Source organism: Nuphar pumila, chromosome 11, assembly GCF_984573655.1.
Source record: "Nuphar pumila chromosome 11, dmNupPumi1.hap1.1, whole genome shotgun sequence".
Classification (NCBI taxonomy): domain Eukaryota; kingdom Viridiplantae; phylum Streptophyta; class Magnoliopsida; order Nymphaeales; family Nymphaeaceae; genus Nuphar; species Nuphar pumila.
Window position 1 is genome coordinate 73,947,132 of NC_143259.1, and position 144,179 is coordinate 74,091,310.

Below are 144,179 nucleotides of genomic sequence, written 5' to 3' on the forward strand. Positions count from 1 at the left end.
AATCACTATGAATTTTTTTTGGTGGCCTTAGAACACATATACGCATGATTGAATCACTATGATTTTTTTTTTGATAGACTTAGAACACTTATATGCATGATTGAATCACTATCAATTTTATTTTGACAACTTTAGAACACATATTTGCATGATTGAATCACTATGAATTTTTTTTTATAGCTTTAGAACAAATATACGCATGATTGAATCACTATAAAAAAAATTTGACGGCCTTAGAACACATTCATGCATGATTAAGTCACTATGATATTTTTTTGTCGGCCTTAGAACGCATGTATACATGATTGAATCATTATGAAAATTTTATTGACAGATTTAGAACACACATATTCACGGGTGAATCTCTATGAATTTTTTTTGACATCTATAGAACACATATATGCAGGATTGAATCACTATGAAATTTTTTTGGCAGCCTTAGAAGACATATATGCATGACCGAATCACTATGATTTTTTTTTAACAAGCATAATACACATATATGCATAATTGAATCACTAGGATTTTTTATTTTACAGACATAAAATACATATATGCATGATTGAATCACTATGATTTTTTTTTGACAGCCTTGGAACACAAATGTGCATGATTCAATCTCTCTGAAATTTTTTTGACAGCCTTAGAACACATATATGCATGATTGAATTCCTATGAATTATTTTTGGCAGCCTTCGAACACATATATGCGTGATTGAATCACTATGAATTTTTTATTAGAGCTTTATAACACATATATGCATGATTGAATCACATTGGATTTTTTTTGACAGCTTTAGAACACATATATGCATGATTGAATCACTATGAAAAAAATTTTGACAGCCGTAGAATACATATATGCATGATTGAATCACTATGATTTTATTTTATAGCTTTAGAATGCATATACGCATGATTGAATCACCGTGAATTTTTTTTGTACAGCCTTAGAACACATATATGCTTGATTGAATCACTATGAATTTTTTTTGACAATCTTAGAACATATATATGCATGATTGAATCACTATGATTTTTTTTTGACAGTTGTATTACATATATGCATGATTGAATCACTTAAATTTTGTTGACAGCTTTAGAAAACATATATATGCATGTTTGAATCACTATAATTTTTTTTTGACAGCCTTAAAACTCATATATGCATGCTTGAATCACTATAAATTTGTTTTTACATCATTAGAACACATATATACAAGATTGAATCACTATGAAATTTTTTTGGTGGCCTTAGAACACATATATGCATGATTGAATCACTATGAAATTTTTTTTGACAGCCTTAGAACACATATATGCATGAATGAATCACAATCAATTTTTTTTTAACAACTTTAGAACACATATTTGCATGATTGAATCACTATAAAAATTTTTTGATAGATTTAGAACACATACATGCATGATTGAATCACTATGAACTTTTTTGGTGGCCTTAGAACACATATATGCATGATTGAATCACTATGAAATTTTTTTGTCAGCCTTAGAACACATGTATGCATTATTGAATCATTATAAAATTTTATTGACAGCTTTGGAACACATATATTCATGGGTGAATCACTATGAAATTTTTTGACATCCTTAGAACACGTATATGCAGGATTGAGTCAATATGAAATTTTTTTGACAGCTTTAGAACACATATATGCATGATTGAATCACTATGAAGTTTTTTTAACAGCCATAAAACACATATATGCATAACTGAATCACTATGATTTTTTTTCTTATAGCCATAAAACACATATATGCATGATTGAATCACTATGAATTTTTTTTAACAACTTTAGAACACATATATGCATGATTGAGTCACTATGAGTTTTTTTTTACAGCCTTAGATCACATATATGCATGATTGAATCACTGTGAAATTTTTTTCACAGCCTTGGAACACATATATGCATGATTGAATAACTATGAATTTTTTTTTACAGCCTTAAAACAGATATATGCAAGATTGAATCACTATGATTTTTTTTTAAAGCTTTAGAACACATATATACATGGTTAAATCACTATGAAATTTTTTTTGACAACCTTAGAACACAAATATGCATGATTGAATCACTATAAACTTTTTTTGACAGCCTTAGAACACATATATGCATGATTGAATCACTATGAAATTTTTTTGATAGCTTTAAAAAACATATATCATGATTGAATCACTATCAAATTTTTTTGACAGCTTAAGAAACATATATGCGTGATTGAATTCACTGTGATTTTTTTTTGACAGCCTTAGAGCACATGTATACATGATTGAATCACTTCAAATTTTTTTTGACAGCCTGAGAACACATGCATGCAAGATTGAATCACTATTAATTTTTTTTGACAAACTTAGAACACATATATGCAAGATTGAGTCACAATGAAAATTTTTTGACAGCTTTAAAACACATATATGCATGCTTGAATCACTATGAATTTTTTTGACAACCTTTGAACAAATGTATGCGTGATTGAATCACTTTGAATATTTTTTGATCGCTTTAAAACACATATATGCATGATTGAATCACTATAAAAAGAATTTGACAGTTTAGAACATATATACGCATGAATGAATCACTATGAAATTTTTTTGGCAGCTTTAGAACACATATTTGCATGATTCGACCATGAATTTTTTTTGACAATCTTAGAACACTTATTTGGATGACTTAATCACTATGAAATATTTTTGACTGCTTTAGAATACATATATGCAAGATTGAATCACTATGCATTTTTTTTTATAGCTTTAGAACACATATATTCATGATTGAATCACTTTAAAAAAATTTTGACTACCATAGAACACATATATACAAGATTTAATAACTGTGTAATTTTTTTGACAGCCTTACAACACATATATCCAATAATGAATCACTATGAAATTTTTTTGAAAACTTTAGATACATATATGCATGATTGAATCACTGTGATTTTTTTTGCTAACCTTAAAACACATATATGCATGATTGAATCACTGTGAATTTTTTTGACAGCTTTAAAACTCATATACGCTTGATTGAATCACTATGATTTTTTTTTAACAACCTTAGAACACATATATGCATAATTGAATCACTATGAATCCCAAGAAGTTTTTTTGGACAACCTTAGACAACATATATGCATGATTGTATCACTATGATTTTTTTTTTACAACATTAGAATACATATATGCATGATTGAATCTCTATGAAATTTTTTTGACCACCTTAGAACACATATATGCATGATTGAATCACTCAAGTTTTTTGACCGCCTTAGAACACATGTATACATGATTGAATTACTATAAAAAATTTTTGACAGACTTAGAACACATATATACATGATTGAATCTCAATGATATTTTTTTGACATCTTTTGAAAACATATATACAAATCTGAATATTTGTGAATTTTTTTTGACAACAATAGATCACATATCTGTATGATGGAATCACCATGAATTTTTTTTGACTGCCTTACAACACATGTAAGCATGATTGAATCACTATAAATTCTTTTTTAGAGCATTAGAACACTTATATTCATGATTGAATCACTATAAATATTTTTTGACAACAATAGAACACATATCTGCAGGATTAAATCTCTATGAAATATTTTTGATATCCTTAGAACACAAATATGCATGACTCAATCACTATAAATTTTTTTGACAGCCTTAGAACACATATATCCAAGATTGAATCACTATGGAAATTTTTTGACAGCCTTAGAACACATATATGAATGATTGAGTCTCTATGAATTTTTTTTGACAGCCTTAGAACACATATATGCTTGATTAAATCAATCAATTTTTTTTTTTACAATCTTTGAACACATATATGCATGATTGAGTCACTATTAAATTTTTTTGACTGCCTTATAACACATATAAGCATGATTTAATCACTATGAAATTTTTTTGACAGCCTTAGAACACATATATGCATGATTGAATCACTATGATTTTTTTTTGAAAGCTTTAGAACACATATATGCTTGATTGAATCACTATGATTTTTTTTTGACAAACTTAGAACACATATATGCAAGATTGAGTCACAATGAAATTTTTTTGACAGCTTTAAAACACATATATGCATGATTGAATCACTATGAATTTTTTTGACAACCTTTGAACAAATGTATGCGTGATTGAATCACTTTGAATATTTTTTTATCGCTTTAAAACACATATATGCATGATTGAATCACTATAAAAAGAATTTGACAGTTTAGAACATATATACGCATGAATGAATCACTATGAAATTTTTTTGGCAGCTTTAGAACACATATTTGCATAATCGAATGACCATGAATTTTTTTGACAATCTTAGAACACTTATTTGGATGACTTAATCACTATGAAATATTTTTGACTGCTTTAGAATACATATATGCTTGATTGAATCACTATGCATTTTTTTTTATAGCTTTAGAACACATATATTCATGATTGAATCACTTTAAAAAAAATTTGACTACCATAGAACACATATATACAAGATTTAATCACTGTGTAATTTTTTTGACAGCCTTACAACACATATATCCAATAATGAATCACTATGAAATTTTTTTGAAAACTTTAGATACATATATGCATGATTGAATCACTGTGATTTTTTTTGCTAACCTTAAAACACATATATGCATGATTGAATCACTGTGATTTTTTTGACAGCTTTAAAACTCATATACGCTTGATTGAATCAATATGATTTTTTTTTAACAACCTTAGAACACATATATGCATAATTGAATCACTATGAATCCCAAGAAGTTTTTTTGGACAACCTTAGACAACATATATGCGTGATTGTATCACTATGATTTTTTTTTTACAACATTAGAATACATATATGCATGATTGAATCTCTATGAAATTTTTTTGACCACCTTAGAACACATATATGCATGATTGAATCACTCAAGTTTTTTGACCGCCTTAGAACACATGTATACATGATTGAATTACTATAAAAAATTTTTGACAGACTTAGAACACATATATACATGATTGAATCTCAATGATATTTTTTTGACATCTTTTGAAAACATATATACAAATCTGAATATTTGTGAATTTTTTTTGACAACAATAGATCACATATCTGTATGATGGAATCACCATGAATTTTTTTTGACTGCCTTACAACACATGTAAGCATGATTGAATCACTATAAATTCTTTTTTAGAGCATTAGAACACTTATATTCATGATTGAATCACTATAAATATTTTTTGACAACAATAGAACACATATCTGCAGGATTAAATCTCTATGAAATATTTTTGATATCCTTAGAACACAAATATGCATGACTCAATCACTATAAATTTTTTTGACAGCCTTAGAACACATATATCCAAGATTGAATCACTATGGAAATTTTTTGACAGCCTTAGAACACATATATGAATGATTGAGTCTCTATGAATTTTTTTTGACAGCCTTAGAACACATATATGCTTGATTAAATCAATCAATTTTTTTTTTTACAATCTTTGAACACATATATGCATGATTGAGTCACTATTAAATTTTTTTGACTGCCTTATAACACATATAAGCATGATTTAATCACTATGAAATTTTTTTGACAGCCTTAGAACACATATATGCATGATTGAATCACTATGATTTTTTTTTGAAAGCTTTAGAACACATATATGCTTGATTGAATCACTATGATTTTTTTTTGACAAACTTAGAACACATATATGCAAGATTGAGTCACAATGAAATTTTTTTGACAGCTTTAAAACACATATATGCATGATTGAATCACTATGAATTTTTTTGACAACCTTTGAACAAATGTATGCGTGATTGAATCACTTTGAATATTTTTTTATCGCTTTAAAACACATATATGCATGATTGAATCACTATAAAAAGAATTTGACAGTTTAGAACATATATACGCATGAATGAATCACTATGAAATTTTTTTGGCAGCTTTAGAACACATATTTGCATAATCGAATGACCATGAATTTTTTTGACAATCTTAGAACACTTATTTGGATGACTTAATCACTATGAAATATTTTTGACTGCTTTAGAATACATATATGCTTGATTGAATCACTATGCATTTTTTTTTATAGCTTTAGAACACATATATTCATGATTGAATCACTTTAAAAAAAATTTGACTACCATAGAACACATATATACAAGATTTAATCACTGTGTAATTTTTTTGACAGCCTTACAACACATATATCCAATAATGAATCACTATGAAATTTTTTTGAAAACTTTAGATACATATATGCATGATTGAATCACTGTGATTTTTTTTGCTAACCTTAAAACACATATATGCATGATTGAATCACTGTGATTTTTTTGACAGCTTTAAAACTCATATACGCTTGATTGAATCAATATGATTTTTTTTTAACAACCTTAGAACACATATATGCATAATTGAATCACTATGAATCCCAAGAAGTTTTTTTGGACAACCTTAGACAACATATATGCGTGATTGTATCACTATGATTTTTTTTTTACAACATTAGAATACATATATGCATGATTGAATCTCTATGAAATTTTTTTGACCACCTTAGAACACATATATGCATGATTGAATCACTCAAGTTTTTTGACCGCCTTAGAACACATGTATACATGATTGAATTACTATAAAAAATTTTTGACAGACTTAGAACACATATATACATGATTGAATCTCAATGATATTTTTTTGACATCTTTTGAAAACATATATACAAATCTGAATATTTGTGAATTTTTTTTGACAACAATAGATCACATATCTGTATGATGGAATCACCATGAATTTTTTTTGACTGCCTTACAACACATGTAAGCATGATTGAATCACTATAAATTCTTTTTTAGAGCATTAGAACACTTATATTCATGATTGAATCACTATAAATATTTTTTGACAACAATAGAACACATATCTGCAGGATTAAATCTCTATGAAATATTTTTGATATCCTTAGAACACAAATATGCATGACTCAATCACTATAAATTTTTTTGACAGCCTTAGAACACATATATCCAAGATTGAATCACTATGGAAATTTTTTGACAGCCTTAGAACACATATATGAATGATTGAGTCTCTATGAATTTTTTTTGACAGCCTTAGAACACATATATGCTTGATTAAATCAATCAATTTTTTTTTTTACAATCTTTGAACACATATATGCATGATTGAGTCACTATTAAATTTTTTTGACTGCCTTATAACACATATAAGCATGATTTAATCACTATGAAATTTTTTTGACAGCCTTAGAACACATATATGCATGATTGAATCACTATGATTTTTTTTTGAAAGCTTTAGAACACATATATGCTTGATTGAATCACTATGATTTTTTTTTGACAAACTTAGAACACATATATGCAAGATTGAGTCACAATGAAATTTTTTTGACAGCTTTAAAACACATATATGCATGATTGAATCACTATGAATTTTTTTGACAACCTTTGAACAAATGTATGCGTGATTGAATCACTTTGAATATTTTTTTATCGCTTTAAAACACATATATGCATGATTGAATCACTATAAAAAGAATTTGACAGTTTAGAACATATATACGCATGAATGAATCACTATGAAATTTTTTTGGCAGCTTTAGAACACATATTTGCATAATTGAATGACCATGAATTTTTTTGACAATCTTAGAACACTTATTTGGATGACTTAATCACTATGAAATATTTTTGACTGCTTTAGAATACATATATGCTTGATTGAATCACTATGCATTTTTTTTTATAGCTTTAGAACACATATATTCATGATTGAATCACTTTAAAAAAAATTTGACTACCATAGAACACATATATACAAGATTTAATCACTGTGTAATTTTTTTGACAGCCTTACAACACATATATCCAATAATGAATCACTATGAAATTTTTTTGAAAACTTTAGATACATATATGCATGATTGAATCACTGTGATTTTTTTTGCTAACCTTAAAACACATATATGCATGATTGAATCACTGTGAATTTTTTTGACAGCTTTAAAACTCATATACGCTTGATTGAATCAATATGATTTTTTTTTAACAACCTTAGAACACATATATGCATAATTGAATCACTATGAATCCTAAGAAGTTTTTTTGGACAACCTTAGACAACATATATGCGTGATTGTATCACTATGATTTTTTTTTTACAACATTAGAATACATATATGCATGATTGAATCTCTATGAAATTTTTTTGACCACCTTAGAACACATATATGCATGATTGAATCACTCAAGTTTTTTGACCGCCTTAGAACACATGTATACATGATTGAATTACTATAAAAAATTTTTGACAGACTTAGAACACATATATACATGATTGAATCTCAATGATATTTTTTTGACATCTTTTGAAAACATATATACAAATCTGAATATTTGTGAATTTTTTTTGACAACAATAGATCACATATCTGTATGATGGAATCACCATGAATTTTTTTTGACTGCCTTACAACACATGTAAGCATGATTGAATCACTATAAATTCTTTTTTAGAGCATTAGAACACTTATATTCATGATTGAATCACTATAAATATTTTTTGACAACAATAGAACACATATCTGCAGGATTAAATCTCTATGAAATATTTTTGATATCCTTAGAACACAAATATGCATGACTCAATCACTATAAATTTTTTTGACAGCCTTAGAACACATATATCCAAGATTGAATCACTATGGAAATTTTTTGACAGCCTTAGAACACATATATGAATGATTGAGTCTCTATGAATTTTTTTTGAATGCCTTAGAACACATATATGCTTGATTAAATCAATCAATTTTTTTTTTTACAATCTTTGAACACATATATGCATGATTGAGTCACTATTAAATTTTTTTGACTGCCTTATAACACATATAAGCATGATTTAATCACTATGAAATTTTTTTGACAGCCTTAGAACACATATATGCATGATTGAGTCACTATGATTTTTTTTTGAAAGCTTTAGAACACATATATGCTTGATTGAATCACTATGATTTTTTTTTGACAAACTTAGAACACATATATGCAAGATTGAGTCACAATGAAATTTTTTTGACAGCTTTAAAACACATATATGCATGATTGAATCACTATGAATTTTTTTGACAACCTTTGAACAAATGTATGCGTGATTGAATCACTTTGAATATTTTTTTATCGCTTTAAAACACATATATGCATGATTGAATCACTATAAAAAGAATTTGACAGTTTAGAACATATATACGCATGAATGAATCACTATGAAATTTTTTTGGCAGCTTTAGAACACATATTTGCATAATTGAATGACCATGAATTTTTTTGACAATCTTAAAACACTTATTTGGATGACTTAATCACTATGAAATATTTTTGACTGCTTTAGAATACATATATGCTTGATTGAATCACTATGCATTTTTTTTTATAGCTTTAGAACACATATATTCATGATTGAATCACTTTAAAAAAAATTTGACTACCATAGAACACATATATACAAGATTTAATCACTGTGTAATTTTTTTGACAGCCTTACAACACATATATCCAATAATGAATCACTATGAAATTTTTTTGAAAACTTTAGATACATATATGCATGATTGAATCACTGTGATTTTTTTTGCTAACCTTAAAACACATATATGCATGATTGAATCACTGTGAATTTTTTTGACAGCTTTAAAACTCATATACGCTTGATTGAATCAATATGATTTTTTTTTAACAACCTTAGAACACATATATGCATAATTGAATCACTATGAATCCTAAGAAGTTTTTTTGGACAACCTTAGACAACATATATGCGTGATTGTATCACTATGATTTTTTTTTTACAACATTAGAATACATATATGCATGATTGAATCTCTATGAAATTTTTTTGACCACCTTAGAACACATATATGCATGATTGAATCACTCAAGTTTTTTGACCGCCTTAGAACACATGTATACATGATTGAATTACTATAAAAAATTTTTGACAGACTTAGAACACATATATACATGATTGAATCTCAATGATATTTTTTTGACATCTTTTGAAAACATATATACAAATCTGAATATTTGTGAATTTTTTTTGACAACAATAGATCACATATCTGTATGATGGAATCACCATGAATTTTTTTTGACTGCCTTACAACACATGTAAGCATGATTGAATCACTATAAATTCTTTTTTAGAGCATTAGAACACTTATATTCATGATTGAATCACTATAAATATTTTTTGACAACAATAGAACACATATCTGCAGGATTAAATCTCTATGAAATATTTTTGATATCCTTAGAACACAAATATGCATGACTCAATCACTATAAATTTTTTTGACAGCCTTAGAACACATATATCCAAGATTGAATCACTATGGAAATTTTTTGACAGCCTTAGAACACATATATGAATGATTGAGTCTCTATGAATTTTTTTTGAATGCCTTAGAACACATATATGCTTGATTAAATCAATCAATTTTTTTTTTTACAATCTTTGAACACATATATGCATGATTGAGTCATTATTAAATTTTTTTGACTGCCTTATATGGAAATTTGAACACATATATGGAAATTTTTTGACAGCCTTAGAACACATATATTCATGATTGAATCACTATGATTTTTTTTTGACAGCCTTAGAACACATATATGCATGATTGAATCACTATGAAATTTTTTTGCTGCCTTAGAACACATATATGAATGATTGAGTCTCTATGAATTTTTTTTTACAGCCTTAGAACACATACATGCTTGATTAAATCAATATAAATTTTTTTTGACAACCTTAGAACACATATATGCATGATTGAGTCACTATTAATTTTTTTTGACTGCCTTAGAACACATATAAACTTGATTTAATCACTATGAAATTTTTTTGACAGCCTTAGAATACATATATGCATGATTGAATCACTATGATTGTTTTTTGACAGCTTTAGAACACATGCATGATTGAATCACTATGAAATTTTTTTGCTGCCTTAGAACACATATATGAATGATTGAGTCTCAATGAATTTTTTTTTACAGCCTTAGAATAAATATATGCTTGATTAAATCAATATAATTTTTTTTTTACAACCTTAGAACACATATATGCATGATTGAGTCACTATTAATTTTTTTTTATTGCCTTAGAACACATATAAGCATGATTTAATCACTATGAATTTTTTTGACAGCCTTATAACATATATATGCATGATTGAATCACTATGAAATTTTTTTGCTGCCTTAGAACACATATATTCATGATTGAATCACTATGAAACTTTTTTGACTGCCTTACAACACATATATGCCCGATCGAATCACTGCAAAAAAAAATTTATATCATTAGAACACATATATGCATGATTCAATCACTATGAATATTTTTTGAAAGCCTTAGAACACATATATGCATGATTCAATCTCAATGAAAATTTTTTGACAGCCTTAAAACACATATATGCAAGATTGAATCACTTGAATTTTTTTTGACACTTTTAGAACACACATATGCGTGATTGAATCACTATGAAATTTTTTTGACAGCCTTAGAACACAAATATGCATGATTGAATCACTACAATTTTTTTTTGAGAGCAATAGAACATATATGCATGATTGAATAACTATAATTTTTTTTGACAACCTTAGAACACATATATGCATCATTAAATCACTATAACATTTTTTTGACAGCCTTAGAACACATATATGCATGATTGAATCACTATAATTTTTTTTGGATAGCCATAGATCACATACATGCAAGATTGAATCACTATGAAATTTTTTTGATAGACTTAGAACACATATATGCATGATTGAAGCACTATGATTTTTTTTTTACAACCTTAAAACACATATATGCAAGATTGAATCACAATGAAATTTTGTTGACAACCTTATGACACATATATGCATGATTGAATCACTACGCAATTTTTTTAACAGCCTTAGAACACATATATGCATGATTAAATCACTGTGAATTTTTTTTTACAACTTTAGACAAGATATAAGCATGAATGTATCACTATGATTTTTTTTGACAACATTGGAACGCATATATGCATGTTTTAATCACTATGATTTTTTTTTACAACCTTGAACACATATATGCTTGATTGATCACTACAAATGTTTTTGACAACGTTAGAACACATATACGCATGATTGAGTCACTAAGAATTTTTTTTGACAGCTCTAGAACACATATATGCTTGATTGAGTCACTACGAAATTTTTTTACAATGTTTGAACACATATAAGCTTGATTGACTCACTATGAAATTTTTTTGACAGCCTTAGAACACACATATGCAGTATTGTATCACTATAAAAAAATTTGACAACCATAGAAGACATATATGCATGATTGAATCACTATGAAATTTTTTGGACAGCCTTAGAAGACATATATGCATGATTGTATCATTTTTTAATAGCCTTAGAACACATATATGCATCATTGAATCACTTTAAATTTTTTTTGATAACCATATAACACATATATGCATGATTGAATCATTTTGAATTTTTTTTTATAGCCTTAGAACAAATATATGAACAATTGAAACACTATAATACTTTTTGACAGCCTTAGAACACATATATGAGTGATTGAATCACTATGGATTATTTTTTACAGCCTTAGAACACACATATGCATGATTCAATCATTATGATTTTTTTTTACAGCCTTGAAACACATATATGCATGATAGAATCACTATAAAAAATTATTGACAGCCTTAGAATACCTATATGCATGATTGTATCACTATGATTTTTTTAGAATACCTATATATATGATTGAATGACTATGAATTTTTTTGACAGCCTTAGATCACTTATATGTATGATTAAATCACTATGAATTTTTTTTGACATCCTAAGAACACATATATGCGTGATTGAATCACTATGAAATTTTTTTAACAACCTTCAAACACATATATGCACGATTGAATCCTTAGATTTTATTTGGACTACCTTAGAACTCATATATGCTTTATTGAATCACTTGAATTTTTTTTTACTACCTTAGAACATATACATGCAAGATTGAATAACTATGAATTGTTTTTGACAAACTTAAAACACATATACGCATGATGGAATCACTATGATTTTTTTTGACAAACTTAGAACACATATATGCATGATTGAATCAGTGTGCAATTTTTTTAAAAGCCTTAGAACACATATATGATCACTATAATTTTTTTTTGACAACCTTAGTTAACATATATGCATGATTGTACCACTATAATTTGTTTTTGACAACATTACAACACATATATGCATGATTGAATGACTATAATTTTTTTTTGACAACCTTAGAGCACATATATGCATGATTAAATCTCTATGAATTTTTTTTGACAACCTTAGACAACATATATGGATGATTGAATCACTATGAACATTTTTTGACAGCCTTATAACACATATATGCACGATTGAATCACTATGAAGGTTTTTTGACCGCCTTAGAACACATATATGCATGATTGAATCACTCTAACATTTTTTTGACAGCTTTAGAACACATACATGCTTGATTGAATCACTTTGAATTTTTTTTGACAGACTTAGAACACATATATGCATGATTAAAGCACTATGATTTTTTTTTACAACCTCAGAATACATATATGCTATATTGAATCACTATAAGTTTTTTTTTTATATTCTTAGAACAGATATATGCATGATTCAATCACTATGAATTTTTTTGACAGATATAGAACACATATAAGCTTGATTGAAGCACTATGAATTTGTTTTTACCACCTTAGAACACATACATGCATGATTGAATCACTTTGAATCTTTTTTGACATCCATAGAACATATATAATCTTTTTTGACATCCATAGAACACACATACATGCATGATTGACATCACTGTGATTTTTTTTTCCAACGTTAGAACACATATTTGCATGATTGAATCACCATGAAATTTTTTTGACCGCCTTAGAACACATATATGCATGAGTGAATCACAATGAAAATTTTTAGTCAACCTTAGAACACATACATGCATGATTGTATCACTTTGAAATTTTTTTGACAACCTTACAACACACATATGCATGATTGAATCACTTTGAATCTTTTTTGACATCCATAGAACATATATATGCACAATTGAATCATTATAACATTTTTTGGACAGCCATAGAACACATATATGAGTGATTGAATCACTATGAAAATTTTTTGACGGCCATATAACCCATATATGCACGATTGAATCACTATGAAATTTTTTTGACAGCCTTAGAGCACATATATGCATGATTGAATCACTATAACATTTTTTTAACAGCTTTAGAACACATATTTGAGTGGTTGAATCACTATGAATTTTTTTTGACAAACTTAGAACACGTATATGCATGATTGAATCTCTGTTAAAAAAAATTTGACAGCCTTAGAACACATATATGCATGACTGAATCACTATGAATTTTTTTGACAGCCTTAGATCACTTATATACATGATTGAATCGGTATAAAATTGTTTTGACATCCTTACATCACGTATCTGCGTGATTGAATCACTATGAAATTTTTTTTTAGAGCATTAGAACACTTATATTCATGATTGAGTAAGTATAAATTTTTTTTGACAACCTTAGAACACATATCTGCCGGATTAAATCACTATGAAATATTTTTGATCGCCTTAGTACACATATATGCATAACTCAATCACTATAATTTTTTTTGTCAGCCTTAGAACACATATATGCATTATTGAATCACTATGGAATTTTTTTGACAGCCTTAGAACACATATATGCATGATTGAATCACTACAAAATTTTTTTGACAGCCTTAAAATACATATATGCTTGATTAAATAAATATAATTTTTTTTTGACAACCTTAGAACACATATATGCGTGATTGGATCACTACTAATTTTTTTTGGACAACCTTAGAACATATATATGCGTGATTGAATCACTATGAATTTTTTTTGACAGCCTTAGAACACATATATGCATGATCGAATCACTATAAACTTGTTTTTAGAGCATTACAACACATATATGCATGATTGAATCACTACAAAATTTTTTAGACAGCCTTAGAACACATATATGCATGATTGAATCACTATGATTTTTTTTTTGCAGCCTTAAAACACATATAAGCATGATTTAATCACTATGAAATTTTTTTAACAGACTTAGAACACATATATGCATGATTTTATCACTATGATTTTTTTTTACATCCTTAGAACACATAAGTGCATGATTGAATCACTATGAAATTTTTCTGCAGCCTTAGAACACAAGTATGCATGATCGAATCACTATAATTTTTTTTTGAGAGCATTAGAACACATATGTGCATGATTGAATCACTATAATTTTTTTTTACAACCTTAGAACACATATCTGCATGACTGAATCACTATGAATTCTTTTTCATAGTCGTAGAACACTTATATGCATGATTGAATTACTATAAAAAAAATTTGACAGCCTTAGAACACATATATACATGAGTGAATAATTATGAAATTTTTTTGATAGCCTTAGAACACATATATTCATGATGGAATTGCTATTAAATATTTTTGACAGTCATAGAACACATACATGCATGATTAAATCACTATGAAATTTTTTGACAGCCTTATAACATATATATGCAAGATTGAATATCTATGACATTTTTTTGACCACCTTATAACACATATATGCATGATTGAATCACTATCAAATTTTTTTGACCGACTTAGAACATATATATACGTGATTGAATTACTATGAATTTTTTTTGACAACCTTAGATCACATATCTGCATGATTGAATCACTATGAAATTTTTTTGACAGCCTTAGAACACATATATGCATGATTAAATCACTATAGTTTTTTTTACAGTCTTAGAACACATATATGCATGGTTGAACCTTTATAAAAAAATTTGACAACATCAGTATGCATGACTGAATCACTGAAAATGTTTTTTGACAACCTTAGAACACATATTTGCATGATTTAATCGCTATAAAAAAAATTTGACAGCCTTAGAACACATATATGCATGATTGAATCACTGTGACATTGGTTTGACTGCCATAGAACACTTATATACATGAATGAATCACTGTGAAATTTTTTTCACATCCTTAGAACTCATATGCTAGACTGAATCACTATGAATTTTTTTTGACAGCCTTAGAACACATATATCAATGATTGAATCACTGTGATTTTTTTTTCAAAGATAGAACACATATATGCTTGATTGAGTCACAATGAATTTTTTTTGACAGCTTTAGAACACACATATGGATGATTGAATCACTATTAAATTTTTTAAACTCCCTTAGAACACATGTATGCATGATTGTGTCACAACGATTTTTTTTTGACAGCCTTAGAAGACATATATAAGTGATTGAATCACTTTGAAATTTTTTTGACAACCTTATAAAACAAGGATGCACGATTGAATCACTATGAATTTTTTTTGACAAACTTAGAACACATATATGCACGATTGAATCACTATAACATTTTTTGGAATGCCATAGAACGCATATACTAGCAATTGAATCTCTATAAAAAAATTTTGACCGCCTTATAACACATATATGCATGATTGAATAACTATGAATTTTTTTTTATAGCCTTAGGGTACATATATGCATCATTGAATCACTATAACGTTTTTTTGACAGCTTTAGAACACATATATGAGTGGTTGAATCACTATGAAATGTTGTTGACAGCCTTAGAACACATATATGCATGATTGTTTCACTATAAAAAAATTTGGACAGCCTTAGAACACATATATGCATGATTGTATCACTATAAGTTTTTTTTGACTGACTTTGAGCACATATATGCATGATTGAATCACTATGATTTTTTTTGACAGCCTTAGATCACTTATATGAATGATTGAATGACTATGAATTTTTTTTACATCCTTATATCACCTATATGCGTGATTGAATCGCTATGACAAATTTTTGACATCCTTAGAACACATATATGCATGATTCAATCACTATAAAAAAAATTTGACAGCCTTAAAACACAGATATGCAAGATTGAATCACTGTGAAATTTTTTTGACAGCCTTAAAACTCATATACGCATGATTGAATCTCTATGATTTTTTTTTTACAATCTTAGAACCCATATATGCATAATTGAATCACTATGAATTTTTTTAATAGCCTTAGAACACATATATGCTTGATTTGAATCCCAAGAAGTTTTTTTCGACAACCATAGACAACATATATGCATAATTGTATCACTATGATTTTTTTTTGCCATTAGAATACATATATGCATGATTGAATCACTATGAATTTTTTTTGACCACCTTAGAACACATACATGCATGATTGAATAACTCAATTTTTTTTACCCCCTTAGAACACATGTACGCATGATTGAATTACTATGAAATTTTTTTGACAGACTTAGAACACATATATGCATGATTTAATCACTATGAATTTTTTTTGACATCCTTAGAACATATATATGCAAAATCGAATCATTGTGAATTTTTTTTTACCACAATAGATCACATATCTGCATGATCGAATCACCATGAATTTTTTTTGACAGCCTTAGATCACATATCTACATGACTGAAGCACTACAATTCTTTTTTAGAGCATTAGAACACTTATATTCAAGATTGAATCACTATAAATATTTTTTGACAACCATAGATCATATATCTGCAAGATTAAATCACTATGAAATATTTTTTATAGAAATAAAACATATATATGCATGACTTAATCACTAAAAAAAAAATTTGACAACCTTAGAACACATATATGCATGATTGAATCACTATGGAAATTTTTTGACAGCCATAGAACACATATATGAATGATTGAATCTCTATGAAATTTTTTTGACAGCCTTAGAACACATAAATGCTTGATTAAATCAATACAATTTTTTTTTGACAACCTTAGAAAACATATATGATTGATTGAATCACTATTAATTTTTTTTTACTGCCGTAGAACACATATAAGCATGATTTAATCACTATGAAAATTTTTTTGACAGCCTTAGAACACATATATGCAAGATTGAATCACTACGATTTTTTTTTGACAGTCTTAGAACACATATATGCATGATTGAATCACTATGAAATTTTTCTGATGCCTTAGAAAACATATATTCATGATCGAATCACTGTAATTTTTTTTGATAGCATTAGAACACATATATGCAAGATTCAATCTCTTTGAAATTTTTCTAACAGCCTTAAAACACATATATGCAAGAATGAATCACTTGAATTTTTTTTGACATCCTTAGAACACAAATATGCATGATTGAATAACTATAAAAAAATTTTGACAGCCTTAGAACACAAATATGCATGATCGAATCACTGCAAAAATTTTTTGAGAGCATTAGAACACATATGTGCATGATTGAATCACTTTGAAATTTTGTTGATAGCCGTATAACACATGTATTCATGATTGACTCACCATGATTTTTTTTTACTGCCTTAGAACACATATATGCATGATTGAATCACTACAATTTTTTTTTTACAATGTTAGAACATATATACGCATGATTGAATCACTATGAAACTTTTTTGACAGTTGTAGAACATACATGAATGATTGAATCACTTAAATTTTTTTGACAGCTTTAGAACATATATATGCATGATTGAATCACTATGAAAATTTTTTGACACGTTTAGAACAGATATATACATGATTGAATCACTATGAATTTTTTTTGGTGGCCTTAGAACACATATACGCATGATTGAATCACTATGAATTTTTTTTTTGATAGCCTTAGAGCACATATATACATGATTGAATCACTATCAATTTTATTTTGACAACTTTAGAACACATATTTGCATGATTGAATCACTTTGAATTTTTTTTATAGCTTTAGAACAAATATACGCATGATTGAATCACTATAAAAATTTTTTGACGGCCTTAGAACACATTCATGCATGATTAAATCACTATGATATTTTTTTGTCTGCCTTAGAACGCATGTATACATGATTGAATCATTATGAAAATTTTATTGACAGATTTAGAACACACATATTCACGGGTGAATCTCTATGAATTTTTTTTGACATCTATAGAACACATATATGCAAGATTGAATCACTATGAAATTTTTTTGGCAGCCTTAGAAGACATATATGCATGACCGAATCACTATGATTTTTTTTTAACAAGCATAATACACATATATGCATAATTGAATCACTAGGATTTTTTATTTTACAGCCATAAAATACATATATGCATGATTGAATCACTATGAGTTTTTTTGACAGCCTTGGAACACAAATGTGCATGATTCAATCTCTGTGAAATTTTTTTGACTGCCTTAGAACACATATATGCATGATTGAATTCCTATGATTTTTTTTTGGCAGCCTTTGAACACATATATGCGTGATTGAATCACTATGAATTTTTTATTAGAGCTTTATAACACATATATGCATGATTGAATCACTATGAATTTTTTTTTACAGCTTTAGAACACATATATGCATGATTGAATCACTATGAAATTTTTTTTGACAGCCTTAGAATACATATATGCATGATTGAAGCACTATGATTTTATGTTATAGCTTTAGAACGCATATACGCATGATTGAATCACCATGAAATTTTTTTTACAGCCTTAGAACACATATATGCATGATTGAATCACTATGAAATTTTTTTGACAATGTTAGAACACATATATGCATGATTGAATCACTATGATTTTTTTTTGACAGTTGTATTACATATATGCATGATTGAATCACTTAATTTTTTTTTACAGCTTTAGAACACATATATGCATGTTTGAATCACTATAATTTTTTTTTGACAGCCTTAGAACTCATATATGCATGCTTGAATCACTATAAATTTTTTTTGACAGCTTTAGAACACATATATACAAGATTGAATCACTATAAAATTTTTTTGGTGGCCTTAGAACACATATATGCATGATTGAATCACTATGAATTTTTTTTTGACAGCCTTAGAACACATATATGCATGATTGAATCACAATCAATTTTTTTTGACAACTTTAGAACACATATTTGCATGATTGAATCACTATAAAAAAAAATTGATAGATTTAGAACACATACATGCATGATTGAATCACTATGAACTTTTTTGGCGGCCTTAGAACACATATGCATGATTGAATCACTATGAAATTTTTTTGTCAGCCTTAGAACACATGTATGCATTATTGAATCATTATAAAATTTTATTGACAGCTTTAGAACATATATATTCATGGGTGAATCACTATGAAATTTTTTGACATCTTTAGAACACGTATATGCAAGATTGAATCAATATGAAATTTTTTTGACAGCTTTAGAACACATATATGCATAATTGAATCACTATGAATTTTTTTTAACAGCCATAAAACACATATATGCATAACTGAATCACTATGATTTTTTTTCTTATAGCCATAAAACACATATATGCATGATTGAATCACTATGAATTTTTTTTAACAACTTTAGAACACATATATGCATGATTGAGTCACTATGAGTTTTTTTTGACAGCCTTAGATCACATATATGCATGATTGAATCACTGTGAAATTTTTTTGACAGCCTTGGAACACATATATGCATGATTGAATAACTATGAATTTTTTTTGACAGCCTTAAAACACATATATGCAAGATTGAATCACTATGATTTTTTTTTTAAAGCTTTAGAACACATATATGCATGGTTAAATCACTATGATTTTTTTTTTGACAACCTTAGAACACAAATATGCATGATTGAATCACTATAAATTTTTTTTGACAGCCTTAGAACACATATATGCATGATTGAATCACTATGAATTTTTTTTGATAGCTTTAAAAAACATATATCATGATTGAATCACTATCAAATTTTTTTGACAGCCTTAGAAAACATATATGCGTGATTGAATTCACTGTGAATTTTTTTTGACAGCCTTAGAACACATGTATACATGATTGAATCACTTCAAATTTTTTTTGACAGCCTGAGAACACATGCATGCAAGATTGAATCACTATTAATTTTTTTTGACAAACTTAGAACACATATATGCAAGATTGAGTCACAATGAAAATTTTTTGACAGCTTTAAAACACATATATGCATGCTTGAATCACTATGAATTTTTTTGACAACCTTTGAACAAATGTATGCGTGATTGAATCACTTTGAATATTTTTTGATCGCTTTAAAACACATATATGCATGATTGAATCACTATAAAAAGAATTTGACAGTTTAGAACATATATACGCATGAATGAATCACTATGAAATTTTTTTGGCAGCTTTAGAACACATATTTGCATGATTCGACCATGAATTTTTTTTGACAATCTTAGAACACTTATTTGGTTGACATAATCACTATGAAATATTTTTGACTGCTTTAGAATACATATATGCATGATTGAATCACTATGAATTTTTTTTTATAGCTTTAGAACACATATATTCAGGATTGAATCACTTTAAAAAAATTTCGACTACCATAGAACACATATATACAAGATTTAATCACTGTGTAATTTTTTTGACAGCCTTACAACACATATATCCAAGAATTAATCACTATGAAATTTTTTTGACAACTTTAGATACATATATGCATGATTGAATCACTGTGATTTTTTTTGCTAACCTTAAAACACATATATGCATGATTGAATCACTGTGAATTTTTTTTCATAGCCTTAGAACACGTATATGCATGATAGAATCACTATGAAATTTTTTTGACAACTTTATTACACATATATGCATCATTGAATCACTATAATTTTTTTTGAAAGCTTTAGAACACATATATGCATGATTGGATCACTCTAAAAAAAAATTCACAACCGTAGAACACATATGCGTGGTTGAATCATTATGAAATTTCTCTTGACAGCCTTAGGACACATATATGCATGATTGAATCACTCTGAATTTTTTTTTACCACATTAGAACACAAATATGCCTGATTGAATAACAATAAATTTTTTTTGATAGCTTTAGAACACATATATGCATGATTGAATCACTATGATTTTTTTTGACGACTTTAGAAAACATATATGCAAGATTGAATCACTATAAAAAAATTTTGACAGCTTTAGAACACATATATACATGATTGAATCACAATGAATTTTTTTTTTATTGCTTAAGAACACATATATGCATGGCTAGATCACTGTGAATTTTTTTTTGTCAGCGTTAGAACACATATATGCATGATTGAATTACTATGATTTTTTTTTGACAGCCATAGAGCACATTTATGCATTTTGATTCACTCTGAAATTTTTTTGACTGCCTTACAAAACAAATATGCATGACTAAATCACTATGAGTTTTTTTTTACAGCCTTAGAACATATATATGAATGATTGAAGCACTACGAAAGGTTTTTGGCAACCTTAGAACATATATATGAATGATTGAATCACTATGAATTTTTTTTTGACAATGTTAGAACACATATATGCATCCTTGAATCACTATGATTTATTTTTTGAAAGCCTTAGAACACATATATGCATGATTCAATCACTATGAACTTTTTTTGACAGCCTTAGAACACATATATGCATGATTGAATCACTAAAACTTTTTTTGATAGACTTACAACACATATATGCATGTTTGAATCACTATGAAATTTTTTTGACAGCCTTAGAACACATATATGCATGATTGAATCATTATGAAAATTTTTTGACAGCGTTAGAGCACATATATGCATGATTGAATCACTATGAAATTTTTTTGACAGCCTTAGAACACATATATGCATGATTTAATCACAATGATTTTTTTTTTATTGCCTAAGAACACATATATCCATGATTGAATCACTATACAATTTTTTTGACAGCCTTAGAAGACATACATGCATGATCGATAGACTATGAATTTTGTTTTACAATGTTAGAACACATATATGCTTGATTGAGTCACTATGAAATTTTTTTGACAGCCTTAGAACACAAATATGCATGATTGTATCACAATAAATGTTTTTTGCCAGCCTTAGAACACATATATGCATGATTGAATCACTATGAATTTTTTTTGACAGCTTTAGAACACATATATATATTATTGGATCACAATGAATTTTTTTTATAGCTTTAGAACACATATATGCATGGCTAAATCACTATGAAAATTTTTTTGACAGCCTTAGAACACTTATATGCATGATTGAATCACTATGAAATTTTTTTGTCAGCCATAGAAAACACATATGCGTTTTGAATCATTCTGAAATTTTTTTGACTGCCTTAGAATACATATATGCATAATTGAATCACTAGGATTTTTTTTTGGTAGCCTTAGAACACACATATCCATGATTAAATCACTATGTAATTTTTTTGATAGCCTTAGAACACATATATGCATGATTGAGTGACTATGAATTTTTTTTTACAATGTTAGAACACATATATGCTTGATTGAGTCACTATGAATTTTTTTTTGCAGCCTTAGAACATATATATGCATGATTGAATCACAATGAAATTTTTTCGGCAGCCTAAAAACACATAAATGCATGATTGTATCACTATAACAAAAATTGACTGCCTTAGAAGACATATATGCATGATTGAATCACTACGGAATTTTTTTGACAGCCTTAGAACTAGTATATGCATGATTGAATCACTATGAAAAAGTTTTGATAGCCTTAGAACACATATATGCATGATTGTATCACTAAAAAAAAATTTTGACTGCCTTAGAACACATATATGCATGATTGAATGACTATGAAATTTTTTTGACAGTCGTATAACACATATATGCATGATTGAATCACGATGAATTTTTTTTTGACAACCTTAGAACACATATGAAATTTTTAGGACAACGTTGGAACATATATATGCATGATTGAATCACTATGAAATTTTTTTCACTGCTGTAGAACATATATGCATGATTGAATCACTTAAATTTTTTTGACAGCTTAAGAACACATATATGCATGATTGAATCACTATGAAATTTTTTTGATAGACTTAGAACACACGTATGCATGATTGAATCATTATGAAGTGTTTTTGACAGCCTTAGAAGACATATATGCATGATTGAATCACTATGAATTTTTTTTTTACAGCCCTAGAACACATATATGCATGATTCAATCACTATAAATTGTTTTTTGATAGACTTACAACACATATATGCATGATTGAATCACTAAGGAAATTTTTTCACAGCCTTAGAACACATATATGCATAATTGAATCACTGTGAATTTTTTTTAACAGCCATAAAACACAAATGCATGATTGCATCACTATGAATTTTTTTTTTAAGCCTTAGAATACATATATGCATGATTGAATCACTAGGATTTTTTTTTGATAGCCTTAGAACACACATATCCATGATTAAATCACTATGCAATTTTTTTGATAGCCTTAGAACATATATATGCATGATTGACTGACTATGAATTTTTTTTTACAATGTTAGAACACATATATGCTTGATTGAGTCACTATGAATTTTTTTTTGCAGCCTTAGAACATATATATGCATGATTGAATCACTATGAAAAATATTCGGCAGCCTTAGAACACATAAATGCATGATTGTATCACTATAAAAAAAATTGACTGCCTTAGAAGACATATATGCATGATTGAATCACTACAAAATTTTTTTGACAGCCTTAGAACATGTATATGCATGATTGAATCACTTTGAAAAAATTTTGATAGCCTTAGAACACATATATCCATGATTGAATCACTAAATTTTTTTTTTGACTGCCTTAGAACACATATATGCATGATTGCATGACTATGAAATTTTTTTGACAGTCGTATAACACATATATGCATGATTGAATCACGATGATTATTTTTTTGACAACCTTAGAACACATATATGCATGATTAAATCACTATGAAATTTTTATGACAACGTTGGAACATATATATGCATGATTGAATCACTATGAAATTTTTTTCACTGCTGTAGAACATATATGCATGATTGAATCACTTAAATTTTTTTGACAGCTTAAGAACACATATATGCATGATTAAATCACTATGAAATTTTTTTGATAGCCTTAGAACACACATATGCATGATTGAATCATTATGAAGTGTTTTTGACAGCCTTAGAAGACATATATGCATGATTGAATAACTATAAAAAAATTTTGACAGCCTTAGATCACATTTATGCATGATTGAATCACTATGACATTTTTTGGACAACCTTAGAACAGATATTTGCATGATTTAATCACTATGATTTTTTTTTTGCAGCCTTAGAGCACATATATGCATGAATGAATCACTATGAATTTTTTTTTACCGCTTTAGAACACATATATGCGTGATTATATCACTTTGAATTTTTTTTATAGCTTTAGAACACATATATGCATGATTGAATCACTATGATTTTTTTTTGACAACTTTAGAACACATATATGCATGATTGAATCACTATGAAATTTTTTGGTGGCCTTAGAACATATATATGCATGATTGAATCACTATGAATTTTTTTTTGACAGCATTAGAACACTTATATGCATGATTGAATCACTATTATTTTTTTCTTGACAACTTTAGAACACATATTTGCATGATTGAATCACTATGAAATTTTTTTGACAGCCTTAGAACACATATATGCATGATTGAGCACTATGAATTTTTTTTGACAGCCTTAGAACACATATATGCATGATTGAATCACTATGGAATTTTTCTGCTGCCTTAGAACATATATTTGTGATTGAATCACTATGAAATGTTTTTTGACATCCTTAAAACACATATATGCATGATCGAATCACTGCAAATGTTTTTTTTTATAGCATTAGAACACATATATGCATGATTCAACCACTATGATTTTTTTTTGACATCTTCAGAACACATATATGCAAGAATGGATATATGTCTTCTAAGGCTGTCAAAAAAAATTTGCTGTGAATGGATCATGCATATATGTGTTCTAAGGATGTTAAAAAAAGTTTCATAGTGATTCAATCATGAATATGTGTGTACTAAGGCAGTAGAAAAATTTCATAGTGATTCAATCATGCATATATGTGTTCTAGGGCTGTCAAAAAAAATTTCACAGTGATTCACTATTAATTTTGTTTCTGCCTTAGAACACATATAAGCATGATTTAATCACTATGAAATTATTTTGACCACCTTAGAACATGTATATGCTTGATTGAATCACTATGAAATTTTTTTACAGCCTTAGAACACATATATGCATGACTGAATCACTATGAATTTTTTTTGTTGCCTTAGAACACATATATTCATGATTGAATCACTATGAAACTTTTTTGACATCCTTAGAACACATATATGCATGCTCCAATCACTGATTTTTTTTTTTATAGCATTAGAACACAATTATGCATTATTCAACCACTATGAAATTTTTTTGACATCTTTAGAACACATAAATGCAAGATTGAATCACTATAAATTTTTTTTGACAACCTTAGAACACATATAAGCATCATTGGATCACTATGACATTTTTTTGACACCTTAGAACACATATATGCACGATTGAATCACTCAATTTTTTTGACATTCTTAGAACACATATATGGATGATTCAACCACTGTGAAATTTTTTTGACATCTTTAGAACACATATATACAAGAATGCATATATGTCTTCTAAGGCTGTCAAAATTGTTTTGCAGTGATTCGATCATGCATATATGTGTTCTAAGGATGTCAAAAAAAGTTTCATAGTGATTCAAACAAGCATATATGTGTTCTAAGGCATCAGAAAAATTTCATAGTGATTAAATCATGGATATATGTGTTCTAAGGCTGTCAAAAAAAATTTCACAGTGATTCACTATTACATTTTTTTTACTGCCTTAGAATACATATAAGCATGATTTAATCACTATGATTTTTATTTGATAGCCTTAGAAAACATATATCCATGATTGATTCACTATGATTTTTTTTTGACAGCCTTAGAACACATATATGCATGATTGAATCACTATGAAATTTTTCTGCTACCTTAAAACACATATATTCATGATTGAATCACAATGAAACTTTTTTTGACATCTTTTGAACACATATATGCTTGATCGAATCACTGCAAAAGTTTTTTTATAGCATTAGAACATATATATGCATGATTTAACCACTATGAAATTTTTTTGACTTCTTTAGAGCACCTATATGCAAGATTTAATCACTATAAATTTTTTTTTATAGCCTTAGAACACATAGAAGCATGATTGGATCACTATGAATTTTTTTTGACACCTTAGAACACATATTTGCATGATTAAATCACTCAATTTTTTTTACCACCTTAGAACACATGTACGCATGATTGAAGTACTATGATTTTTTTTTGACAGACTTAGAACACATATATGCATGATTGAATCACTATGAATTTTTTTTGACATCCTTAGAACACATATATGCAAAATTGAATCATTGCGAAATTTTTTTGACAACAATAGATCACATATCTGCATTATCGAATCACCATGATTTTTTTTTGACAGCCTTAGAACACATGTAAGCGTGATTGAATCACTACAAATTCTTTTTTAGAGTATTAGAACACTTATATCCATAATTGAATCACTATGAATCCCAAGAAGTTTTTTTGGACAACCTTAGACAACATATATGCATGATTGTATCACTATGATTTTTTTTTTACAACTTTAGAATACATGTATGCATGATTGAATCACTATGAAATTTTTTTGACCACCTTAGAAGACATATATGCATGATTGAATCACTCAAATTTTTTGACCGCCTTAGAACACATGTATGCATGATTGAATTACTATAAATTTTTTTTGACAGACTTAGAACACATATATACATGATTGAATCTCAATGATAATTTTTTGACATCTTTAGAAAACATATATACAAGTCTGAATATTTGTGAATTTTTTTTGACAACAATAGATCACATATCTGTATGATGGAATCACCATGAATTTTTTTTTACAGCCTTACAACACATGTAAGCATGATTGAATCACTACAAATTCTTTTTTAGAGCATTAGAACACTTATATTCATGATTGAATCACTATAAATATTTTTTGACAACAATAGAACACATATCTGCAGGATTAAATCTCTATGAAATATTTTTGATATCCTTAGAACACAAATATGCATGACTCAATCACTATAAATTTTTTTGACAGCCTTATAACACATATATCCAAGATTGAATCACAATGGAAATTTTTTGACAGCCTTAGAACACATATATGAATGATTGAGTCTCTATGATTTTTTTTTGACAGCCTTAGAACACATATATGCTTGATTAAATCAATCAATTTTTTTTTTGACAATCTTAGAACACATATATGCATGATTGAGTCACTATTAAATTTTTTTGACTGCCTTATAACAATATAAGCATGATTTAATCACTATGAAATTTTTTTGACAGCCTTAGAACACATATATGCATGATTGAATCACTATGATTGTTTTTTGACAGCCTTAGAACACATATATGCATGATTGAATCACTATGAAATTTTTTTGCTGCCTTAGAACACATATATGAATGATTGAGTCTCAATGAATTTTTTTTTAGAGCCTTAGAACACATATATGCTTGATTAAATCAATATAATTTTTTTTTTACAACCTTAGAACACATATATGCATGATTGAGTCACTATTAATTTTTTTTTATTGCCTTAGAACACATATAAGCATGATTTAATCACTATGAATTTTTTTTGACAGCCTTATATCACATATATGCATGATTGAATCACTATGAAATTTTTTTGCTGCATTAGAACACATATATTCATGATTGAATCACTATGAAACTTTTTTGGCTGCCTTACAACACATATATGCACGATCAAATCACTGCAAAAAAAAAATTATATCATTAGAACATATATATGCATGATTCAATCACTATGAATATTTTTTGACAGCCTTAGAACACATATATGCATGATTCAATCTCTGTGAAATTTTTTTGACAGCCTTAAAACACATATATGCAAGATTGAATCACTTGAAATTTTTTTGACACTTTTAGAACACACATATGCGTGATTGAATCACTATGAAATTTTTTTGACAGACTTAGAACACAAATATGCATGATTGAATCACTGCAATTTTTTTTTGAGAGCATTAGAACACATATGCATGATTGAATCACTATAATTTTTTTTGACAACCTTAGAACACATATATGCATCATTCAATCACTATAACATTTTTTTGACAGCCTTAGAACACATATATGCATGATTGAATCACTATAGTTTTTTTTGGATAGCCATAGATCACATACATGCAAGATTGAATCACTATGAATTTTTTTTGACAGACTTAGAACACATATATGCATGATTGGAGCACTATGATTTTTTTTTTACAACCTTAGAACACATATATGCAAGATTGAATCACAATGAAATTTTGTTGACAACCTTATGACACATATATGCATGATTGAATCACTACACAATTTTTTTAACAACCTTAGAAGACATATATGCATGATTAAATCACTATGATTTTTTTTTGACAACATTGGAACACATATATGCATGTTTTAATCACTATGATTTTTTTTTTACAACCTTGAACACATATATGCTTGATTGATCACTACAAATTTTTTTGACAACGTTAGAACACATATACGCATGATTGAGTCACTAAGAATTTTTTTTGACAGCTCTAGAACACATATATGCTTGATTGAGTCACTACGAAATTTTTTTACAATGTATGAACACATATATGCTTGATTGACTCACTATGAATTTTTTTTGACAGCCTTAGAACACACATATGCAGTATTGTATTACTATAAAAAAATTTGACAACCTTAGAAGACATATATGCATGATTGAATCACTATGAAATTTTTTGGACAGCCTTAGAACACATATATGCATGATTGTATCATTTTTTAATAGCCTTAGAACACATATATGCAAGATTGAATCACTTTAAATTTTTTTTGATAACCATATAACACATATATGCATGATTGAATCATTCTGAATTTTTTTTTATAGCCTTAGAACAAATATATGAACAATTGAAGCACTATAATACTTTTTTGACAGCCTTAGAACACATATATGAGTGATTGAATCACTATGGATTATTTTTTACAGCCTTAGAACACACATATGCATGATTCAATCTGTATGATTTTTTTTTTACAGCCTTGAAACACATATATGCATGATAGAATCACTATAAAAAAAATTTGACAGCCTTAGAATACCTATATGCATGATTGTATCACTATGAATTTTTTTTAGGGCCTTTAAACACATATATGTATGATTGAATGACTATAAATTTTTTTGACAGCCTTAGATCACTTATATGCATGATTAAATCATTATGATTTTTTTTTGACATCCTAAGAACACATATATGCGTGATTGAATCACTATGAAATTTTTTTAACAACCTTCAAACACATATATGCACGACTGAATCCTTAGATTTTATTTGGACTACCTTAGAACTCATATATGTATGATTGAATCACTTGAATTTTTTTTTACTACCTTAGAACATATACATGCAAGATTGAATAACTATGAATTGTTTTTGACATCCTTAAAACACATATACGCATGATGGAATCACTATGATTTTTTTTGACAAACTTAGAACACATATATGCATGATTGAATCAGTGTGCAATTTTTTTAAAAGCCTTAGAACACATATATGATCACTATAAATTTTTTTTGACAACCTTAGTTAACATATATGCATGATTGTATCACTATAATTTTTTTTTGACAACATTACAACACATATATGCATGATTGAATGACTATAATTTTTTTTTGACAACCTTAGAGCACATATATGCATGATTAAATCTCTATGAATTTTTTTTTACAACCTTAGACAACATATATGGATGATTGAATCACTATGAACATTTTTTGACAGCCTTATAACACATATATGCACGATTGAATCACTGTGAAGGTTTTTGACCGCCTTAGAACACATATATGCATGATTGAATCACTATAACATTTTTTTGACAGCTTTAGAACACATATATGCTTGATTGAATCACTATGAATTTTTTTTGACAGACTTTGAACACATATATTCATGATTAAAGCACTATGATTTTTTTTTACAACCTCAGAATACATATATGCTATATTGAATCACTATAAGTTTTTTTTTGATATTCTTAGAACAGATATATGCATGATTCAATCACTATGAATTTTTTTGACAGATATAGAACACATATATGCTTGATTGAAGCACTATGAATTTTTTTTTACCACCTTAGAACACATACATGCAAGATTGAATCACTATGAATTTTTTTTGTAATTCTTAGAACACATATGAATTATTGAATCACTGTGAATTTTTTTTTTAACGTTAGAACACATATTTGCATGATGGAATCACCATGAATTTTTTTTGACCGCCTTAGAACACATATATGCATGAGTGAATCACTATGAAAATTTTTAGTCAACCTTAGAACACATACATGCATGATTGTATCACTTTGAAATTTTTTTGACAACCTTACAACACTCATATGCATGATTGATTCACTATGAATTTTTTTTGACATCCATAGAACACATATATGCACAATTGAAACACTATAACATTTTTTGGACAGCCATAGAACACATATATGAGTGATTGAATCACTATGAAAAATTTTTGACGGCCATATAACACATATATGCACGATTGAATCACTATGAATTTTTTTTGACAGCCTTAGAGCACATATATGCATGATTGAATCACTATAACATTTTTTTAATGGCTTTAGAACACATATTTGAGTGGTTGAATCACTATGATTTTTTTTTGACAAACTTAGAACACGTATATGCATGATTGAATCTCTGTTAAAAAAATTTGACAGCCTTAGAACACATATATGCATGACTGAATCACTATGAATTATTTTGACAGCCTTAGATCACTTATATACATGATTGAATCAGTATGAAATTTTTTTGACATCCTTACATCACGTATCTGCGTGATTGAATCACTATGAAATTTTTTTTTAGAGCATTAGAACACTTATATTCTTGATTGAGTAACTATAAATTTTTTTTGACAACCTCAGAACACATATCTGCAGGATTAAATCACTATGAAATATTTTTGATAGCCTTAGTACACATATATGCATGACTCAATCACTATAAATTTTTTTTGTCAGCCTTAGAACACATATATGCATTATTGAATCACTATGGAATTTTTTTGACAGCCTTAGAACACATATATGCATGATTAAATCACTACAAATTTTTTTTGATAGCCTTAAAATACATATATGCTTGATTAAATAAATATAAAATTTTTGGACAACCTTAGAACACATATATGCGTGATTGGATCACTACTAATTTTTTTTGGACAACCTTAAAACATATATATGCGTGATTGAATCACTATGAATTTTTTTTGACAGCCTTAGAACACATATGTGCATGATCGAATCACTGCAAACTTTTTTTGAGAGCATTTCAACACATATATGCATGATTGGATCACTAAAAAAATTTTTAGACAGCCTTAGAACACATATATGCATGATTGAATCACTATGATTTTTTTTTTACAGCCTTAAAACACATATAAGCATGATTTAATCACTATGAAATTTTTTTAACAGACTTAGAACACATATATGCATGATTTTATCACTATGATTTTTTTTTACATCCTTAGAACACATAAGTGCATGATTGAATCACTATGAAATTTTTCTGCAGCCTTAGAACACAAGTATGCATGATCGAATCACTGTAATTTTTTTTTGAGAGCATTAGAACACATATGTGCATGATTGAATAACTATAATTTTTTTTTACAACCTTAGAACACATATCTGCTTGATTGAATCACTATGAATTCTTTTTCATAGTCGTAGAACACTTATATGCATGATTGAATTACTATAAAAAATTTTTGACAGCCTTAGAACACATATATACATGATTGAATAATTATGAAAATTTTTTAATAGGCTTAGAACACATATATTCATGACGAAATTGCTATTAAATATTTTTGACAGTCATAGAACACATACGTGCATGATTAAATCACTATGAATTTTTTTTGACAGCCTTATAACACATATATGCAAGATTGAATATCTATGACATTTTTTTGACAACCTTATAACACATATATGCATGATTGAATCACTATCAATTTTTTTTGACCGACTTAGAACATATATATACGTGATTGAATTACTATGAATTTTTTTTGACAACCTTAGATCACATATCTGCATGATTGAATCACTATGAATTTTTTTTGACAGCCTTAGAATACATATATGCATGATTAAATCAGTATAGTTTTTTTTTACAGTCTTAGAACACATATATGCATGCTTGAACCTTTATAAAAAAAATTGACAACATCAGTATGCATGACTGAATCATTGAAAATGTTTTTTGACAACCTTAGAACACATATTTGCATGATTTAATCGCTATAAAAAAAATTTGACAGCCTTAGAACACATATATGCATGATTGAATCACTGTGACATTGGTTTGACTGCCATAGAACACTTATATACATGAATGAATCACTGTGAAATTTTTTTCACATCCTTAGAACTCATATGCTAGACTGAATCACTATGAAATTTTTTTGACGGCCTTAGAACACATATATGAATGATTGAATCACTGTGATTTTTTTTTCAAAGTTAGAACACATATATGCGTGATTGAGTCACAATGAAATTTTTTGACAGCCTTAGAACACATATATGCATGATTGTGTCACTACGATTTTTTTTTTGACAGCCTTAGAAGACATATATAAGTGATTGAATCACTTTGAAATTTTTTTGACAACCTTATAAAACAAGGATGCACGATTAAATCACTATGATTTTTTTTTGACAAACTTAGAACACATATATGCACGATTGAATCACTATAACATTTTTCGGAACGCCATAGAACGCATATACAAGCAATTGAATCTCTATAAAAATTTTTTGACCGCCACATAACACATATATGCATGATTGAATCACTATGAAAATTTTTATATAGCCTTAGGGTACATATATGCATGATTGAATCACTATAACATTTTTTTGACAGCTTTAGAACACATATATGAGTGGTTGAATCACTATGAAATGTTGTTGACAGCCTTAGAACACATATATGCATGATTGTATCACTATAAGTTTTTTTTGACTGACTTTGAGCACATATATGCATGATTGAATCACTATGATTTTTTTTGACAGCCTTAGATCACTTATATGAATGATTGAATGACTATGAATTTTTTTTGACATCCTTATATCACCTATATGCGTGATTGAATCGCTATGACAAATTTTTGACATCCTTAGGACACATATATGCATGATTCAATCACTATAAAAAAATTTTGACAGCCTTAAAACACATATATGAAAGATTGAGTCACTTGAAAATTTTTTGGACAACCGTAGAACACAAATATGCAAGATTGAATCACTGTGAAATTTTTTTGACAGCCTTAAAACTCATATACGCATGATTGAATCTCTATGATTTTTTTTTTACAATCTTAGAACACATATATGCATAATTGAATCACTATGAATTTTTTTAATAGCCTTAGAACACATATATGCTTGATTTGAATCCCAAGAAGTTTTTTTCGACAACCATAGACAACATATATGCATAATTGTATCACTATGATTTTTTTTTTCCATTAGAATACATATATGCATGATTGAATCACTATGAAATTTTTTTGACCACCTTAGAACACATATATGCATGATTGAATAACTCAATTTTTTTTACCCCCTTAGAACACATGTACGCATGATTGAATTACTATGAAATTTTTTTGACAGACTTAGAACACATATATGCAAGATTGAATCACTATGAATTTTTTTTGACATCCTTAGAACATATATATGCAAAATCGAATCATTGTGAATTTTTTTTTACAACAATAGATCACATATCTGCTTGATCGAATCACCATGAATTTTTTTTGACAGCCTTAGATCACATATCTACATGATTGAAGCACTACAAATTCTTTTTTAGAGCATTAGAACACTTATATTCAAGATTGAATCACTATAAATATTTTTTGACAACCATAGATCATATATCTGCAAGATTAAATCACTATGAAATATTTTTTTTAGCAATAAAACACATATATGCATGACTTATTCACTATAAAAAATTTTTGACAGCCTTAGAACACATATATGCATGATTGAATCACTATGGAAATTTTTTGACAGCCATAGAACACATATATGAATGATTGAATCTCTATGAAATTTTTTTGACAGCCTTAGAACACATAAATGCTTGATTGAATCAATACAATTTTTTTTTTGACAACCTTAGAAAACATATATGATTGATTGAATCACTATTAATTTTTTTTTACTGCCTTAGAACACATATAAGCATGATTTAATCACTATGAAATTTTTTTGACAGCCTTAGAACACATATATGCAAGATTGAATCACTACGATTTTTTTTTGACAGCCTTAGAACACATATATGCATGATTGAATCACTATGAAATTTTTCTGATGCCTTAGAAAACATATATTCATGATCGAATCACTGTAAAATTTTTTTTATAGCATTAAAACACATATATGCAAGATTCAATCTCTATGAAATTTTTCTGACAGCCTTAAAACACATATATGCAAGAATGAATCACTTGAAATTTTTTTGACATCCTTAGAACACAAATATGCATGATTGAATCACTATAAATTTTTTTTGACAGCCTTAGAACACAAATATGCATGATCGAATCACTGCAAAAATTTTTTGAGAGCATTATAACACATATGTGCATGATTGAATCACTGTGAAATTTTTTTGATAGCCGTATAACACATGTATTCATGATTGAATCACCATGATTTTTTTTGACTGCCTTAGAACATATATATGCATGATTGAATCACTATGAATTTTTTTTTACAATGTTAGAACATATATACGCATGATTGAATCACTATGAAACTTTTTTGACAGTTGTAGAACATACATGAATGATTGAATCACTTAAATTTTTTTGACAGCTTTAGAACATATATATGCATGGTTGAATCACTATGAATTTTTTTTGACACGTTTAGAAAAGATATATACATGATTGAATCACTATGAATTTTTTTTGGTGGCCTTAGAACACTTATACGCATGATTGAATCACTATGAATTTTTTTTTGATAGCCTTAGAACACGTATATGCATGATTGAATCACTATCAATTTTATTTTGACAACTTTAGAACACATATTTGCATGATTGATTCACTATGATTTTTTTTATAGCTTTAGAACAAATATACGCATGATTGAATCACTATAAAAAAAATTTGACGGCCTTAGAACACATTCATGCATGATTAAATCACTATGATATTTTTTTGTCTGCCTTAGAATGCATGTATACATGATTGAATCATTATGAAAATTTTATTCACAGCTTTAGAACACACATATTCATGGGTGAATCTCTATGAATTTTTTTTGACATCTATAGAACACATATATGCAAGATTGAATCACTATGAAATTTTTTTGGCAGCCTTAGAAGGAATATATGCATGACCGAATCACTATGATTTTTTTTTTAACAAGCATAATACACATATATGCATATTGAATCACTATAAGTTTTTTTTTGATATTCTTAGAACAGATATATGCATGATTCAATCACTATGAATTTTTTTGACAGATATAGAACACATATATGCTTGATTGAAGCACTATGATTTTTTTTTTACCACCTTAGAACACATACATGCAAGATTGAATCACTATGAATTTTTTTTGTAATTCTTAGAACACATATGAATTATTGAATCACTGTGAATTTTTTTTTTAACGTTAGAACACATATTTGCATGATGGAATCACCATGAATTTTTTTTGACCGCCTTAGAACACATATATGCATGAGTGAATCACTATGAAAATTTTTAGTCAACCTTAGAACACATACATGCATGATTGTATCACTTTGAAATTTTTTTGACAACCTTACAACACTCATATGCATGATTGATTCACTATGAATTTTTTTTGACATCCATAGAACACATATATGCACAATTGAAACACTATAACATTTTTTGGACAGCCATAGAACACATATATGAGTGATTGAATCACTATGAAAAAATTTTGACGGCCATATAACACATATATGCACGATTGAATCACTATGAAATTTTTTTGACAGCCTTAGAGCACATATATGCATGATTGAATCACTATAACATTTTTTTAATGGCTTTAGAACACATATTTGAGTGGTTGAATCACTATGATTTTTTTTTGACAAACTTAGAACACGTATATGCATGATTGAATCTCTGTTAAAAAAATTTGACAGCCTTAGAACACATATATGCATGACTGAATCACTATGAATTATTTTGACAGCCTTAGATCACTTATATACATGATTGAATCAGTATGAAATTTTTTTGACATCCTTACATCACGTATCTGCGTGATTGAATCACTATGAATTTTTTTTTTAGAGCATTAGAACACTTATATTCTTGATTGAGTAACTATAAATTTTTTTTGACAACCTCAGAACACATATCTGCAGGATTAAATCACTATGAAATATTTTTGATAGCCTTAGTACACATATATGCATGACTCAATCACTATAAATTTTTTCTGTCAGCCTTAGAACACATATATGCATTATTGAATCACTATGGAATTTTTTTGACAGCCTTAGAACACATATATGCATGATTAAATCACTACAAATTTTTTTTGATAGCCTTAAAATACATATATGCTTGATTAAATAAATATAAAATTTTTGGACAACCTTAGAACACATATATGCGTGATTGGATCACTACTAATTTTTTTTGGACAACCTTAAAACATATATATGCGTGATTGAATCACTATGAATTTTTTTTGACAGCCTTAGAACACATATGTGCATGATCGAATCACTGCAAACTTTTTTTGAGAGCATTTCAACACATATATGCATGATTGGATCACTAAAAAAATTTTTAGACAGCCTTAGAACACATATATGCATGATTGAATCACTATGATTTTTTTTTTACAGCCTTAAAACACATATAAGCATGATTTAATCACTATGAAATTTTTTTAACAGACTTAGAACACATATATGCATGATTTTATCACTATGATTTTTTTTTACATCCTTAGAACACATAAGTGCATGATTGAATCACTATGAAATTTTTCTGCAGCCTTAGAACACAAGTATGCATGATCGAATCACTGTAATTTTTTTTTGAGAGCATTAGAACACATATGTGCATGATTGAATCACTATAATTTTTTTTTACAACCTTAGAACACATATCTGCTTGATTGAATCACTATGAATTCTTTTTCATAGTCGTAGAACACTTATATGCATGATTGAATTACTATAAAAAAATTTTGACAGCCTTAGAACACATATATACATGATTGAATAATTATGAATTTTTTTTGATAGGCTTAGAACACATATATTCATGACGAAATTGCTATTAAATATTTTTGACAGTCATAGAACACATACGTGCATGATTAAATCGCTATGAAATATTTTTGACAGCCTTATAACACATATATGCAAGATTGAATATCTATGACATTTTTTTGACAACCTTATAACACATATATGCATGATTGAATCACTATCAATTTTTTTTGACCGACTTAGAACATATATATACGTGATTGAATTACTATGAATTTTTTTTGACAACCTTAGATCACATATCTGCATGATTGAATCACTATGAATTTTTTTTGACAGCCTTAGAACACATATATGCATGATTAAATCACTATAGTTTTTTTTTTACAGTCTTAGAACACATATATGCATGCTTGAACCTTTATAAAAAAAATTGACAACATCAGTATACATGACTGAATCATTGAAAATGTTTTTTGACAACCTTAGAACACATATTTGCATGATTTAATCGCTATAAAAAAATTTGACAGCCTTAGAACACATATATGCATGATTGAATCACTGTGACATTGGTTTGACTGCCATAGAACACTTATATACATGAATGAATCACTGTGAAATTTTTTTCACATCCTTAGAACTCATATGCTAGACTGAATCACTATGAAATTTTTTTGACGGCCTTAGAACACATATATGAATGATTGAATCACTGTGATTTTTTTTTTCAAAGTTAGAACACATATATGCGTGATTGAGTCACAATGAAATATTTGACAGCCTTAGAACACATATATGCATGATTGTGTCACTACGATTTTTTTTTTGACAGCCTTAGAAGACATATATAAGTGATTGAATCACTTTGAAATTTTTTTGACAACCTTATAAAACAAGGATGCACGATTAAATCACTATGATTTTTTTTTGACAAACTTAGAACACATATATGCACTATTGAATCACTATAACATTTTTCGGAACGCCATAGAACGCATATACAAGCAATTGAATCTCTATAAAAATTTTTTGACCGCCACATAACACATATATGCATGATTGAATCACTATGAAAATTTTTATATAGCCTTAGGGTACATATATGCATGATTGAATCACTATAACATTTTTTTGACAGCTTTAGAACACATATATGAGTGGTTGAATCACTATGAAATGTTGTTGACAGCCTTAGAACACATATATGCATGATTGTATCACTATAAGTTTTTTTTGACTGACTTTGAGCACATATATGCATGATTGAATCACTATGATTTTTTTTGACAGCCTTAGATCACTTATATGAATGATTGAATGACTATGAATTTTTTTTGACATCCTTATATCACCTATATGCGTGATTGAATCGCTATGACAAATTTTTGACATCCTTAGGACACATATATGCATGATTCAATCACTATAAAAAAAATTTGACAGCCTTAAAACACATATATGAAAGATTGAGTCACTTGAAAATTTTTTGGACAACCTTAGAACACAAATATGCAAGATTGAATCACTGTGAAATTTTTTTGACAGCCTTAAAACTCATATACGCATGATTGAATCTCTATGATTTTTTTTTTACAATCTTAGAACACATATATGCATAATTGAATCACTATGAATTTTTTTAATAGCCTTAGAACACATATATGCTTGATTTGAATCCCAAGAAGTTTTTTTCGACAACCATAGACAACATATATGCATAATTGTATCACTATGATTTTTTTTTGCCATTAGAATACATATATGCATGATTGAATCACTATGAAATTTTTTTGACCACCTTAGAACACATATATGCATGATTGAATAACTCAATTTTTTTTACCCCCTTAGAACACATGTACGCATGATTGAATTACTATGAAATTTTTTTGACAGACTTAGAACACATATATGCAAGATTGAATCACTATGAATTTTTTTTGACATCCTTAGAACATATATATGCAAAATCGAATCATTGTGAATTTTTTTTTACAACAATAGATCACATATCTGCTTGATCGAATCACCATGAATTTTTTTTTGACAGCCTTAGATCACATATCTACATGATTGAAGCACTACAAATTCTTTTTTAGAGCATTAGAACACTTATATTCAAGATTGAATCACTATAAATATTTTTTGACAACCATAGATCATATATCTGCAAGATTAAATCACTATGAAATATTTTTTTTAGCAATAAAACACATATATGCATGACTTATTCACTATAAAAAATTTTTGACAGCCTTAGAACACATATATGCATGATTGAATCACTATGGAAATTTTTTGACAGCCATAGAACACATATATGAATGATTGAATCTCTATGAAATTTTTTTGACAGCCTTAGAACACATAAATGCTTGATTGAATCAATACAATTTTTTTTTTGACAACCTTAGAAAACATATATGATTGATTGAATCACTATTAATTTTTTTTTACTGCCTTAGAACACATATAAGCATGATTTAATCACTATGAAATTTTTTTGACAGCCTTAGAACACATATATGCAAGATTGAATCACTACGATTTTTTTTTGACAGCCTTAGAACACATATATGCATGATTGAATCACTATGAAATTTTTCTGATGCCTTAGAAAACATATATTCATGATCGAATCACTGTAAAATTTTTTTTATAGCATTAAAACACATATATGCAAGATTCAATCTCTATGAAATTTTTCTGACAGCCTTAAAACACATATATGCAAGAATGAATCACTTGAAATTTTTTTGACATCCTTAGAACACAAATATGCATGATTGAATCACTATAAATTTTTTTTGACAGCCTTAGAACACAAATATGCATGATCGAATCACTGCAAAAATTTTTTGAGAGCATTATAACACATATGTGCATGATTGAATCACTGTGAAATTTTTTTGATAGCCGTATAACACATGTATTCATGATTGAATCACCATGATTTTTTTTGACTGCCTTAGAACATATATATGCATGATTGAATCACTATGAATTTTTTTTTACAATGTTAGAACATATATACGCATGATTGAATCACTATGAAACTTTTTTGACAGTTGTAGAACATACATGAATGATTGAATCACTTAAATTTTTTTGACAGCTTTAGAACATATATATGCATGGTTGAATCACTATGAATTTTTTTTGACACGTTTAGAAAAGATATATACATGATTGAATCACTATGAATTTTTTTTGGTGGCCTTAGAACACTTATACGCATGATTGAATCACTATGAATTTTTTTTTGATAGCCTTAGAACACGTATATGCATGATTGAATCACTATCAATTTTATTTTGACAACTTTAGAACACATATTTGCATGATTGATTCACTATGATTTTTTTTTATAGCTTTAGAACAAATATACGCATGATTGAATCACTATAAAAAAAATTTGACGGCCTTAGAACACATTCATGCATGATTAAATCACTATGATATTTTTTTGTCTGCCTTAGAATGCATGTATACATGATTGAATCATTATGAAAATTTTATTCACAGCTTTAGAACACACATATTCATGGGTGAATCTCTATGAATTTTTTTTGACATCTATAGAACACATATATGCAAGATTGAATCACTATGAAATTTTTTTGGCAGCCTTAGAAGGAATATATGCATGACCGAATCACTATGTTTTTTTTTTTAACAAGCATAATACACATATATGCATATTGAATCACTATAAGTTTTTTTTTGATATTCTTAGAACAGATATATGCATGATTCAATCACTATGAATTTTTTTGACAGATATAGAACACATATATGCTTGATTGAAGCACTATGATTTTTTTTTTACCACCTTAGAACACATACATGCAAGATTGAATCACTATGAATTTTTTTTGTAATTCTTAGAACACATATGAATTATTGAATCACTGTGAATTTTTTTTTTAACGTTAGAACACATATTTGCATGATGGAATCACCATGAATTTTTTTTGACCGCCTTAGAACACATATATGCATGAGTGAATCACTATGAAAATTTTTAGTCAACCTTAGAACACATACATGCATGATTGTATCACTTTGAAATTTTTTTGACAACCTTACAACACTCATATGCATGATTGATTCACTATGAATTTTTTTTGACATCCATAGAACACATATATGCACAATTGAAACACTATAACATTTTTTGGACAGCCATAGAACACATATATGAGTGATTGAATCACTATGAAAAAATTTTGACGGCCATATAACACATATATGCACGATTGAATCACTATGAAATTTTTTTGACAGCCTTAGAGCACATATATGCATGATTGAATCACTATAACATTTTTTTAATGGCTTTAGAACACATATTTGAGTGGTTGAATCACTATGATTTTTTTTTGACAAACTTAGAACACGTATATGCATGATTGAATCTCTGTTAAAAAAATTTGACAGCCTTAGAACACATATATGCATGACTGAATCACTATGAATTATTTTGACAGCCTTAGATCACTTATATACATGATTGAATCAGTATGAAATTTTTTTGACACCCTTACATCACGTATCTGCGTGATTGAATCACTATGAATTTTTTTTTTAGAGCATTAGAACACTTATATTCTTGATTGAGTAACTATAAATTTTTTTTGACAACCTCAGAACACATATCTGCAGGATTAAATCACTATGAAATATTTTTGATAGCCTTAGTACACATATATGCATGACTCAATCACTATAAATTTTTTCTGTCAGCCTTAGAACATATATATGCATTATTGAATCACTATGGAATTTTTTTGACAGCCTTAGAACACATATATGCATGATTAAATCACTACAAATTTTTTTTGATAGCCTTAAAATACATATATGCTTGATTAAATAAATATAAAATTTTTGGACAACCTTAGAACACATATATGCGTGATTGGATCACTACTAATTTTTTTTGGACAACCTTAAAACATATATATGCGTGATTGAATCACTATGAATTTTTTTTGACAGCCTTAGAACACATATGTGCATGATCGAATCACTGCAAACTTTTTTTGAGAGCATTTCAACACATATATGCATGATTGGATCACTAAAAAAAATTTTAGACAGCCTTAGAACACATATATGCATGATTGAATCACTATGATTTTTTTTTTACAGCCTTAAAACACATATAAGCATGATTTAATCACTATGAAATTTTTTTAACAGACTTAGAACACATATATGCATGATTTTATCACTATGATTTTTTTTTACATCCTTAGAACACATAAGTGCATGATTGAATCACTATGAAATTTTTCTGCAGCCTTAGAACACAAGTATGCATGATCGAATCACTGTAATTTTTTTTTGAGAGCATTAGAACACATATGTGCATGATTGAATCACTATAATTTTTTTTTACAACCTTAGAACACATATCTGCTTGATTGAATCACTATGAATTCTTTTTCATAGTCGTAGAACACTTATATGCATGATTGAATTACTATAAAAAAATTTTGACAGCCTTAGAACACATATATACATGATTGAATAATTATGAATTTTTTTTGATAGGCTTAGAACACATATATTCATGACGAAATTGCTATTAAATATTTTTGACAGTCATAGAACACATTAGTGCATGATTAAATCACTATGAAATATTTTTGACAGCCTTATAACACATATATGCAAGATTGAATATCTATGACATTTTTTTGACAACCTTATAACACATATATGCATGATTGAATCACTATCAATTTTTTTTGACCGACTTAGAACATATATATACGTGATTGAATTACTATGAATTTTTTTTGACAACCTTAGATCACATATCTGCATGATTGAATCACTATGAATTTTTTTTGACAGCCTTAGAACACATATATGCATGATTAAATCACTATAGTTTTTTTTTTACAGTCTTAGAACACATATATGCATGCTTGAACCTTTATAAAAAAAATTGACAACATCAGTATACATGACTGAATCATTGAAAATGTTTTTTGACAACCTTAGAACACATATTTGCATGATTTAATCGCTATAAAAAAAATTTGACAGCCTTAGAACACATATATGCATGATTGAATCACTGTGACATTGGTTTGACTGCCATAGAACACTTATATACATGAATGAATCACTGTGAAATTTTTTTCACATCCTTAGAACTCATATGCTAGACTGAATCACTATGAAATTTTTTTGACGGCCTTAGAACACATATATGAATGATTGAATCACTGTGATTTTTTTTTCAAAGTTAGAACACATATATGCGTGATTGAGTCACAATGAAATATTTGACAGCCTTAGAACACATATATGCATGATTGTGTCACTACGATTTTTTTTTTGACAGCCTTAGAAGACATATATAAGTGATTGAATCACTTTGAAATTTTTTTGACAACCTTATAAAACAAGGATGCACGATTAAATCACTATGATTTTTTTTTGACAAACTTAGAACACATATATGCACTATTGAATCACTATAACATTTTTCGGAACGCCATAAAACGCATATACAAGCAATTGAATATCTATAAAAATTTTTTGACCGCCATATAACACATATATGCATGATTGAATCACTATGAAAATTTTTATATAGCCTTAGGGTACATATATGCATGATTGAATCACTATAACATTTTTTTGACAGCTTTAGAACACATATATGAGTGGTTGAATCACTATGAAATGTTGTTGACAGCCTTAGAACACATATATGCATGATTGTATCACTATAAGTTTTTTTTGACTGACTTTGAGCACATATATGCATGATTGAATCACTATGATTTTTTTTGACAGCCTTAGATCACTTATATGAATGATTGAATGACTATGCATTTTTTTTGACATCCTTATATCACCTATATGTGTGATTGAATCGCTATGACAAATTTTTGACATCCTTAGAACACATATATGCATGATTCAATCACTATAAAAAAATTTTGACAGCCTTAAAACACATATATGAAAGATTGAGTCACTTGAAAATTTTTTGGACAACCTTAGAACACAGATATGCAAGATTGAATCACTGTGAAATTTTTTTGACAGCCTTAAAACTCATATACGCATGATTGAATCTCTATGATTTTTTTTTTACAATCTTAGAACACATATATGCATAATTGAATCACTATGAATTTTTTTAATAGCCTTAGAACACATATATGCTTGATTTGAATCCCAAGAAGTTTTTTTCGACAACCATAGACAACATATATGCATAATTGTATCACTATGATTTTTTTTTGCCATTAGAATACATATATGCATGATTGAATCACTATGAAATTTTTTTGACCACCTTAGAACACATATATGCATGATTGAATAACTCAATTTTTTTTACCCCCTTAGAACACATGTACGCATGATTGAATTACTATGAATTTTTTTTGACAGACTTAGAACACATATATGCATGATTGAATCACTATGAATTTTTTTTGACATCCTTAGAACATATATATGCAAAATCGAATCATTGTGAATTTTTTTTTACAACAATAGATCACATATCTGCTTGATCGAATCACCATGAATTTTTTTTGACAGCCTTAGATCACATATCTACATGATTGAAGCACTACAAATTCTTTTTTAGAGCATTAGAACACTTATATTCAAGATTGAATCACTATAAATATTTTTTGACAACCATAGATCATATATCTGCAAGATTAAATCACTATGAAATATTTTTTTTAGCAATAAAACACATATATGCATGACTTATTCACTATAAAAAAATTTTGACAGCCTTAGAACACATATATGCATGATTGAATCACTATGGAAATTTTTTGACAGCCATAGAACACATATATGAATGATTGAATCTCTATGAAATTTTTTTGACAGCCTTAGAACACATAAATGCTTGATTAAATCAATACAATTTTTTTTTTGACAACCTTAGAAAACATATATGATTGATTGAATCACTATTAATTTTTTTTTACTGCCTTAGAACACATATAAGCATGATTTAATCACTATGAAATTTTTTTGACAGCCTTAGAACACATATATGCAAGATTGAATCACTACGATTTTTTTTTGACAGCCTTAGAACACATATATGCATGATTGAATCTCTATGAAATTTTTCTGATGCCTTAGAAAACATATATTCATGATCGAATCACTGTAATTTTTTTTTATAGCATTAAAACACATATATGCAAGATTCAATCTCTATGAAATTTTTCTGACAGCCTTAAAACACATATATACAAGAATGAATCACTTGAAATTTTTTTGACGTCCTTAGAACACAAATATGCATGATTGAATCACTATAAAAAATTTTTGACAGCCTTAGAACACAAATATGCATGATCGAATCACTGCAAATTTTTTTTGAGAGCATTATAACACATATGTGCATGATTGAATCACTGTGAAATTTTTTTGATAGCCGTATAACACATGTATTCATGATTGAATCACCATGATTTTTTTTGACTGCCTTAGAACACATATATGCATGATTGAATCACTATGAATTTTTTTTTACAATGTTAGAACATATATACGCATGATTGAATCACTATGAAACTTTTTTGACAGTTGTAGAACATACATGAATGATTGAATCACTTAAATTTTTTTGACAGCTTTAGAACATATATATGCATGGTTGAATCACTATGAATTTTTTTTGACACGTTTAGAAAAGATATATATATGACTGAATCACTATGAATTTTTTTTGGTGGCCTTAGAACACATATACGCATGATTGAATCACTATGAATTTTTTTTTGATAGCCTTAGAACACGTATATGCATGATTGAATCACTATCAATTTTATTTTGACAACTTTAGAACACATATTTGCATGATTGAATCACTTTGAATTTTTTTTTATAGCTTTAGAACAAATATACGCATGATTGAATCACTATAAAAAAAATTGACGGCCTTAGAACACATTCATGCATGATTAAATCACTATGATATTTTTTTGTCTGCCTTAGAATGCATGTATACATGATTGAATCATTATGAAAATTTTATTGACAGCTTTAGAACACACATATTCACGGGTGAATCTCTATGAATTTTTTTTGACATCTATAGAACACATATATGCAAGATTGAATCACTATGAAATTTTTTTGGCAGCCTTAGAAGACATATATGCATGACCGAATCACTATGATTTTTTTTTTAACAAGCATAATACACATATATGCATAATTGAATCACTAGGATTTTTTATTTTACAGCCATAAAATACATATATGCATGATTGAATCACTATGATTATTTTTTGACAGCCTTGGAACACAAATGTGCATGATTCAATCTCTGTGAAATTTTTTTGACAGCCTTAGAACACATAAATGCATGATTGAATTCCTATGATTTTTTTTGGCAGCCTTCAAACACATATATGCGTGATTGAATCACTATGAATTTTTTATTAGAGCTTTATAACACATATATGCATGATAGAATCACTATGAATTTTTTTGACAGCTTTAGAACACATATATGCATGATTGAATCACTATGAAAAAAATTTTGACAGCCTTAGAATACATATATGCATGATTGAATCACTATGATTTTATTTTATAGCTTTAGAATGCATATACGCTTGATTGAATCACCTTAAAAATTTTTTTACAGCCTTAGAACACATATATGCATGATTGAATCACTATGAAATTTTTTTGACAATGTTAGAACATATATATGCATGATTGAATCACTGTGATTTTTTTTTTACAGTTGTATTACATATATGCATGATTGAATCACTTAATTTTTTTTTACAGCTTTAGAACACTTATATATGCATGTTTGAATCACTATAATTTTTTTTGACAGCCTTAGAACTCATATATGTATGCTTGAATCACTATAAATTTTTTTTGACAGCTTTAGAACACATATATACAAGATTGAATCACTATGAAATTTTTTTTGTGGCCTTAGAACACATATATGCATGATTGAATCACTATGATTTTTTTTTTGACAGCTTAGAACACTTATATGTATGATTGAATCACAATCAATTTTTTTTTGACAACTTTAGGACACATATTTGCATGATTGAATCACTATAAAAAAAATTTGATAGATTTAGAACACATACATGCATGATTGAATCACTATGAACTTTTTTGGCGGCCTTAGAACACATATATGCATGATTGAATCACTATGAAATTTTTTTGTCAGCCTTAGAACACATGTATGCATTATTGAATCACTATAAAATTTTATTGACAGCTTTAGAACACATATATTCATGGGTGAATCACTATGAAATTTTTTGACATCTTTAGAACACGTATATGCAAGATTGAATCAATATGAAATTTTTTTGACAGCTTTAGAACACATATATGCATGATTGAATCACTATGAATTTTTTTTAACAGCCATAAAACACATATATGCATAACTGAATCACTATGATTTTTTTTCTTATAGCCATAAAACACATATATGCATGATTGAATCACTATGAATTTTTTTTAACAACTTTAGAACACATATATGCATGATTGAGTCACTATGAGTTTTTTTTTACAGCCTTAGATCACATATATGCATGATTGAATCACTGTGAAATTTTTTTGACAGCCTTGGAACACATATATGCATGATTGAATAACTATGAATTTTTTTTGACAGCCTTAAAACACATATATGCAAGATTGAATCACTATGATTTTTTTTTAAAGCTTTAGAACACATATATGCATGGTTAAATCACTATGAATTTTTTTTTGACAACCTTAGAACACAAATAGGCATGATTGAATCACTATAAATTTTTTTTGACAGCCTTAGAACACATATATGCATGATTGAATCACTATGAATTTTTTTTGATAGCTTTAAAAAACATATATCATGATTGAATTACTATCAATTTTTTTTGATAGCCTTAGAAAACATATATGCGTGATTGAATTCACTGTGAATTTTTTTTGACAGCCTTATAACACATGTATACATGATTGAATCACTTTAAAAATTTTTTGACCGCCATATAACACATATATGCATGATTGAATCACTATGAAAATTTTTATATAGCCTTAGGGTACATATATGCATGATTGAATCACTATAACATTTTTTTGACAGCTTTAGAACACATATATGAGTGGTTGAATCACTATGAAATGTTGTTGACAGCCTTAGAACACATATATGCATGATTGTATCACTATAAGTTTTTTTTGACTGACTTTGAGCACATATATGCATGATTGAATCACTATGATTTTTTTTGACAGCCTTAGATCACTTATATGAATGATTGAATGACTATGCATTTTTTTTGACATCCTTATATCACCTATATGTGTGATTGAATCGCTATGACAAATTTTTGACATCCTTAGAACACATATATGCATGATTCAATCACTATAAAAAAATTTTGACAGCCTTAAAACACATATATGAAAGATTGAGTCACTTGAAAATTTTTTGGACAACCTTAGAACACAGATATGCAAGATTGAATCACTGTGAAATTTTTTTGACAGCCTTAAAACTCATATACGCATGATTGAATCTCTATGATTTTTTTTTTACAATCTTAGAACACATATATGCATAATTGAATCACTATGAATTTTTTTAATAGCCTTAGAACACATATATGCTTGATTTGAATCCCAAGAAGTTTTTTTCGACAACCATAGACAACATATATGCATAATTGTATCACTATGATTTTTTTTTGCCATTAGAATACATATATGCATGATTGAATCACTATGAAATTTTTTTGACCACCTTAGAACACATATATGCATGATTGAATAACTCAATTTTTTTTACCCCCTTAGAACACATGTACGCATGATTGAATTACTATGAATTTTTTTTGACAGACTTAGAACACATATATGCATGATTGAATCACTATGAATTTTTTTTGACATCCTTAGAACATATATATGCAAAATCGAATCATTGTGAATTTTTTTTTACAACAATAGATCACATATCTGCTTGATCGAATCACCATGAATTTTTTTTGACAGCCTTAGATCACATATCTACATGATTGAAGCACTACAAATTCTTTTTTAGAGCATTAGAACACTTATATTCAAGATTGAATCACTATAAATATTTTTTGACAACCATAGATCATATATCTGCAAGATTAAATCACTATGAAATATTTTTTTTAGCAATAAAACACATATATGCAGGACTTATTCACTATAAAAAATTTTTGACAGCCTTAGAACACATATATGCATGATTGAATCACTATGGAAATTTTTTGACAGCCATAGAACACATATATGAATGATTGAATCTCTATGAAATTTTTTTGACAGCCTTAGAACACATAAATGCTTGATTAAATCAATACAATTTTTTTTTTGACAACCTTAGAAAACATATATGATTGATTGAATCACTATTAATTTTTTTTTACTACCTTAGAACACATATAAGCATGATTTAATCACTATAAAATTTTTTTGACAGCCTTAGAACACATATATGCAAGATTGAATCACTACGATTTTTTTTTGACAGCCTTAGAACACATATATGCATTATTGAATCTCTATGAAATTTTTCTGATGCCTTAGAAAACATATATTCATGATCGAATCACTGTAAATTTTTTTTTATAGCATTAAAACACATATATGCAAGATTCAATCTCTATGAAATTTTTCTGACAGCCTTAAAACACATATATGCAAGAATGAATCACTTGAAATTTTTTTGACATCCTTAGAACACAAATATGCATGATTGAATCACTATAAAATTTTTTTGACAGCCTTAGAACACAAATATGCATGATCGAATCACTGCAAAATTTTTTTGAGAGCATTATAACACATATGTGCATGATTGAATCACTGTGAAATTTTTTTGATAGCCGTATAACACATGTATTCATGATTGAATCACCATGATTTTTTTTGACTGCCTTAGAACACATATATGCATGATTGAATCACTATGAATTTTTTTTTACAATGTTAGAACATATATACGCATGATTGAATCACTATGAAACTTTTTTGACAGTTGTAGAACATACATGAATGATTGAATCACTTAAATTTTTTTGACAGCTTTAGAACATATATATGCATGGTTGAATCACTATGAATTTTTTTTGACACGTTTAGAAAAGATATATACATGATTGAATCACTATGAATTTTTTTTGGTGGCCTTAGAACACATATACGCATGATTGAATCACTATGAATTTTTTTTTGATAGCCTTAGAACACGTATATGCATGATTGAATCACTATCAATTTTATTTTGACAACTTTAGAACACATATTTGCATGATTGAATCACTTTGAATTTTTTTTTATAGCTTTAGAACAAATATACGCATGATTGAATCACTATAAAAAAAATTTGACGGCCTTAGAACACATTCATGCATGATTAAATCACTATGATATTTTTTTGTCTGCCTTAGAATGCATGTATACATGATTGAATCATTATGAAAATTTTATTGACAGCTTTAGAACACACATATTCACGGGTGAATCTCTATGAATTTTTTTTGACATCTATAGAACACATATATGCAAGATTGAATCACTATGAAATTTTTTTGGCAGCCTTAGAAGACATATATGCATGATCGAATCACTATGATTTTTTTTTTAACAAGCATAATACACATATATGCATAATTGAATCACTAGGATTTTTTATTTTACAGCCATAAAATACATATATGCATGATTGAATCACTATGATTATTTTTTGACAGCCTTGGAACACAAATGTGCATGATTCAATCTCTGTGAAATTTTTTTGACAGCCTTAGAACACATAAATGCATGATTGAATTCCTATGAATTTTTTTGGCAGCCTTCAAACACATATATGCGTGATTGAATCACTATGAATTTTTTATTAGAGCTTTATAACACATATATGCATGATTGAATCACTATGAATTTTTTTGACAGCTTTAGAACACATATATGCATGATTGAATCACTATGAAAAAAATTTTGACAGCCTTAGAATACATATATGCATGATTGAATCACTATGATTTTATTTTATAGCTTTAGAATGCATATACGCATGATTGAATCACCTTAAAAATTTTTTTACAGCCTCAGAACACATATATGCATGATTGAATCACTATGAATTTTTTTTGACAATGTTAGAACATATATATGCATGATTGAATCACTATGATTTTTTTTTTACAGTTGTATTACATATATGCATGATTGAATCACTTAATTTTTTTTGACAGCTTTAGAACACTTATATATGCATGTTTGAATCACTATAATTTTTTTTGACAGCCTTAGAACTCATATATGTATGCTTGAATCACTATAAATTTTTTTTGAGAGCTTTAGAACACATATATACAAGATTGAATCACTATGAAATTTTTTTTGTGGCCTTAGAACACATATATGCATGATTGAATCACTATGAATTTTTTTTTGACAGCTTAGAACACATATATGTATGATTGAATCGCAATCAATTTTTTTTTGACAACTTTAGGACACATATTTGCATGATTGAATCACTATAAAAAAATTTTGATAGATTTAGAACACATACATGCATGATTGAATCACTATGAACTTTTTTGGCGGCCTTAGAACACATATATGCATGATTGAATCACTATGAAATTTTTTTGTCAGCCTTAAAACACATGTATGCATTATTGAATCACTATAAAATTTTATTGACAGCTTTAGAACACATATATTCATGGGTGCATCACTATGAAATTTTTTGACATCTTTAGAACACGTATATGCAAGATTGAATCAATATGAAATTTTTTTGACAGCTTTAGAACACATATATGCATGATTGAATCACTATGATTTTTTTTTAACAGCCATAAAACACATATATGCATAAATGAATCACTATGATTTTTTTTCTTATAGCCATAAAACACATATATGCATGATTGAATCACTATGAATTTTTTTTAACAACTTTAGAACACATATATGCATGATTGAGTCACTATGAGTTTTTTTTTACAGCCTTAGATCACATATATGCATGATTGAATCACTGTGAAATTTTTTTGACAGCCTTGGAACACATATATGCATGATTGAATAACTATGAATTTTTTTTGACAGCCTTAAAACACATATATGCAAGATTGAATCACTATGATTTTTTTTTAAAGCTTTAGAACACATATATGCATGGTTAAATCACTATGAATTTTTTTTTGACAACCTTAGAACACAAATATGCATGATTGAATCACTATAAATTTTTTTTGACAGGCATAGAACACATATATGCATGATTGAATCACTATGAAATTTTTTTGATAGCTTTAAAAAACATATATCATGATTGAATTACTATCAAATTTTTTTGATAGCCTTAGAAAACATATATGCGTGATTGAATTCACTGTGAATTTTTTTTGACAGCCTTATAACACATGTATACATGATTGAATCACTTTAAAAATTTTTTGACAGCCTGAGAACACATGTATGCAAGATTGAATCACTATGATTTTTTTTTGAAAGCTTTACAACACATATATGCTTGATTGAATCACTATGAATTTTTTTTGACAAACTTAGAACACATATATGTAAGATTGAGTCACAATGAAAATTTTTTGACAGCTTTAAAACACATATATGCATGATTGAATCACTATGAATTTTCTTGACAACCTTTGAACAAATGTATGCGTGATTGAATCACTTTGAATATTTTTTGATCGCTTTAAAACACATATATGCATGATTGAATCTCTATGAAAAGAATTTGACAGTTTAGAACATATATACGCATGAATGAATCACTATGAAATTTTTTTGGCAGCTTTAGAACACATATTTGCATGATTGAATGACCATGAATTTTTTTTGACAATCTTAGAACACTTATTTGGATGACTTAATCACTATGAAATATTTTTGGCTGGTTTAGAATACATATATGCATGATTGAATCACTATGAATTTTTTTTTATAGCTTTAGAACACATATATTCATGATTGAATCACTTTAAAAAAATTTCGACTACCATAGAACACATATATACAAGATTTAATCACTGTGTAATTTTTTTGACAGCCTTACAACACATATATCCAAGAATGAATCACTATGAAAATTTTTTGACAACTTTAGATACATATATGCATGATTGAATCACTATGATTTTTTTTGATAACGTTAAAACACATATATGCATGATTGAATCACTGTGAATTTTTTTTCACAGCCTTAGAACACGTATATGCAAGATAGAATCACTATGAAATTTTTTTGACAACTTTATTACACATATATGCATAATTGAATCACTATAATTTTTTTTGACAGCTTTAGAACACATATATGCATGATTGGATCACTCTAAAAAAAAATTCACAACTGTAGAACACATGCGTGGTTGAATCATTATGAAATTTCTCTTGACAGCCTTAGGACACATATATGCATGATTGAATCACTCTGATTTTTTTTTTACCACATTAGAACACAAATATGCATGATTGAATAACAATAATTTTTTTTTATAGCTTTAGAACACATATATGCATGATTGAATTACTATGATTTTTTTTGACGACTTTAGAAAACATATATGCAAGATTGAATCACTATAAAAACATTTTGACAGCTTTAGAACACATATATACATGATTGAATCACAATGATTTTTTTTTATTGCTTAAGAACACATATATGCATGGCTAGATCACTGTGAATTTTTTTTGTCAGCGTTAGAACACATATATGCATGATTGAATTACTATGATTTTTTTTTTACAGCCACAGAGCACATATATGCATTTTGATTCACTCTGAAATTTTTTTGACTGCCTTAGAAAACAAATATGCATGACTAAATCACTATGAGTTTTTTTTGACAGCCTTAGAACATATATATGAATGATTGAAGCACTACGAAAGGTTTTTGGCAACCTTAGAACATATATATGAATGATTGAATCACTATGAAATTTTTTTTGACAACGTTAGAACACATATATGCATCCTTGAATCACTATGATTTATTTTTTGAAAGCCTTAGAACACATATATGTATGATTCAATCACTATGAACTTTTTTTGACAGCCTTAGAACACACATATGCATGATTGAATCACTAAAATTTTTTTTGATAGACTTAGAACACATATATGCATGTTTGAATCACTATGAAAATTTTTTGACAGCCTTAGAACACATATATGCATGATTGAATCATTATGAAATTTTTTTGACAGCGTTAGAGCACATATATGCATGATTGAATCACTATGAATTTTTTTTGACAGCCTTAGAACACATATATGCTTGATTTAATCACTATGATTTTTTTTTTATTGCCTAAGAACACATATATCCATGACTGAATCACTATACAATTTTTTTGACACCTTAGAACACATACATGCATGATCGAGAGACTATGAATTTTGTTTTACAATGTTAGAACACATATATGCTTGATTGAGTCACTATGAAATTTTTTTGACAGCCTTAGAACACAAATATGCATGATTGTATCACAATAAAAATTTTTTGCCAGCCTTAGAACACATATATGCATGATTGAATCACTATGAAATTTTTTTGACAGCTTTAGAATACATATATATATTATTGGATCACAATGAATTTTTTTTATAGCTTTAGAACACATATATGCATGGCTAAATCACTATGAAATTTTTTTTGACAGCCTTAGAACACTTATATGCATGATTGAATCACTATGAAATTTTTTTGTCAGCCATAGAAAACATATATGCGTTTTGAATCACTCTGAAATTTTTTTGACTGTCTTAGAACACAAATATGCATGATTCAATTAATATGAAATTTATTTGACAGCCTTAGAACATATTTATGAATGATTGAATCACTATAAAAAAATTTTTGACAACGTTAGGACACATGTATGCAACCTTGTATGTAACGCCCCGGATTTCCAAAACAAAGCTAAGTTAAAATTTTCATGAATTTCTTTTTTTTTTTCTTTGCAGCGGAACTTAGAAAGCTTTTAGCAGCGGAATAAGACGATAATGAGTCGTCGGTTTTAGAAAACTCCGAGCACGTTGCAGGTATGTGGCCAAGCAACTCATTGACCACCAAAGTGTTCCATTTTATCGAAAGCACATGTTTATTACAACACTACTGCTTAGAAAAGCAGTGAAGGTTCAATAAAAAAAAAGCAGTACAACTCTGTCTAGAGAAACCCTGGAACTCGATGCCGCCTTGCTCCGCATATCGCCACGCAGGTTCAACACCTGAAATCCTCATAAAACGGGGTCAGAACTACTGATGGTCTGGTAAGTAGGCAAACACCTATCTATTCAACTCAAGTAAATGCATAGACCACTCAGGGTCGCAGTTCGTAATACGACGCTCAAGCCTCCATGACTTAGCGTATATCGCAAAAGCCTCATCAGGGCTATGAGTTGAACATCCACGCAAGTCGTCATGACTTCGCATAAGCCTCTTCAGGGCTGTGAGTTAGAATAACCTCTTAAATCTCTACGACTTAGCCTTGACTTCCTCAGAGTCACGAATGGATGTCTAGCTCAAGCCTTTATGCTTGGCACATCCGTATCCTACGAATCTAAGGACAGCTCTCCGAGCTTCACTTAGTCGTACGGATATCAATGGGGTTCTTTCCCAATCGATCCAGTAGTATACCGACCATGACACCTTCACAAAGGTTATGCAGGACTGACTCAACAACGTCATCCACTCATACATTCAAAGTAGCGCTGTACCTAAGCTAATGCTTTGTTTCGATAATTGCACCTCCCCCTGGGCTTAGGGGACTCATATCTGGGCGACAACGCGACGATCTGGGGGTTGATTATTCTATGTATTTTAGATACCCCAGAGGCCTGTTGACCCCATCGCCCTAGTAGGACGGTACAGCATACCGGAAGAGATCCTTACTAGGTATCCGAATGCATTCTGCTACTGCAGTAGTTGGGTTCAATCCTTAGATATTTAAGGATAACCACGACCTCCATACCTCTGAGTGACGAAGGCCATCAATGAACTCTATCAGATTCGGGTGAAATATATGTCACTCAAGGCTGCGGCATCACCGTCTTCCTCGGTGAGAAATTCTGAAAGGGGCCTGCCGGTCTTACAATTACTTGACGAACATTGCATGCCTATAGGGCAGCCTTTGAGAAGTATGTACTCGACCCTAATCAACCACACGGTTTTCACCGTGGAACAAAGGTTTTATTCATATGCATGCTTAACTCTGCTCTCGGCACTTCGGCCTTGACGAGCACTTCACCTCTTTCGGTGGAAACAACACACTCCGGCTCAGCGGCCCTTACGAGTCTGTTTGTCTGATAATTCTTAATGAGCATGCACATGACTCGATCTCTACGGATCGGCTACTCAGCGTATCTTTACGCAACGAGCTCAGGACCTTGTCAAGGCGCTACCACTACTTTGGCGCAATGGCTCTTACAAGTATGATGCCCTTGCAGATGTCAGGGAGACGAGTCATTCTGACATCGTTCCAACAAGGGACATCATTGTGCCACTTAACTGGTTCTGGCAGCTCTTCTGCCAACCATTCTGTCAACACCTTCTCTGCTCTACCAGCAGTGGTGCAACGAACCTCTCTACATCGTAGAAAGCGTTCCATAAACTGGGTAGCACTTCTGCTACGTTCTTTCTGAGCTATTCTTAGCCCTTCAGGAATTTTAGCAGCACTTTCTCTCTTTAACGGAGAAAGCGTGCATTTTCTTTTATCCATTTCAGCGGCATCTCCCCTCTTTGGTGGGAAATCGCTACGCTTAACTCGGGAAATGGATGCGCACCGTTGTGCGTACTTTGCATCCATCAAGGTTACAGGAACCTTGGGCCATAGCCAGGCCATACGTAATTGATTTAGTCTTTACGTAAAGAGCATTTTGCCAAAAGGCGAAGCCTTTCCAATAGGGGCTTCATTCGTCAAGCAGAATCTTACACGAGGAGCGGTAAGGGAATCGCATTGGCGATTTGATCTCCATTTGAACGCTCACTTACGCACCATATATGTAATATAAGCAGAAGCCTGTGCTTTATACAGCTGCGGCGTAAAGGAAATGCATATACTATTGTTCAGGGTGTGTAACTGAACGAAATATTCTACATATATAACAAAACAGGAGCCTTGGCATCGTTCGACGCGACGGCGTAAGTAAATACATTGCAGAAAGCAGGAGCCTTGACATCGTTCGACGCGACGGCGTAAGTAAATGCATAATCGGAAGTGCTTTAATCGGAAGTATAGAAAGCAGGGAGCCTTGGCATCATACGACACGACGGCAAAGGTAAATTACATAGCCTGTGCGATATAAGACGCGTCGGCAGAATCAGCAGATATACACCTAGATCTGTATCCAATGATAGTTACGAGGCGAGCGAGTGAACACCGAAGTGTCCTAGAGGGCTCAACCAAGAACTAGGGTGAGATACTATTTTGAAGAACGCATATATTGCGTATTCGAACATATATATCCGACGATAGTTACGAGGCGAGCGCGTGAACACCGAAGTGTCCTAGAGGGCTCAACCAAGAACTAAAGCAAGATACTACTTCAGAAAGTATATCTATATACAAACAATCAAATACTTGAGAGAGATGGTTTAATGAAGCGAACTTACTTCAATTTGCAAAAGAAACGTCTCCCGAATGATCCAACGCTTTGAACAAGCTTCGATCCTTCCATCAAGAGGTCACACTAGGTCAGATGAAGTCGACCTAGTTGAGAAAGAGGTAAAGCAGGTCAAGCTGCTTAACCTAAGTGGTTTGAACCAAACTGGGTTCGGTCCAAGTCAACTGGGTTCAACAGGTTCAAACTCAACTCAAGTAGGCTAAGTCTGGGTTCAGAAATCCAAACCAAAAGTTGGACCAAAAGGGACTTTGACTTTGACTTCCAACCCAACTAGGTTCAAGTCAAGTCAACTGGGTTTGAGCTAGGTCAGGTGGGTTCAGACCTAGGTCAGGTGGGTTAGGACCAGGTCAGGCAGGCTCAGGCTAAGTCAGGCAGGCTCAGACCAAGCCAAGTAGGCTCAGACCTACTGGGGGAGGTTTCAGGAGAAAGAAAAGGCAAAGGAGAGGAGGGGTTGGCGATTTTTTCAAAGGGGGGTCTCCTCCTTTTATAGGTGAGGTTGCTTAGCCCCTAAGCAACCCCAATGACCAAAATACCCTTGGCCTTTTTCAGAAATCCAGCTTGATCTTATCCATGTGACTGTTTGATCTTATCCATCTGACTGTTTGATCTTATCCAGAAGGAATATTCCATGGAATATTCCCTAGAAGGTTCTGGAATATTCTAGAATATTTTCTGAGGAATATTTCTGTGGGTCCCACCAATATTTTTGCGGGTCCCGCAAAAAAGTTGAGTTTTTGGCATTTTTTTCCGAAAAATTCTGAGTAGGCCATTATCTTCGTATTGATGCAACTAAGAAAGTTGGCTCGCAGGAATCCTTTGATTTTATTCAGGTAGGAAGTTATGGCTTCCAGAGTGTTTGAGCATATATTCGTGAAGATACGAATATCCTAAGTATATTTGGATCACAGGAATCAGTTTGATTCGCTTTACGATAAAAATGCTATTTTTCACTGGAAAAATGCCTCAGGAATTTATTCAGAGTTATCTGAAAATTTGCGGGTCTTACATTGTATTACCATGATTTTTTTTTTGACAACCTTAGAACACATATATGCATGATTGAATCACTATGAATTTTTTTTTGACAGCCCTAGAACACATATATGCATGATTCAATCACTATAAATTTTTTTTGATACACTTACAACACATATATGCATGATTGAATCACTAAGGAAATTTTTTCACAGCCTTAGAACACATATATGCATAATTGAATCACTGTGAATTTTGTTTAACAGCCATAAAACACATATGCATGATTGAATCACTATGAATTTTTTTTGACAGCCTTAGAATACATATATGCATAATTGAATCACTAGGATTTTTTTTTGATAGCCTTAGAACACACATATCCATGATTAATTCACTATGCAATTTTTTTGATAGCCTTAAAACACATATATGCATGATTGAGTGACTATGAATTTTTTTTTACAATGTTAGAACACATATATGCTTGATTGAGTCACTATGAATTTTTTTTTGCAGCCTTAGAACATATATATGCATGATTGAATCACTATAAAATTTGTTCGGCAGCCTTAGAACACATAAATGCATGATTGTATCACTATAAAAAAAATTGACTGCCTTAGAAGACATATGCATGATTGAATCACTACGAAATTTTTTTGACAGCCTTAGAACTAGTATATGCATGATTGAATCGCTATGAAAAAGTTTTGACAGCCTTAGAACACATATATGCATGATTGAATCACTAAAAATTTTTTTTGACTGCCTTAGAACACATATATGCATGATTGCATGACTATGAAATTTTTTTGACAGTCGTATAACACATATATGCATGATTGAATCACGATGAGTTTTTTTTTGACAACCTTAGAACACATATATGCATGAATAAATCACTATGAAATTTTTATGACAACGTTGGAACATATATATGCATGATTGAATCACTATGAAATTTTTTTCACTGCTGTAGAACATATATGCATGATTGAATCACTTAAATTTTTTTGACAGCTTAAGAACACATATATGCATGATTAAATCACTATGAAATTTTTTTGATAGCCTAAGAACACACATATGCATGATTGAATCATTATGAAGTGTTTTTGACAGCTTTAGAAGACATATATGCATGATTGAATCACTATGAATTTTTTTTTGACAGCCATAGAACACATATATGCATGATTCAATCACTATAAATTTTTTTTGATAGACTTACAACACATATATGCATGATTGAATCACTAAGGAAATTTTTTCACAGCCTTAGAACACATATATGCATAATTGAATCACTGTGAATTTTGTTTAACAGCCATAAAACACATATGCATGATTGAATCACTATGAATTTTTTTTGACAGCCTTAGAATACATATATGCATAATTGAATCACTAGGATTTTTTTTTGATAGCCTTAGAACACACATATCCATGATTAAATCACTATGCAATTTTTTTGATAGCCTTAAAACACATATATGCATGATTGAGTGACTATGAATTTTTTTTTACAATGTTAGAACACATATATGCTTGATTGAGTCACTATGAATTTTTTTTTGCAGCCTTAGAACATATATATGCATGATTGAATCACTATGAAATTTGTTCGGCAGCCTTAGAACACATAAATGCATGATTGTATCACTATAAAAAAAATTGACTGCCTTAGAAGACATATATGCATGATTGAATCACTACAAAATTTTTTTGACAGCCTTAGAACACGTATATGCATGTTTGAATCACTTTGAAAAAATTTCGATAGCCTTAGAACACATATATCCATGATTGAATCACTAAAATTTTTTTTTGACTGCCTTAGAACACATATATGCATGATTGCATGACTATGAAATTTTTTTGACAGTCGTATAACACATATATGCATGATTGAATCACGATGAATTTTTTTTTGACAACCTTAGAACACATATATGCATGATTAAATCACTATGAAATTTTTATGACAACGTTGGAACATATATATGCATGATTGAATCACTATGAAATTTTTTTCACTGCTGTAGAACATATATGCATGATTGAATCACTTAAATTTTTTTGACAGCTTAAGAACACATATATGCATGATTAAATCACTATGAAATTTTTTTGATAGCCTTAGAACACACAAGTATGCATGATTGAATCATTATGAAGTGTTTTTGACATCCTTAGAAGACATATATGCATGATTGAATCACTATAAAAAAATTTTGACAGCCTTAGATCACATTTATGCATGATTGAATCACTATGACATTTTTTGGACAACCTTAGAAGAGATATATGCATGATTGAATCACTATGATTTTTTTTTGCAGCCTTAGAGCACATATATGCATGAATGAATCACTATGATTTTTTTTTTACCGCTTTAGAACACATATATGCGTGATTATATCACTTTGAATTTTTTTTATAGCTTTAGAACACATATATGCATGATTGAATCTCTATGAATTTTTTTTGACAACTTTAGAACACATATATGCATGATTGAATCACTATGAAATTTTTTGGTGGCCTTAGAACAAATATATGCATGATTGAATCACTATGAATTTTTTTTTGACAACATTAGAACACATATATGCATGATTGAATCACTATGATTTTTTTCTTGACAACTTTAGAACACATATTTGCATGATTGAATCACTATGAAATTTTTTTGACAGCCTTAGAACACATATATGCATGATTGAGCACTATGAATTTTTTTTGACAGCCTTAGAACACATATATGCATGATTGAATCACTATGGAATTTTTCTGCTGCCTTAGAACACATATATTTGTGATTGAATCACTATGAAACGTTTTTTGACATCCTTAAAACACATATATGCATGATCGAATCACTGCAAATGTTTTTTTTTTATAGCATTAGAACACATATATGCATGATTCAACCACTATGATTTTTTTTTGACATCTTCAGAACACATATATGCAAGAATGGATATATGTCTTCTAAGGCTGTCAAAAAAAATTTGCTGTGAATGGATCATGCATATATGTGTTCTAAGGATGTTAAAAAAAGTTTCATAGTGATTCAATCATGAATATATGTGTACTAAGGCAGCAGAAAAAATTCATAGTGATTCAATCATGCATATATGTGTTCTAGGGCTGTCAAAAAAAATTTCACAGTGATTCACTATTAATTTTTTTTTCTGCCTTAGAACACATATAAGCATGATTTAATCACTATGAAATTATTTTGACCACCTTAGAACATGTATATGCTTGATTAAATCACTATGAAACTTTTTTACAGCCTTAGAACACATATTTGCATGACTGAATCACTATGAATTTTTTTTGCTGCCTTAGAACACATATATTCATGATTGAATCACTATGAAACTTTTTTTGACATCCTTAGAACACATATATGCATGCTCCAATCACTGAATTTTTTTTTTGATAGCATTAGAACACATATATGCATTATTCAACCACTATAAAATTTTTTTGACATCTTTAGAACACATATATGCAAGATTGAATCACTATAAATTTTTTTTGACAACCTTAGAACACATATAAGCATCATTGGATCACTATGACATTTTTTTGACACCTTAGAACACATATTAGAACACTTAATTGCATGATTGAATGACTATAAAAAAAATTTCACAACCTTAGAACACATATATGCATAAATGAATCTCTATTAAATTTTTTTGACAGCTTTAGAACACGTATATGCATGATTGAATCACTTTGAATTTTTTTTTATAGTCTTAGAACAGATATATGCATGATTGAATAACTATGATTTTTTTTTATAGCTTTTGAACACATGTATGCAAGATTGAATCATGATGACATTTTCTTGACAATGTTTCAAACCATATATGCATGATTGAATCACGATGAATTTTTTTGGGTAGCTTTAGACTACATATATACATCAATGAGTCACTATAAAATATTTTTGATAGCCTTAGAAGACATATATGCATGATTGAGTTGCTATAAACATTTTTTGACAGCCTTAGAACACATATACGCGTGATTGAATCACTATGAATTTTTTTTGACAATGTTAGAACACATATATGCATGCTTGAATATCTATGATTTTTTTTTAAAAGCCTTAAAACATATATATGTATGATTGAGTCACTATGATTTTTTTTTTACAGCCTTAGCGCACATATAAGTATGATTGAATCACTATAAAAAATTCTTGATAGCCTTAGAACATATATGCATCATTTAATCACTATAAAATATTTTTGAAAACCATAGAACACATATATGCTTGATATGCATGATTGAATCACTATTAATTTTTTTTTTACAACGTTAGAATGCATATATGAATGATTGAATCACTATCAAATTTTTTTTACAACCTTAGAACATAAATATGCATGATTGAATCATATAATTTTTTTCGACAACCTTAGAACACATATATGCTTGATTGAATCACTACAAATTTTTTTTGACAGCATTAAAACACATATTTGCTGGATTGGATAACTACGAAGCTTTTTTGACTACTTTGAACACTTATATGCAAGATTGAATCAATACAAATTTTTTTTGATAGCGTTAGAACACGTACACTTGATTGAATCCCTATGAATTTTTTTTGATAGCTTTCGAACACATATATCCATGTTTGAATCACTACAAATTTTTTTATAGCATCAGAACACATATATGCATGATTGAATCATTAGGAATTTTTTTTGACAACGTTAGAACACATATATGCATGATTGAATCACTGTGAAATTTTACTGACAGCTTTAGAACACATATATGCATGATTGAATCACTGTAAAAAAATTTTGACAGCGTTAGAACACATATATGCTTGATTGAATCACTATGAATTTTTTTTGACAATGATAAAACACATATATGCAAGATTGAATCACTATAATTTTTTTTTGAGGGCCTTAGAACTCGTCTATGCATGATTGAATCAGTATGAATTTTTTTGACAGCTTTAGAACATGTATATGCATGATTGAATCACTATGAAATTTTTTTGATAGGTTTAGAACACATGTATGCATGATTGAATCACTATGAAATTTTTTTGACAGCCTTAGAACACATACATGCAAGATTTAATCACTATGAATTTTTTTGGACAAACTTAGAAGACATATATGCAAGATTGAATCACTATGAAATTCTTTTGCCGACTTTAGAACATATATATGCATGATTGAATCACTATGAAATTCTTTTGACAACCTTAGAACCCATATGCATGTTTGAATTTTTTTGACAACCTTAGAACCATATATGCCTGATTGAATTACTTTGATTTTTTTTTAACAGCCTTAGAACACATGTATGCATGATTGAATCATGATGAAATTTTGTTGAGAACGTTATAACACATATATGCATGATTGAGTCACTATGAAATTGTTGTGAGAGCCTTAGAACAAATAATGCAAGATAGAATCACCGTGAATTTTTTTTTACACTGTTAGTGCATATATATGTATGATTGAGTCACTATGAAATTTTTTGGCACCCTTAAAACACATATATGAGTTATTGAATCACTATAAATTTTTTTTGACAGCCTTAGAACACAGATATGCAAGATAGAATCACTATAAAAAAAAATTGACAACCTTAAGACATAGATATGCAAGATTGAATCAGCATGAAACTTTTTTTACAGACTTAGAACACATACATGCGTTATTGAATAACTATGAATTTTTTTTAATAGGCTTAGAATACATGTATGCTTGAATGAATCACTATGAATTTTTTTTGACAATATTAGAACACTTCTATACAGTATTGAGTCACTATAAATTTTTTTTGATAACCTTAGTACACATCTATGCATCATTGAATCACTATGGATTTTTTTTGATAGCCTTACAACACATATCTACATCATCGAATCACTATGATTTTTTTTTTATAGCCTTAGAACACATATATGCAAGATTGATTCACTATGAATTTGTTTTGACAAGCGTAGAAGACGTATATGCATGATTAAATCACTATGAATTTTTTTTTACTGCTTTAGAACACAAGTATGCATGATTGAATCACTATGAAATTCTTTTGACAGCCTTACAACCCATATGCATGTTTGAATTTTTTTGACAGCCTTAGAACACATATATGCATGATTGAATTCCTATGAAATTTTTTTAACAGCCTTATAACACATGTATGCAAGATTAAATCATGATGAATTTTTTTTGAGAACATTATAACACATATATGTATGATTGAGTCACTATGAAATTGTTGTGACAGACTTGGAACAAATAATGCATGATTGAATCACTGTGAAATTTTTTTGACACCGTTAGAACACATATATGCATGATTGAGTCACTATGATTTTTTTTGGCAGCCTTAAAATACATATATGAATGATTGAATCACTATGAAATGTTTTTGACGGTTTTAGAACACATATATGCATCATTGAATCACTATGAATTTTTTTTTATAGCCTTACAAGACATAACTGCGTCATGGAATCACTATGAAATTTTTTTGATATCCTTAGAACATATATCTACATCATTGAATCACTATGAAATTTTTTCGATAGGTTTAGAACACATATATGCATGATTGAATCACTATGAAATTTTTTTGACATCCTTAGAACACATATAATCATGATTGAATCACTATAAAAAAAATTTTATAGCCTTAGAACACTTATATGCATGATTTAATAACTATGAAGTTTTTTTGACGACGTTAGAACACATATATGCGTGATCGAATGACTATGAATTTTTTTGACAACTTTAGAACACATATATGAATGATTGAATCACTAAGAAATTTTTTTGACAACGTTAGGACACATATATGCATGATTAAGTTACTATGAATTTTTTTTACAACATTAGAGAATATATATGCATGATTGTATCACTATGATTTTTTTTTACAGCTTTAGAACACATATTCGCATGATTGAATCATATGAATTTTTTTTTATAGCCTTAGACCATATATACGCATGATTGAATCACTACAAAAAAAATTTGACAGCATTAGAACAAATATATGCATGATTCTGTCACTATAAAGTTTTTTTGACAACTTAGAACATATATATGTAAGATTTAATCACTATGAATTTTATTTTCTAGCCTTAGAACACATATATTCATGAATGAATCACTATGAATTTTTTTTGACAGTTTTAGAACACGTATACGCATGATTTAATCACTATGATTTTTTTTTTATAGCCTCAAAAAACATGTGCATGATAAAATCACTTTGAAATTTTTTTGACAACGTTAGAACACATATATGCATGATTGAATTACTATGAATTTTTTTTTATAGTGTTAGAACACATATATGCATGATTGAATCACTGTGAAATTTGTTTGACAAACTTAGAACACATATATGCCTGATTGAATCACTATGAAACTTTTTTGACAACATTAGAACACATATATGCAAGATTGAATCACTATGAATTTTTTTTACAGCTTTAGAACACATATATGGATGATTGAATTGCCATTAATTTTTTTTGACAGCCTTAGAACACATATATGCATGATTAAACCACTATGAAATTTTTTTGACAGCTTCAGAACATGTATATGCATGATTTAATCACTATGATTTTTTTTTTTAAATGTTTGAACACATATATGCATGATTGAATCACTATGAATTTTTTTTTATACTTTAGAATATATATGTGCATGATTCAATCACAATGATTTTTTTTTTACAGCTTTATAGCACATATATGCATGATTGAATCACTATGAATTTTTTTTGTCAGCCTTAGAACCCATATATGCAAGATTAAGTCACTATGAATTTTTTTTGACAGCCTTAGAACCCATATATGCACGATTGAATCACTATGAAATTTTTTTGACAACCTTAGAACACTTATATGCTTGATTGAATCACTATGATTTTTTTTTACTGTTTAGAACACATATATGTTTGATTGAGTCACTATGAATTTTTTTTTATAGCTTCAGAACACATATATGCATGATTGAATCACTACAAAAAAATTTTGATAGTCGTAGATCACATATGCATGATTGAAATTTTTTTTAGAGTCTTAGAACAAATATATGCATGATTGAATCACTATGAAATTTTTTTAACTACCTTAGAACACATCTATTCATTGTTGAATCACTATTAATTTTTTTTGACAATGTTAGACAACATATATGCAAGAATGAGTCACCATAAAATTATTTTGATAGCCTTAGAACAAATAATTCATGATTGAATCACTATGAATTTGTTTTGACAGAGTTAGAACACATATATGCATGATTGAGTCACTATGATTTTTTTTTGGCTGCTTCAAAACACATATATGAATGATTGAATCACTATGAAATTTTTTTGACAGCCTTAAAACACATATATGCGTGATTGAATCACTATAATTTTTTTTGACAGCCTTAGAACACATACATGCAAGATTTAATCACTATGAATTTTTTTGGACAAACTTAGAAGACATATATGCAAGATTGAATCACTATGAAATTCTTTTGCCGACTTTAGAACATATATATGCATGATTGAATCACTATGAAATTCTTTTGACAACCTTAGAACCCATATGCATGTTTGAATTTTTTTGACAACCTTAGAACCATATATGCCTGATTGAATTACTTTGATTTTTTTTTAACAGCCTTAGAACACATGTATGCATGATTGAATCATGATGAAATTTTGTTGAGAACGTTATAACACATATATGCATGATTGAGTCACTATGAAATTGTTGTGAGAGCCTTAGAACAAATAATGCAAGATTGAATCACCGTGAATTTTTTTTTACACTGTTAGTGCATATATATGTATGATTGAGTCACTATGAAATTTTTTGGCACCCTTAAAACACATATATGAGTTATTGAATCACTATAAATTTTTTTTGACAGCCTTAGAACACAGATATGCAAGATAGAATCACTATAAAAAAAAATTGACAACCTTAAGACATAGATATGCAAGATTGAATCAGCATGAAACTTTTTTTACAGACTTAGAACACATACATGCGTTATTGAATAACTATGAATTTTTTTTAATAGGCTTAGAATACATGTATGCTTGAATGAATCACTATGAATTTTTTTTGACAATATTAGAACACTTCTATACAGTATTGAGTCACTATAAATTTTTTTTGATAACCTTAGTACACATCTATGCATCATTGAATCACTATGGATTTTTTTTGATAGCCTTACAACACATATCTACATCATCGAATCACTATGATTTTTTTTTTATAGCCTTAGAACACATATATGCAAGATTGATTCACTATGAATTTGTTTTGACAAGCGTAGAAGACGTATATGCATGATTGAATCACTATGAATTTTTTTTTACTGCTTTAGAACACAAGTATGCATGATTGAATCACTATGAAATTCTTTTGACAGCCTTACAACCCATATGCATGTTTGAATTTTTTTTGACAGCCTTAGAACACATATATGCATGATTGAATTCCTATGAAATTTTTTTAACAGCCTTATAACACATGTATGCAAGATTAAATCATGATGAATTTTTTTTGAGAACATTATAACACATATATGTATGATTGAGTCACTATGAAATTGTTGTGACAGACTTGGAACAAATAATGCATGATTGAATCACTGTGAAATTTTTTTGACACCGTTAGAACACATATATGCATGATTGAGTCACTATGATTTTTTTTGGCAGCCTTAAAATACATATATGAATGATTGAATCACTATGAAATGTTTTTGACGGTTTTAGAACACATATATGCATCATTGAATCACTATGAATTTTTTTTTATAGCCTTACAAGACATAACTGCGTCATGGAATCACTATGAAATTTTTTTGATATCCTTAGAACATATATCTACATCATTGAATCACTATGAAATTTTTTCGATAGGTTTAGAACACATATATGCATGATTGAATCACTATGAAATTTTTTTGACATCCTTAGAACACATATAATCATGATTGAATCACTATAAAAAAAAATTTATAGCCTTAGAACACTTATATGCATGATTTAATAACTATGAAGTTTTTTTGACGACGTTAGAACACATATATGCGTGATCGAATGACTATGAATTTTTTTGACAACTTTAGAACACATATATGAATGATTGAATCACTAAGAAATTTTTTTGACAACGTTAGGACACATATATGCATGATTAAGTTACTATGAATTTTTTTTACAACATTAGAGAATATATATGCATGATTGTATCACTATGATTTTTTTTTACAGCTTTAGAACACATATTCGCATGATTGAATCATATGAATTTTTTTTTATAGCCTTAGACCATATATACGCATGATTGAATCACTACAAAAAAAATTTGACAGCATTAGAACAAATATATGCATGATTCTGTCACTATAAAGTTTTTTTGACAACTTAGAACATATATATGTAAGATTTAATCACTATGAATTTTATTTTCTAGCCTTAGAACACATATATTCATGAATGAATCACTATGAATTTTTTTTGACAGTTTTAGAACACGTATACGCATGATTTAATCACTATGATTTTTTTTTTATAGCCTCAAAAAACATGTGCATGATAAAATCACTTTGAAATTTTTTTGACAACGTTAGAACACATATATGCATGATTGAATTACTATGAATTTTTTTTTATAGTGTTAGAACACATATATGCATGATTGAATCACTGTGAAATTTGTTTGACAAACTTAGAACACATATATGCCTGATTGAATCACTATGAAACTTTTTTGACAACATTAGAACACATATATGCAAGATTGAATCACTATGAATTTTTTTTACAGCTTTAGAACACATATATGGATGATTGAATTGCCATTAATTTTTTTTGACAGCCTTAGAACACATATATGCATGATTAAACCACTATGAAATTTTTTTGACAGCTTCAGAACATGTATATGCATGATTTAATCACTATGATTTTTTTTTTTAAATGTTTGAACACATATATGCATGATTGAATCACTATGAATTTTTTTTTATACTTTAGAATATATATGTGCATGATTCAATCACAATGATTTTTTTTTTACAGCTTTATAGCACATATATGCATGATTGAATCACTATGAATTTTTTTTGTCAGCCTTAGAACCCATATATGCAAGATTAAGTCACTATGAATTTTTTTTGACAGCCTTAGAACCCATATATGCACGATTGAATCACTATGAAATTTTTTTGACAACCTTAGAACACTTATATGCTTGATTGAATCACTATGATTTTTTTTTACTGTTTAGAACACATATATGTTTGATTGAGTCACTATGAATTTTTTTTTATAGCTTCAGAACACATATATGCATGATTGAATCACTACAAAAAAATTTTGATAGTCGTAGATCACATATGCATGATTGAAATTTTTTTTAGAGTCTTAGAACAAATATATGCATGATTGAATCACTATGAAATTTTTTTAACTACCTTAGAACACATCTATTCATTGTTGAATCACTATTAATTTTTTTTGACAATGTTAGACAACATATATGCAAGAATGAGTCACCATAAAATTATTTTGATAGCCTTAGAACAAATAATTCATGATTGAATCACTATGAATTTGTTTTGACAGAGTTAGAACACATATATGCATGATTGAGTCACTATGATTTTTTTTTGGCTGCTTCAAAACACATATATGAATGATTGAATCACTATGAAATTTTTTTGACAGCCTTAAAACACATATATGCGTGATTGAATCACTATAATTTTTTTTGACAGCCTTAGAACACATACATGCAAGATTTAATCACTATGAATTTTTTTGGACAAACTTAGAAGACATATATGCAAGATTGAATCACTATGAAATTCTTTTGCCGACTTTAGAACATATATATGCATGATTGAATCACTATGAAATTCTTTTGACAACCTTAGAACCCATATGCATGTTTGAATTTTTTTGACAACCTTAGAACCATATATGCCTGATTGAATTACTTTGATTTTTTTTTAACAGCCTTAGAACACATGTATGCATGATTGAATCATGATGAAATTTTGTTGAGAACGTTATAACACATATATGCATGATTGAGTCACTATGAAATTGTTGTGAGAGCCTTAGAACAAATAATGCAAGATTGAATCACCGTGAATTTTTTTTTACACTGTTAGTGCATATATATGTATGATTGAGTCACTATGAAATTTTTTGGCACCCTTAAAACACATATATGAGTTATTGAATCACTATAAATTTTTTTTGACAGCCTTAGAACACAGATATGCAAGATAGAATCACTATAAAAAAAAATTGACAACCTTAAGACATAGATATGCAAGATTGAATCAGCATGAAACTTTTTTTACAGACTTAGAACACATACATGCGTTATTGAATAACTATGAATTTTTTTTAATAGGCTTAGAATACATGTATGCTTGAATGAATCACTATGAATTTTTTTTGACAATATTAGAACACTTCTATACAGTATTGAGTCACTATAAATTTTTTTTGATAACCTTAGTACACATCTATGCATCATTGAATCACTATGGATTTTTTTTGATAGCCTTACAACACATATCTACATCATCGAATCACTATGATTTTTTTTTTATAGCCTTAGAACACATATATGCAAGATTGATTCACTATGAATTTGTTTTGACAAGCGTAGAAGACGTATATGCATGATTGAATCACTATGAATTTTTTTTTACTGCTTTAGAACACAAGTATGCATGATTGAATCACTATGAAATTCTTTTGACAGCCTTACAACCCATATGCATGTTTGAATTTTTTTTGACAGCCTTAGAACACATATATGCATGATTGAATTCCTATGAAATTTTTTTAACAGCCTTATAACACATGTATGCAAGATTAAATCATGATGAATTTTTTTTGAGAACATTATAACACATATATGTATGATTGAGTCACTATGAAATTGTTGTGACAGACTTGGAACAAATAATGCATGATTGAATCACTGTGAAATTTTTTTGACACCGTTAGAACACATATATGCATGATTGAGTCACTATGATTTTTTTTGGCAGCCTTAAAATACATATATGAATGATTGAATCACTATGAAATGTTTTTGACGGTTTTAGAACACATATATGCATCATTGAATCACTATGAATTTTTTTTTATAGCCTTACAAGACATAACTGCGTCATGGAATCACTATGAAATTTTTTTGATATCCTTAGAACATATATCTACATCATTGAATCACTATGAAATTTTTTCGATAGGTTTAGAACACATATATGCATGATTGAATCACTATGAAATTTTTTTGACATCCTTAGAACACATATAATCATGATTGAATCACTATAAAAAAAAATTTATAGCCTTAGAACACTTATATGCATGATTTAATAACTATGAAGTTTTTTTGACGACGTTAGAACACATATATGCGTGATCGAATGACTATGAATTTTTTTGACAACTTTAGAACACATATATGAATGATTGAATCACTAAGAAATTTTTTTGACAACGTTAGGACACATATATGCATGATTAAGTTACTATGAATTTTTTTTACAACATTAGAGAATATATATGCATGATTGTATCACTATGATTTTTTTTTACAGCTTTAGAACACATATTCGCATGATTGAATCATATGAATTTTTTTTTATAGCCTTAGACCATATATACGCATGATTGAATCACTACAAAAAAAATTTGACAGCATTAGAACAAATATATGCATGATTCTGTCACTATAAAGTTTTTTTGACAACTTAGAACATATATATGTAAGATTTAATCACTATGAATTTTATTTTCTAGCCTTAGAACACATATATTCATGAATGAATCACTATGAATTTTTTTTGACAGTTTTAGAACACGTATACGCATGATTTAATCACTATGATTTTTTTTTTATAGCCTCAAAAAACATGTGCATGATAAAATCACTTTGAAATTTTTTTGACAACGTTAGAACACATATATGCATGATTGAATTACTATGAATTTTTTTTTATAGTGTTAGAACACATATATGCATGATTGAATCACTGTGAAATTTGTTTGACAAACTTAGAACACATATATGCCTGATTGAATCACTATGAAACTTTTTTGACAACATTAGAACACATATATGCAAGATTGAATCACTATGAATTTTTTTTACAGCTTTAGAACACATATATGGATGATTGAATTGCCATTAATTTTTTTTGACAGCCTTAGAACACATATATGCATGATTAAACCACTATGAAATTTTTTTGACAGCTTCAGAACATGTATATGCATGATTTAATCACTATGATTTTTTTTTTTAAATGTTTGAACACATATATGCATGATTGAATCACTATGAATTTTTTTTTATACTTTAGAATATATATGTGCATGATTCAATCACAATGATTTTTTTTTTACAGCTTTATAGCACATATATGCATGATTGAATCACTATGAATTTTTTTTGTCAGCCTTAGAACCCATATATGCAAGATTAAGTCACTATGAATTTTTTTTGACAGCCTTAGAACCCATATATGCACGATTGAATCACTATGAAATTTTTTTGACAACCTTAGAACACTTATATGCTTGATTGAATCACTATGATTTTTTTTTACTGTTTAGAACACATATATGTTTGATTGAGTCACTATGAATTTTTTTTTATAGCTTCAGAACACATATATGCATGATTGAATCACTACAAAAAAATTTTGATAGTCGTAGATCACATATGCATGATTGAAATTTTTTTTAGAGTCTTAGAACAAATATATGCATGATTGAATCACTATGAAATTTTTTTAACTACCTTAGAACACATCTATTCATTGTTGAATCACTATTAATTTTTTTTGACAATGTTAGACAACATATATGCAAGAATGAGTCACCATAAAATTATTTTGATAGCCTTAGAACAAATAATTCATGATTGAATCACTATGAATTTGTTTTGACAGAGTTAGAACACATATATGCATGATTGAGTCACTATGATTTTTTTTTGGCTGCTTCAAAACACATATATGAATGATTGAATCACTATGAAATTTTTTTGACAGCCTTAAAACACATATATGCGTGATTGAATCACTATAATTTTTTTTGACAACCTTAGCACACATATATGCAAGATTGAATCACAATGAAATTTTTTTTACAGCCTTGGAACACATATATGCATAATTAAATCAAGATGAAATTTTTTTTACAGCCTTAGAACACATGTACGCATGAATGAATCCCTATGAATTTTTTTGGACAATATTAGAACACTTATATTTAGGATTGAGTCACTATGAAATTTTTATGACAGCTTTAGAACACACATATTCATGATTGAATCACAATGAATTTTTTTTTTTGAACCTTATAACACATATATGCATGATTGAAATTTTTTTGACAGCCTTAGAACTCATATATACATGATTGAATCTATATAATTTTTTTAACAGCCTTAGAATAGATATAAACATGATTGAATCCCTATAAATTTTTTTTGACAACCTTAGAATACATATATGCAAGATTGTATCAGAATGATTTTTTTTTACATCCTTAGAACCCATATTTTTTTATGATTGAATCACTATGATTTTTTTTTAATAGCCTTAGAACACATGTATTCATGAATGAATCACTCTAATTTTTTTTTTGACAATATTAGAACACATATATGCAGGCTTGAGTCACTATGAATTTTTTTTTACAGCCTTAAAACATATATGCATGATTGAATCACTATGAATTTTTTTTTAGAGCCTTGGAACACACATATATATATATATATATATATGATTGGAAATTTTTTGACAGCCTTAGAACACATACATGCATGATTGAGTCTATATGATTTTTTTTTAACAACCTTAGAACACATATATACATGATTGAATCACTATGAAATTTATAAAAAAAAAATGATAGCCTTAGAATACATATATGTGTGAATGAATCACTATGAATTTTTTTTTATAGCCTTTGAATATATTTATGAATGACTGAATCACTTTGAATTTTGTTTGACAATATTAAAACACATATATGCATGATTGAGTCACTATGAATTTTTTTTGACAATTTTAGAACACATATATACATAACAACAACAACAACAACTATGTCTTCTTCCCAAAAAGAACACATATATACATGATTGAAATTTTTTTGACAGCCTTAGAACACATATATGTATGATTGGATCACTTTGAATTTTTTTTGACATCGTTAGAACACATATATGCATGATTGAATCACCATGAAGTTTTTTTGACAATATTAGAACACATGTATGCATGCTATGAATTTTTTTTGAGAGCCTTAGATACATATATGCGTGATTGAAATTGTTTTGATAGCCTTAGAACACATATATACATGATTGAATCACTATGATTTTTTTTTAACAGCTTTAGAACACATATATGCATGATTGAATCGCTATAAATTTAGGAAATTTTTTTGACGGCCTTAGAATACATATATGCATGATTAAATCACAATGAATTTTTTTTTTATAGCCTTAAAACACATTTATGCATGAATGAATGTAACAACCCAAATTTTATAACCAAGAAAATGGTGGATTTTTTTTTGAATTGCTTTTAAATGTTTTAACAAATAACAATGGAAAATTCTTTAGGTTTAAAACTTTGTGTGCTACTTTATATAGCCATTTGTAATCACATACTTACGGAACTTGAAATTTAAATAACTGATTAATCATACATAGAAAGAAATCAAGTTCACAACCATGCTTAATTACATTTGTCCATGAATTAAAATTGAAATAAAAGTAGATCAGAGTTCCAAATCCATGAAGCAGAGAAAAGGTAGGCTCGGTCCCCGTCGCAACCTTCCACCTCGCAAGTAAGTACCTACTCTTCACTTAAAAAGCATTAAATCATATAGGGTCAAACACACATGTCTCAGTAGAGTGAAATATACTAAACTTGTAAAATAGAATACGAAGTAGGAATCTCATCAGATTTTTAATGACTTGACATTTAAAATAAAAGGAACTACTTACACAACTGGCATGCACATTTAATTACTAAATTAAATAACTGTGCATCTATTCATTCATTCAAAGAAATTCAAATGCATGAACAGTTAATTTACATGACTTACCATATACTGAAGCAACAGAATGCATGCGTAATTTCTTATCTTAAATTACATTTTCTTTCTTAAATGATGCATGTAATGCCTAACTAAAGCACATACATATTTTAGTTATCATGTTTTAGCTCTGTTCATACGACACAAGCTTGACTCTAAGATCTGGACCATGTTTCTGGTGGTGTTTTACATTCAGGGGTAGCTTTAGCCTGGTCAGGCCCTTTCACCAAGACGGGGTGAGGGATGATAGTACGAGAGAGTTTTCCAATACCTTTCAACCCGATGCATCAGTTTTTTCTCATGCATATCTTATCCTCTGCGCTGCAGTCTAATGCAGAGGTTTTCTCATAAAATCGTAGGAGGGGAGGAGCAACCTTTGGTGCTCGAAACTTACTTGCCCCATGAAGTTTTATATCACTTGTCACTCTCTTAGCAAGTATCTTGAAATTTAAATGTCACATATTCACCTGATTTAACTTGTATTTTTCATGCAACATCTACATTCTTGGCCACTTTGTGGGCAATAGATGCATTCTTAATAAAGTATTGAAGTTTTTAATAAATCATGCTTTTAACATAACTTGAGCATATACGAATATGACAATCTTATTCATTTTCATGCTTTGATTAATATATATGCATGTACATGGCCAATGCAATACATAACATAAACTTGAGCATCCATATTATTGAAACATCAATATCATCATAACATGTTCAAACTTGTAATTATGACAAATACTTGAAACTTAACATGGCATTTTGCTTATTGGACCCTTTGGTCTATCAATTAACTCTCGGCTCTCTTTGAGCAACATAATTAATTATGAGCCTTCACATTCATGCCATAAAAAGAGTATTTCATACACTGTATAAATCATACATGAATATACAAACACAATATGCATTCAATTCATATGCAAAATTTCATGAAACATAGATCATTGCGCATGTATCGAGGTTGGACCGTTAGACTAACTGCAAATTATGAAACCCTCAACTCTGTCTAACTGTTACAAAGTTCACAAAATGTAGGAAATTTTATTAGGTTTTCATAGGCATAAACCGTTTGTAAAAATTCTTCTGTATGAGAAAGTTACGGATGTTTTACTACGGACATGTCAAACTAAGTTCCAACTGTTGCCGAACCAAATTCAGACCATGAACAGAGCTCAAAATTTCACAGTAGACAGAAAATTTTGTTAGCTTTCTAATGCAACAAACCGCTCATCAAAACTTCTCTGAACGAGAGAGTTATGAGCATTTTACCAGTCGAAGGTTTGTCCAAAAAACATAAATTTTGGGTTTATGCATTCGGGTGGGCCCAACCCGGGTCACCCGAATCCGTATGCCCAAAGGTATTTAATGAGTTTTTAAATCGAAATAGAAGTTGAACTATACATCAAAGTCTAATTTATTCATATTGAGATAAATCATATTTTTCTTTAGTTGGATGGCCAGAAAAATCGATCTGTCTCTTACATTCATTAATTATCCAGAAATAAATTCGGAAAATACATAATTAATGAAGTAAATCATGAAATTTATATGCAAATAAAATTCAAAAAAATCTGAAAAAATCACAGAATACTCCTATGCATATATTATACCAACTACAAAAATAAAATCACATGGGTTCATACACAAAATTCATGATATTCTCTAATTTACCAAAATATTTTCTAAAAAAATCGATTTGACTAAAATTGTGATATCTCAAGATTCTGACAATAGAAATTCGTAAAGTTTTCACAGAATATCTACAATACCATATACTACCAATCCAAATTGATACTTGCACAAAAATCAATACATATTTCATGAAATTTCAAAATTTATAGATTTCTTTTCTAAGAAACCCGTTTTTGAGTAAATCGTATTTTCAAAGAGGGTTTTCCTTCAGAAAACCCTTATTTTTCCATGTTTCGATAGCCCTAACCAAAATCCATCTGTGTAAGTGTTTGTTTAGGGTCTATGGATATGAAAAACCCATGAAATTTGTACTATGAATTCTGTTTTACAAATAGAGTATAGATCACCTACCTTTTTTGGAAAAAAATTGTTCCTATGAACACTAGTGGGTCGTTTCACAAGATTGGGCCATTCTATGCATACCACGGCCTAGTGAAGACTCTCCTTAGGCCTTCCTCAGCCACATGAAGCCCCTCCCTTTGTTGGAACAAGGGAGAAACACCAACGGTGCTTGAGAAAAGAGAGGAAAAAAAGAGGGTTTTAAGAGGAGAGAGAAAGCTTGTGAGAAAAAAAAAACTCAAAAGGGAAAAATGGGAGGGGGTGGGGGTGAGCCCCTCCTCTAGATTTATAAGGCCTTGAATTAAGTTAAGGGTTGGGTTGATTCCTGGCCCTTGATCTAATTCTAAAAAAAATCCAATCACAATGCTTCCTTACCTTTCCTATCTTTATTATTATTATTTTTTCTTTCATGTATACACATTTATACTATGATAGACCATATCCTATAGCTAAATATATTTATATACTTACAATTATACACCTTATGAAGAGTCTCCATTGGGATGGTGGACCTCCCTATGGAGGCTCTCTTTCCTATTAAGAAAAATAGCAACTTGCTTGCTTGGCAAGCAAGTTGACTATTTCAACTTTTCTTTTCTTTTTTTTTTAATTCTTTTATCATTTTTTTTCTAACTCCTTTTCTTTCTATTTTGCACATGGGTCCAGCCCTTGCTGGTGCTGGACCCTTCGAGAGCTCTTCCCAAAACAACCCCCCCCCCCCCCCGTTGGAGGCTCTTTTTGAATTTTAGCAACTTAGACTTTTTCCAACCTCTATTTTGAAATTTGGAAACCTTGATTTTAACTCCAATTTCCAAGTTAATTTTGTTTTAATCAATCTAAACTTTAAATAATGATGACACAAAGGATGGGAGGGACCATCTATGCACTCCTACCATTTTATGAATACCAATTAATTTTTAAAATCCATTCCATGGAATTTAAGTTAAGTTCTTTTTTAATTAAATTAAAATACCCTATAAATTCATTCAAATATCTAATGAATATAATTTAAGTAAATTCACACATAAATAAATTTTATTAATTTATTTTCAAAGATTTCAACATTTAATTTATTTATTTTCATTAATTCTACCAAGGTGAATATATGAATTTTATGGAATTATAACCCAAATTTCCAAAGCTTTAAGCGTGTAGGGTTAAACACGTCTAAATAAATTTTTATTCCATTTTTAAAAAATTTCAACTTCACAGACATATTTAATGCATTTTTAACTAATAATTTCAAATTTCAAATTTATCACAAATATAAAAATTCTAGAAAAAAAATATATCGATGTTACATTGAATCACTAAGAAATCTTTTTGACAGCCTTAGAACGCATATATGCATAATTGAAATTTTTTTGACACCCTTAGAACACATGTATGCATGATTGAATCACTATGAAATTTCTTTGACAGCCATAGAATACATATATGTGTGATAGAATCACTATGAAATTTTTTTGACAGCCTTAGAATACATATATGCATGATTGAATAACTATAAAAAATTTTTGACAGCCTTAGAACACATATATGCATGATTGAATCACTATACATTTTTTTTAACAGCCTTAGAACAAATATATGCAAGATTTAATCACTATGAATTTTTTTTGACAGCCTTAGGAAACATATATGCATGATTGAATCACTATAAAATTTTTTTGACAGGCTTAGAACACATATATTGATTGAAATTTTTTTGACAGCCTTAGAACATATATATGCATGATTGAATTTTTTTTTTCACAACCTTAGAACACATATATGCATGATTGAATCACTATGAATATTTTTTAACAGCCTTAGAACAATTATGCATGAATAAAATTTTTTTCACAGCGTTAGAACACATATATGCATGATTGAATCACTATGAAATTGTTTTGGTAGCCTGAAAACACAAATATGAATGATTGAATCACTATGATATTTTTTTTACAACGTTATAACACATATACGTATGATTGAGTCACTATGATTTTTTTTTGACAAGCTTGAAACACATATAGGCAAGATTGAATTACTATGAATTTTTTTTACAACCTTAGAACACATATTTGCATGATTGAATCACCATGAAATTTTTTTAACGGCCCTAGAACACATGTATGCATGAATAAATAACTATGAATTTTTTTTACAACGTTAGAACACATATATGCAAGATTGAGTCACTATGAATTTGTTTTGACAGCCTTGAAATACATATATACATGATTGAAATTTTTTTGACTACCTTAGAACACAAATATGCATGATTAAATCACTATGATTTTTTTTTGACAAACTTAGAATACATATATGCATGATTGAATAACCATGAATTTTTTTTTATAATATTAGAACATATATATGCAAGATTGAGTCACAATTAATTTTTTTTGACAGCCTTAGAACACATATATGCATGATTGAATCACTATGACATTTTTTATAGAGCCTTAGAACACATATGCATGATTGAATCACTACGAACTTTTTTTAGCCGTCGCAGAACACATATATGCATGAATGAATCATTATAAAATTTCTTTAACACACTTAGAACACATATATGCATAATTGAATCACAATGACATTTTTTTTATAGCCTTAGGACGCATATATGCATGATTAAATCACTAAATTTTTTTTTAATAGCCTTAGAACAGTTATATGCATGATTGAATGACTATTAAATTTTTTAGATAACTTTAGAACATATATATGCAACATAGAATCACTATAAATTTTTTTTGACAACCTTACAACGCATATATGCATGATTGAATCACTATTAAATTTTTTGGCAACCTTAGAACACATATATGCACCATTGAATCACTATGACATTTTTTTTATAGACTTAGAACATATATTTGCATCATTGAATCACTATGAAATTTTTTGGATAGCTTTAGAATACATATATGCATGATTGAATCACTATTAAATTTTTTTGACAACCTTAGAATGCATATATGCTGGATTGAATGACTATAAAATTTTTTTGACAGCCTTATAACATATATATGCACAATTGAAGCTCTATGATATTTTTTTACAACCTTAGAACAAATATATGCGTGATTGGATAACTATAAAATTTTTTGCATAGCCTTAGAACACATATATGCATTATTGAATCACTATAATTTTTTTTTGACATCTTTAGGACACATACACGCATGATTGAATCACTATAGTTTTTTTTTATATCATTAGAACAAATATATGCATGATTGAATCTGTATACAAATTTTTTGACAACCTTACAACACATATATGTAAGATTGAATCACTATGAATTTTTTTTATAGCCTTAGAAAACTTATATGCATGATTGAATCACTTTGAAAATGTTTTAACAGCCTTAGAACACATACATGCATGATTGAATCACTACGAATTTTTTTTATAGCATTAGAACACACATATGCATGATTGAATCACTATAAAAAAAAATTGACAATCTTACAACACATATATGAAAGATTGAATCACTATGATTTTTTTTTTATAGCCTTAGAACACATATATGCATGATTGAGTCACTATGAAATATTTTTGAGAGCCTTAGAACACATATATGCATGATTGAATCTCTATAAAAAAAAAATCACAATCTTAGAACTTATATATATATGATTGATTCACTTTGATTTTTTTTTTACAGCTTAACAACACATATATGCGTGATTAAATCACTATGAAATTTTGATAATAGCCTTAGAACCCATATATGCGTGATTGAATCACTATGAATTTTGTTTTAAAGATTTACAACACATATATGCATGATTGAATCACTATAATTTTTTTTTGACAACCTTAGAACCCATATATGCATTGTTTAATCACTATGATATTTTTTTGACAGCTTTTGAGCACATATATGCATGATTGAATCACAATGAAATTTTTTTGACAACGTTAGAACACATATATGAATGATTCAATCACAATGAATTTTTTTTTACATCTTTAAAAGACATACACGCATGATTGATTCACTATAAATTTTTTTTATATCATTATAACAAATATATTTATGATTGAATCACTATACAAAGTTTTTGAACCTTACAACACATATATGCGAGATTGAATCACTATGAATTTTTTTTATGGCCTTAGAAAACATATATGCATGATTGAATCACTATGAAATTTCTTTAACAAGCTTAGAACACATACATGCATGATTGAATCACTACAAAATATTTTTATAGCATCAAAACACATATATGCATGATTGAATCACTATAAAAACAATTTGACAACCTTAGAACATAAAGATGCAAGATTGAATCACTATGGTTTTTTTTTTATAGCCTTAGAACACATTTATGCATGATTGAATCACTATGAATTTTTTTTGACAGCCTTAGAAGATATATATGCATGATTGAATCTCTATAAAAAAAATGTACAACGTTAGAACGTTTATATGTATGATTGAATCACTATGAATTTTTTTTATAGCTTTACAACATATATATGCGTGATTGAATCACTATGAAATTTTTTTGATAGCCTTAGAAGCCATATATATGCATGATTGAATCACTATGAAATTTTTTTGACAGCTTTACAACACATATATGCATGATGAATCACTATAAAAAAATTTTGACCGCCTTAGAACACATATATGCATGATTTAATCACTATGAGATTTTTTTGACAGCTTTTTAACACATATATGCTTGATTGAATCACTATTAAATTTTTTTGACAACATTAGAATACATATATGTATGATAGAAGCACTATGAATTTTTTTTTGACAACTTTAGAACACATATACGCATGATTGAATCTCTATGAAATTTAGAACACATATACACAAATATGCATGATTGAATCACTATGATTTTTTTTACAGCATTAGAACTCATATGTGCATGATTGAATCACTATAATTTTTTTTGACAACCTCAGAACACATATATTCATGAATGAATCATTATAATTTCCTTTAGACAGTCGTAGAACATATATATGCATCATTGAATCACTACGATTTTTTTTTGACAACTTTAGAATCCATATATGCATGATTGAATCACTATGAAAATTTTTTGACAACCTTAGAACACATATATGCATAATTGAATCACTATGACATTTTTTTGATAGCCTTAGAACACATATATGCATGATTGAATCACTATAAAATTTTTTGAATAGCCTTAGAACACTTATTTGCTTGATTGAATGACTATTACAATTTTTAAACTGCCTTAGAACATATATATGCATATTGAATCACTATTAAATTTTTTTGACAACCATAGAATGCATATGCATGATTGAATCACTATTAAATTTTTTTACCAACCATAGAACACATATGTGCATGATTGATTCACAATAATTTTTTTTGGATAGCCTTAGAACACATATATGCATGATTGAATCACTATGAATTTTTTTTGACAACGTTATAACATATATATAAATTATTTAATCACTACAAAAAAAATTTTGACAGCTTTAGAGCATATATATGCATGATTGAATCACTATGAAATTTCTTTGACAGCCTTAGAACACATATATGCAAGATTGAATCACTATCAATTTTTTTTCACAACCTTAGAACACATATATGCATGATTGAATCACTATGAATTTTTTTGGAGAGCTTTAGAATCCATATATGCATGATTGAATCACTATAAATTTTTTTGACACCTTTAGAACATTTATATGCATGATTGAATCACAATGAAATTTTTTTTATAGCCGTATAACACATATGCATGATTGAAATTTTTTTGACAACGTTAGAACATATATGCATGATTGGATCACTACTAAATTTTTTTAACAGCCTTAGAACACATGTATGCCTGATTTTATCACTATGAATTTATTTTGACAACGTTTGAACACATAGGTGCATGATTAAGTCACTATGAATTTGTTTTGACAACCTTAAAACAAATAATGCATGATTCAATCACTATAATTTTTTTTTGACAATGTTAGAACACTAATACATGATTGAGTCACTATGAATTTTTTTTGGCAGCCTTAAAACACATATTTGAAAGATTGAACACATATATACATGATGGAATCACTATAAAATTTTTTGTCAATCCTTAGAACACATATATGCAAGAATAAATCACCATAAAAATTTTTGAACAGCCTTAGAACAAATGTACGCATGATTGAATCACTTTGAAATTTTTTTAACCGCCTTAGAACACATGTATGCATGATTGAGTCATTATCAATTTTTTTTGTCAACCTTAGAACACACGTAAGCATGATTGAATCACTATAAAAAATTTTTTACAGCCTCAAAACACATATATGCTTGATTGAATCACTATGACATTTTTTTTACAGCCTTAGAACAAATATATGGAAGATTGGATAACTATGAATTTTTTTGGATAGCCATAGAACACATATATCCATGATAGAATCACTATAAATTTTTTTGACAGCCTTAGAATACATACATGCATGATTAGGTCACTATAAAATTTTTTTATAGCATTAGAACACATATATGCATGATTGAATCACTATAAAATTTTTTTGACAACCTTAGAGCACATATATGCAAAATTGAATCACTATGATATTTTTTGTTAGCCGTAGAACACATATCTACAACATTGAATCACTATAAATTTTTTTTGACAAATTTAGAACACATATATGCATGATTGAAACACAATGATTTTTTTTGACAGCCTTAGAACACATATATGCATGATTGAGTCACTATAAAAATATATTTTCAACCTTAGAACACATATATGCATGATTGAATCACTATGATTTTTTTTTATGATGTTAGAACACATACATGCATGATTGAAACACTTTAAAATTTTTGTGATAGCTTTAGAACTGATATATACATGATTGAATCACTATTAAATTTTTTTGACAACCTTAGAACATATATATGCATTATTGAATCACTATAAATTTTTTTTGATAGCTTTCAAACACACACACATATATATATATATATGATTGAATCACTATGAATTTTTTTTATAGTGTTAGAACACATTTATGCATGATTGAATCACTATGAATTTTTTTTTATAGCTTTAGAACACATATATGCATGATTAAATCATATGAATTTTTTTTGACACCCTTAGAACACATATGCATGAATGAGTCACTATAAAAAAAATTTGACAGCCTTAAAACACTTGTACGCATGACTGAATCATTATGAAATTTTATTGACAGCCTTAAAACCCATATACGCATGATTGAGAGACTATGAAATTTATTTGACAGCCTTAGAACACATACATGCTTGATTGAATCACTATGAAATTTTTTTGACAACCTTAGAACACATATATGCAAGATTGGATCACTTTGAATTTTTTTTTTACAACCTTATGACACATATATGCAAGACTGAATCCTTTTGAATTTTATTTGACAAACTTAGAACTTATATATACAGGATTGAATCACTATGAAATTTTTTTGACAGCCTTAGAACACATATATATGCATGATTGAGTCACTATGAAATTTTTTTGACTGCCTTAGAACATATATATGGATGATTGAAACATATATATTTTTTTTTACAACCTTAGAAAGCGTATATGCATGATTGAATAACTCTAAAAATTTTTCGACAACCATAGAACACATATATGCATGATTGAATCACTATGAAATTTTTTTCACAACCTTCGAACAAATATATGCTTGATTGAGTCACTATAAAATTTTTTTGACAATGTTAGAACTCAAATATGCATGATTGAATCACTATAATTGTTTTTTTTATGTCATTAGAACGCATATATGTATGATTGAATCACTATAAATATTTTTTGACAACCTTAGAACATGTATATGCAAGATTGAATTACTATAAAAAAATTGACAACCTTAGAACACATATATGCATAATTGAATCACTATGAATTTTTTTTTACGGCTTTAGAGCACATATACGCATGATTGAATCACTATGAATTTTTTTGACCACCGTAGAACACATATATGCATGATTGAAATTTTTTTCATACCCTTAGAACACATATATGCATGATTGAATCACTACAAAAATTTTTTTCCTGCATTAGAACAAATAATTGCATGATTGAATCACTATAAAAACAATTTGACAACCTTAGAACACATATATGCGTGAATGAATCTCTATGAATTTTTTTTGAAAGCTTTAGAACACATATACGCATTATTGAATCACTATGAATTCTTTTTTATAGCTGTAGTTGTTTGACAGCTTTTAAACACATCTTTGCATGATTGAATCACTATGAAAATTTATTGACAATGTCAGAACAAATATATGCATGATTGAATCACTATAAAAAGTTTTGACAGCTTTATAACACATATATGCATGATTGATAGAGTATAAATTTTTTTGACAGCCTTAGAACACGTAACTGCATGATTGAGTCCCTATAAAAAACATTTGACAGCCTTAGAACACATATATGCTTGATTAAATCACTATGAATTTTTTTTGACAAAGTTACAACACATATATGCAAGATTGAAACACTATGAAATTTTTTTTACATCCTTAAAACACGTATATGCATGATTAAGTCACAATAAAATTTCTTTGACAGCCTTAGAGAACATATATGAATGGTTGAATCACTTTAAAAAAGTTTTGACAACCTTAGAACACATATATGCATGGTTGAATCACTATCAATTTTTTTGACAACCTTTGAACAAATATATGCATGATTGAGTAAATATAATTTTTTTTTTAAAATGTTAGAACACATATATGCATGATTGAGTCACTATAAATTGTTTTTGACAGCCTTAGAACACATATATCCAAGATTGAATCAATATGATTTTTTTTTCACAGCATTATAACACACATATGGATGATTGAATTACAATAAAAAATTTTGACAACCTTAGAACTCATATATGCAAGCTTGAATAACAATAATTAAAAAACTATGATTTTTTTGACAGCTTTCGAAAACATATATGCATGATTGAATCACTATGAAATTTTCTTGACAGCCTTAGAACACATATATACATGATTTAAAGACTATAATTTTTTTTTCACAGCATTATAACACATATATGGATGATTGAATCACTATACATTTTTTTTGATAACCTTAGAACACATATATGCAAGATTTAATTACGATAACTAAAAAACTATGTTTTTTTTCTGACAGCTTTAGAACACATATATGCATGATTGAATCACTATGACTTTTTTTTTACAGCCTTAGAACATATATATATACATGATTGAGTCACTATGATTTTTTTTACTCCCTTAAAATACATATATGCATGATTGAATTACTGTGAATTTTTTTTGACAATCTTATAAAGAATATATGCATGATTGAATGACTATGAAAGTTTTTTGACAACCTTAGAACACATATATGCATGATTGAATCTCTATAAAAAAATTTTTACAACATTAGAACATATATATGGATGATTAAATCACTATAAAAATTTTCTGACAACCATAGAACACATATATGCAAGATTGAATTACTTTAAAAAAAATTGACAGCCTTAGAACACATATACGCATGATTGAATCACTTTGACTTTTTTTTGACAGCCTTAGAACACATATATGTATGATTGAAATTTTTTTGATAGCCTTAGAACACATATATGCATGATTTGAATCACAACAAAATTTTATTGACAGCATTAGAACACGTAATTGCATGATTAAATCACTATAAAAAATTTTTGACAACCTTACAACACATATATGCATGAATGAATCACTATAAAAAAAAAATTTATAGCCTTGGAACACATATATACATGATTGAATCACTAAGAAGTTTTTTTGATAGCCTTAGAACACATATATGCATGATTGAATCACTATGAAATTTTTTTGACAACTTTTGAACATTTATATGCATTATTGAATCACTATAAAAAAATTTTGATAGCCTTAGAACATATATATATGCATGATTGAGTCGCTATGATTTTTTTTACTCCCTTAAAATACATATATGCATGATTGAATTACTGTGAAATTTTTTTGACAATCTTATAAAGAATATATGCATGATTGAATCACTATAAAATTTTTTTGACAGCCTTAGAACACATATATGCATGATTGAATCACAAGGAATGTTTTTTGACAATGTTAGAACACATATATACATGATTGAATCACTATGATTTTTTTTTTACAACCTTAAAAACCTTATGTGCATGATTGAGTCACTATGATTTTTTTTTGACAACCTTAGAGCACATACATGCAAGATTGAATCACTATAAAAAAAATTTGACAACGTTAGAACACATGTATGCATGATTGAATCTCTATAAAAAAAATTTGACAACCTTAGAACGCATATATGTATGATTGAATCACTATAAAATTTTTGTGACAACTTTAGAATGCATATATGCATGATTAAATCACTATGAAATTTTTTTGACAATGTTAGAACACATATATGCATGATTGAATCAATATGAAATTTTGTTGACAACGTTAGAACACATATATGCATGATTGAATCATATGATATTTTTTTGATAGCCTTAGACCATATATACGCATGATTGAATCACTACAAAAAAAATTGACAGCATTAGAACAAATATATGCATGATTCGATCACTATAAAGTTTTTTTGACAACTTAGAACATATATATGAAAGATTTAGTCACTATGAATTTTTTTTGTTAGCCTTAGAACACATTTATTCATGAATGAATCACTATGAATTTTTTTTGCCAGTTCTAGAACACATATATGCATGATTTAATCACTATGATTTTTTTTTATAGCCTCAAAAAACATATGCAAGATTTAATAACTTTGAATTTTTTTTGACAAAGTTAGAACACATATATGCATGATTGAATTACTGTGAAATTTTTTTGATAGCGTTAGAACACATATATGCATGATTGAATCACTATGAAACTTTTTTGACAACGTTAGAACACATATATGCAAGATTAGATCACTATGAATTTTTTTACAACTTTAGAACACATATATGCATGATTGAATCACTATGAAATTTTTTTGACAGCTTCAGAACATGTATATGCATGATTTAATCACTATGATTTTTTTTTCAAAATGTTTGAACACATATATGCATGATTGAATCACTATGATTTTTTTCTATACCTTTAGAACATATATATGCATGATTCAATCACTATGAAATTTTTTTGACAGCTTTAGAACATATGTATGGATGATTGAAATATATAATTTTTTTTTACAACCTTAGAAAGCATATATGCTTGATTGAATAACTCTAAATTTTTTTTGACAACCATAGAACACATATATGCATGATTGAATCTCTATGAAATTTTTTTGAAAGCTTTAGAACACATGTACGCATTATTGAATCACTATGAATTCTTTTTTATAGCCTTAGAAGACATATATACACGATCGAATCACTCTGAAATTTGTTTGACAACTGTTAAACACATCTTTGCATGATTGAATCCCTATGAAATTTTATTGACAACGTCAGAACATATATCTGCACGATTGAATCTCTATAAAAAAAAATTGACAGCTTTATAACACATATATGCATGATTGATAGACTATAAATTTTTGTGACAGCCTTAGAACATGTAACTGCATGATTGAGTCCCTATAGAAAAAAATTGACAGCCTTAGAACACATATATGCTTGATTAAATCACTATGAATTTTTTGACAACGTTACAACACATATATTCAAGATTGAAACACTATGAATTTTTTTTTACATCCTTACAACACTTATATGCATAATTAAGTCACAATAAAAAAATTTTGACAGCCTTAGAGCACATACATGAATGATTGAATCACTTTAAAACAATTTTGACAACCTTAGAACACATATATGCATGATTGAATCACTATCAATTTTTTTGACAACCTTTGAACAAATATATGCATGATTTAGTAAATAAATTTTTTTTTTTGACAATGTTAGAACACATATATGCATGATTGAGTCACTATAAATGTTTTTTGACAGCCTTAGAACACATATATGCATGATTGAATCAATATGATTTTTTTTTCACTGCATGATAACACACATATGGATGATTGAATTACAATAAAATTTTTTCGACAACCTTAGAACTCATATATGCAAGCTTGAATAACAATAATTAAAAAACTATGATTTTTTTGATAGCTTTAGAAAACATATATGCATGATTGAATCACTATGAAACTTTTTTGATATCCTTAGAACACATATATACATGATGGAATTACTATACATTTTTTTCACAGCATTATAACACATATATGGATGATTGAATCACTATAAATTTTTTTTGATAACCTTAAAACACATATATGCAAGATTGAATTACGATAACTAAAAAACTATGATTTTTTTCTGACAGCTTTAGAACACATATATGCATGATTGAATCACTTTGACTTTTTGTTACAGCCTTAGAACATATATATATATATGCATGATTGAGTCACTATGATTTTTTTTACTGCTTAAAATACATATATGCATGATTGAATTACTGTGAATTTTTTTTGACAATCTTATAAAGAATATATGCATCATTGAATCACTATGAATTTTTTTTGACAACCTTAGAACACATATATGCATTATTGAATATCTATAATTTTTTTTTTACAATATTAGAACAAATATATGGATGACTAAATCACTATAAATTTTTTTTGACAATCTTAGAACACATATATGCAAGATTGAATAACTATGAATTTTTTTTGACAGCCTTAGAACACATATATGCATGATTGAAATTTTTTTGATAGCCTTAGTAGACATATTTGCATGATTAAATCAATATAAATTTTTTTTGATAGCATTAGAACACTTAATTGCATGATTGAATGACTATAAAAATTTTTTCACAACCTTAGAACACATATATTTATAAATGAATCTCTATTAAATTTTTTTGACAGATTTATAACACGTATATGCTTGATTGAATCACTTTGAATTTTTTTTTATAGTCTTAGAACAAATATATGCATGATTCAATAACTATGAAATTTTTTTGACAGCTTTTGAACACATGTATGCAAGATTGAATCACTATGACATTTTTTTGACAATGTTTCAACACATATATGCATGATTGAATCACGATGAAAATTTTTTGACAACTTTTGACTACATATATACATCATTGAGTCACTATAAAATATTTTTGATAGCCTTAGAACTCATATATGCATGATTGAGTCACTATAAACTTTTTTTGACAGCCTTAGAACACTTATACGCGTGATTGAATCACTATGAACTTTTTTTGACAATGTTAGAACACATATATGCATGATTGAATATCTATGATTTTTTTTAATAGCCTTAAAACAATTATATGTATGATTGAGTCACTATGATTTTTTTTTGACAGCCTTAGCGCACATACAAGCATGATTGAATCACTATAAAAAATTCTGGATAGCCTTAGAACATATATGCATCATTTAATCACTATAAAATATTTTTGAAAACCATAGAACACATATATGCATGATATGCATGATTAAATCACTATTAATTTTTTTTGACAACCTTAGAATGCATATATGAATGATTGAATCACTATCAATTTTTTTTTACAACCTTAGAACATAAATATGCATGATGGAATCATACAAATTTTTTTCGACAACCTTAGAACACATATATGCTTGATTGAATCACTACAATTTTTTTTGACAGCATTAAAACACATATTTGCTGGATTGGATAACTACGAAGCTTTTTTGACAACTTTGAACACATATATGCAAGATTGAATCACTACAAAAAAATTTTGAAAGCGTTAGAACACGTACGCATGATTGAATCACTATGAATTTTTTTTTATAGCTTTCGAACACATATATCCATGTTTGAATCACTACGATTTTTTTTTATAGCCTCAGAACACATATATGCATGATTGAATCATTATGAATTTTTTTGACAATGTTAGAACACATATATGCATGATTGAATCGCTGTGAAATTTTTTTGACAGGTTTAGAACACATATATGCATGATTGAATCACTGTGAATTTTTTTTGACAGCGTTAGAACACATATATGCTTGACTGAATCACTATGAAATTTTTTTGACAATGATAGAACACATATATGCAAGATTGAATCACTATAAATTTTTTTTGACGGCCTTAGAACTCGTATATGCATGATTGAATCAGTATGAATTTTTTTTGAGAGCTTTAGAACATGTATATGCATGATTGAATCACTATAATTTTTTTTTGACAATGTGAGAACACATATAAGCTTGATTGAATCACTATGAAATTTTTTTGATAGGTTTAGAACACATGTATGCATGATTGAATCACTATGAAATTTTTTTGACAGCCTGAGAACACATACATGCAAGATTGAATCACTATAAATTTTTTTGGACAAACTTAGAAGACATATATGCATGATTGAATCACTATGAAATTTTGTTGCCGGCTTTAGAACATATATATGCATGATTGAATCACTATAAAAAAAAATTCACTGCTTTAAAACACAAATATGCATGATTGAGTCACTATGAAATTCTTTCGATAGCCTTAGAACCCATATGCATGTTTGAATTTTTTGACAGGCTTAGAACACATATATGTCTGATTGAATTTCTATGATTTTTTTTTAACAGCCTTAGAACACATGTATGCATGATTGAATCATGATGAAATTTTTTTTAGAACGTTATAACACATATACGCATGATTGAGTCACTATGAAATTGTTGTGAGAGCCTTAGAACAAATAATGCAAGATTGAATCACCGTGAATTTTTTTTGCATCGTTAGTACACATATATGCATGATTGAGTCACTATAATTTTTTTGGCACCCTTAAAACACATATATGAGTTACTGAATCACTATAAACTTTTTTAGATAGCCTTAGAACACAGATATGCAAGATTGAATCACTATAAAAAAAAATTGACAACATTAAGACATAGATATGCAAGATTGAATCAGCATGAATTTTTTTTTACAGACTTAGAACACATATATGCGTTATTGAATCACTATGAATTTTTTTTAACAGCCTTAGAGTACATGTATGCTTGAATGAATCACTATGATTTTTTTTTTTACAATATTAGAACACGTCTATACAGTATTGAGTCACTATAATTTTTTTTGATAACCTTAGTACACATTTATGCATTATTGAATCACTATGGAATTTTTTTGATAGCCTTACAACACATATCTACATCATCAAATCACTATGAATTTTTTTTGACAGCCTTAGAACACATATATGCCAGATTGATTCACTATGAATTTTTTTTTATAGCCTTAGAACACATATATGCATGATTGAATCACTATGGATTTTTTTTTACCACTTTAGAACACAAGTATGCATGATTGACTCACTATGAATTTTTTTTGACAGCCTTAGAACCCATATGCATGTTTGAATTTTTTTTTGACAGCCTTAGAACACATATATGCATGATTGAATTCCTATGAAATTTTTTTAACAGCATTAGAACACATGTATGCAAGATTGAATCATGACGAAATTTTTTTGAGAACATTATAACACATATATGTATGATTGAGTCACTATGAAATTGTTGTGACAGACTTAGAACAAATAATGCATGATTGAATCACTGTGAAATTTTTTTGACGCCGTTAGAACAGATATATGCATGATTGAGTCACTATGAAATTTTTTGGCAGCCTTTAAATACATATATGAATGATTGAATCACTATGAAATGTTTTTAACGGCCTTAGAACACATATATGCATCATTGAATCACTATGATTTTTTTTTATTGCCTTACAACACATAACTGCATCATGGAATCACTATGAAATTTTTTTGATATCCTTAGAACATATATCTGCATCTTTGAATCACTGTGAATTTTTTTTGACAGGTTTAGAACACATATATGTATGATTGAATCACTATGAAATTTTTTTGACATCCGTAGAACACATATAAGCATGATTGAATCACTATAAAAAAACATTTATAGCCTTAGAACACTTATATGCATGATTTAATAACTATGAAATTTTTTGACGATGTTAGAACACATATATGCATGATCGAATCACTATGAATTTTTTTGACAACTTTAGAACACATATATAAATGATTGAATCACTAAGAAATTTTTTTGACAACGTTAGAAAAAATATATGCATGATTAAATTACTATAATTTTTTTTTACAACGTTAGAGAATATATATGCATGATTGAATCACTATGAAGTTTTTTTGACAGCTTTAGAACACATGCATGATTGAATCACTATGAAATTTTTCTGACAGCCTTAGAACACATATGCATGATTGATTCACAATGAATTTTTCTTGACAACCTTAGAACACATATATGGAAGATTAAGTCACTATGAATTTTTTTGGACAACCTTAGAACACATATATGCAAGACTGAATCACTATGAATTTTTTTTGACAACCTTAGAACATATATGCAAGATTGAATCACTATGAAATTTTTTTGACAGCCTTAAAACACATCTATACTCATGATTAAATCACTATGATTTTTTTTGACAACCTTGGAAAGCATATATGCATGATTGAATCAGTATGAATTTTTTTTGACAACCTTAGAACACAAATATGTATGATTGAATCACTATAAAAAAAATTTGACAGTCTTCGAACAAATATATGCATGATTATGTCACTATAATTTTTTTTTGGCAATGTTAGAACACCTATATGCATCTTTGAGTCACTACAAATTTTTTTGATAGCCTTACAACACATATATGCTTGATTGAATCACTACAAATTTTTTTTGACAACTTTAGAACACATATATGCATGATTGAATTGCTATAAATGTTTTTTGACAACCTTAGAACACGAATATGCAATACTGAATTACTACAAATTATTTTTGATAGCCTTAGAACATCTAGATGCATGATTAAGTCACTATGATTTTTTTTTGACAGCCTTAGAACACATATACATATGATTGAAATTTTTTTGTTAGCCTTAGAACACATATATGCATGATTGAATCACAACAATTTTTTTTTGACAACATTAGAACACGTAATTACATGATTGAATCACTATAAATTTTTTTTGACAACCTTAGAACACATATATGCATGAATGAATCACTATAAAATTTTTTTGATAGCCTTGGAACACATATATACATGATTGAATCACTATGAATTTTTTTTGATAGCCTTAGAACACATATATGCATGATTGAATCACTATGAAATTTTTTTGACAGCATTCGAACATATATATGCATTATTGAATCACTATAAATTTTTTTTGTTAGCTTTAGAACACATATATGCATCATTGAGTCACTATAAATTTTTGTTGATAGCCTTAGTGCACATATATGAAGTATTGAGTTGCTATAAATTTTTTTTGACAGCCTTATTACACATATATGCAAGATTGAATCTCAAGGAAAGTTTTTTGACAACGTTAGAACACATATATACATGATTGAATCACTATGAATTTTTTTTGACAACCTTAAAAACTTTATGTGCATGATTGAGTCACTATGAATTTTTTTCGAGAACCTTAGAGCACATACATGCAAGATTGAATCACTATAAAAAAATTTGACAACATTAGAACACACGTATGCATGATTGAATCTCTATAAATTTTTTTTGACAACCTTAGAACGCATATATGCATGATTGAATCACAATAGAAATTTTGTGACAACTTTAGAATGCATATATGCATGATTGAATCACTATGAAATTTTGTTGACAATGTTAGAACACGTATATGCTTGATTGAATCAATATGAAATTTTGTTGACAACAATAGAACACATATATGCATGATTGAATCATATGAAATTTTTTTGATAGCCTTAGACCATATATACGCATGATTGAATCACTACAAAAAAAATTGACAGCATTAGAACAAATATATGCATGATTCGATGACTATAAAGTTTTTTTGACAACTTAGAACATATATATGTAAGATTTAATCACTATGAATTTTTTTTGATAGCCTTAGAACACATATATTCATGAATGAATCACTATGAAATTTTTTTGACAGTTTTAGAACACGTATATGCATGATTAAATCACTATGATGTTTTTTTTATAGCCTGAAAAAACATATGCAAGATTGAATCACTTTGAAATTTTTTGGACAACGTTAGAACAGATATATGCATGATTGAATTACTATGAATTTTATTTTATAGAGTTAGAACACATATATGCATGATTGAATCACTGTGAAATTTTTTTGACAGCCTTAGAACCCATATATGCATGATTGAATCACTATGAAACTTTTTTGACAACGTTAGAACACATATATGCAAGATTGGATCACTATGAAATTTTTTTACAGCTTTAGAACACATATATGCATGATTGAATTGCTATGAATTTTTTTTGACAGCCTTAGAACACATATATGCATGATTGAATCACTATGAAATTTTTTTGACAGCTTCAGAACATGTATATGCATGATTTAATCACTATGATTTTTTTTTATACCTTTAGAACATATATATGCATGATTCAATCACTATGATTTTTTTTGACAAATTTAGAACACATATATGCATGATTGAATCACTATGAAATTTTTTTGTGAGCCTTAGAACCCATATATGCAAGATTAAATCACTATGAAATTTTTTTGACGGGCTTAGAACCCATATATGCATGATTGAATCACTATGAATTTTTTTTGACAACCTTAGAACACATATATGCTTGATTGAATCACTATGATTTTTTTTTTACTGTTTAGAACATATATATATTTGATTGAATCACTATGAATTTTTTTTATAGCTTTAGAACACATGTATGCATGATTGAATCACTACGAATTTTTTTTGATAGCCGTATATCACATATGCATCATTGCAATTTTTTTTAGAGTCTTACAACACATATATGCATGATTCAATCACTAAAAAAGATTTTAACTGCCTTAGAACACATGTATGCATGGTTGAATCACTATTAAATTTTTTTGACAATGTTAGACAACATATAAGCAAGATTGAGTCACTATAAAATTATTTTGATAGCCTCAGAACAAATAATTCATGATTGAATCACTATGAATTTGTTTTGACAATGTTAGAACACATATATGCATGATTGGGTGACTATGATTTTTTTTTATAGCTTTAAAACACATATATGAATGATTGAATCACTATGAAATTTTTTTGACAGCCTTAAAACACATATATGCATGATTGTATCACTATAAATTTTTTTCGACAACCTTAGAACACGTATATGCAAGATTGAATCACAATGAACAATTTTTTACAGCCTTGGAACACATATATGCATGATTGAATCATGATGAAACTTTTTTTACAGCCTTAGAACACATGTATGCATGAATGGATCCCTATGATTTTTTTTGGACAATATTAGAAGACTTATATGCAGGATTGAGTAACTATGAAATTTTTGTGACAGCTTTAGAACACACATATTTATGATTGAATCACAATGAAATTTTTTTGAGAACCTTATAACACATATATTCAAGATTGAAATTTTTTTGACAGCCTTAGAAATGATATATACATGATTGAATCTTTATAATTTTTTTTAACAGCCTTAGAACAGATATAAACATGATTGAATCCCTATAAAAAAAATTTGACAACCTTAGAATACATATATGCAAGATTGTATGAGAACGATTTTTTTTTTACAGCCTTAGAACCCATACTTTTTTATGATTGAATCACTATGATTTTTTTTTAATAGCCTTAGAACACATGTATGCATGAATGAATCACTCTGATTTTTTTTGACAATATTAGAACACATATATGCAGGATTGAGTCACTATGATTTTTTTTTGACAGCCTAAGAACATATATGCATGATTGAATCACTATGAATTTTTTTTGAGAGCCTTGGAACACACACACACACACATATATATATATATATATATATATATATATGTGATTGGAAATTTTTTGACAGCCTTAGAACACATACATGCATGATTGAGTCTATATGATTTTTTTTTAACAACCTTAGAACACATATATACATGATTGAATCACTATGAAATTTATAAAAAAAAATTGATAGTTTTAGAATACATATAAGTGTGAATGAATCACTATGAAATTTTTTTGATAGCCTTTGAATATATTTATGAATGACTGAATCACTTTGAATTTTTTTTGACAATGTTAAAACACATATATGCATGATTGAGTCACTATGAAATTTTTTTGACAAGCTTAGAACACATATATACATGATAGAACACATATAGATGCATGATTGAATCAAAAACAAAGTTTTTTTGACAAACATAGAAAACATATATGCATGCTTGAATCACTGTAATTTTTTTTTTACAGCCTTAGAACACATATATTCATGATTGAATCACTATGATTTTTGTTGATAGCCTTAGAACACATATATGCATGATTGGATCACTATAAATTTTTTTTGACATCGTTAGAACACATATATGCATGATTGAATCACCATGAAGTTTTTTTGACAATATTAGAACACATATATGCATGCTATGAAAATTTTTTGACAGCCTTAGACACATATATGCGTAATTGAAATTGTTTTGATAGCCTTAGAACACATATATACATGTTTGAATCACTATGATTTTTTTTAACAGCCTTATAACACATATATGCATGATTGAATCACTATAAAATTTAGGAATTTTTTTTGACAGCCTTAGAATACATATATGCATGATTGAATCACTATAAAATTTAGGAATTTTTTTTGACAGCCTTAGAATACATATATGCATGATTGAATCACTATGATTTTTTTTTTTTATAGCCTTAAAACACATTTATGCGTGAATGAATGTAACAACCCAAATTTTATAACCAAGAAAATGGTGGAATTTTTTTTGAATTGCTTTTAAATGTTTTAACAAATAACAACAGAAAATTCTTTAGGTTGAAAACTTTGTGTACTACTTCATATAGCCATCTGTAATCACATACTTACGGAACTTGAAATTTAAATAACTGATTAATCATACATAGAAAGAAATCATGTTCACAACCATGCTTAATTACATTTGTCCATGAATTAAAATTGAAATAAAAGTAAATCAGAGTTCCAAATCCATGAAGCAGAGAAAAGGTAGGCTCGGTCCTCGTCGCAACCTTCCACCTTCGCAAGTAAGTACCTACTCTTCACTTAAAAAACATTATACCATATAGGGTCAAACACACATGTCTCAGTAGAGTGAAATATACTAAACTTGTAAAATAGAATACGAAGTAGGAATTTCATCAGATTTTTAATAACTTGACATTTAAAATAAAAGGAACTACTTACACAACTGGCATGCACATTCAATTACTAAATTAAATAACTGTGCATCTATTCATTCATTCAGAGAAATTCAAATGCATGAACAGTTAATTTGCATGACTTACCATATACAGAAGCAAGAGAATGCATGCGTAATTTCTTATCTTAAATTACATTTTCTTTCTTGTATTTTTCATGCAACATCTACATTCTTGGCCACTTTGTGGGCACTAGATGCATTCTTAACAAAGTATTGAAGTTTTTAATAAATCATGCTTTTAACATAACTTGAGCATATGAAAATATGACAATCTTATTCATTTTCATGCTTTGATTAATATATATGCATGTACATGGCCAATGCAATACATAACATAAACTTGAGCATCCATATTATTGAAACATCAATATCATCATAACATGTTCAAACTTGTAATTATGACAAATACTTGAAACTTAACATGACATTTTGCTTATTGGACCCTTTGGTCTATCAATTAACTCTCGACTCTCTTTGAGCAACATAATTAATTACGAGCCTTCACATTCATGCCATAAAAAGAGTATTTCATACACTGTATAAATCACACATGAATATACAAACACAATATGAATTCAATTCATATGCAAAATTTCATGAAACATAGATCATTGTGCATGTATCGAGGTTGGATCGTTAGACTAACTCCAAATTACGAAACCCTCAACTTTGTCTAACTGTTACAAAGTTCACAGAATGTAGGAAATTTTGTTAGCTTTTCGTAGGCATAAACCGTTTGTAAAAATTCTTTTGTATGAGGAAGTTACGGATGTTTTACTACGGACATGTCAAACTAAGTTTCAACTGTTGCCGAACCAAATTCAGACCATGAACAGAGCTCAAAATTTCACAGTAGATAGAAAATTTTGTTAGCTTTCTAATGCAACAAACTTCTCATCAAAACTTCTCTGAACGAGAGAGTTATGAGCATTTTACTAGTCGAAGGTTTGTCCAAAAAACACGAATTTTGGGTTTATGCATTCGGATGGGCCCAACCTGGGTCACCCGAATCCGTACGCCCAAAGGTATTTAATAAGTTTTTAAATCAAAATAGCAGTTGAACTATACATCAAAGTCTAATTTATTCATATTGAGATAAATCATATTTTTTTTTAGTTGGATGGCCAGAAAATCGATCTGTCTCTTATATTCATTAATTATTCAGAAATAAATTCAGAAAATACATAATTAATGAAGTAAATCATGAAATTTATATGCAAATAAAATTCAAAAAAATCTGAAAAAATCACAAGATACTCCTATGCATATATTATACCAACTACAAAAATAAAATCACATGGGTTCATACACAAAATTCATGATATTCTCTAATTTACCAAAATATTTTCTAAAAAAATTGATTTGACTAAAATTGTGATATCTCAAGATTCTGACCATAGAAATTCGTAAAATTTTCACAGAATATCTACAATACCATATACAACCAGTCCAAATTGATACTTGCACAAAAATCAATACATATTTCATGAAATTTCAAAATTTACAGATTTCTTTTCTAAGAAACCCGTTTTTGAGTAAATCATATTTTCAAAGAGGGTTTTCCTTCCGAAAACCCTTATTTTTCCATGTTTTAATAGCCCTAACCAAAATACATGTGTGTAAGGGTTTTTTAGGGTCTATGGATATGAAAAACCCATGAAATTTGTACCACAAATTCTGTTTTACAAATAGAGTATAGATCACCTACCTTTTTTGGAAAAAAATTGTTCCTATGCACACCAGTGGGTCGTTTCACAAGATTCGGCCATTCTACGCATACCACGTCCTAGGGAAGACTCTCCTTAGGCCTTCCTCAGCCACGTGAAGCCCCTCCCTTTGTTGGAACAAGGGAGAAACAACAATGGTGTTTGAGAGAAGAGAGAAAAAAATAGGGTTTTAAGAGGAGAGAGAAAGCCTGTGAGAAAAAAAAACTCAAAAGGGCAAAATGGGAGGGGGCGGGGGTGAGCCCCTCCTCTAGATTTATAAGTCCTTGAATTAGGTTAAGGGTTGGTTTGATTCCTGTCCCTTGATCTAATTCTAAAAAAAAATCCAATCTCAATGCTTCCTTACCTTTCTTATCTTTATTATTATTTTTTTTTCTTTCATGTATACACATTTATACTATGATAGACCATATCCTATAGCTAAATATATTTATATACTTACAATTATATACCTTGTGGAGAGTCTCCAATGGGATGGTGGACCTCCCTATGGAGGCTCTCTTTCCTATTAAGAAAAATAGCAACTTGCTTGCTTGGCAAGCAAGTTGACTATTTCAACTTTTCTTTTCTTTTTTTTTAATTCTTTTATCATTTTTTTTCTAACTCCTTTTCTTTCTATTTTGCACATGGGTCCAGCCCTTGCTGGTGCTGGACCCTTCGAGAGCTCTTCCCAAAACAAAAAACAACCCCCCCCCCCCCCCCCGTTGGAGGCTCTTTTCGAATTTTAGCAACTTAGACTTTTTCCAACCTCTATTTTGAAATTTGGAAACCTTGATTTTAACTCCAATTTCCAAGTTAATTTTGTTTTAATCAATCTAAACTTTAAATAATGATGACATAAAGGATGGGAGGGCCCATCTATGCACTCCTACCATTTTATGAATCCCAATTAATTTTTAAAATCCATTCCATGGAATTTAAGTTAAGTTCTTTTTTAATTAAATTAAAATGCCCTATAAATTCATTCAAATATCTAATGAATATAATTTAAGTAAATTCACACATAAATAAATTTTATTAATTTATTTTCAAAGATTTCAACATTTAATTTATTTATTTTCATTAATTCTACCAAGGTGAATATATGAATTTTATGGAATTATAACCCAAATTTCCAAAGCTTTAGGTGTGTAGGGTTAAACACGTCTAAATAAATTTTTATTCCATTTTTAAAAAATTTCAACTTCACAGACATCTTTAGTGCATTTCTAACTAAAAATTTAAAATTTAAAATATATCACAAATATAAAAATTATAGAAAAAGCCTCAAAAAAATTGTCGATGTTACATTGAATCACTATGAAATCTTTTTGACAGCCTTAGAACGCATATCTGCATGATTGAAATTTTTTTGACACCCTTAGAACACATGTATGCATGATTGAATCACTACGAAATTTTTCTGACAGCCATAGAATACATATATGTATGATAGAATCACTATGAAATTTTTTTGACAGCCTTAGAATACATATATGCACGATTGAATAACTATAAATTTTTTTTGACAGCCTTAGAACACATATATGCAAGATTGAATCACTATAATAACATTTTAACAGCCTTAGAACAAATATATGCATGATTTAATCACTATGAAATTTTTTTGACAACCTTAGAAAACATATATGCATGATTGAATCACTATGAAATTTTTTTGACAGGCTTAGAACACATATATTGATTGAAATTTTTTTGACAGCCTTAGAACACATATATGCATGATTGAATTTTTTTTCACAGCCTTAGAACACATATATGCATGATTGTATCACTATGAATATTTTTTAACAGCTTTAGAACAAATATGCATGAATGAAATTTTTTCCACAGTGTTAGAACACATATATGCATGATTGAATCATTATGAAATTGTTTTGGCAGCCTTAAAACACAAATATGAATGATTGAATCACTATGAATTTTTTTTGACAACGTTATAACACATATACGTATGATTGAGTCACTATGAATTTTTTTTGACAAGCTTGAAACACATATATGCAAGATTGAATCATACTGAAATTTTTTTACAACGTTAGAACACATATATGCAAGATTGAGTCACTATGACTTTGTTTTGATAGCCTTGAAACACGTATATACATGATTGATATTTTTTTGACAACCTTAGAACACAAATATGCATGATTGAATCACTATGATTTTTTTTTGACAAACTTAGAACACATATATGCATGATTGAATATGTGACGTCCCAAACCCCGACCTTGTAAAAACCTTGAGTTTTTTAGCAAAATTTTTTTTTGAAGGATATACAGAGTGAAAACCAACTAGCGGAAGTAAAGGAGGGAACCAGGGGTAAAGCAAAGGCCGCAAGTCTGGGCGAGCCACAGTAGGAAAACCAAACCACAGTAGACAAATAAAGTATTCTTCATTTCCACAATAGTTATAATGATACAAAAATGAGACTTGGTACAAAAAGGAACAGTCTCCCAAAAAGGAGAGGTACAACCCCTCAACCCCCAAAACCAGAAGGAGCCAGAATCTGCTGCAAAGTGTGGGTCTCAAGGCTCCTGCTGTGCGCCGTCGCATCGCGCTGCATCTATTTGTCACCTGTATCCCCATAAAACGGGGTCAGTACTCTTGCGAGCTGGTGAGACAAACCATCCATACATTATCATTTTTTTTTTTGGAAAGCAGAGGGTAAGCAACATGCTACAAGTGTGCTAAGTACAAGACTATAACTAGCATGATGGAATAGTTAGAAACACCTGAATAAAAGTACCAGTCCGTGTCAGGTAGGTGCACGTGCCACAAGACTGTAAAACTACAAGTAACAGTGCAACTACTAAAGTAACAAAACAGAAACTGAACAACAGAAGTAGCAGCTAAAGTAACAGAGTAGGAACCAACCAACAGAGGGTATCAACTGAACAAAAGTGTGTACTGCTCTAAAGTAGCAACTACAGTAAGTCAGTCTGTTTGGTTAGTCCTTATGTTCATCTTTTTACCTCCTTCGGGTACGCGAAGGAAAACCCTCGAGTTCTGTGAGACATGCACCCGGCGTCTGTTATTCAATTTCTAATGTGGTAACCGGGGATGCTACAGAACGAGAAAACCACCTGCGGGCGACACGCAGCCAGGAGAAACCTTTTGCAGGGGTAAAGGATTGCAATCCGTACTACTGCAGTAGCAAAGGTCCCTATAGAGGGCAACCTTGACCTCCCTAACTCCGAGTGACTGGAGGTCAGAGGGCACATCGGCTCCTCTAAAGAACAGGTCGTAGTAACGACACGTCACTCGGGGTTATACCATTCACCCTCTCTCTGGGTGACCAAATTGCGAATGGGGCGCGGCAGGTTTATCTTATTTAGGCTCATACTTCAGGTCATACCTCCTCTCGAGGTAGTCGTGCCTCGTGGTCCCCGCGGGGTACGCAAACGAGGACTTGGCCTGCCCCTTCACGTGCTCAGCCTCACACGGCTTCCACAAGCACATCGCCTGTGAGGGCGATGATTATGCCATTTTTTTTTGCCTAGGGTGACACGCACATGTGAGCACACTCTCACTAACCCGAGCCATTGCCCGTAGACTCCAACCGATTCTCAAAACCTCAACAGGGCAAAAGTGTCAACCCCTATGATAATTTGAATACCTCTCAAGTGTATGCCATGTAAAGCGCACCTCCGGTGCAGTGCATATCTATCGATATACGAGAGAGGTCCAAACCCGAAGAAACTCAACAAGTGAGCTGGTGATGTGAGTGTCCAAACGTGCCAACTTGCTCTTACTAGATGGAACAACCCGCATTGATACAAGTTCGTCAAACCACACGCGTACCACATTAACACGACAACTCTCGTGTAACCAGGCCATCAGCCAGGGATCCTCGCAAATCCCACGCTCACAAGTGTCAGGGGAAGAGAAATCAATATTATCCCATACTAATGGGAATAACATTGGCATAACCAAAAGTGGGGTCCTCGCAAATCCCACACTCACAAGTGTCAGGGAAAGAGAAGTCAATATTATCCCATACTAATGGGAATAACATTGGCATAACCAAAAGTGGGGTCTGCACGCCTGGGGCACGAAATCGACCGCAACCTTAAAGGTCCGAGCACTCCAAGGGGCTGCCCAACGAAGGGACAGGGTTACCGGGTGCCTTAGCACCCGGTGTCGTTGTGGCGCCAACAAGGGAACCCAAAACCCGAAAGGGGGGGGGGGGGTGACCAAGTGGCTAGGCCACGGGGCTCTGTCTCCCTGATCCCCGCCTAGGAACTGGCCCCCATGGGGCTGACAGCCATACTGGCCTCAGCCTGCATGCGCCAACCCGGGTGTGCCAGCACCCGGCTAAGCCTAAAGTGCCCACAAGAGGGCTAGGCTTAGCCCAGGGCTCTACGGGCCAACCGAGACCTTAAACGAGGTCCGGCCTGCTCATGACCAGGCTTAGCTGGGTCATGAAAGACCCCTGGTCTGAACCCAGCTGTGGGTTCGGACCAGGGTGTCGGGCCTTAGCCCACACCCATAGGGGTGCGGCTAACCCAACCACTCGGTTGGGTGAGCCAGGCCAAAGGCTCTGGCCTAGACTCGATTGGTCCAGGTCCGACCAACCGAAAAGGGGGCAGGGCACCAACTGGGGTGCCCCACAGACACCCCTGGTCTGACCCGGGGGTGGGTCATGTCCAAAACACCCAGCGGGTGCTTGCCAGCCCGCAGTGGGCACCAAGGAGGTGGCCAAGGTGGGGCGCCCAAGGCAGGGTGGCGGTCTGGACCACTGGAGGTCCAGACCCAGTCTGACCACCCCAGCAACCGAAGTTGCTGGGGGCAGGCCACGCCTTGGTCTGACCCGGCCAAGGGTCCAGACCAGGCCCAAAATGGGCCAGCGCACCACTAAGTGGTGCGCCCAGCACCACGCCCTGGGTGCACTAAGCACCCGGCTCTAGACTGTACTGCAGCCACCAGGCCAAGGAGGAGGGGGAGGCTGTCTGCTACAGATTCCTAGTCTGTAGCAGCTGGCTCAGCCCAACCATGGGCTGAGCCAGGTCGCACCCACTCAGTGGCTGCGCCAAAGAGGTGACCCAGGTGCCATGCGCACCAGGCCACCCGTCTGCCAAAAAGGGCCCTGGGCCCGGTCAAAGCACCAGGAAAGGGGCCCATGCAGGCCCCTGGTTCGAGCCAAGTGGTGGCTCGAGCCAGGGCCTGCAGCCCCGGTGTGGCCGGTCAGGCCTTAACCCAAAAAAAAATCTTTCGGGTGCTAAGGCACCTGGGTGGTGCGTGTGCACCCACCAAGGGAAAAGAGGGGGATGTGGTAGTGTGGGTGTGTGCGCGCACCCACGGTGGGCTCACCCGTGGTGGGCTCACCCATGGGTGGACCTACCTCGGGTAGGTCTGGGTCCAATGTGGCACAGACCACCCAAGCTACGCAAAGGCTGCAGCATCAGCTGCAGCCAACCCAGAAAAAGGGAAAGGCCGGACTGACCGACTTGGGTCAGTCTGGGGCTCGTCCCGGGGCCTGCAACTGCCCAGCCCACCAGCAGTGGGCTCGGCAAGGCCACCAACAGGCCTGGGCTGGCCTTGCAAGGGCTCAGCCTAGCACCTCGCCCAGCTCCAGCCAAAAAAAAGGGCGCTCTAGCATCACCCGAACCGAACACATACACACATAGAATTTTTTTTTTTGAAACACAAAAGAATGTAAACAAAAACAAGGAAGGAGGGCCTCACCTTAGTGCTGGGTTGGCCCAGCTGAACAGCCGCTCCAAGAGGGGAAACAGAGGGAGTGAAGAAGAAGAAGAAGTGTGGAAAGAGAGAGAGAGAAGAAGAGTGGAAGAAGGGGGGGGGCATCGACCCTCTCCCTCTTCCCTTGCTTTGCTTAAAAAGGGAAAGGGGAAGATGTGTGATGGGGAGTGAAGGAGGGGAGATGTGTGGTCTCCCCCTCCCACGCCCCACCCTACTCTAACACCCTAAGGGGAGGGGGGGGGTCTAAGGTACCTTGTACCTTCCAACCACTCCCCTTAATCAAAGGGGAGTGGTTGGCCTTGACCCTCAAGGTCAAGGTCAAGGCCTCCCACCAAAAAAAATCGCCCTCCCCTCCTTTTTTTTTTTTTTTTTTTTTTGAAAAAGGGGGCAAGGGCTACCCCCTGAGGGGCGCCCAGCCTAGTCCCCCAAAACGTGGGCTGTGCCCACCCACTTTTGAAAATGCCTCTTTAAGGCCTCAAATAGAAAATTTCTAACTTTTCAAAATCTCATTTTGAAAAGTGGTTTTTTGTAAATACTTCTTTTCATAAGCCTTTAAAAGGAGACATGGGCTAAGGTGGAGCCCATGTCAACCTTTCTAAATTCACAAACCTACTCCTTGAAAAACATTTTTCTAAAACCCTCTACTAGGTTTTGAGGATTTTGCAATTTACCTCATCTTTTTCCTTTTGAAAAATCTCAATATAATAAATGTTAAAAAGAACTAATCTAAGTTTATTTAAAAATCAAGATTTTCAATTACATTTTGTAAATTAAAGTTTAAGCTTTCATAAAGTATATCTAACTTCTCAGTTACGGCGAAATTGGGCCTCGGTATGACTCAAAATTACCGATATACCCTTTTTCCCCAAAATCTGTGAAATAACGAGATATTTCTCTCGTTTAAACCCCAAATCCGGGGTGAACTCGTGTGAACACAATATACACATAATCTATAATTATTGAGGTTGGATCCATCGCGGTTTGCCTCGAATCGCCTCGTAGAGCAAATCCACACGATTCAAGACCTCAGAAAGCGATAATTGCTAAAAAAAAAAATGTGAGTATTGCCCGTACCTAGACAGGAATTTCTCAATGAGTAGAAATATTTCATTTACAATTCTTCAGAAAAATAGTGGGGCTTACATCCTTCAATCCAAAAAGGAGATTCCGTCCGCGAAATCACGAACGCTAGGCCATAAAAAGATCAGGGTATTTCTCCCTCATGTTGGCCTCTGGCTCCCATGTGCATTCTTCAATGCCATGGTGTTGCCACCGTACCTTAACCAATGGAATGGTCTTGGTACGCAGAACTTGGTCGCGATGATCGACGATCTCAACAGGTCTTTCGGCCACCGTTAAATCCTCTTGAACTTCGACATCTTCGTATCGGATGACGTGTGACGGGTCCGGAATGTACTTCCTTAACATCGACACATGGAAAACGTTATGAATCTGAGCATACTGTTGCGGTAGCTCAATCCGATAGGCTGCTCCACCGATCCTTTCAAGGATCCTGAACGGCCCAACGTATCTAGGACTCAACTTTCCTTTCTTCCCGAAACGAAAGACGCTCTTTGTCGGTGATACTTTCACAAAAACCATGTCATTGACATCAAACTGAAGCTCCCGCCGCCTCTTATCGGCGTAACTCTTCTGTCTGTCCTGGGCTGCCTTCAGACGTTCTCGGATCTTCTGCACTTGCTGAGTGTAGTGCTGGAGAACAATCGGCGATTCACTGGATCGATCGCTGATATCGTCCCAATATGACGGTGATCGGCAAGGTCTCCCGTACAAGGCCTCGTACGGAGCCATACCAATACTAGCGTGATAACTATTGTTGTAGGCAAACTCGACCAAACATAAGTGCGAATCCCAATCACCTTTCCAGTCGAGCATACAAGCTCGCAACATATCTTCTAATGTCTGTATCGTCCTCTCTGACTGGCCATCAGTCTGAGGGTGAAAGGCAGTACTAAACTTCAACTTCGTTCCCAAAGCTGACTGTAACTGCCCCCATAATCGTGACGTGAATCTGGGATCATGGTCCGAAATGATAGACGTAGGTACACCATGTAACCGTACAATCTCTCGGATATACAAGTCTGCTAAGCTCTCAAGCGGCTGACTGATCTGGATAGGTAGGAAGTGAGCAGACTTGGTGAGTCTGTCCACAATCACCCATATCGCATCGTGCTTTCGCCTAGTTCGCGGTAAACCTACCACGAAATCCATCGTGATATCCTCCCATTTCCACTGAGGAATCTCAATCCTCTGCATGGTGCCACCGGGACGTTGGTGCTCGATCTTGAATTGCTGACAAGTCAAACACCTCGAAACATACGCTGCGACTTCACGCTTCATCCCGTTCCACCAATACTTTCGCTGAAGGTCCTTAAACATCTTAGTACCACCAGGATGGACGGTGTACTTTGACAGATGTGCCTCATCAAGAATCTCCTTTCTCAACTCAGGGTCATTCGGTACCCAAAGTCGATCCTTCATGCGGATGCCCCCGCTATCGTCTACGCGAAAGACTGAGCCCTCTTCACGAGCTCGGTCAACAAACTTCTGATATTGAGCGTTCCGCTTCTGCGCCTTAATAACCTTAGGCAAGAATTCTGATCGAATGGCCAACCCAGACAATCTGATCGTTCCGCCTCCGATCGCGAATGGCTTCCAAGCCACGAAATCTTCGATCAACCTCTGGCTCCACACTAGACTAGCCAGAACACTGCTCGCTTTGCGACTAAGCGCATCTGCAACAACGTTCGCCTTACCAGGATGGTAAGACAACGTAAACTCATAGTCCTTGATAAACTCAAGCTAGCGACGCTGTCTCATATTCAATTCCTTCTGGGAAAATAAATACTTGAGACTCTTGTGGTCAGAGAAGACCTCGAATGTATCTCCGTACAGATAATGTCGCCAGGACTTCAAGGCGAACACCACCGCTGCTAACTCCAAGTCATGAGTCGGATAATTTCTCTCGTGAATCTTCAGCTGCCGCGAAGCATACGCAATAACTCGATCGTGCTGCATGAGCACGCATCCCAATCCGGTACCCGAGGCGTCTGTGTACACCACAAAACTGCCTCTGCCAGAAGGTAAAGCTAGCACCGGAGAGGTAGTCAGCTTCGTCTTCAGGATTTGGAAACTCTCTTCACAAGAGTCAGTCCACTCGAACTTGACTCCCTTACGCAGAAGTTTCGTCAAAGGAAGCGCAATCCTGGAAAAGTCCTGAATGAAACGCCGGTAGTAACCAGCTAACCCGAGAAAACTGCGAATATCGGTGACAGACTGAGGCTGCTTCCAGTCCAACACTGCTTCGACCTTCGCTGGATCAACTGACACACCATCACTAGATATCACATGACCAAAAAACATGACTCATCGAAGCCAAAACTCGCACTTGAAGAACTTGGCGAATAATCTATGCTCTCGAAGTACTCCCAACACAATACGCAGATGCTCTCGGTGCTGCTCAGGGGTTTCTGAGTAGATCAAGATATCGTCGATAAATACGATCACAAAAGTATCCACGAACGAACGAAAGATACGATTCATCAAATCCATGAATGCTGCTGGTGCATTCGTGAGCCCAAAAGGCATCACAACGAACTCGTACAACCCGTACCTAGTTCGAAACGCCGTCTTCGAGACATCTTCTTCTCTGATCCAGAGTTGATGATAACCTGATCTGAGGTCGATCTTCGAGAATATCTTTGCTCTCTGCAACTGATCAAAGAGATCTTTTATTCTCGGCAACGGATATTTGTTCTTAATCGTCGCTTGGTTGAGCATTCTGTAGTCAATGCACAACCTCAGGGATCCGTCTTTCTTCTTAACGAACAAAACAGGTGCACCCCACGACGATGCACTGTTTCTGATAAACCCTTGCTCCATCAACTCTTCCAACTGACGCTTCAGTTCTTCGAGTTCTGTCGGAGCCATACGATATGGTGCCTTCGAGATCGGAGTCGTTCCAGGTAGCAACTCAATACAAAACTCGATCTCACGCTTCGGGGGTAATCCAGGCAGTTCCTCAGGAAACACATCGGGGAACTCTCGAACTACCTCCAGATCCTCGATAGGGGTTAGCACCGATTCAGCTGGGGCAATACTGACCAAGAAAGCAGTACCCCCATTCCGCAGATATTTCTGAACCTTAAATGACGAAATCATACGACTGCCTCGAACAGGTCAAGCAAGGCTGATCTCCAAAACTGGACGATCAGGAGGATATAAAATCACCTTGCCTTCTCTGCATAGAACTTGAGCATGATACTCAAACAACCAATCCATGCCTAGAATGACATCAAACTCCATCATGTCTAGCAGGATCAAATCAGCTGGCAAGTCCTGACTTGCCACTGACACATCCACGCTCGAAATGTACAAGGTACATAAAGACTGATCACCAGTCGGCGTACGAACTTCCAACGGATAATTGAACAATACAGCAGACATAGGCAAGGAACTAGCAAATCTCGAAGCTATGAAAGAATGCGAAGCACCACAGTCAAACAAGGTAAAAGCTGCATGACCAACGACTGAAATAGTACCTTGGACCAACTCTCCCTTGGTCACTTGCTCGATAGTGGCTGCGTAGGCACGCCCTGCCACCGTCTTCTGATTACCCATCTTCTGCTGGGAAGATTGCTGCGGTGGGTACATCTACTGCTGCTGTGGCTGCTGCTGAGGAAGTCGTTGGGGCGCTGGCTGTGATGTTCCTGGCGTGTTCCTCCTCAGATCGTCGGACTGCTTCTTCTGACAATCCTTAATGTAGTGGCCCATCTTGCCACAGTAGATGCATCCTCCAAGGTCCCGTGGACACGGTCGGCCAGGATGATCCATCCGACACTTTGGGCAACCTGATGTTGCCACCATCTGTCTCTGCTGTTGCTGCTGCTGGGGCTGGCGATTCTGTCACTGCCGGTTGTTGTGATTCCTCTTTGCTGGCGGAACAGACTTCTTTCCACCCGAATTCTGCTGGAATGAACGTTTCTTAGGCCAACTCTTTTGGCCTTGCTGCTGCTGGTTACCCTTGGACTGTGGAGTCTTCTGGGAGTCGGTCCACTCCTGCTCCAGAAGTACAGCCGTCTCCAGGGCTTCCTCAAGAGTCGAGGGGGACGCGTGAACACTCTCAGGCGCAGGGCTAGCTTCAAACCACGAGCAAACTTCATCGCTCGTTCCTTCTCAGTCACGTACACATGTGGACAGAAGCGCTCCAGGCTTCTGAACTTCGTGATGTAGTCTGCCAAGGTAGAGCTCCCCTGTTGAAGGTCGAGGAACTCTTGCATCTTACGACTGCGCTCGTGGGTCGGAAAATAGGCCGCGTAGAAGACCTCCACGAACTGCTCCCATGTAACTGGTCCACCTCCAAACTTGACATCCCAGGTGGTCCCCCACCACCTTTCGGCATCCTTCCGGAGCCGGTACGTGCCAAAGTCTACCTTTCTGTTGTCACTGACCTGCAGCACACGAAAGATCCGCTCGATCTCTCGTATCCAATCCTCGGCTGCCAAGGGTGTAGATTTTCCATCAAAGGAGGGAGGGTTCATAGCCATGAACTGCTTATAGGGCACGGCTGTCGCTGGAACTGGAGAGGGAGTAGGAACCGGAGTCTCTCGCTCCTGAGAGGTCCGCATGTTCTCTCCCATAGCACGTATGGCCTCAGCCTGCCTGCCCACAACCTCAGCTAGGTTGCTCACAGTGTCCATGATACGATCGCAACACTCGTGCCAAGCCATCTTGTGCAAAAAGGAAGACATGAGTAAGCGATAAGACAAGTCAAAGCATAACTCCATTACTTAAAAAGCATATGTATACATATCATCAGTACAAGCCATAATTACCCTCTCAACAGGGTTACAACACATAAACCTCCGCAACAAAAATACAAACAAAGCAAGTCTACAAAATGAACACTGACTCAGTGTTCCAACCATACATGTTCACATATGAAAAAACACAATCACCGTTGCCTATGAGTGTAGTAGTTGCGGTAGGTGTTCCGATTTCCGTATCGCCTCTGCATTGGACAGGGAGGAGAAGCAGGTGAATATTCTGGAGGACTCACTGCCTGAGACTCCGGAGGCGAAGCTGGCGTGTACTCGGGAGAAACAGAGCGTGAGTAGGACGCTGGCGTGTACTCGGGAGAACCTGGTGCAACTATTGCATCTCCCACAGGGTCAACTGCTGACTGTGCCGGACCGCCCTCGGGGGCCTCATTCTCCTCGGTCTCAGCATTACCCATAATGAGTTCGTCGCCCAACTTACGCTGACATTCGATCTCAATGTGCCCTCTAAAGCCACAGTAGGGGCATATGCTCAAGGCACGAGGACAAATCTGTCCTGCGTGATACTCATCACATCTCCCACAAGGAGGTGCCGGATGTGCAAGTATCCGGGCACTCCGCACAATTTGGTGAACCGCTTGATCGAGGGCCTCTGTGCCTCGAATCAAGTCGATAAGAGCTCCGAGCATTCGCTCATTTCTCGAGTCAGCAGGCATCTAACAGGTTATGTAACAAGTTAAGCATGCAAAGCTAAGTACAGCAGAAATCATTAAGAAACAATTGAAAATAATAATTCAGAACATACTTACAGTGCGATGAACGTTGCACGCAAAAGTCTTGGACCACACTCATAAACTACAACTCTGATACCAATGTCTGTGACGTCCCAAACCCCGACCTTGTAAAAATCTTGAGTTTTTGAGCAAAATTTTTTTTTTGAAGGATATACAGAGTGAAAACCAACTAGCGGAAGTAAAGGAGGGAAACAGGGGTAAAGCAAAGGCCGCAAGTCTGGGCGAGCCACAGTAGGAAAACCAAACCACAGTAGACAAATAAAGTATTCTTCATTTCCACAATAGTTATAATGATACAAAAACGAGACTTGGTACAAAAAGGAACAGTCTCCCAAAAAGGAGAGGTACAACCCCTCAACCCCCAAAACCAGAAGGAGCCAGAATCTGCTGCAAAGTGTGGGTCTCAAGGCTCCTGCTGTGCGCCGTCGCATCACGCTAGTAAACACCCCAAATTTTTCAAAATCTTTTAAATATTCCCCTTTTGCCCCTAAATTCATTTTTTGAGTAAATAAGTCATGTTAAATCTAAATTCTGGTTCATTTCTCAAGTTTTATTGAAATTAAATTCATTTTATATGTTTAAATTGATTTTGAATCTGGATCCATTGTCCAGATCCAAATCTGAATCTCCTTGTTCAAATTTTAAATTAAAATTATAGAAAATACCAAAAATAGTTTTCAAATAGCTCGGACAGTCCATCCGACATCCGTTTGGATCTATCAAAACTCGAACATCTTCTCGAAACCTGGGTCCAAACCCATTCTTCTGAAGAAATTTCCCCGAAATGGTCTGAAATTCTCAGAAAAATACGTTTGTAAATATTTCTAAGAAAAATACAAAAAAAATAGTGTTTAATCTTAGTTTTCTCTTAAAATCTTAGATTTTCATTCCAAAAATACTAAAAAATGAAATATAACACAAAAATCAAAAAAATTGGAAAAAAAATAATAAAGAAAAGCAAATGGTTTTTAAGCTTGAAAGAGTTGAACTTTACTAAAAACCTCTTTTAAAACCCTTTTTTTTTTAAAACCAAAAACCACTTTTTAGAAAAAACCTGAAAAGGAGACCCCCCTTGGGAATTTTAGAAAATTTTCCAACAGCTTCTTCCCGCGCACTTCCCCTCTCGCTTGCCTACCCTCCATCTTCAAACAGTTTCTTCTTCCCTCAGCCTTCCATCTTCAACCGACTCCTTCCCGAATCCTCCTCCTTCCCTTTAAAAAAATCTCTCCATCCTCTTCTCCAGGATCCGTCTCCTACCTCCCCATCGGCACCACCATCTTCCCTTCCACGCGGTCGTCTTCTACCCCTCCACATTCTTCTTCACGGACCTGTTATCACCCCAGCACCCCCCCCTTCTCCTTCAGGATCCGCTCTCACCTCTCCATAGGCATCCCCCTCTTCCTTCAGTATCCATTTTTTTTTATCGAGCATCAAATTTCCAAGGATCGGCTCTTCCTTTTCACTCTGGTTTCCTCCTTCCTTCCTAAATTTTCCCCTCTGCAAGAAGTTGTGCAAAAGGAGCATCACTTTGCAGCAACATACAGGAGCTACACTTCCTTCCCTTCAGTCGAAGCTTGGTCACAGTAAGTATCTTGCTTCCTCTGTGGTCTTTTCTTAAAATATCTAATAACCACTTTCTTTTCCGTTTAACCTCATCAACGCACCCCTGAGGGACTGGGATTGCTTATAGCAATACCAATCCCTCTCTTGTGCAACAATCAATGGAATGATATTAGATTCCTATATTTTTTTTCTTTCTTTTTCCTTTTTCTTTCGTTTGCATTCCCATCTATTTTGCTATTTTGGTCTCATTCCGATGCATTGGATTGATATTATCACCATTTTCGTTCGTTTTTTTTTTTACATCATTTTCAGTTTGATTATCTATTGTAAGTGAGTTTATACTTTTGTCATCAGCTTCATAGGCCTAGGTTGGCCTGCAAATCGTTTTGATTTCCCGACCCCTTTTTTTTTAGTCATCTGTTAAATCCATTTTTTTTTTCTCCGTTTCCCCCTCTTTTTTTTTTTTTGGTTCGTGATTGACCTTGATTTTCCTGCATATTTTCTTACTATTTCCTCGTCAATTTCCTGTTAAATTGGATCGCCTGGGGTGTGTTGAATATCCTTACAATATCCCCTATGATAGAATGGTAGATCATCAGCCTCCTGCATTTTTTTTGGTTTCATACACATAGCGTCAGAATCATTGCATTAGAGAAAGTTCGTTATCATTAGACCCTTGTTTCTGGATATGTTTCATTCACGCAGCAGCAATAACATGATGACAGGTTAGATTCAAAGAAGCGTGAACTATGTTGCATCATTTTCATCCAATCATGTGTTGTGTTTATTACAAGTCGTTTGTTTGAAATGGTTATTTACATTATCCCTTTCATTTATGCTTTTCTTTATCTACTTTCTCAGCATTGTTTATTCAAATTTTGCCTTAACATCCACTATTATTTGTTCCTGTTCCATCTAGCATTTTTTTTTTAGCATATATACATCCCTGCAGTTGATTTTCCTTCTCTTTTTAGCATCGTAAACCTTGCCCTTCAGACATTGATGAATTTGGCTATGGATTAACTTTGAATCAGTGAAGTTTTGACGCACTCCTTGTAGAATCCTTTGAGAATTTGATGATTTCCTAAAAGGGATCTATTATGAACTCTTGAGCCTTGTTCCATAATTCTTGAACGGCTCCATGGAAGTGCTTCTGGAAAACACACCTTGACGCTTCAGATATCTACGCTGGCTGGGAAGGCATCACCAATCAGGTGAATCTGTGGGATATTCGAACAACTGATGTTTTGATTTCTTGAGTGATCTGAAAGATGGATCTGAGTTGCTTCATCAATTTGATCCGTTAATCGTGAAAGATTCATTTACAGAATTGAATTTTTTTTTTTTTCAATATCCTATGGGTGTAGATTCTCTTATGCTTATAAAATTAAATAACCTTTCTTACATATTCAAGATCCCATAAGTCCCTGTTATTTCCTCTGCTAATATGAACAGTGTAATCATGTTTATACAGGCACAAAACATGTTATATTCTTGTTTCAAATAACAATTGTTTGTTCGAAGATCATGTTACAGAAGATAGTAGTCCTAAGACACCCCAAAAAGGATATACAGCGCACTAGTTGCGGCTTTGGAAAAGAAGATAACCACTGGGGGTTTTGCCATGAGAGGTAAGTTTGGTACCATCTGCTTCCATCCACTACAGAGTCATGTGAAAAGGGATCTAGATCGACTGATCTGGCTATACCTATTATGGTCAAAGAACGAAAGGCGGATCCATTGCTGAAAATGATTACATAATAATGAATTCCCTGTGTATCTGTTTAGCCCTAATATTGCTGTTGAAATTACTCAGTGGGAACTAACTCATAGCTGGTAGTTCATATTGAAGCATTTGTTGTTTATCATTTACATACTGCCTACATATTGTGTTTCAACATATAAATCGCGTGTCATCTTCCTCAATCACTATGATTCCCTTTGTATAGTCACCCTGCCATCACCATTTTTCATTTCTACCACCCTTCCATATCTGACATCAGCTACAGCAGTAGCTGTTATCCATTTTGTAGCCATCTCCATAGCTCATTTCACAGTAAAATGCATCAACATCTCATCTTGATGTATGTACCACCACCACCTTCACTGTCTCCATTTTTCTTACCAGTATATTAACACCACTTTGCAATTAAACATTTCCCAGCCCTTACTAGCACAACACCTTGTGCTCCATCCTTACAATATACATTGTTATAACCTCTTCCATATGCCCTCCCATCACATGTATTGTCCTTCACTGCACGCTCATGTTTTTATCACTGCATTACAACACCACCTTTTATTTCCAACACCCATACTACAGTCATCATCCCTGCACTTCATTTATGCCTTCATACATCTTCAATGCCAACTTACAATCTGCTATAAATTCTTCACAGTGGATCACAGTTTCTGTAGTTACATAATGTGTTTACTCCACCTTTCCCCTTTCACCTATCACCTTTCCAGCTGCTATGTTTCTAACTCCTCTTGGTTCAAACCACTGTTCATACCTGTCACCATTTCATAGAAAATTCCAGTAACTGCATCTTATTAGATACATTACCATCTAATATACAATTCAGTAGCATATTGTTACAGCAACATCACTTCTCATCGTGTCGTCCCTCATTTGTCAAAGCAGTTCCATTCACTTATTCACTCCCTGCATATGTCTATTTTCTGCCCCTTCTTTCAAATATTGTCTGAATTTCTTGCTTTATTTTATATTTCCTGTTTTACATCTCCTAAGTTCTCAGTCAACTAGCTAAATTATATTTGTATAGCAAAATTATCCATTATCTGCTGTAACCCTTACATTATGACTGCCCTTTAGCCGCAGTCCCATCTTCTACAATTGCCTTAAACCACATCCACTTCATCCACAGACATGCCTCATGTAGCATAACCTTACTTAGGTATTCACATGCTGCCATTACAGCAAACTCCTGCACCATTTCCACCATTAGTACTTACCTTCTCCATTACATTGACCATCACCTGTTATCACCTCTATATTGCCCTTCACTCAGCCCCATTACAACACCTCCAACACCTATGTAACTACATAATATTTAACTCATATCATGCATCCCAAACAATTTAGGATATCTTGTATGGATTTCAATGTCTATTTTAGTTACCTTAAGACATTATGCCAGTTCTCATATGTAAAATAACTTGAATATGTCATTCCAATATAGATTGCATCATTTATCTTGCATTTTCTACAATATGAGATATATACTCAATTGCTTCAGGAGTAACCTCTTAGATTCAATATGTTGTCATATAAATTATTCTTTATATACTTTTGGACTAATTAAGTGTTTTTGCAGGGAATATATAGAAATTGGTATTTCCTTGTGAACTTAAATTAATTTCAAGTTTGTAATAGCTAGATATCAATGAGAAATTTACATTCCTGTCTTAGATAGAATGAATGAGCATTGTAAATGTCATCAATTACTTGCTTTTCATGCATTTTTTTCCTTCATTTCTCAAAATCTCACATTGGTGAAACACGAATGGCATGTGCACCATTTCGTAAGAGGTAAATCAATCATAAGTTGATGATCCATATCAATGGCCATAGTCAGGGTGTGGACAAAACTTAAGATTTTTATCTTTTACGAAATAATACTGGATCCGTTTTCAAAATTCATCATATTTTTCTTAAATATTTTCTTCTTTTATCAGAACTTAACTTAAAATTAATTCAAAATATATACCAATGGCCATAGTCAGGGTATATTGAGAGTTAATTTCATTTTAAATTCTATAAAAGCACCAAATGTGTTTTATTCTTCACCTGAATTTAAATATAGATTATTATATAATACATTCAATGACCATAGTCAAGGATGTATTATATCTTCAATCTTATTTTAAATTCATTTAAAGAATGTAATAGCTTTTCAAAATCCAAATTTCAAAAATTTAAATTCATTCATCATTTAGGATAGAACTGCATCATATTTTCAAAATTACTTTTTCAAAACTCCAAGTGATGTAAATATCTTCTTCAATCAATCTTCAATCCTATTCATCTTTTTCAATTTTATTTCATTTTCCATCTCAGAGTCCAATTTAACTTTGAGATTTCAATTTCATTTCATATTCAAAATTTCTAATTCAAATTCATTTTCAAAGTTCAATTTTACTTTGAAATTTCAAATTCATTTTCAAAAGCTCCAATCAAACTCCAAGTTCAATTTAACTTTGAGATTCTTGATCCATTTCAAGCTTCGAATCCCAGGTCTAAATTGACTTTGGGATTCATCTGTATATTCAAAATTCAATATATAAAATTCCTTTTTCCAAATTCAAATCAGACTTAGAAATTCTTGATTCCTCTTCTGAATTTAAATCCAAATCCATTTTAAGATCCAAAATTCAACACTCATATTGGATCTCAGACTTCAGATCCAATTTACTTATAGGATCCAGAATCAATTTCACTTTGGATCTTAGACTTCAGATCCAATTTTCCATTCTAGGATCCAGAGTCCAACTTTACATCGGATATTAGACTTTAGATCCAAATCCCCTTTAGGATCCAGAATCCAACTCTACATTGGATCTCAGACTTCAGATCCAGTTCTATTTTAGGATCCAGAACTCAATCACATGTTGGATCTTAGACTTCTGATCCAAATCCATCTTAGGATCCATAATCTAATTTTATCTCGGATCTCAGATCTCAGATCTTAAATCCATCTTTAGATCCAACTCCATTCCCAATTCTAGATTTCAAATCCAATTCCATTTTCAGATCTCATCTGAACTCCCTAAATCAATTTCTTTTCTTAATCTATTCCAATTTAAAACTTCAAAATCTAAATTCAAAGTATTCATTTCCTTTCCTAAAATCAAATTCAAAGTTCAAAATCCATTTTCTGACTTTGAAACTTCATTTCCTTTCATTTCAAAGCTTCAAGTCATTCTTTCTCATTTATTCTTCCAAATCCTGATTTACTTCAAAAACTTAGAACTTCTCGGATCTATCTCAAGTTCTAAGTTAGATTAAAACATTTCTTCACTCCTTTACCAAGTTCATCTCAGAATACTTGGAAATTTCTAAATCAATTTTCAAAAGAGCATACATCCTTGCATTGCACAAGCATGATTCTCTGTGCATTTAGATCTTTAGGATAAATTCTTAGATTATATTTAGGTAAAGCACAAAGGCATAGATTCGATCCTTGGTTCGATTACCCCTGGTAAAGGCGCCAGGAACGGTCGAACCTCGTACCGACGAGCGAATCCCGTCTCTCCATTTTCCCGCAATATTCTAAAAAACGGAGGCGAGTTATTTGCTAAATATTTTCAAATTAAGGTCAAGTGAGACCGCGTAAAATAGTTCCTCTTCTCTCTTTCTTTTTCTTTCATTTATTCCACTCCCTTCCAAAAAGGAGGAGAATAGAGGTTAGAAAAAGGAAAAGAGAAGGAAGAGAGAGAAACCACAAGAGAAAAGGAAAAATTTTGCGATGATCACAGTTTTGGCGACCGAGATGGGACCCGTCTTCGTCTGGTCGAATTGATGCCTTTGAGTTGCTTTTATATAATCTAAGTCTTTATTCTAACATATGTCAGCTACATTTTTTTTCATGCAAACCTTAGGAAGCCTAGATTTTGTCCTAAGCTGACATCATTGCATATAGGATCTAAGTATGGTTTGGTAGGACCATATTGAGGAGATTATCCATGTTCACATTAGACTTAGGTCTTAAATACAACTCTCCTCAATTTTAGGGATTGAATGCAGACAATGTATGCAAGTGTATGCTTCTTTTCATTTAAAATCTATCTCTTTAGGACTTGCATTAGAGCCTTCTGATTTTATTTGCATGTTGATCATATTTTGAAAACAACCTTACCTATATTGTCCCGGTCTTCATGTTGCTGGGCTGTCTCACTGAACCATAGTTCGGGAGAGAGCCTCACAACTGGACCACTTATTTGGGTTCGCGCCCCCCTACCACGTACCTAAGGGCCATAGTTCGAGGTATATCGGTAGGTGCTCAAGGATGTTGGGAAGCCTCTTACCTTAGAACCAAAGAGATATCTTATATGCCACGTACTTCGAGCTTCGGCTTGAGTATATCGGCGTACCTTGATTGGAATCAGATGATATAAATCTTAGAGTTAGGATTAAGGTCCTATCAGCCATTTCAAATATCGCATATAGAGTCAGCTTTAGGGAGTGTTGTTTGTATATCCTTGCTTATATATCTGTGATTGTATGATATTTTATCTTCCTTATATTTTCCAAAACCCTGGGTATATACTTCAAAATTTTCTCTTTTGTTTCTAAAACCCAGGTGTATTTTGCTTCTTCTTCTACATTTCTTCAAAAAATTCTTCTGATCTTGCCTGCAAGTTCTTCAAAATTTTAAATCCTTACCATTTATTCTCAAAATTCCATTTTTCCTTTTATTTTCCTTCTGTTTTTATATTCTTGTTTATATTTTCATAAAAATCTCTTTCCATCAAGAGATATCCTTTTCAAAATAATATTTTCTTTTCATATTTTCAGTTGGTTACTCTCCCTCGTAGAGTAAACAACGCAATTGTCACAAATTTGGTGGCGACTCAATCCCTAGTAATGGGATACAATTAAATTTTTAACCTAAATCCTTCCTCTTTGTCAAAATATCTCCAAAAGGTTTCTTTGGTCTAAAAACCTCCATTTTTCCTCCACAGAGAGTTCTGATATTTCAAAAATTGTCACTACAAGAGGGGGAAAAGAAACAATTCCTCAACTCAGCGACAGTGAGGCAGAAGAGATAAGATCTCCTAAATCAGTCAGGGGACAGAGTCAGAGCAAGAAGGATGACATCGACCCCGCTATGTATGACATGTTCCAAACGATGATGGCAAGGATGATGTCAGAGCAAGCCGAGGCTAAGCTGAAAGAGGCAGTTCCTAAAAGCAAGCTGAGGAAGAATCCTGTAAAGAAGCAAGTCAAAATCATTAGAAAGAAGTTACAACCAGACGCTACTTCTGAGGAATCAGAGTCAGTCGAGGAAGAGTTAGAAGAGGAAGAGCAGATTGTCTACAAGCAGAATCCTCTGAGACAGTCTGTAAAGATAGTTGCAGAAGAGCCTGAATCTGTCAACAAGCCCAAATCTGGGGCTCCAGCAGAGGACCTGATGAGCAAGCAGATGAAGGAAATGAATCGAGCTATTAAGGATATTCAAGCCAAGGGTAAGGGCAAGCAGACCTACACCGGCGAAGATTTTTATGATGGTCTAGATGGGGATGATAATCTGGAGAATCTTCCTCGCAAGTTTCTCAAATTTGACGGGACTGGCAACCCAAAAGCCCACTTGGCCACATTTTATGCAGAGTGCAGTCGTTTCAGAAAAGACAACAGAGCGTTGTTTATTTGCTTCCTCCGCAGTCTGGAGGGTGTAGCAGCCAGATGGTATGCTGATCATGTGAATCCTATCGAACTACGAGAGTTCGATAAGGTAGTAAATCTTTTCATCGAGCGCTTCTTATTCAACACTGAAGCCTCACCTACATTAAATCATCTTTACAACCTGAAGCAAGGAGAGAATGAAAGAGCAGGTGATTTCATTCACAGGTGGAGAAGCACCTGTAATAAGATGAAGGTACCCATTCCTGAGGAACACGCATTGCAGGTGATCCTCAACAATTTCTCTCAGCCTATAAGGAGCCTCATCGCCACTTCCCCGGCGAAATCCTTCATCAAGCTGATCGAGCGAGCTGAATGGCTCGAAGCAGGGATAAAAAGTGGGCTTTACGAGGGCACACCTCTGGTCAAGAATGTCCAAGACCAAAAGAAGAAGGCGCAATTCGCTCATTCAGTTGATGCCTCCTGCAATAATCTTGGCAGCAACAACAAAGGAAATAAGAACAACAGTAGCAGTGGTCCGAGAGCAGATCAGAACAAGGGGCAGAAGGAGGGATCCTTTAAAAACAATAATAAACCGCTTCCAATCGGCCTTCAGCAAAAAGGTGATCTTCAAGAGAAACCCAAGTACATCAAGTGGGAAAAAGATTGAGTCTTCACTCCATTGTCTGAGAGTTTAGAAGTGATTATGAATTACCTTTTGAAGCACGGGATGATCAAGCTCCCTAAAATAGCAGATCCTCCCATAATCTTGGGAAAATTCAAAGATCAATTCTGCAAGTTCCATAGAGCAACGGGGCATGACACAGAGCATTGCTTCGTCCTCAAACACATGATACAAGACTGCATTGACAGAAGTGAGCTGATAGAGGACGAGGAAGAAAAGCAGCCAGCAGTCCTGACAGAACCATTCCCGGACCACTCAAAGAATTGATAAAGCCAAAGTTTTTGTTTGCTTTTGTCTCTTTTTGTCAGTTGTCTTGTAGGGGCTAGTCAGCCCAGTCTTCTATTAGTCCTTTCCTTTTTCAAGTTCTTGTAAATATTCAATTGTTATCAAATCTTTTGCTTATCAAATGAAATGTCAATTTCCTTTATATCTTTTATATCCAATGCTTCTTCTCCCTTTGCCGTACTGGGGCATTTAAATTCTTGTTCTTTTCAAAATGCGGGACAATTCCGACGTCATTCATGAGAGAAATGATATTACCTATGAGGGCTTTTTTTTTTCAAAAATCATGAAATTTTAAAAAAATCTTTGTTATGACCAAGGAGTTCAAATATTCCTTGGTCTAACCTTTGACAAAAAAATCAACCCTCGTGTTGATCATGTCTTCAAAAATAAGTTTTTCAAACCATTATATTGAAAGATCAACCCTTGTGTTGGTCTTATCTTCCAAAATGAATTTTTAACTTTTATATTGAAAGATCAACCCTTATGTTGGTCTTATTTTCCAAAATGAATTTTAAACTTTTATATTCAAAGATCAATCCTTGTGTTGATCTTATCTTTCAAAATGGATTTTAAAAGATCAACCTTTGTGTTGATCTTATCTTTCAAAATGGATTTCAAATCTTTATAAATCAAACCTTATCTTTCAAAGTGGATTTCAAAACCTTTATATTCAAAGATCAATCCTTGTATTGATCTTATCTTCCAAAATGGATTTCAAATCTTTTTATTCAAAAGATCAACCCTTGCGTTGGTCTTATCCTCCAAAATTGATCTCAAAACTTTTCAAAAATCAACCCTGGCGTTGTTCTTATCTTTTAAAATGGGTTATAAATCATCAGATTCAAAGATCAATCATTGCATTGGTCTTATCTTCCAAAAAATGGGTTTTAAATCATTATATTCAAAGTTCGACCCTGTGTTGGTCTTATCTTCCAAGATTGGTTTTTAAGCATTTCCTTCAAAGATCAACCCTTGTGTTGATCTTATTATCAATTTTGAACTGTTATTTTTAGAAATCAGGTCTATTGTTGATCTTCTTCTTCAAAATTAGGTATTCAAAACCATTGCCTTCGAAAATTAACCCTCATGATGATCCCTCATGTTTTGTTTAAAGGATCAGATCTCGCGTTGATCATTTTTCTTATGGTGGATTTTCTTCTCCCAAGATGATTTCTCACTTATCTTTTAAATAAACATTTTCCTTTCAAAGATCCCATATGCAGGCAGGATCAGAAAAACTCCTTTTTCTTAAATCTTGTAAATCTTCAGTTAATTTTGATATCTTTATCAGTTTCATTCATTTTATTCATGTCTTTATCAAGTTTACATCAATTTTATCAAGTTTTATCAAGTTTATCAATATTTCCTCAAATCCATTAAATTTTATCACTCTTTGTACCCTTTCAGGTTAAGGGATAAACCTGATGCCTCTTTTCAATGAGGTATTCTTTTTATATCAACCCCTTTCAGGTTAAGGGAAAAACCTGACCCTCGTTGTCCGAGGTGTTCCCGCTCAGGTTAAGGGATAAACCTGACCCTTGTTGTCCGAGGTGCTCCCATTCAGGATAAGGGAAAATCCTGAGACCCCTTGTAGGAGCAATGACGCTACCTATGAGGATTCTTTTGTAAATACAAGTTTTATCAATCTTTGCTGATTTTCTAGATTTATATCAATTTCCATTCGTTAAATTTTCTTAAATTCTATTCTTTTCCCATTCAGGATAAGGGATAATCCTGAAACCCCTCGTAGGAGCAATAACGCTACCTGTGAGGATTCTTTTGTAAATACAAGTTTCGTAAATCTTCATTTGATTTTCTAAATTTATATCAATTTTTCCTCATTTAAATTTCTTAAATTCTTTCTCCCTTCAGGATAAGGGATGATCCTGAGATCACTCATAGGGGCAACCATGCTACCTGTGAGAATTCTTTTTACAAAAATAAATCAATTTTTCCTCAAATGTTCTACATTTTTTTAAAAAGTTCTATATCCTTTTGTCTTCTCAAAGTTTATTCTTTTTATATTCCTCGTCACATACCTGGTCCATCTAAATCATAGATCATAAATTCTAAATCTTGTCATATCCCTTCTAAATTCAAGTCTCAGGTTACCTCTTCATAAAATCTTCTATTTCCCCTTCAGGTTAAGGGATAAACTTGAATCATTCTTTTTCTAAATTCTCTTCAAAATGTCTATTCGTTTTTCCCCTTCAGGATAAGGGATAATCCTGAAACCCCGGCCATTCTTCTTGCTTCAATCTCTAAATATCTTAAACAGGCCAATCTTCTTCCCGACTCTCAGTTGAAAAACCTAGTGTTCGCATTGGGTATTTTGCTAAGTTTCCAAATCTAAAAATCAAGTTCATCAGTCCTCGTGCTGTTTCTCTCTCAGAAAGTCTCAATCTTAAATCAAGCCATTAAATGAAATGTCCCAGCTACTTTGTTGGTCGTTAAATGATTAAATGAAATGTCCCAGCTACTTCGCTGGTCGTTAAATCATTAAATGAAATGTCCCAACTACTTCGCTGGTCGTTAAATGATTAAATGAAATGTCCCAGCTACTTCGCTGGTCGTTAAATGATTAAATGAAATGTCTCAGCTACTTCGCTGGTCGTTAAATGATTAAATGAAATGTCCCAGCTACTTCGCTGGTCGTTAAATGATTAAATGAAATGTCCCAGCTACTTCGCTGGTCGCTAAATGAAATGTCCCAGCTACTTCGCTGGTCGCTAAATGAAATGTCCCAGCTACTTCGCTGGTCGCTAAATGAAATGTCCCAGCTACTTCGCTGGTCATTAAATGAAAGGTTCCAGCTACTTCGCTGGTCGTTAAATGAAAGGTCTCAGTTCACCGGTTAGAATATCCAAAATCATAAATTACAACTAAAGGTAGCATCAAAATCTATATTGAGTAAATATTTCACATAGAAGTCATGAAAACTTTGCCAATTTGCTAAAAATATTTATTGATTCCAAATAAATCTTACTGCATAAAAGAATTACCTTAGATTACCTCTAGTATTTTCTTCGTAAAAGGTGAAACTCTTTGTGAAAAAGAGGTAAAATTCAAATCTTTTTCCTGTTGATCAACCAAAAGGATGAAAGAAATATCCTCGGTATGATTAGTGAAATAAATATTCGATGACATTGAAAAGCCGGAAACGAATTGATATTGATCATAGCTATGATGCATGTTTAAAGACGATTTCCTGGCAATTAGACAGTGGAAATATCCTGAGCCATAAAAGAATCCACTTAATCCATATCACCTTATCCAGTTTAAAGCTGCAATCAAATATCAACAAAAGGGATCTCTCAATTGTCGTCAAGATGAAGGCGAATTAAGCGAGTAGACCCCCGGGGCCAAAGAAGATTTGGATCATCTACCAAGATGAAGGAGTTTGTGAAGGATCCTTCCAGAGAAAGTTCAGATCACCGTCGAGATGAAGGCGAGTGTGATGGACCTACCGACAAACCCTAAATGATATTTGATTCCAGCTATCATCTACAGAATTTTGAGCCAATATCATATATAATCCCTAAGAAAATGAAGGATCGGAACATCTTCAAGATGAAGGAGTTTGTGACGTACCCTTCCCTGAAAAAGAGAGAAAACTCAGGAACATCCAAAATGAAGGATGATGTAAAAAGCCCGAAAAAGTTCAATGACTCAAAAAGAGTGCAAAAAGATCATCATGGGAAAAACACCTAGATATCAAACTGCCGAAATGGCCAGAAGTCGTCTTTTCTTATGCGAAATTCTTTTATCAATATCTTTTCACTACTTGCTTTTATGAAATTGAGAATATTTCTTCTCTTCTCATATCAGGGAAATAGATAGCTTCCTTGAAGAAAGTCATCAGCGCTAAAATTTTGAATTTGACTCTTAAAACCGAGGAGTTAACCTCGTTGGGGAAAATACTCTAGGTAAAAGAGGGAACATCTTTACATACATGTGCACATTTTCAAGCATTGAAGTCAACTATAAATTTATCTTATTGGCAAAATTTTCTAGATATTCTAAGAATGAAATAAATATTCAATATCCATTTTTTATGCAACCTAGCATTGTTTATATATCTTTCAGAAGAGTTACCCCATTCAGTTGAAGTATCTCTCCTGTCCCATCACGGTTTCGAGAAATCCGTATGGTTCTTCCCGCTCAGGTTAAGGGTCAAAACCTGTACTCCCTGCGAAGAGGTCATTAAAATTCAAAAACTGATGAGACGTCCAAGTTCATCCCTTTTTCAAAGCTTTAGGGAACCCCATTTGCTTCCTCCTTTCGCAAACCCCTTTCGGATTTGTTCGTCCAAACTCCGAAGGTCCCATCATGGTCTCTTCACTCGAGGATTCCGTATGGTCGTCCCTTTCAGGTTAAGGGTTAAGCCTGAACCTCGTACCTCGAGGTATCTTCCTTCTTCAGGTTTGGGTTAAACCTGAGTCTCGTTTCGACGAGGTGTTTCTTCCTCCAGTCCCATCATGGTTCTTCCCATCGAGGAACTCATGCTTTGTATATCCATCCAGGACAGGATCCTATTTGAGCTCCATCTCACAAGGCCTTCTCTCATAAATGTCCCATCAAAGTCCTCATATATTCCTTTCCCCATTCAGGTTATTTTGATATATATCTATCCCATCCAGGTTAAGGGCCAAACCTGAGTCATTCAAAAAGCTGCTCTTGTCTCGCCCACGAGACTTGATCAAAATGCTCATCTTTTATCATTTCGGGATCTTCAAAGTCCCATCACGATTTTCTCATTTCTATTATTCAGTCATATCATTTTTGAGGATTTCGTCTCCCCCAAGCCGTTCAGGACAAGGTATTAAGCCTGAAAACCCATGTCTTTCAAATAAAATTTTTCCACACCCAGTTCAGATCTGCTAACTGGGGCATTTTTCAAAATTTGGAGTGTTTTCTTTGCCACTAAGCTCGGCTTTCAACCGGCTTAGTAGCAAAGAGGGGCATCTGTAAACATCCCAAATTTTTCAAAATCTTTTAAATATTCCCCTTTTGCCCCTAAATTCATTTTTTGAGTAAATAAGTCATGTTAAATCTAAATTCTGGTTCATTTCTCAAGTTTTATTGAAATTAAATTCATTTTATATGTTTAAATTGATTTTGAATCTGGATCCATTGTCCAGATCCAAATCTGAATCTCCTTGTTCAAATTTTAAATTAAAATTATAGAAAATACCAAAAATAGTTTTCAAATAGCTCGGACAGTCCATCCGACATCCGTTTGGATCTATCAAAACTCGAACATCTTCTCAAAACCTGGGTCCAAACCCATTCTTCTGAAGAAATTTCCCCGAAATGGTCTGAAATTCTCAGAAAAATACGTTTGTAAATATTTCTCAGAAAAATACAAAAAAAATAGTGTTTAATCTTAGTTTTCTCGTAAAATCTTAGATTTTCATTCCAAAAATACTAAAAAATGAAATATAACACAAAAATAAAAAAAATTGGAAAAAAAATAATAAAGAAAAACAAATGGTTTTTAAGCTTGAAAGAGTTGAACTTTGCTAAAAACCTCTTTTAAAACCCTTTTCTTTTGAAAACCAAAAACCACTTTTTAGAAAAAACCTGAAAAGGAGACCCCCCTTGGGAATTTTAGAAAATTTTCCAACAGCTTCTTCCCGCGCACTTCCCCTCTCGCTTGCCTACCCTCCATCTTCAAACAGTTTCTTCTTCCCTCAGCCTTCCATCTTCAACCGACTCCTTCCCGAATCCTCCTCCTTCCCTTTAAAAAAATCTCTCCATCCTCTTCCCCAGGATCCGTCTCCTACCTCCCCATCGGCACCACCATCTTCCCTTCCACGCGGTCGTCTTCTACCCCTCCACATTCTTCTTCACGGACCTGTTATCACCCCAGCACCCCCCCCCCCTTCTCCTTCAGGATCCGCTCTCACCTCTCCATAGGCATCCCCCTCTTCCTTCAGTATCCATTTTTTTTTTATCGAGCATCAAATTTCCAAGGATCGGCTCTTCCTTTTCACTCTGGTTTCCTCCTTCCTTCCTAAATTTTCCCCTCTGCAAGAAGTCGTGCAAAATGAGCATCACTTTGCAGCAACATACAGGAGCTACACTTCCTTCCCTTCATTCGAAGCTTGGTCACAGTAAGTATCCTGCTTCCTCTGTGGTCTTTTCTTAAAATATCTAATAACCACTTTCTTTTCCGTTTAACCTCATCAACGCACCCCTGAGGGACTGGGATTGCTTATAGCAATACCAATCCCTCTCTTGTGCAACAATCAATGGAATGATATTAGATTCCTATATTTTTTTTCTTTCTTTTAAATTTTTCTTTCGTTTGCATTCCCATCTATTTTGCTATTTTGGTCTCATTCCGATGCATTGGATTGATATTATCACCATTTTTGTTCATTTTTTTTTTACATCATTTTCAGTTTGATTATCTATTGTAAGTGAGTTTATACTTTTGTCATCAGCTTCATAGGCCTAGGTTGGCCTGCAAATCGTTTTGATTTCCCGACCCCTTTTTTTTTAGTCATCTGTTAAATCCATTTTTTTTTTCTTTTTCTTTTTTTTCTCCGTTTCCCCCTCTTTTTTTTTTTTTGGTTCGTGATTGACCTTGATTTTCCTGCATATTTTCTTACTATTTCCTCATCAATTTCCTGTTAAATTGGATCGCCTGGGGTGTGTTGAATATCCTTACAATATCCCCTATGATAGAATGGTAGATCATCAGCCTCCTGCATTTTTTTTTGTTTCATACACATAGCGTCAGAATCATTGCATTAGAGAAAGTTCGTTATCATTAGACCCTTGTTTCTGGATATGTTTCATTCACGCAGCAGCAATAACATGATGACAGGTTAGATTCAATGAAGCGTGAACTATGTTGCATCATTTTCATCCAATCATGTGTTGTGTTTATTACAAGTCGTTTGTTTGAAATGGTTATTTACATTATCCCTTTCATTTATGCTTTTCTTTATCTACTTTCTCAGCATTGTTTATTCAAATTTTGCCTTAACATCCACTATTATTTGTTCCTGTTCCATCTAGCATTTTTTTTTAGCATATATACATCCCTGCAGTTGATTTTCCTTCTCTTTTTAGCATCGTAAACCTTGCCCTTCAGACTTTGATGAATTTGGCTATGGATTAACTTTGAATCAGTGAAGTTTTGACGCACTCCTTGTAGAATCCTTTGAGAATTTGATGATTTCCTAAAAGGGATCTATTATGAACTCTTGAGCCTTGTTCCATAATTCTTGAACGGCTCCATGGAAGTGCTTCTGGAAAACACACCTTGACGCTTCAGATATCTACGTTGGCTGGGAAGCCATCACCAATCAGGTGAATCTGTGGGATATTCGAACAACCGATGTTTTGATTTCTTGAGTGATCTGAAAGATGGATCTGAGTTGCTTCATCAATTTGATCCGTTAATCGTGAAAGATTCATTTACAGAATTGATTTTTTTTTTTTTCAATATCCTATGGGTGTAGATTCTCTTATGCTTATAAAATCAAATAACCTTTCTTACATATTCAAGATCCCATAAGTCCCTGTTATTTCCTCTGCTAATATGAACAGTGTAATCATGTTTATACAGGCACAAAACATGTTATATTCTTGTTTCAAATAACAATTGTTTGTTCGAAGATCATGTTACAGAAGATAGTAGTCCTAAGACACCCCAAAAAGGATATACAGCGCACTAGTTGCGGCTTTGGAAAAGAAGATAACCACTGGGGGTTTTGCCATGAGAGGTAAGTTTGGTACCATCTGCTTCCATCCACTACAGAGTCATGTGAAAAGGGATCTAGATCGACTGATCTGGCTATACCTATTATGGTCAAAGAACGAAAGGCGGATCCATTGCTGAAAATGCTTACATAATAATGAATTCCCTGTGTATCTGTTTAGCCCTAATATTGCTGTTGAAATCACTCAGTGGGAACTAACTCATAGCTGGTAGTTCATATTGAAGCATTTGTTGTTTATCATTTACATACTGCCTACATATTGTGTTTCAACATATAAATCGCGTGTCATCTTCCTCAATCACTATGATTCCCTTTGTATAGTCACCCTGCCATCACCATTTTTCATTCCTACCACCCTTCCATATCTGACATCAGCTACAGCAGTAGCTGTTATCCATTTTGTAGCCATCTCCATAGCTCATTTCACAGTAAAATGCACCAACATCTCATCTTGATGTATGTACCACCACCACCTTCACTGTCTCCATTTTTCTTACCAGTATATTAACACCACTTTGCAATTAAACATTTCCCAGCCCTTACTAGCACAACACCTTGTGCTCCATCCTTACATTATACATTGTTATAACCTCTTCCATATGCCCTCCCATCACATGTATTGTCCTTCACTGCACGCTCATGTTTTTATCACTGCATTACAACACCACCTTTTATTTCCAACACCCATACTACAGTCATCATCCCTGCACTTCATTTATGCCTTCATACATCTTCAATGCCAACTTACAATCTGCTATAAATTCTTCACAGTGGATCACAGTTTCTGTAGTTACATAATGTGTTTACTCCACCTTTCCCCTTTCACCTATCACCTTTCCAGCTGCTATGTTTCTAACTCCTCTTGGTTCAAACCACTATTCATACCTGTCACCATTTCATAGAAAATTCCAGTAACTGCATCTTATTAGATACATTACCATCTAATATACAATTCAGTAGCATATTGTTACAGCAGCATCACTTCTCATTGTGTCGTCCCTCATTTGTCAAAGCAGTTCCATTCACTCATTCACTCCCTGCATATGTCTATTTTCTGCCCCTTCTTTCAAATATTGTCTGAATTTCTTGCTTTATTTTAAATTTCCTGTTTTACATCTCCTAAGTTCTCAGTCAACTAGCTAAATTATATTTGTATAGCAAAATTATCCATTATCTGCTGTAACCCTTACATTATGACTGCCCTTTAGCCGCAGTCCCATCTTCTACAATTGCCTTAAACCACATCCACTTCATCCACAGACATGCCTCATGTAGCATAACCTTACTTAGGTATTCACATGCTGCCATTACAGCAAACTCCTGCACCATTTCCACCATTAGTACTTACCTTCTCCATTACATTGACCATCACCTGTTATCACCTCTATATTGCCCTTCACTCAGCCCCATTACAACACCTCCAACACCTATGTAACTACATAATATTTAACTCATATCATGCATCCCAAACAATTTAGGATATCTTGTATGGATTTCAATGTCTATTTTAGTTACCTTAAGACATTATGCCAGTTCTCATATGTAAAATAACTTGAATATGTCATTCCAATATAGATTGCATCATTTATCTTGCATTTTCTACAATATGAGATATATACTCAATTGCTTCAGGAGTAACCTCTTAGATTCAATATGTTGTCATATAAATTATTCTTTATATACTTTTGGACTAATTAAGTGTTTTTGCAGGGAATATATAGAAATTGGTATTTCCTTGTGAACTTAAATTAATTTCAAGTTTGTAATAGCTAGATATCAATGAGAAATTTACATTCCTGTCTTAGATAGAATGAATGAGCATTGTAAATGTCATCAATTACTTGCTTTTCATGCATTTTTTTCCTTCATTTCTCAAAATCTCACATTGGTGAAACACGAATGGCATGTGCACCATTTCGTAAGAGGTAAATCAATCATAAGTTGATGATCCATATCAATGGCCATAGTCAGGGTGTGGACAAAACTTAAGATTTTTATCTTTTACGAAATAATACTGGATCCGTTTTCAAAATTCATCATATTTTTCTTAAATATTTTCTTCTTATATCAGAACTTAACTTAAAATTAATTCAAAATATATACCAATGGCCATAGTCAGGGTATATTGAGAGTTAATTTCATTTTAAATTCTATAAAAGCACCAAATGTGTTTTATTCTTCACCTGAATTTAAATATAGATTATTATATAATACATTCAATGACCATAGTCAAGGATGTATTATATCTTCAATCTTATTTTAAATTCATTTAAAGAATGGAATAGCTTTTCAAAATCCAAATTTCAAAAATTTAAATTCATTCATCATTTAGGATAGAACTGCATCATATTTTCAAAATTACTTTTTCAAAACTCCAAGTGATGTAAATATCTTCTTCAATCAATCTTCAATCCTATTCATATTTTTCAATTTTATTTCATTTTCCATCTCAGAGTCCAATTTAACTTTGAGATTTCAATTTCATTTCATATTCAAAATTTCTAATTCAAATTCATTTTCAAAGTTCAATTTTACTTTGAAATTTCAAATTCATTTTCAAAAGCTCCAATCAAACTCCAAGTTCAATTTAACTTTGAGATTCTTGATCCATTTCAAGCTTCGAATCCCAGGTCTAAATTGACTTTGGAATTCATCTGTATATTCAAAATTCAATATATAAAATTCCTTTTTCCAAATTCAAATCAGACTTAGAAATTCTTGATTCCTCTTCTGAATTTAAATCCAAATCCATTTTAAGATCCAAAATTCAACACTCATATTGGATCTCAGACTTCAGATCCAATTTACTTATAGGATCCAGAATCAATTTCACTTTGGATCTTAGACTTCAGATCCAATTTTCCATTCTAGGATCCAGAGTCCAACTTTACATCGGATATTAGACTTTAGATCCAAATCCTCTTTAGGATCCAGAATCCAACTCTACATTGGATCTCAGACTTCAGATCCAGTTCCATTTTAGGATCCAGAACTCAATCACTTGTTGGATCTTAGACTTCTGATCCAAATCCATCTTAGGATCCATAACCTAATTTTGTCTCGGATCTCAGATCTTAAATCCATCTTTAGATCCAACTCCATTCCCAATTCTAGATTTCAAATCCAATTCCATTTTCAGATCTCATCTGAACTCCCTAAATCAATTTCTATTCTTAATCTATTCCAATTTAAAACTTTAAAATCTAAATTCAAAGTATTCATTTCCTTTCCTAAAATCAAATTCAAAGTTCAAAATTCATTTTCTGACTTTGAAACTTCATTTCCTTTCATTTCAAAGCTTCAAGTCATTCTTTCTTATTTATTCTTCCAAATCCTGATTTACTTCAAAAACTTAGAACTTCTCGGATCTATCTCAAGTTCTAAGTTAGATTAAAACATTTCTTCACTCCTTTACCAAGTTCATCTCAGAATACTTGGAAATTTCTAAATCAATTTTCAAAAGAGCATACATCCTTGCATTGCACAAGCATGATTCTCTGTGCATTTAGATCTTTAGGATAAATTCTTAGATTATATTTAGGCAAAGCACAAAGGCATAGATTCGATCCTTGGTTCGATTACCCCTGGTAAAGGCGCCAGGAACGGTCGAACCTCGTACCGACGAGCGAATCCCGTCTCTCCATTTTCCCGCAATATTCTCAAAAACGGAGGCGAGTTATTTGCTAAATATTTTCAAATTAAGGTCAAGTGAGACCGCATAAAATAGTTCCTCTTCTCTCTTTCTTTCTTTCTTTTCTCTTCTCTCTTTCTTTTTCTTTCATTTATTCCACTCCCTTCCAAAAAGGAGGAGAATAGAGGTTAGAAAAAGGAAAAGAGAAGGAAGAGAGAGAAACCACAAGAGAATAGGAAAAATTTTGCAATGATCACAGCGCTGCATCTATTCGTCACCTGTATTCCCATAAAACGGGGTCAGTACTCTTGCGAGCTGGTGAGACAAACCATCCATACATTATCATTTTTTTTTTTTGGAAAGCAGAGGGTAAGCAACATGCTACAAGTGTGCTAAGTACAAGACTATAACTAGCATGATGGAATAGTTAGAAACACCTGAATAAAAGTACCAGTGCGTGTCAGGTAGGTGCACGTGCCACAAGATTGTAAAACTACAAGTAAGTAACAGTGCAACTACTAAAGTAACAAAACAGAAACTGAACAACAGAAGTAGCAGCTAAAGTAACAGAGTAGGAACCAACCAACAGAGGGTAGCAACTGAACAAAAGTGTGTACTGCTCTAAAGTAGCAACTACAGTAAGTCAGTCTGTTTGGTTAGTCCTTATGTTCATCTTTTTACCTCCTTCGGGTACGCGAAGGAAAACCCTCGAGTTCTGTGAGACATGCACCTGGCGTCTGTTATTCAATTTCTAATGTGGTAACCGGGGATGCTACAGAACGAGAAAACCACCTGCGGGCGACACGCAGCCAGGAGAAACCTTTCGCAGGGGTAAAGGATTGCAATCCCTACTACTGCAGTAGCAAAGGTCCCTATAGAGGGCAACCTTGACCTCCCTAACTCCGAGTGACTGGAGGTCAGAGGGCACATTGGCTCCTCTAAAGAACAGGTCGTAATAACGACACGTCACTCGGGGTTGTACCATTCACCCTCTCCCTGGGTGACCAAATTGCGAATGGGGCGCGGCAGGTTTATCTTATTTAGGATCATACTTCAGGTCATACCTCCTCTCGAGGTAGTCGTGCCTCGTGGTCCCCGCGGGGTACGCAAACGAGGACTTGGCCTGCCCCTTCACGTGCTCAGCCTCACACGGCTTCCACGAGCACATCGCCTGTGAGGGCGATGATTATGCCATTTTTTTTTGCCTAGGGTGACACGCACATGTGAGCACACTCTCACTAACCCGAGCCATTGCCCGTAGACTCCAACCGAGTCTCAAAACCTCAACAGTGCAAAAGTGTCAACCCCTATGATAATTTGAATACCTCTCAAGTGTATGCCATGTAAAGCGCACCTCCGGTGCAGTGCATATCTATCGATATACGAGAGAGGTCCAAACCCGAAGAAACTCAACAAGTGAGCTGGTGATGTGAGTGTCCAAACGTGCCAACTTGCTCTTACTAGATGGAACAATCCGCATTGGTACAAGTTCGTCAAACCACACGCGTACCACATTAACACGACAACTCTCGTGTAACCAGGCCATCAGCCAGGGATCCTCGCAAATCCCACGCTCACAAGTGTCAGGGGAAGAGAAATCAATATTATCCCATACTAATGGGAATAACATTGGCATAACCAAAAGTGGGGTCCTCGCAAATCCCACACTCACAAGTGTCAGGGAAAGAGAAGTCAATATTATCCCATACTAATGGGAATAACATTGGCATAACCAAAAGTGGGGTCTGCACGCCTGGGGCACGAAATCGACCGCAACCTTAAAGGTCCGAGCACTCCAAGGGGCTGTCCAACGAAGGGACAGGGTTACCGGGTGCCTTAGCACCCGGTGTCGTTGTGGCGCCAACAAGGGAACCCAAAACCCGAAAGGGGGGGGGGGGGGGGGGGCTGACCAAGTGGCTAGGCCACGGGGCTCTGTCTCCCTGATCCCCGCCTAGGAACTGGCCCCCATGGGGCTGACAGCCATACTGGCCTCAGCCCGCATGCGCCAACCCGGGTGTGCCAGCACCCGGCTAAGCCTAAAGTGCCCACAAGAAGGCTAGGCTTAGCCCAGGGCCCTACGGGCCAACCGAGACCTTAAACGAGGTCCGGCCTGCTCATGACCAGGCTTAGCTGGGTCATGAAAGACCCCTGGTCTGAACCCAGCTGTGGGTTCGGACCAGGGTGTCGGGCCTTAGCCCACACCCATAGGGGTGCGGCTAACCCAACCACCCGGTTGGGTGAGCCAGGCCAAAGGCTCTGGCCTAGACCCGATTGGTCCAGGTCCGACCAACCGAAAAGGGGGCAGGGCTCCAACTGGGGTGCCCCACAGACACCCCTGGTCTGACCCGGGGGTGGGTCCTGTCCAAAACACCCAGCGGGTGCTCGCCAGCCCGCAGTGGGCACCAAGGAGGTGGCCAAGGTGGGGCGCCCAAGGCAGGGTGGCGGTCTGGACCACTGGAGGTCCAGACCCAGTCTGACCACCCCAGCAACCGAAGTTGCTGGGGGCAGGCCACGCCTTGGTCTGACCCGGCCAAGGGTCCAGACCAGGCCCAAAATGGGCCAGCGCACCACTAAGTGGTGCGCCCAGCACCACGCCCCGGGTGCACTAAGCACCCGGCTCTAGGCTGTACTGCAGCCACTAGGCCAAGGAGGAGGGGGAGGCTGTCTGCTACAGATTCCTAGTCTGTAGCAGCTGGCTCAGCCCAACCATGGGCCGAGCCAGGTCGCACCCACCTGGCGCACCCACTCAGTGGCTGCGCCAAAGAGGTGACCCAGGTGCCATGCGCACCAGGCCACCCGTCTGCCAAAAAGGGCCCTGGGCCCGGTCAAAGCACCAGGAAAGGGGCCCATGCAGGCCCCTGGTTCAAGCCAAGTGTTGGCTCGAGCCAGGGCCTGCAGCCCCGGTGTGGCCGGTCAGGCCTTAACGCAAAAAAAAATCTTCCGGGTGCTAAGGCACCCGGGTGGTGCGTGTGCACCCACCAAGGGAAAAGAGGGGGATGTGGTAGTGTGGGTGTGTGCGCGCACCCACGGTGGGCTCACCCGTGGTGGGCTCACCCATGGGTGGACCTACCTCGGGTAGGTCTGGGTTCAGTGTGGCCCAGACCACCCAAGCTACGCAAAGGCTGCAGCATCAGCTGCAGCCAACCCAGAAAAAGGGAAAGGCCGGACTGACCGACTTGGGTCAGTCCGGGGCTCGTCCCGGGGCCTGCAACTGCCCAGCCCACCAGCAGTGGGCTCGGCAAGGCCACCAACCGTCCTGGGCTGGCCTTGCAAGGGCTCAGCCCAGCACCTCGCTGTAATCGTCGCGAAATTTTTCCCGTCTTCCCTTCCTGGCGGAAGAGAGAGGGAAATGCTTTCGCGATTCAAACTTGACCAGATTTTGGAAATTGTTTTGAAATACTCGCCTCCGTTTTGAAAATTGCGGGAAAATTTACGGGATGGGGCTCGACCTGTCGGTACGAGGTTCGACCGTTCCTGCCGCCTTTAACAGGGGTAATCGAACCAAGGACCAAAATTATGCTTAACTTAGTAAAATCATCGAAATTGTATTCTATCCTAAGTGCACAGAGAATTCAAGCATGTGCTATGGGAATTTTGGAAAATGTAAATTGGAAAATATGATGTATGATTAGAAAACATTTGCAGTTGAAAGCATTTCTCAGGAAAATATGGAAATTAATCTCTCAGGAAACTCAGGCGAAGAAGGTTTGAAAATCTCAGGAAAGTTTATAAAGACTTAAAAAATCTTGAAGAGATGAGAATTTCAAGAAAATCTTGAGAAAGTTAGATGAGAATCTCGGGAAAATCTTGAGAGAATTTATAAAGACTTAGAAAATATTGAAGAAGTGAGCATCTCGAGAAAATCTGGAGAAAGTTTATAAGGGCTTGGAAAATCATGAAGAAATGAGAATCTCGAGAAAATCTTGAGAAATTTTATAAAGATCTGGAAAATCATGAAGATATGAGAATCTTAGGAAAATTTTGAGAAAGCTTAGAAAGATTTGGAAAACCATGAGGAAATGAGAATCTCAGGATAATTTTGAGAAAGCTTAGAAAGATTTGGAAAACCATGAAGAAATGAGAATCTCAGGATAATTTTGAGAAAGCTTAGAATAATTTGGAAAACCATGAGGAAATGAGAATCTCAGGATAATTTTAAGAAAGCTTAGAAAGATTTGGAAAACCATGAGGAAATGAGAATCTCAGGATAATTTTGAGAAAGCTTAGAAAAGACTTGGAAAAATGTGAATCTCAGGAAAATTTTAAGAATTCTTGAGAAAATATGAACTTTTGAAAAGGAAAGCACTTGTTGAGAAAATGCAAACTTTAAGAATTTTCTTAAGAAAATGTTAAGAAATTTATAGGAAAAATTCATTGGAGAAGGAAATTTAGAACTTAGGAAATTGAATTCCTGAGAATCTTGTCTTTTGAAATATCTGAAAATCAACTTGGATTTTTGAGAAAAATGAGAAATTCCTTTTGAAAAGAACCTTAAGAAAATAACATTCCAAGGAAAATCATATGAAAAACTTTGATTTTGGAAAATCCAACTTCGAATATCATCATAGTTTCTTGAGAAAATCGATTCCATGAAGTGAAAATCTTTTGAGAAAATCATGAGAAAAACAAATGATGCAGATGATATGAATGAATGAATGCACTTTTGAAAAGATTTCTGAAAATTTTATTGGAAAATGTGGATTAAGCCAAAGTAAATCCTTCATATATTCTGACTGTGGCCATGAATATATTCAGGGTTTATTTGAGTTAATTCACAATATTTTGAAAACATTGGAAATATGAAGTGCATTTTCAAGATAGCCTAAGAGTGTAGGCTCAATGTGACTGGTAGAGAGATGATGGATCTGGGTCTCATCCATATTCCGACTAGGGCCGTAAATATGGACTCCACCGAGTTCATCAACTCTCTAAGAGTTGGTGCACGTGCCATTCGTGTTCATCCACGGTGAATTTAGAAAATTGAGATATATGAATCATATAATCAGGATATTACTGAAATCAAACTATATGAGATGCGGCCTAATCTAAGCAATAAAAGTAAATCTTATTCCAAGGTTTACATTGGATTGTTACATTGCTAACATAAAGTAAAAAAAAAAAAATTTGAAATGGAGCCAAGGAATCAGCATCTTCTAGATTTTCCTGCAAAATGAGAGTTAGTACAAGATAACCAAGGAAATGGGTATATATATACTATATATACAACAAAGATATACAAGTAAATGTAGAAATACTTGAATTTATGATGAATGATATATGATAATGAAGATATATTTACAAAGAGTAAGAGAAAAGGAAAATATATGTAATGACAAGTACACATGAAGGAATGTATATATATATGTATCTAAGTATGTATACATGTATATATATATATAGACATATATATATATATATATGTATGCATACATATAGGTAGATATACAATAAATATACATATACATAGATATATATATATTTATAATGAGAAAATATATATGCTAATGGAAATTACATATAATGGGTAAAACCAGAAATTACAGGTATATACAGTTTCTGTAGGCAATTTTACACAGCCGTAATTTCCAAACTATATCATATTTTTTGATAAAATTGGGTATAGAGCTTCTCTATATATCAATAATGAAACGTGCAAAAGTTGGTCAAGAGATCATGAACGGATATGGATATATCGGTTCATGAAGGTGGCTGTTTATCAAGACTGCACCCCTGCAGCAGAAAATGGACAGCTTAACAAATTGTTTACAAGGGGTTGATGGATTCTGCAAACAGGCTGCAATGAGGGCTGAGAGTACCGGTGTTGCTGAAAATGGGTGGCAACAATGATGCATATAGTGGAGAGTAAACTAAATGAAAGGCTGTTAAGAGACCCAATAATAGTACTAATGACATGCTATTCAACGACATACTGTAAATTAAATGGGATGCTATAGGGATGTCTAATGATCTCCAAAATGGAGTTGGTTTCCATCATATACACACCTATTCGGTAAAGAGGATAATCAGAGTGCATGCGAAATGGGGAGATGTACAGATGAAACGAACTGTAGCTAACACACACTGTTAGAACAAAGTACCATATATATATATATATATATATATATATATATATATATATATATATATATATATATATATATGCAGAGAGATATAATATATACTACAGAACATTCAACATAGGAACGATGCAGGAATCTAAAGTAATAATAGTAACTATAGACCTGTGGGGTAATAATAGGAATCTATGTGAAATTTATTTCTACAATCAAAAGAACTGTTTTAATAAAGAGAGATTATTTGTATTGCACAGGAACTTGTGGAAAAAGGAAATACAACTATGCATACATAAAGCTCATGCTATTGCTTCACTAATTTTACAATTCAACAACTCATTATAACGGTGGTCAACATGTCAAGCACCTCCATTCCAATCATAAAAGAAATAGAATAATGGCAGGAAGAGTTTGACATCCTTTTAGCCATACGACAAACTGTGGAAAGTGATCATCCAAACCATGATTGTCTAGTTTCCAAACATGAGACCAAAAATGCCTTGTGCAATATTTGTGAAACCCATTCTAAACAACATCCAGAAATAAAACTTGCACATTCCTTAACAGTTAGACTCCACACACACAAAAAAAAAATGGGATCAAACTGGGAGGGCCGTTGGTTCCAGGCATAAGCAATATCACACAATGACATGCCACAACCAATATCTCAGAAAACATGATGCTGTGAGACTCGGAATTTCTATGACATATTACTCACCAAGTTCTTGCTGGAATGACAGGGCATATCAACGGTGAAATAAATAAAACCTGTGCACATATACACAAATAATTGGCTACCAAGCTTCTTCTTTTTTTTTTTTGGGAACTTCCCATCTCAGTAGGAACTTTCCAAAGAAATAGCTTAGTAGTTAATAGCCACATTAGCAGTGCTTGGGATGATTTTAGGAGCGGAATATTCCCTTGGAAACTCTCTTTTGTTGCAGTCAATCATGAGTCAGAAAGCACACAGAAATGTTTTTTTATAACTGTAAGACAAAAGGAAACTCAGCTTCAAGCAATTCCACGGTGGACATTGTGACACGCGCGCACGTACACACAGAACTGTAGATTTTCTATCAGAAAAGTAAGTTCATTGTATTACAGCCAAAACCATGGAGCTATCCCAGAGAAACAGTGACCCAAGTACTTGACCAAACAAAACTAAAAGATTTTTCAGTAACTAGAACCTCTTTACACCTAAAGAAAAAGAAGCTCCTGGTCTGCACCAAAAATGACTAGCAACAAGCAAAACATTTGTGAATCTAACAAGTCAATGAATCTGACCATAAGTAGGGTAAAAATTCAGTGGATCATAGAGATAAACGCAATCGGATGCAATAAAAGCAAAGAATTGAAAATAAATTGAAAGATGAAGATGCAAAACGTGCGATATCAAAGAATCGTAAGATGCAGAAATACCTTGTAGATCCCCTGCTGGATTGGTTGTTATTGCTATTGCTGGACTGAGGTGAGTAGGGAAAACGCTGGATGGAATTTCCTTTTGCAGGTGGGCTGAGGAAGATGAATATGCGGCAACCTCTTTTAAATTTCAGCTGGTGTGCTGAAGCCGATGCAGAGGCAGCTGCTGGAGGTACCCTGCGGCTGGTCTGAAGGAGATCGGATGTTGATGGTGCTGGCTGATGAAGGATGGCGCTGGCTGAAGAAGGTGAAAACGCTGGATTGAAGGGGTTGAGTGAACGAGGGCATGTATTGGATCGTCAGATGGGCTGAAATAGATGAGGCCGAAGGTCCTCCTTTG